The sequence below is a fragment of the Anopheles marshallii genome, chromosome 2 (assembly GCF_943734725.1).
Source record: "Anopheles marshallii chromosome 2, idAnoMarsDA_429_01, whole genome shotgun sequence".
Lineage (NCBI taxonomy): Eukaryota > Metazoa > Arthropoda > Insecta > Diptera > Culicidae > Anopheles > Anopheles marshallii.
In genome coordinates this window covers 56,782,971-56,927,149 of record NC_071326.1, presented here as the reverse complement: position 1 = coordinate 56,927,149, position 144,179 = coordinate 56,782,971, and the positions used below count along the sequence as shown (strand labels likewise).

Here is a 144,179-nt window from a genome sequence, read left to right as displayed (position 1 = left end):
ACTACCCTCGGGTCCTTTTCTCTATTGCTGACCTGAAATTTCTTTATACATATATTTTACCCACCCCACCCCATGAACACTCCCCACTGCTTTCCCCTTCCAGCTTTTGAATTTGCGCTCCCAGTGGAGTTCCAGTGATTTTTCTCGGGACGTGACGTTATTCACCAATTTGCCCGAACCGTCGATAAACATTGGTCGCCTTACACCACCGGCTTTCCTTTTGTTCAACCCTCGCCATCTTGAGCTACCGATAGCTACACGTCACACCATTTAAAGGCATTACATAAAAAGAACATTACGCTTTGTACCATAACAATTCTGCTCAAAGCATCGACAGTACATTGCAATAGACTATTTTGAGCGAAGTACAAGCACATGAGAAAGCACGATTGTTTCAAGGTGTCCACGAATGCTCTCACTCTGATCGTTTGATTGAAGAGTTAAGAAATGTTGTCTGTTACAATGTAGATTCAGGTTGACATTACGTATACCGGGTAAAATGGATGAACCCCATCGTTGATCTAAAATTAGCTTTCGTTGGTGGGCTAACATTTTTATCTCAAGTTACACTTCCAATGCGCAATCTCAAACCAGCCTTCTGTTTTGGTGGGGGAAATGAATTCCAGTGTATTTTGTCAGCTGATACCTAGTACTGGTAAGAGCAACTTGCGTTTCATTCGTGTCGATGAACAAACATAGTGAATTCCATCAATGAAATTGTTCCGCTTAAACAAGGAAGAAACAGTAAAGGGGCTTCCCGTAAATGCGTAAAGGACACTAAATCCTAATTGCAAGTCAAAAGGAAATATTATAAACTAATTATTGAACGGCCACCAAACTTGGCGGACAGAATTAATCATCAAATTACTGCAACCAAGTAACACTAGGAAATATTGTAACTATTAGCGTTAAAACAGATGGTGTATTTTGTAACGGCACCGCATTACAACCGGACCGAGACAAAATCCCAATTCCGGACCAAATCTCCGTACGCAGGACTGGTTATACAGCTACGGAAAGATTCTGCAGATAATTTATTATCCTTTTAAAGGATGTGCAGTAATTGATCCTCTCGAATTGATCGTAATGGTGGCTGTGGTCCCTAACTGAAAATGGCTAATTTTTCCGGGGCACAAACGGTTTTTTTTAGATCCTCCACACGGCGAGGCCCTAGGCAGCAGCCTCCTCCGCCCAACCTTCCAGAAAGGTCAGAAACACAATTCTTTATATAAGCGTAACCGATCATCGCGCAAACATTAAGACACACCAACGTAGTGCATTATGGTTGAGCCTAAAATAACATTCCAGTGCCTCGCTTAAAAAAAATAATCGACGCGCGAACTAACGTGGCACATTGTAACGTGACATTGCTTTGCCGGTTCAAATACAAACGTAAACGTAAACGTCGATTTCAACGAGCTGCACGGAATAAATGAGCGTTGCAATGGAATATAAGATCCCTTACAAGCCTAAATCAGCATTGGACAGCACAACTGAAAATGTTAGCTATAAACCTAAGATGCAGCGACGGAAATTGCGTAAGGCAAGGAACATGAATATGAGCACACCGAAAAGGGACGAGCAAACATGCATTAAAAATAGCTAAACCTCCTAAACAGAATGAAACACCAGATCAATATAATGCTGTCTCAACTCAACATTATTGTACCTAAAATTAGTATATAAGAACGAAAATTGTTATGAATAAAGGGGGTGATACTTTAAACCCCAGGACGGTGTCTTGAGTACTTGGTATCTGGAGTTCAAACTAGCAACTTCGCTTCTCTGCTTTACCCAAGGTAAGGCCTCGATGACTCCAACTAATCTAAATAACTAATAACAAAATTTCAAGTTCATGACAACGTGAATAAAAAGAAATAAAACAGAAGGTATATTACACGTATATTACGGTTCAAACCCATCTATTCCATCCAAACCATATCGTAAACCATCCTACCCAGAATGCGCAGTAAAATTTTAAGAAAGTAAGAGCAGGAAATCAAACGAAGATGAAAATAAATCCTTACAATTTTGCTTTCGTTCGATTTTAAAGTATATTGCCCTAAATTTACCTTCTCTTTACCTTACGCTTTCTTACGTACTTACCCAAACCATCTCAATAAAGCTAATTTATCTTTATAACTTCTAAATGCCTGCAAAACAATAAACCTGTCGACCAGTGAACACTGAAACGATGTATCAACAATTAACAGCCTCCGACGAAATAGCAGAAAAACAAACTCTCGATCATAAATCGTACTGTTTTCTCCAAATAAATTTTACTTTTTACGCCCTTTTCACACAAATTCTTTTTCCACTCACGTTACTAGCCGGCACCAACACGACGTAGAGGCTCAAATCAACAAACAAGGGCACACAATTTATGCCTTCTATTAGCATTAATATATCCGTGAAAGTAGTTCATTTGGACGGTAATTAAATTCACCTTCAACCGCGACTCGTGTCGCCCCGTGATGGTGTTTTTGCACGTAAATGCCGCATACGCACCAAACCAACGATATACCAGTTGGGTCTGGACGATTTGAGCTCAAACCTTGGCCACCTAGCCCTACCCCTTCGTGATGCCGTGTCGTGTTGGCCAAGCGTGCAGCACTTAGTCAACTGTCAACGAGTCGTACGGAACCCTCGAGAAGAAGCGTCCACTCGCACGTTGTGGCAATCTACGGTCACAGCAAAAACCTGTCCAAGTGGCGCTGGCTGTTTGCTTCACGGTCCGTTTCAAGCGTCAGTGGCAATAAATTATCTCTCCTAGTACGATTCGAAACTCAACGATCGCCATGGTATGTCTCATGTCGTGGCTTCCACCCAGCTGCATCCCGTGGGCACCGCTCGAAAGGACACATTTTCCTACGGTCCGGCGTTGTTTGAGCGGTCCCCTTGTATTACCCAACTCACCACCCGTCGAAAAGATCACCATCAGCGGAATTGAATTTACAGTTGTAGCAAGTTTTCTGTCTCCACCTCTTAGTCGACCCATCAACGGACTACCTTCTGTACGCTGAGACTACCCGTTGGCCGGCGCAACCGGCGTTCGGTAAGAGTTTCTGCAGTCTCTCAAGATTTGTGGTTTTTGCGCGCTGCAATCTTTCTGAAGAAAAACCCCCAAATGTCGTTTCGTTCGAGCGCCCGGCAAGCCGTTGAAACACACGGTGAAAAGGAAATGGCCCAAGCATGGAAAGAAACATTTTGGAACTGCCAAATCAACGACAAGACGGTAGTGCTGATGGGAGCGAATGCGGGATGGAAAAATTTGCGACAAGGGACATCCGCCCATCCTCGGGTCATCCTTCTTCGGTGACATTTGCTAACCGTGAGAAGTACCGTTGATGATAACGGGAGCATTAGTAGCAAAAGGCAAACTTCTTAACGGATTGGTGCGGTGTTGTTCGAAAATTCCTGCGAGTACCAGTCGTCTGGGCCGAAGGAATCGAGCCACGGTAAAACTTGCCGGCGAAACGAAACGAAGAGATTTACAGTTTAAATCAGTGTCATCAATTCCATTCAAGCGGAGGAAGAACCATTCCGCAGGGTTTGGCTTAAGCGGCTGTATACCAATTTTTGGTGCAAGAATTTTCTGTGCCAAATGTGATGTTGTTTGAACAACATACAGTGACCGAAAAGATTCGACATCAAAACCAAAACTATAGTGACAACATTATGCTTAATGCTTTTCTTATCACTTTTAAGGACATAATTACGATAGATAATTACGGATTCCTAGAATTGTGGGCTACATGACTGAGTTATACTCATTGTAAGTAAACTAATGTTTTTAAATAACTAAAATTGTTTAGATAAAATTATATTTAGATTGTTTAATAATAGCTTTAACACAAAACTATTGATCATGAGAGTCCGCAATGATTGACCGCAAAACGCCCGTATAGTTTATTATTATAATTAAGCCGTGTTCTTTAATAGTGTTATTCCAGCGATCAGCCTTTGAAGCAGAAAGTAAATATATGTGCACAACTATAGATATTAATGCATTGTTCGAGCATAGTACAATGCACATAATTGAATTATGAGAGAAATAAAACGCACGTCCATCCACAAGTTTTAATTATATATTTCATACCACTTTGAGGTAAGCATTGATATTGAATTATAATTACACATGGTCGTTCTGGTGGTCACAACACTCCGAGCGCAATCTCTACCATTCACAATACTATGATATTAGACTTCAGTGGAATCGCTGGGTCAATGGTATGCAGCAGCTGATTGGTATGCAAAACTAATATATTTGCGTTGGTGAAGGTTCCTTTGTGCTGCGATACACTTCATTGCAAAATCCGCATGAGCGAGAATAAAGTATAACTGATAGCCAGATTACTTGGGGATATTGTCTGTCTGTTATTGACTGAAACAATCTTTCCGAACTCCGTATCACATCGACATTTGTCACTGAAATATCTTTGTATTCATTCTTTATTTCACGAATTGTATCGGACTTTTTACCATGTCAATTGTGTTGGTCTTGCAAAAATCAGACCATTAAGAAACACCGTTATAAAACACCATATAAACATCACTGCGAAAAACGAAAGGATTTGTTGTTATCGCCGAACCAATGTACATTGTATCATGTACACTTCCAATACAAGTGCTTTACGTTTTATAAAGCTGTTGCAGCGTCAACTGACCACTGAAAACACGAAGCAACCTTCCCTTTCGACGGATTGGGCCGTTCTGTTACCTACTGTGATAACAAGGATCATAGTGCACTTCTGGGAGCTAACATCTGCCAGCGCTTGAAACGTTTGCTGTGGCCAATATTGGTGTCGTGCCTTGGTCCTTGTTGCGTTCAATAATAAATTGGTTTTTCTTTCACACGATGACTGCTGCCCTGAACGTTTCGTCATTTAAAACGAACACAATCAAAGCATCACGCGTAAAGCAGATGCTTTAACAAGCCATGCCACTACACACCATACCATGTCAACATTTAGTCGATCGTGTTTTTGGAACCATTTGTGACCCGCTCATTGCTGTCCACAGATTATCGATCATTTTCGCCTCGGCATAAAAACATCGCTCGAATGTGTTATGTTTGGTTCCAGCACTTATTCTGCTAAGCGAGAAGGCAAAATTGTTCACAATGTACTTGGGAAACTATTAATCATTTTTCGTCGGTCAAATATAAAGCTATTATGTCTCCGGTTCGCCACCGCCATATTGATGCCAATGGTTTTTTTTTCGGAATGTTGTTTCTAAAGAAAGAGTACAAATAGCCTTGCCTATCGAGATCAATCTTCAAAAGAGGGAAAATACATGCAGAAAAAAACTATTTTTGTTGTTCTACAATTAAACCCCATTGAAAAGCTTTGTATTCTTTCTTCTATTTTTTTCGTCAATTTTTTTCAAGATTGAAATAGTGTGGTGAACCTGTGAATTGTCTAACCACAATTTACGGTAAATATAAATAACACAATACAATAATGATAATAATGTCTACAATTTGTTTTTCAAATGTATTCCCATGCAGTTGATGTTTCATTTTATGTAAATTTTCGAGTAGTCCAAAGTAATAAATCATTTTAATAATTATACATTTTCTAATAATGGCTGTTGCTGTTTTCAGCATTAATTTTTCCCCATTTGCCAACAATATTTTACTTTTGATTTAATTGTTGGGCCACGCAGAAAAATGGTCCATTGAGATGTAATCCCAAGAAATGACACTTTGCAATGGACGATCAGCATGTTTAAGCACTTTTTTCAATTTTGTTTAATTATTTGTTTCATATTCCATCCTTCCCGGTTACACGCCGGGATTACATACCATACAAATTACATTCGCTACCGACCTACGCCAGTCCTTGCCGAATGTCAAACATTAATCAACACGGGCAAAAACGAAACGAATTTTGGATATTTCTTTGCCGTTCGCAATTATGGCACAAAGATTTGTGAGCACGCATTGCCCGCGAGGGTTAGGATTGGTGGGTCAAATATTTGCTCGTTACATAAATTTACCAATTCTTCCCTCACATTTAGCAGCGGTCAGTACGGGAAGAATTAAACTCGAAAGAAGCCAAATATCACAGAGAACCTTCAAAACGATAATTTGCAACCAGTACTATCGTCGAAACGAAACCGTCGGGAAAATGAGAAATGGATCCATGCTTTCAAATAAATGGGACCAAGCGCAAAAACATTGCAGAGAATCCCCAAAAAACCTCCCAACTGTGGTCAACAGGCCGGGTGAGCATGTCGGGCGGGGCATATTTATGCCATCGTAACACAAAAATTCAGATGAGGATACGACGACGATCCGGCATAATCCAACCGTAACGAAAGCGTGAAAACGACCTCTTGGAAAAAGAAAAAAAGGACGACCGAATTCCCTCCGGGTCAATCTGGGATCCTTGGGCCAATGGTGAGCGTTCAGCTGTCCATTTTATGAATATCGCTCGTAAAAATGGACCGAACGCCGTAAAGAACCTTACGTAAAATAAAGCTACCACGTCCGCCAGTAGCGAAGAAAGAAACCCGACCCGATCCCGGCCCAAAAATGGTTACACGCCGCTAACCTGCTAAAGCGTACTGCCTCCAACTTGCATACACTTGGCGTCTGCTGTCTGAACCCACCAGCACACCAGCAGAACTAAAGATAACGTTGATAGGTTTAATGAGGTTACATAAATTTTAAAAGATTGAAGGATCGATAAACGTGACTTCCTTCGTTAGCACCTCGCATAGAGTGTCTGCGGAGGCGATTCACCTGCAACTCTAAAGACTCTTATGCGACGCCGTACGGAAGAAGACCCAGCGGTAAAAATTTTCACACATTGTAGCAAAGTTTTATGGCATAACTTATGAAGCGTTTCTTGAGCGCATTTGTTGACACTGGAACTGGTCTGACAAATTGTTAAAATATATACTAATTGAACTCACCTACTTCTATCGCGACAAAGCTAAAAAATATCGTATTTTATATAATAGCTATTGCCCATTAAATGCATGCAAAATGACAATAATAATCTATCTGACTACGAAAACCAACCAACAGGTGTCGGAAAGATGCACTATTACGAACGAGTTCTACATTTGCCCATTTTGGCACCATGTCAGAACTAACGCATAAAACATCCCTCTCAATTTTCCATTCACCTACCCGATATCTGCAAAAACCTCAAATCGAAGCTGAAAATAATTTCCTTCATCGGTAATAAAATAGAAAGTATGTGGCGCCTGTTGCAAGTACCGTTCCGATTGACCCAGAAGCCGGAAAGAATCTACCGCATCCGCGTTCCTATAATCTCCCGGTACGACCACAATATTACGAACATTTATTACAGGCAATGCGCATATCCGGTGCAAAACAGCGGAAGCGAACCTGTTCCACTTTGCTTACTTCCACGGACGGCCAATTTCATGGCGGCATCAGGAACGAGGCAAACTATGACAGCACAACCGGGGACTGCATTGAGGCTGCAATCGAATGTGGCAATACCATTTTATTTCCATTTTCTAATAAAACATTCCATCCGGTACCATCGGTGCTGCTGCTTCGAACTTTTTTGTGCATAATGCAATGTTTTTTTCCCGATTTATAGTCTAATTTGTGGTGAAAAAAAATCTGTCAATAGTGAAGGTGGCATAAATTGATAAATCGAATGCCTACCTTTATAGGTAAAGTATTCCACATTATTGCATTCTCATAAAAAAATACAAACATCTTTAAAGCTAGTTTTTGACTGTGTAGAAGCGAAATTTTAGTGAACTTCTTCACAGGCCCCTTTTAGCACACTTCGGGATCCCTTCTACATGATTGCCGGATTTGCGGTCATGAGTTAAGCGACGCTTTTCGGGCACTTTCTGTCGTATTTCATACAGTTTTCCCTACTAAACAGCATTTTGCTGGGGCCCCCACATACCGGGGGTCTAGGCGCCCACACCGGGGGCCTAGGCGCCCCACCCACCACTGGTCGTCTGGAGAAAGTAATGGTAATCAACGGTGGGCCATATCAAATAATATAGAGTACAATGGTTGAATAAACGTGCCCATTAACTTATTTTTTTTTCGGTTAACCATGGGAAAAGATCTTATAAAGTGGTGTACTGATTTTCGCATTTTTTTATTGTAGCATAACTGCTAAACAGCTTACATTTGGATACAGAAAAGATTTTGACCACCTCACATCAAACGATACATCATAGTACATTTTAAACCAACAATAACAACCACCCGGTCTGGAAAATTGACCCACATATAGCAAAGAAATAACAAAATCAGCAATTGCGCGGAACTAGTGACCAACGCAAATGAAAACATAAACAATATAAGGCGCTGAAGAACGTTCAGGTGATGTGTTAAGCAAAGTAAGCATTCTTACAAACCCGCGTGAACTCAACGCCAACTTTGAGCAATTATTGCACTATAAATAATAAGGAATAATATTGAGGTCATTCTGGTTCACATTGTTTAACAAATAGAGTAAAAACCACAATGTAAAATTGAGCATAAATAAAGATGCCGCAGAACAGAACGGATAGAATCGTTTGGATCGTCTGAGCTAGATATTACTCAACCAAACCTTACGTCTTCTCAATTCAACAGCTTTGAGTGTCCCCCTACCCATTTGGCTGATAGTATACAAACAGTTAAAACAAAATAAAGAAAATCAGAAATGGCAAGCTAACAAACTATCGAAACACCATCCGCAATAATTACGGCTAAGTAATGCTTTTTGATTCAAGATCTGTGCTATATCTCGGGGCTCCCTTTATTGCCCGCGACCGCTCAGTCCACTTATAGGGAGACCCGCCTCTGCGTCAGACACCTAGGATATGGAATTCATCGAATTATTAGTGAGGTTCCATGATAATATATCGGCTTACACATTATAATGAATCGATGCCTTGAGATTGTGGTGCTGGTATCATCTACCCAATATACAGGGAGATAAGCATCGTGAAATGCATGAATTACAGGAGTACTGCGGTGTTAACAAACTATTCTCACCAAAACTTCGGCACCAGCGACCCTGCCAACAAATCCTAACTAGAGACGTACATGAAGGTGAAGTGTATAGTTATGACCAGACGGGATCACGCAGTGCGGTCCTGCGTTACACCTGTATTACATACCGATACTATTACCACCATTACCGACAGCTTTACATATGCATCCAATCGGCAGATCAGTCAGATGTCAGATCGGCATCAATGTCCAAACGACAAACACGTATTTCGGTTTTCAATAAACAGCTGTGGTTCTATACTCATAACTGTATATAGTACTATTTTTTTTTCCTTAGAACGGCCTGGCCGTATCGACTTATTTTACTACGTAGCCGGATAGTCAGTCCTTGCTACGGGGGATTGGCCCTTATGGGATGTTGGTCCGGTCCGTTCGTGTGAAGACCGGCGCCACTACCATCATGCCACCGGGCCGCCCCATATATAGTACTATTGAAGTCGCCTTAAATTTCACCTTTTCTTCTTCTTTACTGGCACAACAACTGCAACAGGTATAGACCTGCCATTTTTGGCTTTCTGTGATTTTATTTGCCCGTAGCTGGATAGTCAGTCCTGTGTACGCGGGATTGGTTCGGATGGGATTTAGGTCCGGTCCGTTCGTGTGAAGCCTGGATGATGGTAGTGATGGTAATGATGATGGTAGCGGCTACCATCAAGGCCCTATTTTTTCTCCTTCATCTTCATCATCTGATGATTCTGTTTCTTGGGTGGCAGCTACATATGACCATAATTTCATGTTATTAACACTGGCTGTAGTAATAGATGATCCTTCACCCTCGGCCACTTTTAGAACTTTATGCCGACCATTTTTGTTAACCTGTATTACTTAGTACGGCCCTAAGAATTCGCTTGCTAATTTCTTGCCGGCTATGAACTGGGTACGCTTTATGGCTACCAAATCACCCACATTATACTCTGTTGCTGGTTTTCGTTTTCGTAATCTAGCTGAGCTTTCGTTATAATCTCTTTGGCTTCCATTCTGATTTCCAGCCTTTTCTTTTCAAAACCTTCACACATTTCAACATCAATTATTTTTGTTAATGCATCCATCCAATTTTCCGTTTCGCATTTCAACCCCAAACATTAACCTGAATGGTGTTTTCTTAGTCGACGAATTAACATGCGCATTCACAGCACGTTGCACTTGCGCAATCCATTTGAACCACTTCGCGGGTTCTTTCGCAGAGAGTTTAGCAAGTGCTGTCGGAACTGTTCTGTTAACTCGTTCTGCCTGTCCATTACCGCAATGTACACCTGTCGTGCAAACTACATTCTCAATTCCGCTATCTTTCATATGTTCCGCAAAGAGTAATGAAGTGAAAACTGTCCCCCTATCACTAACTATTCGCTCTGTGTTTCCGAATATGGTGGACCAACATTATATTTTCTGAACTGTTTCCTCAGCCCTTGTTGTTTTTGTGGGATACAACCACACAAATTTCGAAAATGCGTCCACTATGGTTAGAACATATTTGTATCTTTTGCTAGTCGCATCCATTGGCCCTACATGATCTATGTGCCACGTCTGCAACGGTCTATCTCCCATTTCGATTGGGTGTAAATATCCTTCTTTGAGCCCTACTTTTTTGTTGCAAATAATGCATTTCACGCAGTTATCAATAATTCGTCTGGTTTTCTGTTCTACATGAGGTATCCAGTAATTTTGTTTTAGATTGTGTATGGTTTTCTATACACCAAAATGCCCATTGTTATGCTCATTCACAGTGAATGAATTCCATTCCTTTAGGAATTACCTTCAAATCAATTCCTTCAGCTGTATGATACAATAGACCTCCTTTCAGCTTATATGATCAATACGGTTGATTTGCAAGTATTTCGCATACCGCCTTTATCATCTCATCTTTTCTTTGCCCATCTCGTTTTCATGCTGTTACTTCGCTCCCTACGATCATTACACGCAGCTGATTGCGACTTAAATAGTATACATGTTTGAACCCAGATCCCAGTTGAACCCAGTTTGGTCCCAGATCTGTGTTCTGTCTCAAAAAAAAAGTCTTGTAAGTAAACTACCCACGGTAGCACTTCTCGTGCAACTTCCGGTTTCTGAAGCGTTTGCTTAAACGCACTACAATCCGTAACCAGCTTAAACTGAACACCTAGCAAGTAATGACGAAACTTCTTGATCGCAAGATAGACCGCCTTAGCTTCCAAAACATAACTGTCTTTTCGCGCCTCTGCATCCGTTGTCTTCTTGCTCCAGAAGAATACTGGGTGAAACTTACCATCGTAGCGTTAAAGCAAAACCGCACCATATCCTTCTTGCGATGCGTCAGTGTCTAGCTCTGTTTCCGCTTCTATCTGGTATAGCCGCAACACCGGTTCACTTACCAGTACTTACTCGTAAGCCCTAAGAACGCTTGCTTTTACGTTTTTCGGCACACTAAACATAGAAACAGCTTTGATTTTCTCCGAACTCGGTGAAATCGTTCTATGTTATGTTCCGCTTTCTATGTTATGTCCTAAAAATTGTACCGAGGACTGCATGAACTTACATTTTTTCCAATTCACCACGAACCCATGTGCAGCTGCTGTCTCCAACACTTTTTTTTAGTTTTGCGTAAACAATCCTCTTCTGTCTTCGCGAACACTATCAAATCATCCATCTAGGTTTCCATCTCAGTAGCGGTTGGATACAGAGATTCTGAACACGATGGAGTGATTGCTTAGAAGCTGGCGGATGAACCAGACCTGTCCCTTAGTAAGGGAGGGTGGAACCTCCTTGAAACGGCGGCAGGATTAATGGTGAGTCCGTCTCCGTTAAAACCTGGCAAGTCTTCAGTAGCGCTCGATGTCTACGGCCGGACTAGCCGTCCGGCTACTGTAGGTGCAGGTGAGCCAAGGCCCTGCTTTACCGTGATCTGGCACTGATATGTAGCCCCATGAAGGCTACACTTCAACCCTCGCGGGATCTCCCTTCATGCAAAGGGATCGTATGAAGGGACTACAGTTAGCGGACGGAGATAGCGGACTGGAGTTGGGGCCCATATCACATGGAAGTCATACATTCAAAAACTAACGAAGTTATCGAAGTGGAGAGCGACGATGATGCGTCTACGTCGCTCTTGATCCAGCAAGTGCTGGCTTTAACGAAAGCCAGCGTGGGTCTGAATCGCAGGGCCAAAAAGCCCAAAAAGGACGGCCCAACAGCAGTCCTTGGGAAGTTCCGGGCCTTGGTGGATAGTGCGCGCCAGGATGAAGTGGTGGAGGCTAAGCCTAAACTACTTCGCAAAGTCCTGGAGCTACTCGAGGATCTCTTCCGGGAGAAAGAAGCGTGAAAGGCGCGAGCGGAGAAGGCAAACTCTGCTAAGGACGAAGCGGTGCAGACATCTACGCCGCAAAAGCAGAAAGACGAATTCGTCGTACAGACGAAAAAGGAGCGCGTGCTAAAGGCTATTCGAAATTGCCGCACAGGCACAAAAGAAGGTGGATGCGGTCAAGCCGCGAAAGGCTTTGGAGAAGCCCAAGCCAGCTCCACCACAGAAGGCCAAGAAGGCCAAGAAGAACAAGCAGCGCAAGCGACCATAAGCAATCCTGGTTGCCTCGCAAGAGTCGGTGTCCTATGCGGAGATCCTGAAAGGACTTCGCACGAACGAAAGCCTGAAGCAAGTCGGGCAACAAGTGGCGAAGATTCGTCGCGCTCAAAACGGCAATATGCTGATTGAGCTGAAGCGGGCGAATCCGCACATTCGGTTGCGCCTGTTATAGCGGAGGCGCTGAATGAGAAGGCCACTATTCGGCCTCTCGCTCCAACGAAGATGTTGGAGCTACGCGATCTGGATGAGATCGCGACAGTTGGGGGGATCGCCGAGGCTCTGAAGGAGCAAGCAGAGATCTCGATCGATGAAAGCATGATCCGACTCCGCAAGGGTCGCGAAGCTGGCACCCAAACAGCTTCAATAAAATTGGGTGTCCCAGAAGCAGATCAGATCAGATCAGGGATAGCCACAATCGGGGAGCTTAAGGTAGGCTGGAGTGTCTGCCACATTCGCCAGGCTCGGCGAATATCACGCAGTTTCAAATGTTGGTGCACAGGGCATCTGAGCTATGCCGCCACCAAGGAGGATCGAAGCAAGCTGTGCATGAACTGCGGTCAAGAGGGCCACAAGCGGAGCGAATGCTCTAACCAGATGGCCTGTCTGGATTGTTCGGGTGACGTGGCATCAAAACACACCACGGCTAGCGCCGCGTGCCCGAAGCGTCATGTCGTATGTAAGAAACGCAATGGTTAGAGCTATGCAACATAACCAAAACCATTGCGTGGACTCGTTCCACTTAATGTGGCAAACGGCGGCCGAAGAAAGAGTAGATGTAGATGTAGCTTCCTCCTAATCCGGGGAAGCCGCCGGAGGACTTAGGATCGAGTCGGCCAATTCTATTAATCGACGGGCCGGGTAAAGGATTAGAGAGGTGTATTCTAAACCGACTAAACCAGCAAGTCGATTCTACAGGGGCCCTGTCCGATAGGCAGTTTGGCTTTCGGAAAGGTAGATCGACTGTGAATGCGATCCTCAGCGTAGTCGCCATAGCGGAACAGGCAAGGTCCAAGAACCGATACAGCAACCACTATTGTGCGATTATCACGCTTGATGTGAGGACCGCAATCAATAATGCGAGTTGGCTCGCCATAGCAGTAGCACTTAGAAGAATTAATGTGACTATGACTATGACTTAATAGGGGATTACTTCAGAGGTCAAGTCTTATCATATGAGACCTCTGAAGGCACAGTATCGCGCAGAATAACAGCGGGTGTCCTCGGGCCGACCCTTTGGAACATTATGTACAATGGCGTCCTGTCACTACCCCTTCCAACAGGGGCGACACTGACTGGTTTCGCTGAAGACATTGTATTGACGGTGCGAGGTAGTAAGATCCGAGACATCGAGAGAACTTTGGAGGAATCGATTGCAATTATATTGCAATATATATTGCTCATGGCTGTAATCAGTGCGGTTAGAGCTAGCACCATCCAAAACAGAATATATCCTGGTCAGCTCTCATCGGGGTCAGCAGTGTTCATCTATCAGAGTCGGAAATCACGTGATTCAGTCGTCTCGCAGTTTGAAGTACCTGGGCTTCATCATCAAGACATCAGATGATCGTCTTGAGTACACTCAACACATTCACTATGCTATTGAGAAAGCGACGAGGATCATGAATATGCTGACACAGATGATGCCAAACAGGTATGGACCACGGAGTAGTCGGCGTAAAGTCGTTGCTACTACCGTCACGGCTGTGGTGCGTTATGCGGCTCCTGTGTGGGCCAGATCTTTACGTTTCGAGTGTCGCCGACATTCGATTCTATCGAATTGTGGCACATCGTGTAGCAAGTGCATTCCGAACGGCATCACATGATGCCTCTTGTGTGGTCGCGTGCATGGTGCCTCTGCACATACTGATAGATGAAGACTCCCGGGTCTACTATCGGCGTTTAGCGACAGGAGAAGACATAGAAAGTGTCAGGAAAGTCGAACGAGAGTCCTCGATCCTTCAGTGACAGCAGGAGTGGAGCTCCTCTGACCATAGAATGTGGACTAGAGTTATGATTCCGGAGGTGAAAGCGTGGCTGGACCGGAAATATGGGGAAGTAGACTTCTACCTTTCCCAGTTCCTTACAGGACATGGCACAACGAGTTTCTCCAGCGGATGAATTTCATCTCATCTGCCATGTGTCCGATGTCCGGAGTAGTCTAGTCGTTGGAACTCGCTATATTCTGCTGCGAGAGTTCTGCGAGTCCGGGTTGAGCGGGCTATGACTACTACCATCTCCCCGAGCAATATCATTGCTCTTATTACAAGTAGCAAAGATGCCTGGGCGATGATAAATGGAGGTATCAGGACCGTTATGGTCAGGCTTCAACAGCGTACAATACGCAACGAACGCCGGCTTGCGCGAAGCTAAGGAGGGTCGGCTCATTAATTGAATATTCAGATGAGCTGGCCTGTTTAGTAGTTGGTTAACTAGCTATCTCCGGATAGCCAAGTAACCGAATGACGGCACCTGCTGTGGCTGATGATTGCATTTTCGTCTTGCTGCTGCGGTGTAGCCGTCTATTTTCGCCTCTGGCCCTCTGGCCCTCTGGCCAAGGACCACAATGCGCTGCCGTGGGAGAAGCGGGCTTTAACACCGATTGTGCCCTAAAAGGCTGTTGGTGAAGTAATGCCTTTCCGGCGATCCGTCAACAGTTCTGAGGATAGAGGGGCTTTTAGTCCGTAGGTGCTGATGCAAATCGGTCAGTTCCATGACCGTGGCGGTTCCTGCATACGAGCAGGCTTTCCCTTCTGGGATGTTGGTCCCCCTCGATAAAATAAAGAAGAAGAAGATTCGACCAAATTCGTAAAGGCCGTGTATTTTTTACAAGATTCCTCGATTTGAACATGAAAAAATCCAAGGTCCATTACAGAAAACCACTTCGCACTTTGGAGTTTTTTGCAAAACATCGTCGATTATTGGAATCGGGAATCCATCCTTTACAATCATACTCTTCAGTTTCCTATAATCTATACACAAGGTTGCTACCATCCTTCTTATTCACTACGACCACACGGCTGGCAAAGTCCGAGGATGAACTTCGTACAATTCCTTTCACTCTCTATTCTTCCACCTGATCGTCCACCGCTTTTTCTTGTGGGTATGCCAATCGGCTTGGAGAGTGTCAAAAAGGAAACATACGCTCGTTTGGCACTTTTATCAATTTCACCGGACGCTCAAACAACCGATAGCCTTTTAAGTACCTTCTGACAAAAGATTATACTGGCTGCCGGTTTCAAATAGAGTGATCAACTCTTTTCTACGATCTTCGTGGTGATCGTTCCTCCTTTATCACCACTGATTAGGTTCACGTTCCCCGAAGCACTAGGGTTTTCACTGCACTCCCTAGCACGGTGACCTGGCTTGCCGCAGCCAAAATACAGAGATCCATCTGCTTTGTTCGGACAATCTTTTGCGATTTGCCCCGTTTTCCGGCATTTAACACTAACAGTTGGCGTCTGTTGTTTGTTTCCGTCTGGGTTCTTAGCAGTACCCGGTCGTTTCGATCGCTGTTCCCGGATCAGCGCGGTCAATTTTTCATACGTTTTTATTTGGCTTTTCGGGTCTTTTACAGTTTTCATACCGATCAAACACGCTTTGTTTGAAGGTTTATCGTCAATTTCCTGCACTACATACTCACATAGGGATTCTTCGTCAACATGTCCCTTTTTGCCTAGTTCACATATAGCGTAAATATACTCGGCGTATGTTTCTTATGTAGTCCAAGCAAACTGCTGAACCAAAAACACCTGACGCCACAACCAAAGCTGGGACTATATAGAACCCTTATAGTTTCGATGCTCACATACGCCTCCACATACAACTCCACCAAGACACGAAATGCAGCATACATCGAAACTTGATACGTCCGGTAATCTTCTATGTCCTATGGTACTGAGGGAAGACCCCAGCGCTCTCGACATTTCCATTCGGAGGGTGCAACATACTATAGTTGGCGGTATTTCTGAGTAGTGCGTGTAGCGTTACATGAAATGAGCGTTACAGGATCCGCACATATGTCAAACGCTCGACTCAGGAGAATCAACGGAACTAGCGAAGACGAACTTCGTTTCGTCCTTACAGACGTAGGAAAATTGTTGATCAATAAATGCTCTCTACTATCTGAACTACCAAGCCAGTAAGACGTATATAATACTTCCACAGCAATCCGAAATCCATCGAATCGTTCCTACGAAAGAATTGTTCCTCTAAATTGTTTCTTCCATCCCCACAGGCACGTGGGGTAGGAGGAAGAGCCAAAAGCTAGCGTAGCAGTGATATGCCGCATAAGCGACCCGTTCGGCGTAGAGGAGCGCTGGATAAAGTACAGCTTGACCTGTCGGAGATGGGAATGCTTTGAGCAGTCGGTGCCTCGACTTTTGCGATGGAGAACATTTAGTTGCGTGTATTCTGTAACAACAATATTATTATATGATTCCACACGAATCTCCAGTCCCGCAAGAAGCTAGTTGTTGAGTAGGTAATTATGCAAACAAGCTTTGGCGGGTATGTCGTCGTGTTTAGTGAAGTCATTATTCAATTATTCACAAATTCGATCTCCTAAGGTAATATATAAAAGGAGTCCACATCATAACTGTATTTCCAGTCTCGTTTTGGTACACGTTTGCAATTAGATGGCACCCATGACCAATCCACCAGTGACGGGAATATTTCAACCGAGGCCGGTACGAGTTTCACAGTTGCCACACTACCAAAATCGCCAACATAATAAATCGAACTTCAACCAAGCTCTAGGTACGGTGAAACTAGTGTGGCATGCCATTTGTGATACGTTTTACGATTTTGCATCCATGTCCAAAATTCATGGCATGTACTACCTGCAACGGCAAGTTACGATCGGGTTCGCGCGGCTACTGTGGATTGCCATCATAGTGGGTTTCTTCGTCTTTGGAACCGTGCTTATCTATCTGCTTTGGCAAAAGTTTATCGACTCACCAACGCGAATGACGATTGCATCAGAAATGAAGATCGTGCAAGTCCCCTTTCCAGGTATAACCCTGTGCCATCCGCAGAGCGTTGTGGATTATAAGGCAGAGCGGTTCGTCGAAAAGATGTAAGTAAAACAGAAACGATGTTTGAAGAAATGAGCGGGATGAATTGGAAACTGATGTACTTGCATCTTTATCATTACAAAGCAAACTGCCTCTAGGCGCTACGAAAGATTCGGTGCTCAAAACTTTACCATCCCTAGGCTATTTTACCGAGCACCAATGGACCTTCCCAAGGCAGCAAGACTTAAGAATGATCGATCAGGTTCTACTGCTTAACAACTACACCATCGAACAGGCCATCGATGAACTGGGCATGATATGTGAAGATTTCATACTGGTGTGCTACTGGGCGGGCAAAAAGTTTCCCTGCTTTGCCAAACACGCTTTCCTCGGGTGGATAGGTTCCACTAGCCACTACGGTGCCTGTTGCTCTTTCAACTATCATCCAAACATGCGAGGAAGCAAGGAACCTTTCGTTGTCAATACGTACGGTATGCATGGTGGGCTGAGCGTCATTGGAACTGGCTATCCGCAGGCGTCGGATGGTAAATCTGGCGCACTCTACTCGGAAGGATTTATGGTGAGTTACGAGCCCAACTTTATTACACCAATTCCGTAGCTAATCTAATAACCAACATACGCTAGCTCATGATACATCATCCACACGATTTCGCGGTTGAAGCCTCTCCGCTAACGCTGATACGATTGCACAAGGAAACATTCGTCAATGTGCTTCCGACGGATTCACGCTGCTCAGAGCAAGTGCTGGCTTTACCCCAAAACCAACGGGATTGTATTGTGGGCAGTGACTTTAATCCACCAATTGCAAACTATCGCCAACCAGCTTGTACGCTGCAATGTTTACGAAACGAGGTACACCGGAAATGCGGTTGTCATCCATTTCATCTGCCCAAACCCACGGACAGCCGACCAGGGCAAGGTGTTAGAAACTGTACTGTGTACGATTCGATGTGCTTTGTGGAAAACTATTGCAAGTATTTCCAAATGCGCGATTTTCTGTATCGTATGTTTAAAACTCGCTTCTTGTTTGATTATATTTCCCCAGACATGTTCAAAAGGTTAAAATGTAACTGCTTACCGTCCTGCAGTGACGTCACGTACAAAACGGCTTCGATTGTATCCGAATTTTCTGCTTACAACTTCTCCATTAATCCCTTTTAGTATGTATAACGTACAGTAGTAAACTGTCTCGTATCTGCTTATACTAACACATTGTGCTCAATATTATTTCCTTAATTTAACAGCAAGGAAACGAATCTTTCCGATTTTGAGTTTATTTTTCACATCTTCATGAGCAACCAGGTTGTTGCGGCTAACAGGCGCATTGTCGTGGTGTCATGGATCTCATTGCTTTGTAAGTATCTGCAAGATTATTTAGCTTGCATAGAAAAGTAAAGTCGATCATATTTTTCTCTTCCTTTGCCAGCAAATCTTGGTGGAGCATTTAGTTTGTGCCTTGGAATAAGCGTTCTCTCATTATTCGAAGTACTATTTTTTACAGCGTTTCGCTTGCGAAAAATATATTCTAAACTGAAATATCGTCAAGAGCAACAGATCAAACTTGTGGCACCTTTTGCACGGTTGCAAAAGTTCTAATCCAACACAAAAGAAGATCGACATATGCCCCGATAAGTTACATCTTGAAATTTTGCGATTTGTGAATAAGAATACAACAATTCTTTATACTTGTTTATACATTTTTTTGGTTTTCATAGATTTTTTTCATTACAATTTATGGTATTACTGTACACACTGTCAAGCATATTTCTCATATGAGAAAATATTACAACAGTATGTACAACACACATCGCATGAGGTACATCTTACGTTAAAGAAGATTGATTTTTTTATGTGCTTTAGAAACAAAACAAACTAAATCACATTGGTTGTTGTATTGTACTTTTATTTTGTGAATAATCGGGTGTACGTCTTTCGAGTTACTATTACTGCTCTCAATAAGAAATGAAATTAAACCTACAATAAAATTCCATTACCGGCATTTATGAAAGTAAAAACAAAAGAACCGTTGCTATGTACAACGGATAGCGGAACTTGTAGTAGTACGATCATATTCCAATTTCATTGTCTCAATGTATTCTTTGATGCAACCATAACACATCCGTTTGAATGTTTTATTGCGTTAAGGCGTACAGAAACGTTTATTATCGATCATTTGGTTCATTTTTGACTTTCAATGCAATGGATTTTTCTGTTTGTTTTTGTTGCATCGTTGCATTTACTAAATCTAATGAAGTACACCAATTAAGAATTTGAGGCTTTTGCTTTTGGTTTTTGGTTTCCTACAGTAACGAAAAAAATCTAAATAAATATATCGAATTGCTTAAAGTTTTCTCACTACGTCTCATTTTGTTTGTTGTTTTCCCTTTTTGCAGAGTTGCGCCAAGTTACACATCGCTGTAATATTTTGGCAAATCGCTCACTGGTTTGCTATTTCCTTACTTGCAAGTTGTTAGATATTTGGAACAATGGCAGGTTTGCACAACTCGCTCGCTTGTTCACTCGCTTTCAACGCCGTTCTATTTATTTGTCGTTGTGTGGTATTCGCTTTTTTCTTTTCTTACACATTCCTACGCAAAGTGTCGCCAATCAAGATGCAATAAATAAACAGTAATGGGGTGTGACCTGAACTGTACGTTGTTACTGAAAGGAAAGACGAAAGAAAGAAAAAAATAACTAATCACGATTAGTGATGCACCTAGCAATTGCTTACGCCAATCGAAAGGCGCCTGTCTCCGTTATCAGTAAGTTGATTGTATGCCTCATTAACTTTACTCAATTGTAAACTAGGTAGCGATCTCGTTGGTCAAGGTCATTACAATAAGCACATATGCCCCCGATACTCACATAATACTTTCTATAGCCGGGCCAAGCTGCAAACATCTCATACGCTTCTCGCTAACGGTCAAAACAAGATGCAACAGCGTGAGGATGATGACGTTGAGCTGATTTTTTTCTTCTTCGACGTGGTAGCGTTACACTCCCCAAAAAATAGATCACACGGCAGCAAACATCTTTCGAGTGTTGTTGTTATTTTGCTTAGTAGGACCTAATGGCTGGCGGTACGGTGGCACACTCCTCGCTGAGCGTTTCGTCAATGACCGGACGGTAATCGATGGTGACGTTACCGGTGGCTGGATCGATCCACGTCAGCGTGTGCTTGCGCCAATGTTCTTCCACTGGTTTCTTCTGCTGTCCTTCAAGAGGTTTGCTGAAGTCCTGTAGCGGGAAATGTAAAGGAAATTTTAAAAAGGGTAATAAGAAACACAGGGAAAAGCCGGCATTTTACACAATTTCTACCAGTGGTGAAATTCATGCGTTCAAACACGTGACATCATTATGTTTTTTGTTGTCAACGTAAACACAATTTTACTCGCGCATATTATATGTCTATCTTGATTCTTGAAATCAACTAGTTTAGAGATTGGATTCTACTAAATTGACGTATTATCAAATATATAACATGCAAGCGTATGTAAATATATCACAAAATTGTATAACTTTGTTCATCGGGCGAGATTTTACCAGTTCACACGCTCACTTTACACATCACTACCGCAAACGATTAACAACAATTATCACCATTCTATAAACGTCTCAATCGACACGACATAAATCTATTTGCCTCAATTTTACTTACATATTCATCGATACGCTGCTTATAATCTTCACGGGCGTGAGCACCTCGGGATTCTTTACGGTTTTCAGCGGCTACAATTGTCATGTTGGCGTTCAGCAACAAATTTTGCAGCTCCAACGTTTCCACTAGATCCGAGTTCCACACAAGCGAGCGATCCGATACTTTCACATCCTTGATGGTTTTGTAGATGTCGCTCATCTTACGCACACCTTCTTGTAGCGTTTTCTCCTCACGGAAAACGGCAGCATGTGTTTGCATGGTCTTTTGCATATTCAAACGCAGTGTCGAGGTCGGCAGCTGCCCATCTGCGTTACGCACCCAATCCAAATTGGACACCGATGCTTCGCCTGCATTTGGTTTCAGTTCCTGAACCTTCTCGCCTGGGCGATTTTCCTGGGCGATCGTTTTAGCGCAAGCACGACCAAACACCACCAGATCCAACAGCGAATTAGCACCGAGACGATTAGCACCATGCACCGAAGAACATGCGGATTCACCGCAAGCGTACAGTCCTGGCACGATGCGATCAGCACCATTCTCTGTGGTCAGCACCTGGCCCTTATAATTTGTCGGCACGCCACCCATATTATAATGCACGGTCGGCAGCACGGGAATGGGTTCACGGGTTACATCAACACCAGCGAAAATCATCGCCGTCTCGGAAATACCGGGAAGCCGCTGAGCCAGCTGCTCTGGGGGCAGATGGTGCAGCTGCAGATAAACGTGATCCTTCTCTGGGCCACATCCGCGGCCTTCGCGAATTTCAATCGTCATCGAACGTGACACGACGTCACGCGATGCCAAATCCTTCGCAACCGGTGCGTAGCGCTCCATGAACCGTTCGCCCTGTGAATTTATTAGATAGCCACCCTCTCCGCGGCATCCTTCCGTAATCAGACAACCGGCACCGTAGATACCGGTCGGATGGAACTGCACAAACTCCAAATCTTCCGACGGTAGGCCGGCTCGTGCAACCATTGCCGTTCCGTCTCCGGTGCAGGTGTGTGCCGAGGTGCAAGAGAAGTACGCACGCCCGTAACCACCCGTGGCCAGCACTGTGTTCTTCGCCCGGAAACGATGGATGCTACCGTCCTCCAGGTTCATCGCAATCACACCGACACACTCCCCATTTTGCATCAGCAAATCCATAGCAAAATATTCGATGAAATAGTTGCAGTCGTAGCTTAATGACTGACCGTATAGTGTGTGCAGCAGCGAATGTCCGGTACGATCCGCCACGCAACAGCAGCGATGCGCCTGGCCTCCTTTGCCATACTTCAAACTCTGCCCACCAAACGCACGTTGATAGATCTTACCATCGGGCGTCCGGGAGAACGGCATTCCGTAGTTCTCTAGCTCGATAACAGCCTTTGGTGCTTCGCGGGTCATATAGTGAATAGCGTCCTGATCGCCCAACCAATCAGAACCCTTCACCGTATCATACATGTGCCATTTCCAGTCGTCTTCTTCCATGTTTCCCAGTGCGGCATTGATACCACCCTGTGCGGCCACGGTGTGAGAACGCGTGGGGAACAGCTTTGTGATCACGGCCGTCTTAAACCCTTCCGCTACCAGCCCAAATGCGGCACGGAGACCAGCTCCGCCAGCACCAACCACCACCGCATCGTAGGTATGATCAACGACAGGATATTCTCGCGAAATGGCATCTGGGTTCGATTTGGCAGTATTCTGTCCAACGGTGAAATGCAAGTTGCGTTGTGACGTACCAGCAGTCAGGCCTCGAACCTACGGTAAGAAGATATCGTGAAAAACACATATGCCAAAATCCTTGATTATCAGAATACCCACGGAAGATAATAAACACACATAACCTATAAGCAACAGTCCAGCGGAATGATCTGGACTGTCTCAGCAGGTTGTGCCCTCTCCCACTACTACGGCCGATTAGGTGTTGTGAAATTTCATTCTACCGTTCTTCAACAAACGTTAGATTTCAACCATTTTTCAATGCTACTGAAAACATCGCTAATTATTTATCTAAACTCATTACATAACGCCACGAGCCGACCATCGCATACGGTAACAACCGTTATTCCCATCAGCGCAATTTGCACAACGTTGTGTAATCTCACTCGCAACAAATTCATCTGGAACGGGCGGTGAAAATCTGACCGCTTTTCGTGACACTCGTGGTAAATGGCGAGCTTCTCTCACCGTTTCTAAATCCGCATACACTTACCGCGGAAAGCGCGTTCTTGGCTAGCACCGTTGGAAGTCGTATCATTCCGCTCATCTCGTACCAACTCACAGATGATTTGAAAAGTAAATTCACACTACTAGTGAAAGGAAAACTGCTAATTTTATCTTCCCACTCCAACACACAACTTCGTGTGCGATTTTGACACCGCGGGAGGAAAAGAATCGGAAAACACAGATGATAATGTCACACAGAGTGGCACTTTCTGGCCCTTTCAAGTGACAGCAAAATAAAAATGTATACAATTGCAATGTAACGTTACTACCCGAGTATAGTTTTAATTTTCTTTTAAATTATTTTTTACTGCAACGAATACTTTTTCAGATTCATTCCGTGAGATTACCGCTAAAATAAACGATATTTTGCATTTAGGTGTGGTGTAATCACGACCTAACATTGATTAGACGGCTGGTACCGTTTCTCGAGCTGTCATTAATCGATTAAGCGTTTTGCCGACGAAACGCTAGAGCTGTTTGTTGTTTTGTTTACTTTTTGTGATGTTTTCTTCCGCACACTCTTTTGTCGGTGGCGCTAATTTATTTAGCCCAAAAAAGCCGAAATAAAAATGTTCTTTTTTTAAAAAAATGATGTCCGCAGCAAACCATCACATCTCACTTCAATACTGTATTGTAAGACTTAACTTTCCACAAGCGGTTGCAAACAAAACATTACATCGGATGGCATCCATCCTGGTGTTCTTCTTCCAATCCTGATCGGATTGTGTCTCGAACTTGGCGACGAAGCTCGTTCCGATCATTTCGTTATTCGTTGCGTAGTGGATCGGAGGTGCTGCATCTCTAACGCTCTCTTGGTAATTGCCCGCTGATAAGTACCATCACGGTACATAACGTCAATAGGTGTTCATCGTTTGTGCATTTTGAACAACGTTCTACATTATATCCACTCATTGCAACATGGCAAACGAACCGCAAGTGAATTTGAAAAAGCTATTTGATCTGGACCCGTACCTCAATTCACACGAGCAAGAAATTCGGCGCAGGTAAGCTTCCAATCGTTTCTTCCGCTTACCACGACACTTCGCTTCCCGATGCCGCTTATACGACACAACGGCAGTAGTGCATCGTGTAATCGAAACGTAACCAGTGTAATTTGATACCGTATGGCGTTGCTGAACTTTTAACTCGAAACCTTTACTTTGCAATAGAGGAGTTTAGTTTACGAAAATCTCACCATTACCTTCCTAAGCTGACCGTGTTTAATGAATGTCACATCAAGGTCATTGTCGTTCGGTGCGCTTAGAATGAGCCGCGTACGCGACGTGCAATCGTCTATGTTGGTTTGATCTTAGCATGCGTGCATTTCTGACGATAAGGACAACATGATTCGAACAAGATCAACCGACGGTCACCGGCTATCAGCTGGTGAGAAGATTGCACGGGAAGAAATTCACAACAGTCGCCTACTGCGTTGGATGATGTTTGGGAAACAAGCCATAATACTTTTCTATCATCTATGAATATATATATTTTGCTACCGGCTTTCTTAGAAACACCGAATTCCGAGGTTGGATCAAACGGTTGAACGAGCTGGAGGGTGGATTGAATGAATTTACCCAAGGATATAAGTACTACGGTTTGCATATCGCCCAGGACAACAGTGTTGTCGCCCGTGAATGGGCTCCCGGCGCCAAGGAAGTGTTCCTAACAGGAGATTTCAGTGAGTAAAATTACACTTTCCTACCACTGTAGCCATCATTTCTGTTGTTCCGCAACTATTGACCTCTACTTGGTCTTTGGAATTGTTGATAAGATTGTTTTTGTCCTTTCCAAGACGCTTGCTGTAATCTAAAACATCTGCTAAACATGACCTACACCGTCGCAGATTTAGCGAACTCATATCACTTTGTCACAAGAGAAGTGTAGCCTATTAAATAATCTAAACATTAAATAATCATTATTACACGCAACTCTTATCATCGCATGCAATAACATAAGACTCTATCCAACCCCTTAAGCACTATTCCCTTAACAAACGCAACAAGCTGCAAATGGGAGGGGAGGGATTGTGTTCCAAAGAATGACCTTCATACGAACTTGCGGCAAAATGAACATTTTCCACTTTTCAATGCAGAAGTAAACTTCTTGACGATTTACATTTCACAAGGATTAAGGAGATTTTCTTAAACATTTCGCCCACCAGATAACTGGCAATGGTTAGCAACGCCGTACGAAAAACAACCCTTTGGAAAATGGGAACTCAAAATCCCGCCGAATCCGGACGGTTCCTGCGTAATCCAACACCTGTCCGAGATCAAGGTGATTATACGCAAGCAGGACGGTTCGCTCATCGATCGTCTGTCACCGTGGGCAAAGTATGTCGTGCCACCACCCAAAGAATTGGGAGTAAATTTTCAACAGCGCGTATGGCATCCTCCGGCGCATGAAAAGTACATGTTCCGCCACCAGAAACCTACTCGTCCGCGTGCGCTGCGTATTTACGAGTGCCATGTTGGTATCGCAACGGAAGAATACGGCGTGGGGACGTATCGGAACTTTGCCGACAATATCGTTCCACGCATAGCAAAGCTGGGCTACAACACCATACAGGTGATGGCCATCATGGAGCACGCGTATTACGCTAGCTTCGGGTATCAGATTACTAGTTTCTTTGCTGCCTCCAGCCGCTACGGAACGCCTGATGAGTTGAAGTACATGGTGGATAAGGCGCATGAACACGGTATCTTTGTGCTTCTCGATGTGGTACATTCGCATGCGAGCAAAAACACGCAAGATGGACTGAACCAGTTCGATGGTACCAATGCCTGCTACTTTCATGATGGAGCTCGTGGAGATCATACGCTCTGGGACAGTCGCCTTTTCAATTACTCCGAGTAAGTATCTTACTTTGACATTGAACATAAATCTCTCGCCAATTAAAATTGCACTAATGTACTATTATGCTGCATTTCAGGTATGAAGTGCTTCGATTCCTTCTATCGAACCTTCGCTGGTGGCGCGATGAATACAACTTCGATGGATATCGTTTCGACGGTGTTACCTCAATGCTGTACCACTCCCGTGGCATTGGGGAAGGTTTCTCTGGCGATTACAATGAGTACTTTGGGCTGAACGTCGACACGGAAGCACTCATTTATCTGGCCATCGCCAACTACTTCCTGCACGAGATGGACCCTAACGTAATCACGATTGCAGAGGACGTCAGCGGCATGCCAACACTCTGTCGCCCAACCGAGGAAGGAGGTGTTGGATTTGACTATCGTCTTGGCATGGCCATCCCGGACAAGTGGATACAGGTGTTGAAAACGAAGAGTGACGAAGATTGGAACATTGGTAACATCGTGCACACGCTTACGAACCGTCGGTGGAAGGAGAACACGGTCGCCTATGCCGAATCGCACGATCAGGCGCTGGTTGGTGATAAAACGATCGCTTTCTGGCTAATGGACAAGGAGATGTACACGCACATGTCTACCCTGTCCGATTCCAGCCTTATCATTGACCGTGGCATTGCGCTGCACAAGATGATCCGTCTGATCACGCACGCCCTTGGTGGGGAGGCTTATCTCAACTTTATGGGCAACGAATTCGGGCATCCGGAGTGGTTAGACTTTCCGCGCATCGGTAACCAAGAGTCGTATCACTATGCACGCCGGCAGTGGCATTTGGTCGATGATCAAATTCTAAAGTATCGCTTCCTGAACGAGTTCGATCGTGCGATGCACCATGCTGAGGAAAAGTACCACTGGCTCGATTGCCTGCCGGCGTACGTCAGTTGGAAGCACGAGGATGATAAGGTGATCGCATTCGAGCGCAACAATCTGCTGTTTCTGTTCAACTTTCACAGCACCAAAAGTTTTACCGATTATCGTATCGGCGTGGAGCTGGCCGGTAAGTATCGCATTGTGCTAAGCTCGGATGATGCAGAATTTGGGGGTTTCAATCGTATCGATAAGAATGTCGAGCATCATACATTCCCGGAGGGTTGGGCTGGCCGTCGGAACTACATGCAGCTATATCTGCCCTGCAGAACCGCTTGCATCCTCGCGCCACAGTAAAGGATGTATCGGACGTGTGTGAGAAAGGCATTATGAGAGTTATAACTGGGACACGCATGACGTTACTCCTGGCGGAACAATTTGGTTAGTTACGTTTTCAATATGTTGATCGTTACAATGGTATAGTGCTATATAAGTAGTGTAAAAATAGATTCTGTAAAGATCAATAAACTAAACAAGCAAATTAGGAACAATTTTTCGTTCTTTCATTCATTCTACAAGAAGTATGCTGCTGTATCAGAACCATCGGAACAGTGCTGGTGTTTCAATTTTCCCGTTTTATTCCGGTATCTACGAAAATCTCATAACAGAGTTTATCATTCGTAAAAGCTTATCTGTTTAAAGCACTGTTAAGTATGTTTTGTTTGTAAAGCGTATTGCATCTGTTTGCCAAACACGAAAAAGTCATACCTGTCCGCCTTCAAAACGGCCACAGCCAATCCTTTCTCCCAAATAAAAAGAGAAACAAAACATTGTAAATCATTGTGTGCAGTGCATACAGCAAAAGACGGGACAATTATTGGTTGCTACCAGTTGGGAATTAACAAAACGATAAAAACACTCATAAATAATCCATATATCGTCGCACGAATTTCGTTATTACATAACTTCAAGCATTTGCTTCTGAAGCTTAAGGCCTTAGCATTTGATCGAACCAAACCAGCACATATGTGCCCGGTTCCACACATGCTTCTGACTCTAAATGGGTCGTCTCTTCTGTTACCGCGTTACTGTTACCGCTTGTTACTAATACTTGCTCCTTTCCTTGCCAGTGATCTTTCCAGTGCTTTCGGGCTATATTTTCGCTCTTCCTCGCTTATTTTAGTTCACCTTAACACGATACGAACACGCGATCTCTTACAAACCTAAAACCAAATCTACAAGCTATTAATGATACTGGTGCTGTGTTTCTGTTTTGTACATTTACATACAAACTCGTCGGTTTATAAACATAAATAGTTACATCAATTTCAAGCAACGTACGCCCAACCACAATAAGCTACTATCTAAACAAAATGCTGGCCAACGAAAGTAATGTTTGAAAAAAATGATCGTAGTATCGGAAAGCAACACAAATATACACCACGTCGTCTGAATTAAAAAAAAAAACAATGCATTTGTTCGTGAGAATGTTTATACACATAAAAAAAATAACTAAAGGGTCTACCTTTTCCGTTTACTATCTGAAACAGTGTAATGGAACGTACTATGACTAATGTACAGACTCAAACCATACGATAACTATGATGACATTGATCCATGTGGCACGAACACAAGATTTGTTTATCATATAGCAGTGGCGATTTCTATGTCCTATCTGGTAGTGTTTGGTTGTGCCAGTTACTAACTTAGGTATGCGTTCGTTCTTTTAGTGAAATATGTATTTTTATATTTTCCTCATAGCCTGCAAGTAGTAGGAATTTTAAAAACCCTATATCCAAACAAGTTAAGTTGTGCTTTGGGAAGTGTCTGAGCAGAAGCTACTAAACGACCCGAAACGTGCCGATCCGCTCTATCTGCGTACGTGGTACCGTTTATAATAGTTTTTAATTGGAATCTGTTCGTCTAATTCCTTATCCTCAAACAGTGCTATTGACTCGAGAGCTTGAGTAGATAGATAGCGTGTGGATGTGTGTATTTTGAGTGTATGTATGTGCTTAAGTCATCGGTAGCATCATCCTATGGGTGTATCTTACAAAAGCTTATTTAACCCGCACTGGCTAGAACTTTTTCCGAAACGTGCTCCAAAATTCGGAAAGCATCGTCTATTTCCTTAGCCGTTAGCAAACGATTCACCGTTAACCGAATGCTTGGTCTCGGACAATGCTTCTCCATGTTTTCCAGATATTCGGCTGCAACAACAGCTAACCCATTGTCTATGCACTGAAACAATAAAACGTATTAGGGCAATACAAAAAGAGCGATTTTTTGCATTGTTCAAATACCTCAGTAGAAATCTCGTCTAGAAGCATCTTTTCATGGGCCCAGCATTCATGCTGATGTTTCAGATATAAATGCTTCACTGGCGATAAAGCATCACCTCTCGATTGGAAGTGCTTAAGTTGAGGAAGTTTTCTGTGCAAAATAGATTAGAAATAAATATATCAATCATCAGGTAGCAATGGTTGCGATCACACCATTCAAATCGATTAAAACTGATTTGATTTTTTTTTTTTTGGAAATACCTACTCTGAAACCTTTCGACAGCGTTCTCGGAGTTCATTAAATATTCGTGGGTTGCTTTCAAACCGATCCAGCGCACTGATTGCTGCCTGTGCGAGCAAGGGTGGTAACGAGGCCGAAAAACAATATCCTAAACCGGAAAGCCGCTGATGTTCGACGATAAACGATGACCCGGCGCAAAATCCACCGATCGTTGCAGCAGACCATTCAAGTCCGGCCGATACCAGATCAACTTCCGTTTTCTACAATCGAAAAATCGTATAACATTAATAGCCAAATTTTTTTGCGCATCAAACACATCAATTAAAACTGTTGGCAACTCACATCCACATTACAGTGCTCTATCAGTCCACGTCCAAATTCACCCAGCACACCGAAAGATATGCTTTCGTCCAAGAAAAAGCGTAGCCTATAACGGGCCCGCAGTTCCACCAGACGGGCCAGCGGGCAAATTTCACCGGTATTCATATAGATTGCTTCGGCCACCAAAAAACGGCGCGTCTTTTTAGCCTTTGCCGGATTGCGCTTATCCTCCGCCTGTTGCTTCTGCAACAATTGCTCCAAATCGTCCATGTCGTTGTGCTTATAGTAGAAAATCTTGCTTCGTGATGCGTCCAGTCCTTTTTGGATAGCAAAATTCACACATTCATCCCTGCAAATAAATACGTAAGATTAGCATAAGTCAATAAAGAATCGGACAGTATGTGTTTTTCAAAAGATAAGTGCAAAGTAACAGGTAGATAGTTACACAAATATCAAATCTCCCCGCTTGGAATATGCTGGAATGGCGCTGGCTATCGTTGAAAACGCATAGGAATAAACTACCGCTTCCTCCGCTTGCATAAATTTCGCCAACCGTTCTTCCAACTCCAGATGCACGTCCACCGTACCGTAAAATCCGCGTGGGCCACACGAACCGACACCGTACTTTCGCAAACTCTTTATCGCTGCCTGCTTAATGTCTTCGTCCTCTGCCAGCCCGAGATAATTGTGTGTAGCCATATTGATGCATTCTTTGCCGTTTACATTCACCAGTTTACCAACCGGACCGTTGACGATTTTCGTCTTCAGTGCTGGGTGATCCTGCGGCACTTCTGCCACGAGCGGTTCCGGTGTCCACCGTGCAAGAATATCTTCGTCGGATGTTGGCAGCTTCTTCGTCGTGCGTTTGTAGAACACTATCCATATCACACCCAACGCCAGCAAGGCTTCCAATGTCAGTTCGAATGGAGAGGACTAGAATGGAAAAGATGGGCACGTGACGCAAACAGTTACAGAGTAATAGATTAAATTAAACGTTATTACCTTCTGTAGAATGTCATAAATTTCATTGATTATGTACGGCGTGTTGACCATTTTGTGCGTGATACCAACGTTAGAATCTGCTGACCCGTGATTGATTGTGAGACCTCCCGTTAACTAGGCCTCCAATAGTTATCTTTTCAAATGCACAACACAGTTTTTTCTATGCAAAGCTGTTTCTTGACAAGATCTGGAATGAAAAGGCATGGTAAGCATTAGAAAATTATTAACCATGATTTCTTACCGCTTATACCGTATGGATTAAAATCCATTTAGTATGAAAAAAGATTTTGAATAGCCTTCGAAATCAACAACTGACTATGTCAATTAACGTTCGTTAGGTGTTGCCGTTTAGCGAATGTAAATTTACTTTATGTAATGTGTGCTACTAACGCAGGGTCGATCTTGAGCCTTCGTGGTACTTAAGCAATCACCGGGGTAAACAATGATCATCGATTCTCAATGCGAAAAGAAGAAGAGATAGGAACTAAGTAATGGTTGGTAAATTTCGATTACAAGTAAAACACATTGCTGTATCATCATCAAAGGTGTATTTCAAATGACGTAATATACGAATGCAGTACAAATTCCCCCATTTTGGTACGACATCCAACAATTTTTCTAATCTATATCATGAAGTAACACATCATATAAGACGATTTCACTTATCGGTCTCGGATAAGAAATTCTGATATGTTATCAAAACCAAATTAATATCAATATTTATAGCTTCGCATTTAACTGGATGTGCACCTCGTTATGGGCGAATTTGAACTCTTTAGTAAAAGTGAATTAAACTATCGTTCAAAATGGAAAATCGTGTAGGTTATTAGTCGGAAAAATTCACACAACATTATAACATGCAACATCTAACACCAATGTGGGCATGTTATTTAACCCATGTGATGTTCTTCTTTGCCGCAACGTTCGCGTGATTTCGATGTCATCGATAGCCGACCTCGGTGTCATTACAAACATGTGTATCGTGGAACATACCAACAAACACGCACACACACACAGGAAGTGGTCAGAACATCGTGAACGCATGACATTAATCCATCCCGAGTATGTTCTGCTACTTTACATTTGGGGAACATTTAAAGTACGAAAAGCTGAACCGAATAATGCGATCCATTTTGCTAATGGAACAACTGTTATTTTTACTATGTTGATTTCCGACTCAGCAATACACATTGTCCAATCAATAACATAATAGATGTCTACCATTACTATTCATACTGGTGTACTACAGTTGTTGCCAGTGTGGTTAGAGGCGTGAATATGTGTATCTTCTTCCATTTCTACGTAACACCTTCGCATAGTGTTAAATGGGTTTTAACTCCAACAAATCCATGTCATTGGAAAACATCCAAACTGTAACTGAATGTTGAGGGCGACGTGGTACTGGGAGGTCATAAAACATTTACAACACCAGATTGCCCTACCCAATCCATAAACCGCGACTCTCACACAACGATTGACGATTAATAATTCGACGTACTATCTTTGCAGACTTTTCCATGTCATTGAAGAAGTCAAGAACATTGCCTCCCCTATTGCTCCTAATATATATCCTGTAAAACTTGTATATGTTAAAATATCAATGCCAATGAATTATTTCATAAAGTTTATTATTATTCTCTTATGCCCAAAATCTGAACGCTTTCTTTGGACATTCCATGACGAAGAAGAGGTTTGAGTTTCATTAAAGATTTGATCTTATTACTGCATTAAATATGCGTCAAGATCTTTTCAATTGGATGCTATAAACTGTGCTAGTTAGGGCCAATTCATAGACTACCAGCTCTGTTGACCTAATCTTGATTTAACTTGTGCTAATCAAGGAATGGTATAAAAAAGGAAAGTGAGTAAAGGGTTTGTTAATACATTCCAAGAAGTAATTGTACTATGTAAGATGTTTTTTGCACAAACACTGCATGCAAAAGCAATTAATAGCACAAAAACATTACTCCACGACTGGCTTCAACTGTCCCGGTTTTGTAGTTGGCATTCGTTGCACGATCACCAAATCCGTTGTACAGTTCATAGCGTAACTATAGGACCTCTTGTGTTTTTGACAATAAAAGAACAAGTTAAAGAAATGGATAAATGTAATATTGCCTAAAGAGAATATAGTTATACATATACGCACTATGTTTGCGTAATTTTAACCATACTATTAACCGTTTTATCAGGAAAATGTTTTTGAAAGTGTGTTACGGGGCTGCTACCACACCTCGCTCTGTAATTGCAAGTGAAGTAAACGATACGATCTTAGGAAGAAATGCTTAGTTTAATAACCATAGGCCTTCACAATTAAAAGTCCCTTTTAAAGTGTTGCTTTTGTATGTATTTCCATGGTTGAAGTAGCAGAGAAAGAAATTTGAGGTTGAAATGATCGGGCAGCAGTAAATCAATTTGAAAAGGGATCGTTTGTTGCACTTGTACTTATCGTAGACGGCCACCAGCGATTCCCTAGCAGTCGAAGAGTGCAAGAGATTAGCAGTGGCGCCCCATGAGAATACTGTGCATATATGATTTTTATATTCCCTAACATAACACAAACCAATACAAAATAGTGCTACATTGTTACATTCCATTATTAAAACTCACGGTGCATTTAAAGTTACACCGGGAATAGCCTAATGTCTCTCAATGTTTTTTTTTTGTTCCAGTTCAATAATATTCTAACGATTATGCAGCTGCTGATGAATAGCTTTCTAAAAATTTCTACATGTGAAAGGAATCAAAACTTGTGATTCGCATCTTAAGCACTTAATAATCATCGTTACCGTAGTTACAGTACACGAAGCAATTCACACATAAAATATGTGAAATCGTATTTTTCTATTGCTTAGAAACTCGATTGTACATTATTTTGATCGATCTCAAACGTTTTTCATAAAAAAATGATCATATATTTATGTTATGGACTGTATCGAACGTAACGGTGGTTTTAAAAAAGGTGAAAGCTCATAAACGTCTAGCAAAGGGAATTAGTGAAAAGATTAAATTAATATAAACAGACTCGTAACTATAATAACGCTATAAGAAAATTACTTTCGGCTTAAATAAACAATTCCAACTCTACATTTAGCTCTCGACACAATTTTCAAGGTGTGTTTTGCATGTTTTACCATAAATCTAAATATGCAGAGTATTTCGCAATGTTGTCAATGTACGATCTTTCTTTTGAATATCGTACAAACACCAATCACATTAATACGATCAACAGCCAAATGTTTAAAACAAGTTTAACATCTACCCTGCGTTTATATTTGAGGTCAGTTCGAGCGGAAAGGCATGCCCATAGAGCTTTCTAGACGGAGTGTTGTAACATTCAATATTTAGGCGGATGGCGGTGGAAATAGGTGTATCCATAAAAAGCGGTCCGCATACACACTCGTGCAAATGTGACTCATTTCCACCAATCACGACTCATGCAGATAAGCACGTGAAGCACCCATACGCTCGGGTTTCGTGTCGAGAAGAGCGAACTCCACACCTGAACATGTGTACGGCTTCCTTCGATTAGGTGCTGGATGTTTCCTAAATTTACTGTAAAAACATCGTTGGCCATCTCTTTCGCAATGTGCTGCGCTGATTCAACCGTTCGAGGACAACTTTGACATGCCGTTTTCCCATTTATCTCAATGGCACTCTATCGGCTTTTTACACGGCACTTCGATCATCCGATCCACAGATGATTCACCGAAAAGTCATCCGAATATACTGATAACACACATCACACTACCACGCGCCGCACGCGTCCGGACTCGCTCTGTTTCGCTCACGCGTTTACCGGTTACCCTGATTTCACCGCCCGATACTACGGGAGTCCAACAGGCATCCCAATCGTATAGTTTTTCCCTACGTTCAGGAATAAATCACCGACCAATGAATCAAATGGAATTCTAAATATCACCCCGCTACACACCTCGAGAACGTTGCCTGTGCTTACGCACCGAACCACCACAATAAACTACTGCAGTATATTATCCACACTTGGACAAAAAAAAAACCAAGCACTTTTGTATCCGATGTGTTCTGCCAATTATCCGCTGGCCTGGCATACACTAATGCTGATAACTGACCACCACCAAGGGTACACGATTCTATGCACGATTTCCGTCACAACAGCTATTTTACGCTAGCATTTGTAGAAAACGTTCAAGACTTTTCCTACCACGGCTCCGCGCCCGAAGAAATTGCAAAGCGGTGTCACATCAGCCAAGAGTTTTGTTCAGGCCGACCCGACGATCAAATTTTTGACATTAGGCAGCATGCTGTCTAGGTGGCTGTTTTGCGGCGCTTATTAGACGAACACATTTGCTGTCATACGTTTGTGGTAATTTTTGATCAATTTTAAAAGCTGTCACTATATTGGCTCAGACTGCAGTTCAATAATGTATCCAGGCTCTGCTGCTTATACGTGCAGAAGCTACGAAAAGGAACCAAGCTTAGAGCGGATTTGGAATTATGAATTGATAAAACTAATTTGCATTCAACCAACAGTCTTTTTGCCGTAAGCGAATTGAAATGGTTCCGCTGCTCGTCTGAAATTAGGTAACTAGCCCATGACAAATTATACAAATAAATTAATCTTTAGATCTTCTATTTGTACAAAATGAAACCACCTACTCTGCGTTTTTAAATGTTAATTTGATCGAAATTTGACCAAAATGCTAGTTGGGTGCCTCATTTACTTTTTATCTATCGATCCTGTTAAAAATGTCTATGAACCTTGTCAACACGTGTGCGGCAGAGATGGAGGACATGAAACCACTATTTGTCCTTTTTCCACTTTATTATTTTCCTTTGACAGTAGCCCGCTCATTCGACAGTAGCTGCGGTGATTTGTTTACCACCGAAGTATCAGTTCTGCCGCATTGCCGCAATAATTAATCTATACGTGAATCGCGCGCGATACGTGAAAAACGGAAATCACGATGTCGGAAAGTGATGTCGATTTTGATACATCCAACGTGGAAATTGAAGAACTCGAAGTTGATGAGGTCGATGAATCGGCACTTTCCGAGTTTGTGGAACTGCAACAGCAGCCCGTAATGATGCATCCGGCATCACATACCACTCAATCGACCTCATCGACCGGTGCCAATTCTTCCGCCCAATCGGAATCGGAAACGGATGACGAAAATGTACAACAGCGGGAAGTTTTAATCAAGAAGCTGGTAGCCCGGGAAATCAGTTTCTCAGAGTACCAGGCACGGATGCAGCAGGAAGATGATATGGACGACGAAGATGCTGAAATCGAACAGAGCCGAAAGAAGAAATCCTCCTTTTTCCAAGATCTTAACCACTCACGCCGTGATATTCTGAAAGGTAACTTTCAAGGTTCCACCAAACCAGAAGGCAAATCGGTAATGCGACGTCAAAAACGTAGCCTTCCAACGGCACTACAAGGTTTAATGGGGCAAGCAAACCTGTGCTACGCTAGGAGTGACATAAAAACTGCGGAAGATCTCTGTATGGAAATCATCCGGCAGGTCCCTTTGGCCCATGAACCTTTCATAACGCTGGCCCAGATACACGAGATGGATGATCCGGAAAAGTATCTGCAGTATTCGCTAATCGCAGCACATCTGAATCCTTCCGATTCGGAACAATGGTTACATGTGGCTGAAATATTTATCACTCGCGGAAACGTAGAAGAGGCATTAAAATGCTACACTCGAGGCATTAGAGCAAATCCGAAAAATGTAGACATACGCCTCAAACGTGCCCAGCTGATGGAGACTAGAGACGAAAAGCAGGCACTAAAGTACTACTATAACATGCTCCCGTTCATCCCTAAAGAACAAGCCGATTTTCTCATCAGTACTGCAAAACGAGTGGCCAAAAAGTTTCACGAAGAAACCAATGTCGGTGCAGCGTTGGACGCAATGCAGCGAGCGTATAGTACGGCGCCGGAGAAATTTAGCATGGAGGACATTAATCTGCTGATTGAATTGCTAATTGCCAACGGACACTATCGCCAAGCGCTGGACATTCTTGCAATGCACGCAAGCGTGGAACTGTACAACTACGAACTCGGGGTTGGAGAGGAATCTCAGATGAGTCCAAACTTCTCCATCGTTATTCCAGACGACATAGTTCTTGATCTGCGTACGAAGCTAGCAGTAGTTCTGGTGCATTTGAAGTGTGAACAGTGTTTTGATAAAGTTATAGATGATATTCTCGCACACATTGACCCAGAGAATGATGGCGATTGTTTTCTAGATGTTGCTGAGGCGCTGATGAAGGAGGAATACTACCGTCATGCGCTGCGGCTGCTGGTACCGTTGATCAAAAGCAAAAAGTTCTCGCTAGCTGCGGTTTGGTTGCGCTATGCTGATTGTTCTCGATGGATTGATAATTATGACGAGGCTATTATAGGCTATAGAAAGGTAATGACGCACAGTTAATACTTTTTCGGGTGCTTTAACTAATTTATCAATTTAATCCGCTCTACTTCTAGGTAGTTTCGCTGGCAGATTATCTCGACGCAAGATTAGCACTTGCAGCACTGCTTAAAAAAAAGGGCCAATACGACGAAGCATTGAAAGCATTAGAACAAAATCCCGAAGTTGATTATCTAGACCCGGAGGTGCTTCACGAGCGGTGCCTGTTGCTGCATGAAGTTGGTCGCTACCAGGAGTTTCTCGAGGCAGGTTTCATGTTGGTCGCCCGACATTGCTACCAGATTAAAAAACGCCAGGATATAGCGGTTTTATCGCACGTAAAGTACCATGAGAACAAAAGTCGGATTCTCGGTGAAGGCGTACCGGATTTCGTAACAGGGAACGATTTATCGCTTGAAACTGAATGGGATCTCGCCCTCCGCTTGCTGACCGTGGCTGATGAACAACGCGATTATACGTACTACATGAAGCTGGTGTTTACGTTGCAGACTTCTAAACGGTTTCACTGCTATCGCTCGGAACTGCAACAGCTTGCCCTAACGGCATGTATTTACAACCGGGATCCAACCTTTGGATTAAACATTATGCGAGATCAAATTCGACCATTGTTCAACCTGAAGGGCGATGCATTTGAAACGAAGATCAACCATCCGCAGCTTTGGAATTTGTTTAATTTGGTCGTGTTCATAAGCGGCGACGTGCGATACCAACGCTATCTGTCACGAATTTTTTTCCGTTCGCCAATAATCGGAATGTATCCGAAGGTGTTGATTGCCAACTATCATCTCAACTGCTCTACATATAAGTACGCCCTGAATGAATACAATAAAATATATCTCGCCACCAATGATCCGCTGCAAGCGATGATGATCGCTGTCACACTGACACAAATCGCCTGCCAAAAGTTCACCAAACACAAGCAACAGCTAATCGCACAAGCGAACGTGTTTATGGAAAAGTATCTCGCTGACCGACCGGAAGAATTGCGTCATGAAGCTTTCTATAACTTGGGTCGAATGTATCATCAGTTAGGGCTGCTTCATCTAGCAGTCGATTACTACAAACGAGTGTTAAGCTTCGACAGTCCGATCGTTAGGAATAATCCGCAGTATTTGGATTTGAAAGCTGAGACTGCTTTCAATTTAAGTTTTATCTACAAACATAGTGGAAATCATGAACTAGCCCGTAAATATCTTCATGAGTATATTCAAGTATAGGTTATAAAACTAGAAATTTAATTTGATAGGATACATACATACATATTTTATATCAGTACTACAATCAGTACTTCTCACTTGATATCATCTGTGTTATTATGCCAACGAACTCTTTGATGAATTTTGCTAACGAAATGCAACAGTTTTGATTTTCCCTACAATTTTCCTAATTTCGGAAGTCTTAAGATCTGTTTAACACTTCGGTACATGTTATTGGTTTTATTGAATGTTTTAAAATATTAACACTTTAGTCATCTATCAAATGGATCACTCCGTTAGTTAGGGATGCTATATTCTTTTCAAGGCAATGTTTGCATTTTAAATTTCACGCTGAATTGTTATGATGGACAAAGCTCTTGTGTATTTGATTTCTTTTTGATCTCACTTAATTCTCTTTCATACCGTTGCCTGATATGCAGGCAGCAGTTACTCACATGATTTATGTTCAGACTAATAGTTCTGTGCAAATCATTATTCTTTACATTTCAAGCAAGGTTTCACATTGACGCCATGATAAGATCAACAAAACGTCGTGCAGAGTAAAATGATTTTCATTGATTTTTCATTCATGAATTGTAAACGCTTAAGTTTGTTGAGTTAACGAAACAAAACCATATTTGTAAAAGTTGTATCGGTTATAGAATCAAACAACAGTTAAATAGCAATTTCTTAAATGTAATTTGTTGTAAATGTCTTCGTTTTCTTTAAAATAAATTTGAAAAATGAAAAGATCTCGAAACAGAACGAATAAACCTTTTAACGCAAAACTAACAAAACAAAAAAAAATCGCCAAAGCTCGTAATCCAATATTTCACGATGATTACGGCAATGCTTGCACATTTGCAATGTGGTTACGCAGATATTTGCAGTATTTATATCTTAAATTATTGTAATCAGTATATTACGTTTATTTGTTTTTCTCATCCGGTAAACTAAATTGAAGAAATGATGACTAACGTGTTTTGTTATGGTAATTATTTTGTTCTTACAGAAGTATAAATTAATTTGTGGGTGATTTTTTATTGCTCGTCTTCACCAAGCAACACTAGCAAATGTGAGAGTTTGGTAGTAAATGCGGAAATGAATAATTTTATCAACTTAGTGTTCTCACCGGGATCCATCCAATAATGGTAAAACAATTCTCAGTCTTTGTTAATATGCGGTGCATTATAAAGTTTTGTTACATTATCTATATACGATTTTTAACAGCATCACTGACTACCACTAAACAATCCAACCTTTTGTTTGCTGTGGTAACATAAATAATCTAATTTAGTATAACTTTTTTCGGTTAGTAAGAATTGTAGAAGCTTTTAAATTACATTGATTTCTTGGCTAAACTAATGTTTGTTGTTTCATTTCAAATTCAGATTCAAATTATTCCAACGTAATTCGTCGCACGCCACACGACATGCAAAACTTAGCGCTACTGATCATGAACCGCGCACCACATTCATGGCAAAATTTGGACATAGGATTCATAATCAGATTTGGAATCCCGTCAGGGCTATCTTTGTAAGGATGTGATTCCTGCTTGTGTCCCTTGACCGAAACACTGGTTATGGGCGGAAGAGATGTGTGAAGCGGAAGGCTGTTGAAGGAGCTGTCTGTCGTTGACTGCGCAAGTTGGTTCTGACTGGTGGTAGAGCTGCGTGAACCCGGTCGTACCTGGCGTATTGGCACAGGGGGTGCATAATCTGGTGGTGACTGCGTGGATAGACTGCTACATATCATCAAAAAGGTGATAGGAAAGTCGGAAGAAATAGGGGACATAATTAAAAGCTGTTAGTAAGGCAACCATCGTTAACAATTTATTAAAACCATGCGCATGTACTGCATCACCTCTTCATATGTTTTGGATGAAATGATTTCAATTCTTGAAGAGCTTCATTCATTCTTTATATGTATTAATTTATTATTCGGTTATGAAATCAGCAATATTGACAGACGTCACATAAAAATTATGCGATTGATTCGAATAGTTTGATAAGGTATAACGTTATATTAAATTGTTCATACATTATTTCCCAGTTATTGTTGTTTTCTATGCTTTGGTTATATTCAAAAGATATTATTTTGCTAATACATAGATGTACTAGCGATACTGTTGATGCTACTAAGATTGTGTGAATCCTAGGTTTGTTAAATTATCATGGGAATGGTGTGAAGATCGCATAGATTTACGATACCTACCTGCGATACGCTGAATCAGCACTGGCCTGCGATCGTTCAGAAGATCGCTTATTCAGTGGAAAATCCTCTACGCTGTACAATTCCTCGGAATCGATCGAGCATACTGAGGACGAGGAACCGCACATACGGTTTAGTTCCTGTACGCTTTTTAATAGATCACGCTCGAGATGATCAAAAGAATCCGTTTGGTATCGTGCTTCGTACATGTATCCGGTAGGATGGGTAGAAGTTGGAGTTGAAGATGATGTGCTGGTGGTATGGTTAGCGTGATATGATTTGTTACTGTAGCTAGTGTTCCTACCGTTTACTGGACTTGGTGATGAGTAGTACGGATTTGTAGCTTGTTGCACATTCTTGCCATTTCCGTTCAACGCGGGGTCCGCCGCTGTTGGTTTATGAATATTGGGTAAATTTTGCTTAGTAGATAAAAACGTACTACCACCAGCAGGGCCGTTACTAGATGACGTTGGTACGGCAGGTAGAGAAATGGCTGCAGAGTCTTCACTCATTCTTCGACGGGCAATGGCTGGTGAGTTTCGCATGTTGTTCAATTGCTGTCCTAGCGGTTGAACAACTTCAGCACCCTTTGAATGTTCGAGGCCATTGCCAGCTGTTGTGCTGTGATTATGTGGAGTTTTGTTATTAATCGAATTGCTGTTATAGTAAGAGTTACTGCTGATGCTGTAATGGCTAGGACTACTAAAGCTACTACTACTATTACTACTGTTATTATTACTGGCTGTGCCGCTACCATTCCGCACACACACATCCACGCGTGGCACGCCACTACTTTCATTATTGTGTGCGTAATGGATTGAGTTTACGACGACTTTGCTATGACCACTGTCGAGGCTGTTGCTTCGTTTGCCATTGGCAGAATCATTGTGAGTGGTCAAAGCACGACGACTGCTGACGGAACTATTTGTACGGGCAAACAATGAATGTTTATAATCCTTCGCACTGGCTGGCGACCGTCGATGTAAATCCTCCAGAGATTGCATAAATTCATCAACGTCGAAATGCTCTAGCGCAGAAGATATAACCGATCGATCACGACGACTATCAGAACTGGACGGTGTAGTGGTGCTTGAAGGTGATCGTGTGTTCACAAAATCGCTCAACGTTGACCTTGGTGATACCAGCCTGTCAAGGTTGTAGGATGTTGGCAATCCAGGGCTCTTGGGTTTGGGTTGATCATCTCTCTTAATTGTCGACGTTGGTGTGGAAGGGTTTTTTGACTGTTCCTGTGCATCCGACTGCCCTAACTCATGCCCGGTACGGTATCCCGAATCTTCTCGATCCTGTCGAGTAAGTTGTGGTCTTTTGTCACAGTTTGTACTATTTTGGTTAACTCTATGATCCACTGGGGTCGAGGAATGACTTGCTGTGGGACTACTATTGTTGCTTGTGCTGCTTTCAGTACTGCTGATGTGGCCATCGTTGGTTTTGCTATAATCGAAACTAGTTTCTTTACGAGTACGTTCTGGGGGTTTTGGTGCCACACTTATAGAAACTCGTGGAGGCGGTGGAGGTGCAACGGATCGTTCCAGTTTCGGTTCAACAGTTTTTAATGTAAACTGCTTTCCTTCTGCAGATATGTTGCCTAGAGTGCTGCTATTCCTGCTGCTGCAACTACCATCGATATCCTTAGTAGAAGATTTGACCAGAGTTATAGGTAAATTATCACATTTGTTTATAAGCTTTGGATCGATATAGCTAGTATCAGCACGATTATCGTTGTCTACTTGGAGTTCCTTCTGTTTCGTAATACTAGTCTTTCCAATTATTGCGTCCAGTGAAATAACCATCGGTTTAATGTTAACAGATTCACTGACATTATCACTGTTATAAGTGATAGGCTCCAGCTTAATTGGAATTAGCTTTTGCGCTTGTTTTTTAACTGATTCGTGCTCGACCGTTGGAACGCTTCGCTTCGTAGTCTTTATTTGTTCTTCATCGGTTGTAATGGTTTCATTATTCTTCGCGACGGGATGCACAATGTTCAGCAAGTCTTGTTTCTTCTGTTGATTTGCTTCTGCGCTTAACGATGACGTTCGTTTGCTAAGACTATTACTTTTATCTTTCATATCCTTCTCGCTGAATGCTAGTTCATTTTCGTACTTAAGAAATACGGCCAATGAATCCGTTTTGGACAGTGGTATCTCACCACCGGCAGGATTATTTGGATCCTTGATATCCAGTTTAAGATTCTTTCGAACCGTACTGGAGTCGCGCAATTTCGGTTTCGGTTCCGTCATCTGCAGAGCATTAAATGTCGATTTTATCGGCAATTCGTCATACTCAGAGGATTTGAGAAAATTGGGTGACACCGGACCATCGTCGGTGATACCCTTCTGTATGTTGGACTTTGCCTTTTCCACATACATCGGGCGAGACACTTTGCGTGGCATTCGCAAAGAGTACGCTCGCCGGAAATTCGAATTGTGGTGCGTACTTTTCGCTGTATTACCACCATTAGTTGATTTGTCGGAAGCAGTACTACCATTAGTGCTCATCTGATTGAGCCGTGATGTGCTGGTAGTACTACCTGGGGAGCTGGCATGTATCAAGGACGTAGCAGGAGAAAACAACTCCTCAAGCTGCCGTCTAGCAGACAGGAATGGATCGTACCGGTCTGGGCTGTATCCACTGGTAGTGAAACGGGTATGGGGGAGAAAAGAATAAACAAAATCGTAGTTCGAATTGGATCCAATTACGTGCCAAATCACGTTATTGTACAAATTGTTAGATTTTGGAGAAGTTATGGTTTACAGATTTTAAGCATGAAAAGGAATAAATGCAGCGAAGCGTCCGTCAAGTGGTATAGTCTATATTCATTGTCTGGTTAATGCATTTCATGAACTTGATGCATAGCATATTGAGTGCAATTGACGAGAAGAATACCTGACTAACGAAGGTGTTGGTATACGAAACGCAGTGAATTACTCTTTTTCGTAAGTATGTACATAACTAGCATAAGTGCATTAATCATTTTATTTAGTACAAAATCAAACCAAACCGTGAAAACCACACGTGTAAACATATAAATAAAAAACGAAAAATTACCGATTCTTGCTTTAAAGCGCATAAAAATAAAGACTTTTCCATTTCAATTTATTGACCTTGGAGCCGGGGTAAAGTGCGTCTGCGTAATTCTAAGTGCAACAAAGAATCTAATTTTATAAAATCCCCCACACATCAAACAGAACCGAAATAGATATTTGAATAGCGCAAAATGAATACAGTGCTACCGGTACCGGTGACAATGACGGCTCGTATGAACGGCCACTAGCTCTAATCACACTTGATCGTTAACCCTGGCCATGGAAACAGATAAACCACCAACCAACCTGTTGCTCGTACATCGTACTGTTTGCGCGATGACCGGTCGATGGGTCATCCGTTCGCTATGGTTATGGCCAATGATTTCGAACTTCTCAACTCTCTGCTCGGTAGTCCGTAGTTGTTTGTGCTGCTTGTGCACCGTCGTATTGCTGTCTATAGTGGAACGGTTCAGTAGATTTTTTAGATGAGTACGGCAACCGGCATCAATTCGGTTGTTGTTCAAGTTGTTGGTATGGTAGCTGTGATTGCAGTGGCTACTATTCTTATTAGTGACGTTGCTGTTGTTATTGTTATTATTGTTCGTATCGCTAGGCAGTCGTTCACTACTGAGTGTTAATGTCTTGGCCCGTTTCGTGCCTTTTTTGGGTTCTTCGCGTTTGATGATTTTTGGTTCCTTGGTGAGGCTAAGAATGTTGCCCAAAGAGTTTTGCTGCAATGAATGTGGTGAGAGATGGAATTTTCTGCTGGGATGGAAATGGATAGGTCGGTATTGGATAGAGGATGGGTGTTTGAAAAAGTAAATCATGCGATAAAATGAAAAGATGGATCAAAATGAGAAGCATTGAAAAATAAGAATAAGATATAGTTAGTACAGTCGTATTATTAGGGTTTTGCGAGGCGGAATGCACAATACATTTGCACTTGTCATTCGTTCATGTGATTTTTCAACATTTTCGACTTACTTATCGCTCGACACAGATGAGCTCATCGAATTGTGACGTGGCATGTGTAAATCTAATTCTGCTAGGCTGTTCGTAGATCCACCGCAACTCAAACTTCCCGAATATTTTTCTCGATTTAAGGCACGTTTCGATCTGCAATGCATAGAAAATCGTTGAGACACTCGTGAAAATCATGGTCTCTGTCGGTTGCTTACCGTATTTGTGGAGCTTTATACTGAATTCTAGCCTGGAGCCTTTCTTTCGCAGCTGAAATGGTTTGGTTGTTGTTGACGTTTCTATTCAGCAGTGCTTTCTCACGACACCACTCGACATGTCGATCGTACGCTTTCATACCAAAACAGCGCTCACAGTACGGACATGGTTCGTTCTGTTGTGACATGCTCCTTTTTAATACCGGCTTTGGCGTACACGCAGCACTTGGCATAGACGTGGACATCGTTGTAGGGCTGAATTCTTTACGTTCAAATGTAGGTGTTTTGCTGAGACTTAACTTCCGTACGGGTATAGCCTGTAATATGTACACATCATTAGAACATTAAGGTTATAACGCATTTTGACATTAATATTCACATTTCAGTAGAAAACATTTATCACAGAAAGTTAGCGCATGCCCCAACGAAAATAATGTGATAAAATGATTGATTTACTTTGAAATGAACATACACACAAGGAAATATTTCGTGTAATCAATTAAGAACAATGAGTATTTCTTATAAAATGATAAAATTGCTGACGAATGGCGGAAAATTAGCAAACATGCGCAAATGAAACACACAGCATGCAAATAAAGGTTGAAAACTAGTTCTGCTCATTAGAATTTTTGTATTAAAACAATATGGATCCAGATACGATATGATATGATATGATAGTATCTGAGTTTCTTTACATTATTTAACTACATACAGTTATTTACGTTAAACCTTACATCATTGTGTATACTTCACCGATATTCAATACTATCTTTATGAAAAAAAGGTATTATCCTTTAACAGAACTGTTTAAATTTTTCATATACAATTCGATGTTATAACACATGAAACACATAAAAACTCACCTCATTTGAGGAGCTTACCGTCTTTTGTGGGAGTCCAAAATTTTTCGGCAAGTAAGACGCAAGCTCAGTGCCTTCCCTTCGCTGACGGGAAGAATCGAACGGTTTTCGTTTTTTCGTTTGAACTCGCTCACAAATGCTGGTGTGTTTGGTCAACGATAACGGCGCAAACTTCCTCAAACAGATTGGACATGGTTGCAGTTCCAGGTTCGGTGGCGGTTCGAACGAGGGGTCGAACGTTTTGTAAGACTTGCATTCTTCGATGTAGACAGGCTCTTCCTTTTCGGTTTCTGTATATTGTTGTTTTTCGTTAAGATTATTATCTGAAAAACGAAACAGTGTGGTATGGGAATATGTTACTAACAATTAAGTGTTTATTTTTGATGTCGAAAATGAAATTTATTTCATTGAATTGTAATTGGGTGTAGCGTAGGAGAGCAATTTCAGCTACTGTCTTTCAATAATCCGATTAAACAGACATGATAAAAATGTTACACTCTCGATTTAACAACATGATACAATCTTCTAATTCCCTTTTATTTTCTCTAGAGCATGTTGCTACTTCCTTTTAAACCCGCGTGAACTACAGCCGCGGTATTAGTAGAATTATTAATCATACCATCCAACCCTAGCAAAAATGATTAAAACATCAGTCAGGCGTATCCGACAGTCGTGGTCTCGCTCCGCCTATCCATCTGTTACAACAAGTGAACACAAAGACGAAGGCTATTTGATATCGCGCAGCTTCAATCAAAGACAAGTTATCGCGCCATCTGATGCCTGTGGATTTGGCGAGCCGCCTGTGGGAGAGCAAATAAATATAGAAGTCCAGCGCGAAACCTGTCATTTGTAGTGCCTTCATTTTTGCACTCAAGTTACCAGGTCTCGTTTTGTTGTTGAGGTTTTAATTATTTAATCCGTTCACTTACAGCGAAGAGCTACATGACAGTTGCTAATTATGATTAATTGTTTACTTGACTATTTCTACTTTTAAATTTAATCTCACACAGCAGCCAATAAATGGCTGAAGTATGATGATATAATTTGCGAGTTCAATTTACAGAACAAAAGCTGAAATAGATGTAGCACCAGAGTCTACAAATGAAATAACCGGGATTAACGAATATGTGTCAACGATAAAAAATAAAAAAAACTTTAAAGTAGATAAGACAAAAGATACGGAGGAAAAACCTTGATGAATTTGTACTATCCTTAGTGTAACATATGGATGATATAAAGGTTAAGAACCGTTATAAATGTAATAAATGAATAAAAATAAATAAGACACCATTACTAGGGCACTTTTTTCTTCGATTCGACACTTAGTCTGGAAGATATCATTATGCATCTACTTACATATCTATTACGTATCACCTGCGACAACTTAGAAGAAAGATGCACAAATTAGCGAATAATTCAAGTAACATTTGCGGGAAAATTTTTGGCTTATTTTTGCAATAAAGCAGTGCGACCAGGTTAAATATAGCAAACATATTATTTATACTACTTTACTACAAACTAACACGGTCCAACTGTACGGTAGAGTACACCCGGGATAAGATGCCCTTTCACTGTTTAAAGAAATAAATGTCTCCAATCTAATTCAAGCAATACGGTCTGGCCGTTTTTCATGAATAAAGAAAAACACACGGTCCTACTCGAAGCTGAATAATTTATTTATCAAATAATATGAAGCGACAACATGATCTAAACATACTTCAACTGTTTAGTTAGCTGTTAGCCAATTGAAAAATCGAACTTTTCACGCTGTATATTGTGAATACTTTAATTTATTGTACCCTAATGTGCCTGCCCAGACCAGCTAGATCGGTAGCTACAATTAGAGCTATTAAATTTATAGCAGTGTATGCTGAACTGTCTTGAGCTCTTGGATGATCTGCTATAAAACTATTTTGATTAAGGTCAGTAAACCATAGAAGATGTAAACTATAAATTTTCTCCACTGTACTCTGTAGTGTTATTGCACTACATTGCATTGTGAATATATAGGGCGCCGTTTTCTCTTAAAACGTATTTAATGTCAAAACCTTCTTTTAACAAACGCATGAACGCCTATTGGAGCTAGAAATAGTTTACCAATATAGTGGACACATCGCGTTTTTTAGATCAGAACAATAAAAACATTCATCAGGTTCCATTCGATCTTGCCATCCGTTACTGTTTGTGTGCAAGCTTATTTGCTAGACACGTGCTAAAAAAATTCAAAGCCACTGGGTCACATGTTGAGCGTTCCGCTTAATTTGTATTCCAAGCGAGTTGTTTTGAGCAGGATTTGTTGTTAGTTGGCTTCACACACTCTTGCTCCTAAGTTTATCACACCGTGTCTGCTTCAAAAATGTTTCAATATGTAACAAAAATCGAAGGATTGTTGTTTGTTTACGCTTTCATCATCTCTTAAGTCCGGTTTGTGTTGAATTGAGCAACTCTTTCGAAGAATATTTCCACGATGAGATCATTGTTATCAATTTTAAAAAATTATGAAACATTGTGGATATAGCGTTATAGAACTCTATACTATACTGCATGATGTGACTTTTATGTTCCTTGTTCCCTTATCTGTAAGAGATATTTAACTCAGGTTTACATGGCACGTTCATTGAAGCTTAGACGGGTATTCATTTCGATGGAATAACTGACACATAGCTTGCGATCATCTTTCCATATTTCGCTCAGGGCAAAGATCAAATGACTTTAGCAAATATTGCACACCACTTAGCAACTCCCTCCGTATGACACTGTTAGTTAATCCCCATTTAGGGGTTTGCGTTGGTGTCATGTACTCGATTCTCAGCGTTAGTCCTAGATTCGTACATACGACTGTTATACTCGATTCTTATACAGTCAATACCCCTATTACGCGGTTCTCGACTTTAATTTTTTAAAGTCGCGGTTTTTTTAATTCGCGGTTCAAATTTTAAAAATTTGACATTTCATGCAGTTTTGCACTAAATACTAAATTTTTAAATTCCAAATTTCAAAAAATACTTCACATTCCATAATTAAAAAAATAAATCTCATTACATGTTATTGTAATTCTTGAAATAATCGTATAAATATCAACTTTGAATGTGCTTCGTAGCGTGAGAATAAGTAGACGATCCCTTAATACGACATGTTATAAACGATGGTTTAGAGGAAACTCGAGATCCGCGAATTTCTCTGGAACGCATTATCCGCGTATCCGCGTATGTAAACGTTTGGAATGAAATCATCAACGAACGAAAGTAACCATCTCATGTAACACCATTTCTACAAATCGCTCTTTCTGACGAGCAATGCTTAAGAGTTTAATAACATCATTATACTCTTTATATATGGCACTGATCACACGTACATACTTCACTCACTCTAATTAACCCATTGATCGAACCCGAAGCAATTTCTTCACGATCACGTCGTTGCACAAAAGGTTTTCAGTAGAAATGCGGCGCAAACATGAAAAGTGGTTCTAACAGGCGTAGTTTATTAAGAACAAAGGAAATAGTGCACATCACATGTTCAATTGACACAACACGTCTGAGTTTGATGCGTTCCATACTGTTGACTTAAACTTGAATGAGGTTCACACGGGTTCAGAAACTTCGTTTCCCTTTCACACAACATAAAGACACTGATACGCGTGATTGAATACACTGTACCAGCTACTCTCGCACTCGTTTAAAAGTCATATAGATTAAATTACGTCATTATTTCACATTGCAGAAATTCTGATAACCTCTCAATACAAATTCACTAATCCAAATACAGCATTCGCAGCACAATCAATCTAACGGGTAGTCAATCAGCGCTCTTTGCTTGGGCACTCGATGTCGACACAACTGAAATCGACATGTCACTGCCGAAAACAAGTTTACCATTTAGCGACTTATGCTACATATGTCTACCATTGAGCGTTCAGTGTTTCCCTCTTATCGTGCTGAGATCGATATTTGTCATCTCTTTTCTACTGTGCAGTGGAAGGAGCACATCAAATTCGTATTCACCTATCTCTGTTACATACAGATATTAAAACGTTTTTATTCACTAGAGAGTAAAAGAGATACATCTTCTGGTTATGTTTAATGCTACTAAAATGGTGCACATAGTGGTCAATCAAATCAAAAAAGGATATCTACGTGATTCGTCGATTCGGGATTTTTTTTTCCAACCAGTGCAGCAGATACTAGTTGTACAACAGTGCACACAATATGGGAACGACAACTTTGAAGCGTTTGGCGTTACTCGTGAGAAACCGGTTTCGCCTGCCGAATGTCATGAAATGCGAAACAGATTTTTCTTTAACAAAATTGTATAAAGCATGAACTTCCAACTAATCATTCCAAAACAGTAAAAATATTCACTATACTCAACTGAGGTCTGATTAAAGTTTGTTTTTCTATCCGTTTGCTGATTACTTCCAAAAAGCCCATTTCGGTCATTCGCTTTTTTCGTAGCGATCAGGATTTTCTAGGACTGATCAATCCGATATACTCAGCAATCTTGAAAATGTTAATGTTATGAATATGTATGGAATAGATAACAACTTAATATAATTTCGTAATAGTGCCAAATATCAAGTTTTAGTTTTAGTTTTACTGCAGACGTTTTTCCGTATGGTCCCATAAATTATCAAATGGAACAAAACACAAAGCCATCAATTGATGGTCAGCCAGTAAGTTCGTAAGAATGTTCCTTTTTCTATTCAATGATGGCTGATGATCTTTAATCGTCAAACAATTCAAATGGTTCCGATAAGCTCCCCAAACAAAATCACGCGGTTGCATCTCATTATCGGTTACTTTATCCCAACGAACCGGTTAAACGCTGGACGATACATTCGTTTATGATGTCCATGTTGTGGTAAAAATTCATGAATATTTGATATGAACAGTCTGGTGCAAAACAACATTCAAGCGAGTTTTTTGTCTTATCTGCATGATATTCCCAGCACCTGTGTGCAAATTCTCGGTGGAAACCAGTTGAGATTTACTTTTTCTTCCCTTCCCAAATGTTCTCTTTGCGCATATTTCATGATTATAATGTCGACAAACATTTTTGATTCTTCGGCCTCATTTACGATTCACATTTTGTTGTGAAACAACATTTTTTTCCTTCTACTGATTCTGCCCACAAAATCGTAACCTTGAGGTCTAACCCCGGTTCAATGTTCAAACTGATACGTAAGATGTTGAGATCTTTTTGGCAGCTGTGTCAGGTTTGCGACGTACTTATTATTCGCGTAATGCATGTATCTCGAGTTCACCATCATAAGCGTGCCATATGGCCTCATAAACATCGCGCAGCCAGCTCTTTACCACAAATGACTTTTTTTTATCGCTCCAGGAGGCCAACATGGTACGGGCGGATTTTTAATCGGACCATGTTGTATTTAATTTCTTCATGCTCCTTTTACACCGGCAACGCGGTGCCACAATACACACATTTTGGCCCGGTTCGTATTTATTTGTGCGTGTACACCGGATTGATTTATCTTCATATCATTTTTTCCTGACCCATTTCCTTCAATCGTTTCCACTCGGTCTCCTCCGGGAGCACACACATACAGCTATGCCAGTCGTGAGGTTTTTTACCTTGGAATATAGTTAAAAAGGAATTACATTCACGAGCGAGGTAGAAAAACACACACCATGTGCACCCTCTGCGTGGTGTCCATCGATAGCGCAAACGCTGACGCCACTGACATGGTGTCGGTAAGATTAAAGTATACCCCAGACTGTCTCGATAAAGGGACGCATTGTAGGCACTTTCGGAGGAGTGGGTAATTTTATAAGATGTTTTATGGACAATTCCTTTGCGGGTATGTTTTACTTTGCAATTAATGGTTTGTGGTGAATGAAAAAGCTCACTGAACAAATCTACAAGATTGTCGTTAAAGTTTTCGAGAACGGAATGTAAGCGATAATGCAACCGTGGTGGAATTAAGCCTTACTTTTCTGAGTGTGTGTCTCTCTTAGTTAAGCGGTATTTCTGTACCTGTACCTAATGACATCTTTACTGCAGACCTGTTTAAGTATTCTCTAATGATAACGAGGAACGACTGATGCCATGTCATTCCCCCCATTCTCGCCATTTTTTTTAAATCATTAATTTAGGTTTATGATCTTTTCGTGCATGATTCCGTTTCAAATCATATTTATTGGTCATATAGTTCATAATGGAAAAGAGGGAGATAATTATTTTTAAAGGTAAGCTATTTTGATCCATTCTGCAAAAACTTACAGCGTTTATAATGCCAAGGGATTTGAATGTCCAAATAAGTTTACTTCAATTTCCAATCGGTGGATACTATTTTGTATTTCTAATTACGAAGCAACCTAATTAAGCCCGGTGGCAATTATCGAGTGATTGATGAATTTTAAAACCCGATAGGGAGCGAGCTTTCTCCAAGCATAATGGGCAGTTACTTTCCGTCGTTGAACCACCGTATGGTTACCATACGTGGCCATTGTGGTGCACCATGGTTTTTTTTTTTCAATCAACCCCTACTATGTGCAATTTCTGGTAGAAAGCTTACCAGCTCCGAATAATTCCTTTTTCCACCCTCCAGACCTACCTGATTTGCACGGTCTCAGCGATGCCCGTTTGCCGGCGGTAAGGATCTCGTAGTCGGTAAGGTTCTTCTTTTCTGTATCATCAGTGTCGACCGTAACTACCGTGCCGTGCCCACTAGCCGCTTCCAGCGGATTAGTAACTAATTTGAGTCGACTTTTTGAAGCACTTCGTTTCAAGCTTAAACTTTTAAATGCACTGGATAGCTTCGACCGGCGCATCGGAATGCCGCACATTTCTACGCCAATGGAATCGCGATGGTTCGTGGTGCTGGCAAGATCGAGTGCATTCGGATCGTGTGCATCGGTGCGTAGTCGCATTCGCACTGGCTCCGGTATTTCGCCAAAACTACTGCCATACTGCTCGTACTGGGCCACAAGATTAAGCCCATTAGAGGTGGATTTCGAAGGTCCTGGGTTTGGTGGCGTAATTTCCAATCCAGACGAGCACGAGCGATTGGAAAGATTCTTTGATGATTTCGATTTAGTTTTGAACAGTTTGTTCCACATTTTGCCAAAAACCTAGAGAACACTTTTCACCACTGTATTGTGACAGTTAAAAACGAAACCTACTGGATACACTCACACTCGCACTACTTACGTAAGATGGCCTTAAATGAGAAGAAATTCCTATTATTTCTGTGAGGTCCGTCCTGTGGTACAAGTCCCAGGAACTAATTTTCACTTGCGATCAGATTTCTTTACTTCCTTTTTGTCATTCGTCTCATGAAACTTATTTGAGGTGCCGCAGTGCAAGCCATCAACTATGAATGATTCAATAAATGATGCAGCATTGTTCTGTAGGAAGCAATGTATCTGCCCTTTTACTTTCCTTCAAACCTTCAATTTTCATTTCAACAGGACTAATTAAAAGTACAGAACTCGGGAAGTGTATGATCGACGCTCACGGGACCCAGCACACCTGTCACCAATAAGATGATAATTGACTGCGGCTTCTATTTACAAAACGGTGGTTCCCTTTCGCGTGGCCATTTCCTTTTCACCGCATTTGCTACCATCACCAAAGTTCAACGAAACCGATAGTTTTCCCTTTACTTTCTGCTCGTTTTACCCTTGATTTTTTGCTGTTGTTTTTCTTTCGGAAGCGGATAGAAATTCCCCCTTGCTTCACCATTTGTGGCAATGGCCGTCACCTATTGGACCTAAAAATGCGAGCCCCCGTCCGAAACGGCATAGCACATTTTCGATCAATTTCCTTATGGGTTTTTGCGGTGTAGCCTAATAGATATCTTCGTTTCCTTTGCGTGTTTCCATTAGCCGAGTAATAGATGTAAGAAAGCCTTCCAATGGTCATGCTTTCGCATACGTATTTTGGAAGAATAGTTTTTAATTAAGACATTGCTATGCTGTTTAAAACAAAAATCGTTTAGAATATTGCTGTCAGTATTTATATGAGTTGAATATAAAAAAGGGTTTTGCTTCAAGGCAACAATCATTGTTTCCAACTCAATGAACTCCCTTGTTAGAGTTATACGATTTATAAACACGTTGTGTGCGTTTGGATAGTCGGAGTCGTTAAACATAGACAAAGTTTGAAAATAAATTGTACTGGACACTAAGAAACTTCAAAGTGCACGTTCACGATCGGTCAGTGTAGTGTCCATTTTCAGGTTGATGTATGATGCAAATAGGTGCCACTCTGCCGCTTGAAAAACGTATAGCAATCAAACGTGCATGAGAATGAACTTAAGCTAACGATCATTCATCACCGCGATGTCATGAACCTTCGCTATGGTTAACATGAGCATAGCCACAAATATACGCTTCCTCGTATATCCACATCACACATTCACACATGTTAGGAACACACGGGGATCATTATGTGCGGGAACATTGTTGCACATGTTAAGCCTGCTCTTTGATGAGCGGCTTTTGGGAAATGTAATCTCCCGGATGCTATTCCTATGTAAATGCCACGTTTCACTCTACCGTTCTCATGATGCTTACGCTACTCATTTGCACTTTAAAGTTAAATAACTCGGTGGAGAAATTTGATGCCTTCTGCAACCACCATTCAACCACACCTATGATTTGCACCGTCCCCACCGCCTTCAATTAAACATGCTTCACATTGAAAACGCATTGCCGCCTTTCATTGATTACATCAAGGTGCACTCGATTCCGGAAAACCCTAGTTTAAATGACATTCGAATCTAGAGAGTGCCTACAACATTAGCTGTACTAATGCACTGCATTAGTCTCAGACAAAAAGAGTACATTAAGTAATTCACTATTAACGAATCACAAGTCGCCCAACAATTTTTCAGTGGCACTTTATTAAGAGCTAATAGACGAAAATCACGGTCTACTGAACATTAAAGTACACCAACACCCACTTTAATCACCATAAACACACAAACTTGGCGTCCGACACCACCGGCACATCAAAGCCATACGTGTATTAGGCCGTAGCTGTTGCTTCTGTTGCCGATGCTCTTGTTTCTATCACTGATCTTGATGCCGTAGAAGTCGCGATGCTACTAAATTCAGCGGACAGTGAGAAAACTCATCTTGCCCACGCTCTCCGAACGCGCTCGCACAGTTGTGCGCTGAGACCGAAAAAAGGGCTCTCTTTAGCGATACTGACACTGTGGGGAGATTACATTCATGCTCGTCTTGGGAATCTCTCGAGCAACTGGCAAAGCACAGTTTCTCGGGGCCTAGAGCTTCCATGATCATCCGGGGAGACATTAACGAAGTTTGAAGAAGGCGAGAAAAGTATTTTATTTTCTTTCCATTAATCTGACGCCTTAGTGAACAATAGAACAAATTGATGTAGCGAAATAGCATTATTCATCAAAATGTATTGGTATTTTGCTGTATTATTACATGCATATGCATTCATAAGCGCATAGTTTTATAGTAACTAAAATTGGGTGTGAAATGAGGTATGTATATTTTGACCACTTTTGGCAAAAGAAGGAATATGAATAATTGTGGTACTTACTATAAATATTCCCGATCTTCACGATTGTACTCCATATTTAAACAAGACTCTGCCACAATTTGCAAAACATGTATAATGAGAAATACTGGCACCTGATGGTTTCGTTCGATACAGTACGAAACATGAGAATATGTGATGAGATTAGGAAGCGTTCACAGGCGTCTGAAAACTGACGCTCCTCTGGTACGATCTTTTTCACAGAATTGCGGCTTGCATCGCTATACGGTTGAGTGATGTAAATAAAACACTCGTTCCACCCACCTCTTTTCAACCCTCGTCTATGTTCTGTTCGTTGTCCTCTCAGCTGAACCATCATATATGTGTAGGCGATTCCGTTTCAAGACACATCAGCGTGTCCGCGTCAGAGTAGCTAGAGATGCGCGAATAAAAATGATGAGTAAAACCAGTGAATGCCAGCGCCGTTAGGTTTATAGCGCGCTACAATGAGCGGCAAATGGTTCAGAATGCCCGAATGTAGCAGATTGACTTCATTTTCCCAATATAAGACATATGTCAACTGAGCGTAGTTTGATGCTGTATAAACATTTCAATAATGTTAAACAAATCAGATTACACCTCGTTACGAGGAAGCCACGAATCCATGGCAAACCCGAACATAATCTAAGCTCTCTGCGTCTCACCACAAACCTTGTCTTTGCATCATCATGATCATACAATTCGTGTTCTTGAGGAAATCGCAGCCCATTGCTCCCGTTGGAGATGTCGTTTTATTTTTGTAACGCGTTTACTCACATTTCTTATGCACGCGCGTCGCTACTGTAGCACTCTCGAATGCAGTTCTGTGCAGCAGTGCTACATTTGTTTATGTTGTGTTTTGATTTTCGTGTCTCCCTTAATTTTTGCCGTTCCGCCTGTGTTTGCCGTATTGAAACGACGTGGACACTGTCAGAACGTCTGAGAGAAAGGGCAAAATAAGAAATTTTAGAACGCGTATTTTCTACGCAATGCCTTACTTTCCGTAGGCTCCCACACATAAGCATACGTGCCGCCGCATTGGGAAAGAGCAATAGGATGTAAATGGCGCTCGTCGCTACCGTTTTGCCAGCTTACCATACCACAGCATCGCGAGAGCTTCATACGAGTGGAAGCAGAAATAGAACAACGGTGTCAATGCAGCAATCTTGGGATCTGTGGAGGCGTCTTTTCATCAATTGTATCATGACTGTGGGCAACGGATGGATTTGTCAGACGAAAAAAAAAACGATCAACATTCACTATGGAGCTTCTCTTTCGATAAAGTCTCAACCGTATAATAGGACAAGTAATGAAATCATTTGCAACACGCTTCAATGATTTACTGTACATTGGCTTACTGCGACAACCAGCGTATTTTGCGGCAAAATCTAATGCACCTACCAGTACCAGACAAACGATACTGGTTAGTGGTAGTGGACGTCAGTGACCGGAAAGCGGAACACATAACTTATAGATTGCAAATCTCTACGGATCCGATATGAAGATCGTGCGAGATGCCGCAAAAGTGGCCGTCAGTGGTAGCGCCATAACAGAAGTCAGTGCATTAGCGAAGGTCTGTTGCACAATTTGTGGCTCGTTGTATTTTGCATAACTTATGGAAGATGGATGGTTCGACGAAAACGACTCCATGTATATCCGTTAGGTCAGGGAGTATCAACTGTGCACTAAACTTGGGAGAAAACGAATTGTTGTTATGGATGTTTTTTTCTCTTAAGTTTTTAAGTTAGTAACAAGACAAAATTGACTAGTATGTCGTTACATGCTATAACCATTTTATCAGCATAGTGTCCATCATAGTTGTTCTACCCTGCAATCACTGTTGCGGGAAATAAACTTCCATCAGAGAATGATCGTTTACCTTTTGTAGGACGCAATATGAATACAGTTTAACTATCTTTTTTAAATTAACACATAAAGCACTATTACAAGCTGCAAACTTTAAACGCCATGATAGCAGATGATTTGTAATGTTTGAACCAAAAACCAGGAACTATATTTTTACCTAAAAATCCCAGAACAAGCATAATTTGGAAAATAAATTGCTTGCACAATTGGTGCTCTAATTCTACATAAATTAAGTACACTTCTTCAGCTTCTTTAAACCAACAAAAAACGAATGATGTATCTCACAACCGAATACAAATCATCAGCATTCTAAGTACATATGTTCTTCCGTTCGTACCAAATTAATTTGCATTGAAACACGCGTACAACATGCTGGGCGGATGTTTGATGCAGTGCAGGTTATTCTTCACTGTTTGTTTTCTCATCTTGTCACTTGTACCGTTCGCTGTATGCTAACGGTGTTGTAACGTCGACATAAGTACGGCCCTCCCCCCTGTTGCGCCTAACAAGCAACCGTCAAACATCGTGGAAGTCGTCGTTTTTTTTTATTGCTACAAAAAATTGCAACGGAAGCGAGAACTAACTTAAGAGTGCTGGGTAATGTGACCTCTGTCTAGCGTATGTAACGCAATTATCGGCATTTAGTAGTAATCCACACCTCATGCACCAAGCTTCAACCACAAGACATGGGTTACAAAATATGCTACAATAGAAAGCCTCCGTGCTCCAGATGATAAACAATCTGCTTAATGAGTGGCGCAGGTTCAAGAGTTCAACGGATAACGCCACTAGCAAATATTTACAAAACCTACACCAAAGCAACTAGTTGGGGGGAAAATTTCTTCCCACAAAACACCACGCTAACCTCCACACCTTGCCCGGCGGTGGGCCACGATCGGTTACGGCACGATGGAAATGGCGAAAGTTTACTAAAACCTTGACGCTTTCGTTTGCTGCCCGAACACACATTTCCCACCATTTAACCAACCCCCAGACGCGACCGACCGGATCTGATTCGATGCGAACGATTGATAGGCTCTCGGTTGCAAAGCATAATGATAGCGTAAGGGTGACGCGACTACAGGTTGAAGGCCCCATTTTTTCACTTTCTTACACGGTTCCCATTTTCCGTCTCGCGGTGCGTATACTTCGCGGGAGTGAGAAAATATCGTTTGCCAATTTGCAGCCCCAGTGACTATGCAAATACTAACTAGTGCCTTCAAAAAGGTAAGAGAAAGAATGTCCACGGAAACAATATAGGAAGACAACGACTCACACGGTCGTCCGCTCACCGGAAGCGCTGCATTACGAAATGGATCTCACGCACCTCACGTACAGCCATTGACCATGCAAGAAGCTCACGTGCCAACCTTTAGCAGGTTTGTGGTACGACGTGTACTATTGCGAAGGCTATCCCTCTATCTCTCTCTCTCTCTCTGGATGACGACCGTTTTCCTACGAAGTGAGCACTGTTGAGAAGACATCACAAGTTGTCTATAAATATCAAACACGGATTGAGACCTAGTTTTGCTCACAAACTTTACGTTTTGTGCACACATTTTTAATCTAATTCAAGTTGCAAGTAATCGTAAAGGGTTCCTTAGTACTATTTATAATTTCAGAGTGCGTCCCCTATCTGCATATGCACGCGCTCAATTCCCGGTGGCCAAGCGGTTGGCGCATTCGTCGTCAATTTCGCCAGATTTTATGCCGTGTTTATGAGTCACGTGATGATTTATGGTACGTTTGAGGTTTTCGTGCGTAGTAAACAACAGGAATCACTAAAAGTGACTTTATACAATATATATACTGAGGATAAAATTATTCTTATTGCATTTACAATTCAAAACTGAACATGAACATTGTGAATATGCTTAGTTATGCTTAAAGCACAGTTACATTGAGCGTTTTAAACGGAAGAGTACATTACCTGACCAGCTGCCTTCGAAGCGGTCTGAAAAAAAAGAAAATAAAAAACTCCTTTTTAATCTTTTTATATCTGTACAATATACTCGTAGCTATCATATGAAATTTGGTTAGCTACCGATCAAATTACTTCTCACAAACTTGGTCGTACGTAAAATTACAGTTGGCGGAGTTAGACAAGAAAGTCACATTAGATATACTAAAGTGCATCTTGTCTGGACATGAAAGGAAACATCGGACTCCTTAACAGTTCCTTTGTAGAATCAATTGAATTCTTAGTCATTTTTCTCTAATGTGTTACAGTTGTAAATTCCTAGTCCTGCTATTCCAAACTTTGGAAACTCTTTCGCTCGACTTCACCTCAAGCGAGCAGCACATGCCGGTTGGACTAATTACGAGCATCAAACAGTTGCCTCCATTACGATGAGATACCCTCTACCCCGATGCTCGAACAAATCCGTCTCGGTAGCAATCACATTGCGGAGGGCTTCGATATTTTTAGTCATGTCGGTGCAATCAACGCTCGACATCCAGTGCGCATCGTTTTGTAGACCCGAGAAAGAACTAATTGGATCTCCGGGTCCTCGGGAGGTCTCTGGTGACGGCCTTCGTCAAACTCCCTAGAAAATGTCACTTTTTGTTTATGCTTTGCTCGTTGCGCAAGAGGACACTTTCTCCATTCCAGTGCACTTTTCCCAACGTTTCCGTCCCAACGAAAAGTGAAGGTGCACGCGGTTTCGCCGTCCTCACTTCAAACGATGCTTTATCGGACGGAACAAGGGCGCAACCCCGAAATAGAATTGCCTCCGGCATCAGCAGAGCATGAGAGTGCATCGAAAACGCAATCTTAGGACTCATTAACCGACTGTTTCGAATCACCAGACAGATCGCTTCGGGATGGGTTTTGAAGTTCCATAACGGCGATGACAATTCGATGCCGGTGATTGAGTAGGCGGAAATGATGCACACTTCAGCGCTATCCATTGGAGCGGATGCTAGAGCACCATACGCTAGAACACTACGCTCATTAACCGCCTACAAGCATTATCGTGCGAATAGTGTATCGAAGGCTACCAGACAGGTCGAATCGAAAGAATCAACTCCGGTAGTTGCACTAGTTCATGGCAACCTAGACGAAAGATGCGGCGGCTTGCGACATTACTACAACCGACTCAGGCTGGCCGTGCGCGCTATAAGTGTGCATCATTTCTATTTGCTGTCATAAACGATGTCCTCACATAACACGCATGTTCTCTTGTCCGTTTCGTACAATGCACAATCTGTGAACGACCATGGCTTGCATCAGAAATGTAATGTTTTTAAATTTAATGCTATCATTGCCTAATTGAGTTCAATGATTTTCAATGACACGAAGTAACCTTTTTAATTCACGTGCTTCAACCGAAATGCTTTCAACCTTAATTTCAACTTTAATTCAACCGAAATGCTCATGTTTTCTACACCTTGAACATTAAAATACGATATGTTAACAATTGTTCCATAAATAGAATAACAAGGAACTGAACTTATCATCGCTCAGTTTATAAATATATAAACTTTCACACAAATGCTTAATATATGCAACGTCATTGGGTAAAACAAACTGCAGGCATCTCGTAAAAGGAAAAGTCAATCTTTCGTTTTTAAACTCCATCAATCACTGGTACGACCGGAAATACTTCTATGTGATGTGACGCCTCCCATAAATAAAACGGTATGCTATATGCGTCTTAAAGCTTCTCACTTTCTTTGCTACCACTATAGCGGAGTCATATGTTTTATGGCGTTACTTCTTCGAAAGATTTAACTTTAAATCGTTAGCTTACGTTGGATATAGATTATTCTTCATAAACAAAATTGGAAACAAACCATTATAAATTTTGTTTCTTTGTTAACGTTAACGTTAACCGTTCAGATAACTGTTCTCATAATTGAAAAACTGGTGTTGCTAACAAACAGTGAAGGCAATTTTCAGAACTTTAATTCTAATTAAACTAATTTTCTTGAGACATACTATTATAACAATAGATTCATTTGCGAAACAAGGAATTACTAGGTAATGCCGACAGTTAGTTTGACATTCTTGGTGCATTTACTCTCCGTGTAGCGTATTTTTTGGAAGCTTTGGAACGAGAACCTGATGATTGCATGATAAGAATGACTAGAATTCAACTCACACTAAAACTTAACTTTAATTTAAGAATCACACGGTAAATTTTGCTAGAACGATTTTTAAAGTACTTATAAGGAGTTACAAGGAGAAATACAGGTTTTGGCGAACAAATATTTGGTAGTAGTTTCAAAAACAAGCCAATCATGATATTGTGTGATGTTCCACTAAGACCGGTTTTTGTTTTATGCTCAAAATCAAGTGTTTCTATAGCTATGTTATGCTCTGCTTTACTTGTCCCTCCCTCACGTACATCCCTTACGTACAGTGTATAATGTGTAATTAAAACAATCGAATCTTATCAATTAGTCGAATAAACACTAAATACTTAACAGGTTCACTACCAAAGCTGCAGTAATGGCTAACATCTAAACTCGCAGATGTTAATTTACTGTTTTGATTACTTCAAACCGTGAATTTCATCGCATTCCTTAAATCGATGTTTCGGTCTCTTAACCTTGACATTACGCGCCGTGAAACTTCCACTTCCAGCTGTCTCGGTTCATGTCGGTTAACGCAAGCATAATCCAAAGCTGTTGCCCACCCAACATGGGGAGCTGTCACGAGGCATTTACCACGTCTGTGAGCAGTTACAAAACGATCAAAAGCACGCCGACACCGCACCTTCTGGTGCGCGTGAGCCTAATGCCCCGGAGGCTTTGTGCAGTCGCCAGGCCAGCCTGTTTACCCTACTGGCCACGGTTTTGAACGACGCGTCGAACTTGTCGAATGATCGCGATTAATGTAAAGCAAGCACGTCAGCAAGCGTATTTAAACTTTAATCAACCGATTCACAAACGACTTGTAATTAGAAGCATTAGCTTTGGTTGTCGTGTCGTAAGAATTCTACAACACAAACAACCGGATGCTAGATGCACAATTAGCGAGTCGAGATATGTATCGGCTGGGTGACGTTTGATCGTGGCATTATATTAAATGCGATATGAAATTTACGCACTACTCAATTTCAATTAATATTTCACGCGTTCTGTATCAAAATTACAAAAATAAATACATTGGTGCCATACAATGTAGTACTGCAGAACAAACCATTCGCGTAGGTTTCTGGCCAGAGATAACCATTTGGTTTCATCAATTCAGTTTAGAAAATCAAAACATTCCACCCCTTTAAACTCTGCTTGGGTCGTGAATTCGTTCCATTATATTTCCGGCGATATGGAATGGAAACGGAATGGAGAAAAACAACAACACCGGCACGAGCTAATCTTATAATTAAATTAATTTACTAAACCATCACTTCCGGTTGCTCGCACGTTCGATGTCGGTCAATGTTTTCGATGCCGGTGCTCGGAAATATCGGAAACTGCTGTCACTCCTAAATTTGCTACCCCGCAACCAAAAGTAGGCTAGTTGGACGTAAAGCTTCCCTCTACGAAACATTTCAGACCACATCACAACCGGTACAACCAACCTATCCGGTTGGGGTGGTAATCGTTCGAGCAATGTGGTCACTTTTTTGTACGCGCCAGCCGCTCGCAAGAAGCGACTTTTAATGCCAGAACCGGTCTTGCCATAATCGGGAAATTGCGTAGGATCGATTATTACGCTTTCGGGCTCAATATCGTTGCATCGATCATCGGTGCGTTTCTCTTGCGTACGGGCGTCAGTGTGCCGTGGTTGGGGAAAGAGTTTTATATTTGTGGGATGCTGACAACATTGCACATGGTGCGGTTCGGCAACAATCGGGACAGATTCTCCATTGTTGGGAAGATATATGCGAAGAGAAAGCCAATTTCGATGAAAATGTCAAAGCGACAACGTCTGAAGAGACAATTATCGACTACACCAAAGATATGATACCAGTTCTGCTGACTATATTTGTGTCTGATTAATTTAGCGTGTAGGATCCCGTTTTATGCCATTTGTTATTTTTTTTAAACTCTATTTAAAGCGACACCTATTTCGTTACTACATTACAAAGCATCCAACTCACGATTAACTTTGCACTTTATCAAATTGAAAGTCAATTTCATAGTCACACTATGTATCATTAGCAGACAAATTAGTTGAAATAATTTTAAATTTAAGTGCTTGACACAGTCTATCCAACCCCAACACTAAAATATTCACTAGTACTAATTGAATTTGCAAACACATCTTGCCAATGACACCAACGGTGCGCATGCATTTATTGCTCTTGCACGTTTCCTTCGATATTTACAATTCAAGGCAAACCGTCGATAGCTTCTAACTACACTAAACTACTGCTGACATCATGTATTCCCTGCACAAAGTGACCGATGAGGCTTCGCTCTTGTTCATCGACCATTTGTTAAGTATATAGGTTTCATAATACTCGCATCCCCCCTACGTTGCGTAATATCGGTCATAAGGGTCAAAACAAGGAATAAAAAGGGTTTCACAGCTTTATGTGCTATAAATACAGTAAAGCAGCGATACAAACTTTGGCATACAACAACGGCAAATTCTTATCGTTTTCAAGTATGCGGTTCGTATCGATAAGCTTTGCAGTTTAAATTAGACTCGCATTATCTGGTCTCCGTTTACGTGACCTTCAACGAGAAGAAGATGGTAATGAATTTATTTATTCCGAAATTATAATTTTTTTTCGTCACGAAGGCATTTTCCGCAAGCGTTTTTGTTGTTCCATCCTTTCAAGTCCCAAATAAACAGATTATTTGATTTTGAATGTTTGCGTATTGATGTATTTTGCATGAGCTGCGCATTTTTTCACTATTCAGTATTGTTTGAATTTGAATACATTAACGTGCTGTTGGGGACTTGTTCTTGGAAGCTAAAGAGCTGTTGTTCGGAAAAGGATGTGAAATGAAACCACGTCTTCCCCTGATTGAAGTCAATGAATGATCGTGATTGTTGGACGTCGTATGCATTGCGTACAAACCGGAACCTTCACGGAAGATCACGTGAAAACCGCAAAACCAAGCAGTACAGCTACCGACGAGCTCGATTTCGAGGAACATTGCTGTTGAAATATTCATTAGGTGCACTACGTAGCTGTGGCTTAACCGCTAAACTGTTATGGCAACAAGCTGTGCGTTGAGGCAAAGCAAGTGGTCCAGGAATTCAAAGATCGACAGTTGACGGATATCCAGGTTAAAAAAACGGCAGGCGATACCACAAAGATGCTCTTTAAGCTGCAGTAGATTAGTTCATGTTAACTTATTAAAAAAAAGTCCCTATAGAATTTACTAAACTGTAATGTAAAATATGCCAACAACTCGTATGGTCAACTCGTAAATATGCCAATATGGTCCAGTGGCGGATACTATAAAAACCCAGCGAAAGAACAGTACAACAGTTAACAGATGATGTCATAGGCGTGGTGGTAATTATTGATAATTAATTTCAGTTAGAAGCATCCTTCAATGTCAATCGCTGGTGGTGGCACGGTATGTCCGTGAGTTGACGTGAGATGAGTTGGAAAAACTAATAAAGAAAACTTCAACAAACGACACTTTAGTTCGCCCAACAAAACACCAACAGATGAAACACGGCACATAGCCGAATGCGGATGAATTATCTTATCTTGCTAGAAGTGCAAATAAACAAACACCTCTCCGCAGCCACCATGATGTTTATTTGTTCGACCTCTGTCCTGTAATTTACTGTTTAGCCGGGTTCCAAGAAGAGACGAAGGTTGACGTACTGGCTTCATATCTTTACATGTGCTCGTACTTTACAAGGTCTAATAAAGTTAGTTAGGTAAGCATAAGTAAAAATAATTTCATTACGAATCATTGGTCAACTTCCGACACAAGCCTTCGCCTTATAGTCGATATTCTTACTTTCACACGACAGATATGGAGTTTCTGTAAGGCTAAGTGAAAGATTTGCTGATACTTTACAATTCAATATTTACTTCTCTATGTTTTACATATTAAATTTTAAGTATCATTTAATAAAATTCTAAAAGCAACTGTAGTGGCAAATGATTTTAAGGGCGATATAAGACATAAAGATGAAAATTTGAAAGTTTCTGCGCCATTTCGTGATTGTTTGAAGCGTATGTCTAGTTCGGGCCTATGTGATGGTAAATATTTTGTTCCACGCAGTCAACTTTTTAGTATGCATAAATTAGCCCCATATAACACACCAAACAAGCTCTGTTCCCTCTTTTTCATTTTACTGCTGAAGGTTTTTCATGTTGCTGAGATGGTTTGGCATTTTCTGCGTCTTGCGGCTAAAAGCGTTACCCGTGTTGGTGGAGGGGTTTAGCCGGGCAGCAAGTTCGTATGGGCGTATGTGCACGCCATGGGCGCAAGATTTTTCTACACAGCGCTTTGGCACAGCTGACACCCACTAAATGTGGATTCCAGTCAATGTATTCGCTTCTTTCGTTGAACGGAGGTATGTTTATTTTGTGCGAGAATACGGAAACTGTGCCCACGAACGGGCGCTCATCCGTTAGCGAAATATCATCCAAACATACGCGCGCACGAGAGCTTACGCGATCTATGACCAACACCGTTTAAGCTTAACGAATGGCATTCCAACCTAGATTTGAAGTACCTCTCGCGATATTGAGCATAAATTGCGCACCAGGTTGCACTGGTGTGTGGGGGCACTATTAACGATCCCCAACAGAATAATATAACAGCGTCTTGTAGCTGGCACCCACAAGAAAAAAGGACAACTATAGTACACCCGTCCGTGTTGCTGTGTTTACTCTCTTATTAGAATTGCATGTGCCCTTTACACGTTGAATGCAATGTAGGCCACTAAACCCATTTCACACTATCGTTTTGTTTAGTTAGAGTGTTTGCAACGATATCTTGATTACACATAAGCATTGTATGGAACTATAGTAGCTTGGATATAACAAAAAATGTTAGCGTGAAGTATAGTGAGTCAAATCTAACGCTTAATTTGCCTATGATTTCTCAGAATTCAGATCATGTGGAGAACACTTTACGTCCTCGATGAGTTCACCAATTGAGCTGAACAGCCGGTTCGCTTGTATACTTGAACATACTAGCACTTTGGATATCTTTGAAACCTGTTGGGTCGTAGACAATATAGCCGGACAAGCAAATATGGCACCCATTTATGGTACATGCCGACTCTTGGCCGCAGTTATGTATATGCTATTTAGGATCCCGCACACTAACCGCACGATCTTCACGCGTACACAAGTAGAGGATCGGATCTACTTGGTGGTCTCCGCTGAATGTTGAGCCTATTTCATCATTGTTCACTTATCCTTGGGCGGCCCTATTTCGGCCAACAGTCCGAGGCTGTCCAAACGGGTGAGCGCCCTGAGCTTGGAGTGTTTCTTCCGAACCACCAACATTGATTGATTGCTTCACCCACCAATTCGAGCGCCATCGACGACTAATTTGAAAATGATAACCTCCAAACCTGATAAATCAAACACATTCACGTTTCTCGACAGCCATCTATTATCACAGAGATCATGTTGCACTGTTACAAATGTTTGCCACATCTATATTCGTGAACATTGAAGTATAAAAAATCACACATCACCCAACCAACGTTGGTGTTACGGGTGATCTTTGCCGTTAAACGATGTGCGATAAATTAAAAAGAAAAGTATCTATTATTCAATCATGGGCTACCAAGTTGCATCAATGAAACTCACATGAAACTCTCATACGCATATGAAAAACAATGTTTCATAGAACAAATACATCTTCAACGATGAACATGTTAAATCGATAATTACCGAGCGCCAGCATATTTTAAGCGTGCAGGGATGGGCAACATGCGAATACGAATCCTCATATGTTGATTTAAAAAAAAGGTAGACAAACTCCCTTTCTTTAATTAATTATACTTATTTTTCATGATATTTCGTGATAACAAAAAAGGTCAAAACGATTTTTTTTTTATTTTTCATTACATCACACGAAAGCTGAATCATGAATGTAATAGGTGTGAGATTGTGATGCTTGGGAATATTTTTATTTAGTTGATGTATTTTGATTTGTTATAGTTTATCTATTGTTACGAAATTAAGCATACGCACTACTCCAATGCCAATACCAAAGCATATTTCATCCCTATTTCAAACTACAAAAAATCTTGATGATATAATGATAAAACGTGTTTTCAAAATTTGGCATACGAGAGCGTATCTAACTAACATTAAGATAGGTCATAGTGCTACAAACGTTACGATAAGACACTTACGATTGAACCGCTCCTTGAAGTCTTCGTCGAACCCATTTTCGATGGCGTTCTCCAGGGCGTCCATGGCGTTGTTGATGCTTCTTTCGAAATCAGTGTCGCTATCCATGGTGGCGTCGCACACTGTTGTGTTCTGTACTGTAGATCAAACAATTCCCGATAGTGGATGATTGATTCCGGCACTTCTCTTGTCACTACCACATGCATTGATCACTGAAGAAACATGACACAACTTTCGATCACTTTGCCACGCACTATCAATTACTTTGATTGCTTTACATCACAAAATTTGCACATTATTCTACCGCACAGAGCACTTACTTATTAATTTTTTATTTCACTGAACTCACTTCTGCTGGCTGTTGGCTTTATTCTACACGGAAATCAAATTGAAGAGTAAAAATTTAATTAACGTAACAAATGCGCTATTTCACTAGTGTAGCACTATTTTCTAACGAACTCTACTCGCTAACTGGCGTCATTTTGATTTTCAACTTTTAATCCTTTGTATGTACTAAAGTATATATTGCATCCACGTTTCCTTAGCCTTAATCACGAAACAACCGCGGATAAGCGCGTTTGACGGTGGTCTGTTTGATCGAGCAAAACACGGCCCTGGGCTTGGCCAGTCAAGCGGACAAACGGGTATTGCATGGAGTTTTCTCACTCGGTTTGCTGTAGTCGCATCCCATTCTCACACTAAAGGCAATGCTCATTCATTATTTTTTACAGCGTTCAACCTTTCTCGCTCCCACCCGGGCCATTTGTCGCCTTGCCAGAGATCGATCGGACAGAGGCATTCCAGCGTACAAACACAAACAAACACACCTTCGAGCGATTTTCGTCGTAGCAACCATAATCAACACCATCGCCACCACCACCACTACATACAGTGGCGAGGGACAACACTGAAATAATATGCGCGACAGGTACCTGTCGGGCGTATGATATCATCATTGCGTATCAGAATCTCGTCTCCACCGTCCTGCGAAGAGACATACCGATCCCAAGCTGGCACACGCTGCCTGATTGTTGCTCAACTCGTCTTGTGTGAAAGACTGGATCGATTGAACAACAGCAGCCTACGGATGTGAAATAGTAGTCACACAAACCGAGCAAGGCACACCCGATCGAATGCAATTTACCAAGCTCCGTTCCCCCGCTGGGATCGAAACAAACAAGTGCGTAGGTTTATGTTTGGCCGATAGTTACTTGCACGGTCACCACAAACGTTTACCTAGTCGAAGTCGTGGAATAATTGAATTGGAGTTTCTTTCATCCAAAGCGGCACGTTACTTTAACATTTCACTTTAGGTGAAGATTTTAACATTGGAATTAACCGCAATGATATCTAAAACAAAACAAATATTTACACCTACCATGACGTGCCTGACCCTGACGTTTATTGTACAATCAGGATAAATACGTACCAACTTCACTTTGCATAAACCCAGCAAAACTCACAAACATAGCTCATTTCCATGGCGACAGGCAATGAACGATATAGCAGTCTGGTTTGGTCGATAGTTTTCTTTTGTATTAACTGTAGAACAAATGTTCAAAATAAGCAATCATGATGGAGGACCATCGTTACATTCTATTCTTTACCGTGCCAATCTTTCCTTTTTACCTTCACCATAGCTGTTGCGTGCTTAACCACATTTCAGATAGTAAAAGTTTTTTTTTATTCTTTACAAAACAATTCTCGATGATTCTTGAATCACGCTTACAAGAATTTGTAAGGCATTTTTAAGCTTCCTCAACTATTGCTATAAATCTACATAGAAAATTGAGACATTTATCCCATACTGTAAGGGTCGTTGTGATTATGAGAGTCACTAATATTATACTCCATGCACGTGATGGAAAAAGCGACCAATCATTTGGTATATGCTTGGACTAATATAAATAGGGCATGCAAAAAAGGACAGAACCACATTCAGAATATCCTTATCTTTTTTACAATTTGCTTTGCATTTTTCTCTACTGCCTCTAGCTAGCACGACAGTTTTTTTTCTGTATAAACCAACTACAGGTACACTCTAATTAAATTAACCTGCCTAAAGTTGTCGCGACGAAAACAATCATTAATTTTGTTACCCCCTACCGGCTTACTCTAATTACCGAATATTCTAGAGCAGACGTACTGTCGACTGTATATTCAAAGTGCCTAATTTATGACGAACTAATACTCACTTGAGTTTATGCTGTAAAAGAACTGATAGAAAAAGAATTTTAGAAATGCCTTTAACTTCCGAATTCACTCAGCACACACCGTGACTGATTCGTATGAAGCAAACAAGTTTATCACTAATAATTAACACACTTAGCATCGATATCCTTTTCACATTGTGTTGTAAGTATGACCGTATGACCGTTCCGCAGCGCACTACCGATTCGACTGTACTGCTCAGATGTGTCCTATTGACTGACAATTCGACCGAAACGGTTCGATGGCGATGACGTTGCTTGGCGACCACAATACAACCATATTCCCTGCCGACACTAATCAATCGCGTGCTGGGTTTTCCTAGCCCTCAGTCGCTTTTTTTGTTGCCATTGCGCTTATGTTTGTGAACGGCCACAGTTTCATGACCCATTGATCAGTAGTGCGCAAGGTGAATTTACCGCCCAGTACTGTTGTTCTGTACTCGTGGATATGCAAAAGTGTGTGTTTGGATGTCAGACAAATCAAAACCCGTTTGTGCTGAGCACGGTTCGCGGCAAACTGCAAAGGGATTTTTTTCTCCATGGCAACGTGTTCGCTACAAACCAACAACAAACATTTGCAGGTAATAGTAATGGAATAGGTAATTCTATTGGCTCATTGTAGAATTTGCGGTTCCTTGTTTAAAAAAAAAACGAATCACATGTTGCAAACAATGTAATTTGCTAGAAACTGATAGCACAATGAAGTATCTTATTTTGATAACGTTCTGTGGAAACTTCATTTTAAATATTCACAACAGCAAATCCCTCGTAAAAATTATTCCAACGTGTGAACTCACACATTTCCACTAACCAATGGTTACGGTTTCGTTTCGACATACACTCGCAGCTACAGAAGTGTTAACCTCTTCAATGCCCTACTGAGCCTTCGTGATGAGATTAATGCTTGAAGTAACACTTAATCTGCATGCTACGTAATAGATTAAAGTGCATCGATCCATATATCCTCTGGGGGTCTCGTGTTAGTTACCACCCATCAACAAATTGCGACTGAAAAAAGAGTAGGTCTTAGGCATAAATGCAGTTTTTGCTCAAAAATCATGTTTCCACTCCTGCGGCAGATCCTCTTCGTTCACTTGGCAGGAGGTACGGACAGGTCAAACAAGTATATATTCTTTTCATACAAGTTCCCAAATAGCTTCACGTACCTGTCATGAATAAAACCTGTTTTGAAATGAACAAGAGAGTAACGACCTTGAACATGAACCTCCTTCACATCAACGGGACACGATGGCTCACTTGTTAAATCAACAGAACTAGATGCAACCAAAGAAATTAAGAAAACTCCTGGCTACCAGTACATCACCGCATTGTTATTCGGCATCATCATAACGAAACACACGGAACTCGAGAAATGTTGAAATTAAGTATATTTTATTACTCGTTTATGATAAATTTCTGTAAGTGCCTTTAGTTTTGCTCAGTTTATTTCATATCGTTAATGCATTACCTTTATCGTTCATTTCTTACACTTACCAAATCTTATGTCCATGATCAACACACCGAAAACTAAATTGCTTTAAAAATAAGTTTTTTTCCTAACGTTCGAAGGAAAATGTAAACACGAACACAAACGCCTAACCTAACATGCATCCTTAACGGAAGCAAACACAATCCATCTAAAATGTTCTAATACATTTTAGCGGTTCGTCAGATACCTACACATAAGATTGTCCTAATGAAAAAAGGGCTAGCGTGTGCGACACCGCAAACAGGAAATGAAGGTCGCAGAATATACAAACATCGCTTAGCCAACAAACCGATCCTGCATAGTCCGCGGCCAATGTAACATATAGAACGTTGGTGTTTTAAAAAAATTCTCCTCAGTTACATCGACTCTATTATATTTTGTCACAACAATACTCTAAATTGCCATCAGGTGGTTCGAATCGAATGGTTTCTGCATCACTATTAAGTGATAATCTGATTTTGTATGCGTCGCTTGGCTGGAAATTTCTTCAATCTGCGAACCAAAATTAATCATTAACAGTAACTTTTTGTTAAATGGCGGAATGCATTCATGAAATACGAATGTGTGCTTTTTTAAACGCCCATCGGTGCTGTGCTTGGTGTTTCTGTCCCATCCATACGTCAACAAATGCAATGCCGTGACCCAGTGATCTGTTTTATTCGTTGATCAAATCTCCATAATATGCGGTCAGTGCGATTAGTTTACGGTCGAGGAAGTTCTGTTCGATTTCAACGGCACCGTTTGGTCCTGCCAACATCGTCAGTTGCTGTGTGTTCGAGTTGCGCGGTAAGTAGATGGCGACGTTTTTACTCACTCGCTGGGCAGCTTGCATCAGCTGCGTGGCCGGTACAGGTAGTAGCGATTGCTCCAAATCGTACACTTCTTCCTTCAGATATCCAGGACCACCCCACGGAGGCGATAGGAACACAACATCTGCCTGCAATCGATCGACCAGCTGCATAAAATCTCCAACAATGAACTCTATACGGTCCGCTACTCCATACACCGCTGCATTGTGTTTGGCCATCTCAATCTTCCGAGGATCGATATCGACTGCAATCACCTTTTGACAGCTGAAAGCAAACTGAATCGTATTGCCTCCACAGCCACAGAATGCGTCGATGAGCAGATCCGAACGACAACGTTCGGCTGTATGTGATGCCACCTTTTCCGGTGTGACCGAAAACCAAGATTCCCGATCTAGTCGAATACCCGAGTCGAAAAGCGAAAACAGAGAAAATCGCTTATACCAGTACTTAAGCAGTGATCTGTCGTTGGCGATGTCGGCCGGAAGGCTGGCCACGAATTTAGTTTTGCGCTTCTTTTTCTTTTCCTTCTTCGTGCTGGTTGACATGGCGCACCCACTTTCGCTGGAAGCAATAGCTGGAGTTTCCGCAACGGTGTCGGGCCCATCACCACTTTCCAGTGAATCAACATCCTTTCCGACAGCAATCGGAAGCAGATTATACTCGAGGAGCGCACTCGATCGTACACTTGCTCTGCCCAGCGCTCCCGGGTTGGTTTCATCGTCGTCGGAAGAAGTGTGAAGGAGCAATGCTTCCGGAGCGGCAGAATCGGTCTTGTCGGTGGCGCCAACCATCTGCAGTTCGTTCCCGTCGTCATCGAAGTATGTATGCTTCGGTTTGTGGTGTTTCATTTTCAACACTCGATTGTGTAGCCGAATGTGTTTCTTGCGATAAAATACCTCGCCAGAGAGGTTTATGATCGATTCCGTCTCATTGGCCGGATCGGAGAAAGAGTATCCCATCAGCTCAAATGCAGCCTTCAGGCGTTCTTTTGGCGTTTCTTCATTGTCACTCTCGTGACTGCGTTTCAGGTTGATCGGCTTTTCATTCGGTGGTCTGTCGTCACCACCGTCGCCGGCATGTGATGATTGCGATGGTTTTCCAAATGCCGTTGGTAAACCGTACGATTGCAGTACCATCGATAAATCTTCGACCGACTCCGCTGTTTGTGCATTTTTAGTGTCCTTGTTACGCGTGTCGTCGTTTCCATCCTTCGGTTCATTCATTTCTTCCGTTTGTGACAAGCGCATTTCTGCAACCATTTCCGGAAGCTGCTGTTCCGTCTGGTGTAACTGGTAGGAACGGGTATCGCTTCTGCTTCCACCATTATTGCTATGACGCTTTCGTTTATGATACTTTGAGTTTGTGTTACGTTCACCACAGCTCGCACTTTGCTCATCGTTCGCGTGTTCGGCCATGAAGTGATGGTACTGTTTGGCGTACAGCTCTTGGAAATGTTGTTGCCACAAAATCTGCCAATATTGCTCGCCATCCATCGCGGCCTCTTCATCTGGTGGTATCGGTGCTCCAGCCGTTTGATTCGCACCTACTAAATACTCTGTTTCAAGCATATCCGAACTGTTCGAGCTTTCGTTTGAATGTTCAGAACTAAGACTTGCAGAAAGGTTTGAACTTTCCGAGCTTACCTTCGAGCTACAAAAATCGTAACTCGAAATTGTCATCCGCGTGACGTTAGTCATGGAATCCGTGGTGCCTATCGTAAGCGGTATGCTCGACGTTACCGAATCACATCGTGGACTTAGCAGAGCTTCATTTTCGCAGCTACCTGAACGGTGTGCACACCAAAGAACATCATCTACACCTCCACCGCCGCTGCTGCTGACCGCTGTGCCTTGACTGAAAGGCAATGGCCAGTGTGCCATTTGGTAAGTTGATTTTGTGTAGGGATGGGGCGAACAGGCGGACACCACGATTTCCATGCTGGTTGCCGTTATTGCATCGTTATCGAAAGAAAAATCTTTATCCACTTCTGTCGCAGTTCCCGGAGTGGCTTCACTTTTGTCATGAGGCGTATTGGTACCAGTGGCCTGGCCAGCATCTTCCGGTTCTAGATACTCCGGATTTATATAGTCACTATACTTTTCAATCCAGGACGCCCAAATTATTGCCTCGCCATGTTTGCTCCAGAACGTTTCCCATGCGTCGTGTAAATCCTCCCGTCCGAATGCCTCTGGAAGACTGTTATTCCGTTCCATTGATGCAACGGTTGTAATGGGCCCCGCACAACCTGGACCATGTTCATTATCGTCGGTGTTAGATCGGCCGCTTTCAAGCAGCTCATCTTTAAGCGATAGCTTCCGTTCATGAATTCGTTCCGACAGGTCAGCACCACTGTCGCTGGAGTGCAATCCGGATGTTACGATACTTCTTACAGTTGAGTTACCCGTCGTTAAGCCTGCCGCAACAGATTGCGATCCACCGCCAGAAGCATAGAGTACATGTTCGTGCTCGTCAGTACTGCAATAGTTGGTATCGGAGTGACTGGCACTGGCACTGAAGTAGCAGCTGGCGTCACTGGTAGTCCCCGCATCGCGATCACCCCATTTGGATGGCATTTTACGCACACCATCACGGCCAAAGCTAAGTTGCTTTATTAGAGGTTCCTCGATAAACACATCGTCCACCTCTGCACGGTCCAGTACATCCAAGAGTTCGTCTGAAGCACCACCAGCCAAATATTTTACAGTTTCTTTTACATTATCTGCAACACCCGCAGTTTCTGCTGGCTTCACTGCTATCGGGGAATATGACCGTTCTGTTTGCGCTATGGGATCCATCGATGGAATCAAGGGTACAGAATCACCACGTTCCAAGGTGGACACGTAAACATCGTAGTAGTTTTTGATGAATACACGACTGCACAAGCAATAGATGCTCTTTTTCTTATCCTTAACCAGTGGATGCGACAGGTAAATCTCGGCTAGGGGTTCCCAGTGGCCCTCGGAAGCACTCATCGTGTTTTTGGGCACTACAATGCCAGAGCTGAAAGAATACAGCACACATTACGTCCTATTCCAGTGCTTCTACTAGGAAAACCCCAACGGAACACATTCACACCTCGCTAGCTGTGTGCTTTTCGAAGACTTGTTTTAAAGGAAAATATTTGTAATGCCCGATTTTACTTACCATTCAAAACACCACTGGGAGGGGATTTTAGTTTTCGTTCCTTTCAGATCGACATTTTTTATTTACATTCGAAGGATCTCCCCAAGGAACAATTTTTATCCCCCAACAAACATGCTCATTCCAAATGCCAAACGTCTTCTCAAACGGCTCTCAAATGTCACTTTGGTATTATTTGGCATTTTTCGTTTGACCCCAAGTACAAATTTCGAGCAGTCGTTTCATACGGCGGCACTCTATCAACCTGACTTTTCGAGCAAATTGTTACCCTTCACACCCCCTCTGGCCTAGATTTAGCTTGTCAATTTCCACTTGGGACGTTCCGCTTGGTACATTCAGACGTTTAAAAATCAATGACCAAGGCTTGTCAAACAGAACGTTAAAAATTTGCACTACCATTGCCAAAAAGAGAAGCCGTGGGGGGAAAAAATTTCCGTCAGTCAAAAGCAAGGGAAAGTACAATTTACCACGAAAGGGTTACAGAAATAGTGGGTTTTTAAGCAAAATCAAAGCAAAAATGTATGTATTTAAGACAAGCTGGATATTTATGTGGGTGAGTGAATGTAATGAAATGTTGCAAGGATTCACATAGTGTTTTGTTGTTTTAAAAGTGCTCAAAATAGGAATGTGTTGTTAAATATTGCCATTTACCAGGACCAGTACGGCAGGATTATAAAATCCAGCACGTCTTAATTAAGCACCACTGTCCTATTTTCTTCTAAAAAAACCTAAAAAAACCTTAAAAAAACTAAAAGAAATTATACGCGTGGCCATTTTGTGAACGCAATAGCCATTCGCGTATGGCATCCAAGCAGCCGCTTAGAAGAGTAGTAAAAAAGTGCAGTAAAAAGTGTGTATTGGTATGCGGTAACCAATGTTAATTGTGTTCTTATGATAAATGAAATCTCAATTTATGCACTAGAAAATGCATCAAATAATATAAAAAATGTTGCATATTTGATTCTATCCACAACCGAAAACAGCAGTGGTGCAAGCGCAGCCATTATGAGAGAATGAGAGCCAGGCACCCGCACGGCCCCTTCCTCGTTCCTTCCACACCTCCTCAATGGGCTAACAAATCTGCTGTCCGGCCGATTATCTGGCCAAAAAACTGCCAATCTTTCGCTTCGTGCCGACTTCGGAATTGCTTCGTGGGAACTCGGCCTGAAACACGAAGATTATCGAAGTGTCAAGATCATTAAAGACAAGGTGGCCTTTTCGAACAATTTGACAGCAAGAGGCAGCATTTTCAAAACGAAAAGTTTCGTGTGTGAAAAGTTGTGGACGGTTGTGAAATAATTCGTTTGAATTTATTAGTACAGCAGTGTTGTAGGGCGCTACAATAATATTTCCTACAAGGAAATAATGTAGTGCTACAGAAACCAAGAAGTTTTAAACTATAACAATTTTTTTTACGATGCGGTCGTTTCAAATGTGTATATTGCGAGAGTGTATATAGCGTGAGTGCATCTTATGGAATAAATAATATGCACGCATTGTTTGACGATAATAACATGCAATATTGAAATATCACAGTAAAACTTTTTTTTTTATTCAATAAGGACGGCCAGACCGTATTGCTCACACTAAAACTTAATATTGATTCAAACATGTACAATGATCATGATATGATCAATGTTGAATAATTGTTTAAAATAGAACCAACGGGTGCCGAAAACTAATAGTTTTAGATTAGTGGTGGGTGAATCTGATTCACATTCATGAGTGAATCTCTGTTCTGTGAATCTGTTCCTTGTTCAAATAATTTTGATGTTCTTGTTATATGTAAGCTACGTTACGTATAAGTCACTTTTTGTAAAGCCTCATTAAGTCGTCTTCGGTGGACGATGCAATACTGCTAAACACTGTTGCAAATCAGAACATCATCATTTGAACAAACAGTTTCAATTCTCGATACACCTTCCTCGTCATCTACATGCATAGTACAACTTCGTCCATTCTAAGGTTGTTCGTTTTGTCCTTCTGGTTTCCACTGGTTTAGAGGCGCCATTGAATAAATGGTCGCAATCTACATGTTAAATGATAATATTAGCTAAGATAGAACCAAAGTTTTTGTACAACAACTGTTTAGTTTCGTATGACGTAGACAAAAGAAGTTGCACAAATTTTATGAATGGCCCATTTGTTAACGATTATAGGCACGTGCGCGGCTGAAGTACTTAAGAAATTCAATAGTATTGGTAGCAACAAGGAAGAACAATAAGCCTCTATTTGTTACTTTGCTATTTGATCACATGTTAGTGGTAGATTTTACTCGCTTACAGACGTTGTCGACGGGAATGAAAGATTCGGTTAGCGAAAACAAAATTAAGCATTGTGCCCGTATTTTTGTCTCATTGACTGTTCTTTGAATGTTGCATTGATGCCACACTTCCAGATCGTAGGTTATTAGTGCAGGTTTGAGTATCATGGGTGTGTCGAGTATCGTACACGTGTTCCGTAAAATAAAGAGGCGCGCAAAATGTCACCCGTTAGCATTAAACATATCTAACGTGCAGGCGTGCATAGGAGGAATTTTTGTAGCCATAACATTGGTCATTTGTTTCCTGAATTTCGAATTGATTCGCAAACAATTCGAGGGAAGATCTGCGGCTGATATCAATTCATGGAGACTTGCCCACTTGTCGAAAGCGTGTAAAAAATGGAACAATGGAGGACGTAAGGCATATTTCGCTTAAACGCAACACATGTATTTCTAATCGACAACTTTTTCTTTTTAGATACTAACCTTCAGCCGGCATTTTACTTACACAGCAAGAATCACAGCTTGGTCTATTGCTTAGTGTTTAAGGCGGGCACAAGCTCGTGGTTCTACAATTTTAATTCGTGGGCAGGATACTCGGAGTACGAGATAATGCATATCGATAACTTGTTTCTGGCACGTAGAAACTATCCGAAGGAAGATCGACTCACATTGATGCAATCGATGGAGCATTCTTTCTCGTTTATTGTCGTTAGGCATCCTTTTGAACGCTTAATGAGTGCGTTCGAGGATAGATTGGTGAGTATGAAAAATGCGCACTACTCGCGTGTTGCCCAAGCCATCTACAAGCGTTATCATCCGATGGGCAGGGGCACCGTTTCGTTCCGCGACTTTGTGCAGTACATAATCGACGATGTGGAATATAATAACAGTACGATCCCGTTAGATATTCACTGGTGCCCAATTAACAACTTGTGCACACCATGTTTAGCTAGATATGATTTTATAATCAAATTGGAAACATACAAACAGGACGTGGAAACCATGATAAAAAAGGCCAACTTGGAAGGCATAGTGAAACTTGCACATGTAAATCGCGTAAGAAAAGAGCCAATTCAAACCCTTGCCATGAAATATTTTTCACAGATAACGCAACAGCAAATGGACAAGTTATACAGTATTTATGAGCTAGATTTTGAACTGTTTGGATATTCTGCAGATACATATTTCCAAATACCTAAAGCACTAATGTAAGTTACACTAGTACACTATTATCATCTTTAATACACGTGACACTTGAATGTATGTATTTACTACATATTTAAGAATTCAATTGGAAAAATTAGGCGTGATTGAAACACTAAAAAATCCAATAAATCCATCAACACATCCACCGACACTAAGTGTTTCGTATTCCAAAAGCATGCAAGTCTCGCAAAGCAAAAACGAAAGAAATAGATCATTAGAGAAACAGTGGCACATACCATAGACTGTTGTAATAATGATGAGGTTTCTGACATACCGTAATATTAAAGCTTCAGTTAACAACTAAAATCTCGCTTTGTTTATTTAATCGTTCATCACAATTTATTATGTTTGCTTAACAAACTTAAGATACTTATCTGGTGAGTATTGGAACAACTCAAAATCTATTCGATAAATATCGTAAAGATCGTCATATTGTTGTTTAGTAAGTTGTGAAAAATATTTTTCCATCAATCGACTCAATGGATCGCGACGCGAATGGTTCATGTGAACCGATTTAATTTTCCCGTGCAACTGTGTGCGGTTCGACAGGTACGCTAAGTCTTGCCCGAATGTCTCCATCTTTATGATCGAGTCGTATCGAGCTAAGCACGGCGTACACAAATCATTTATCGGTCGCCAATGAAGATCAGATGGTTGGTTGTTTCGGGCTTGGTCCACTACATATCGGACAAAATCTTGAAACGATGGAATACCATACTCGTTGCCATCATTATGGTAACGTTTATAGATTTGGTGCGATAGATTCTTGAAGTACGGGTGCAGTTGTCCAAGTAAACGTTCCTCGTAGGCACTAATCAAACGCTCGAAGGGATCGCGTACCACGATGAAGGAGTAGGTGTTTTTCATGCTCGTTAGCAGTACGCGTGGTTTTTCCCAAGGATACTTTTCACGAGCCAGCATAAAGTTGTCTGTTTGATCATCCAGTATTTTGTCATCACTAAACCCGGCCCATCGATTAATGTTATAGAACCAGGTGGTGGTACCTGACTTGAACACCAAACAGTATAATAAGCTTTCGTTTTTCACATGAATGTAGAAGGATGGTTCGATTGTATATTCTACAAAAAAATAATAATAATAACAATAAATTGTATTATTATTCGGTTCGGTATTACATGTTATTACGTATGGTGCAATACATACTTCCACCGTTATTGGTGCGCTCACATGCTTCACGTAAATGTAACAATCGATCTCGATTTACTTCTGCCATGGGTTTCGTTACGCTTTTATCAATAGACAACACTACACACAAATATACTAACACACCAACGGCAACTGTGGCTACTATTACTCGTCTAAGCTGAGAACGAATTAAAAACGACCCGTTCAATGTTATCATTGCGACAGCTGAAATATAACTGAGGTGAATCGAACCACCTCATAAGAGAGATGTTTCACTTTAAGCACTTGCGACGTTTTGAACGATCTGAACAGTACATAGAATTTGGGACTCACCAGAAAGCTGTCTTGTATTGTAGCATGGAACCCGTGTTTTATTAAACCAAAAGCCAAACACCTTGCTTACTTTATGACACACACATCAAGCAAATAGAATAATCATAGCATTGTATTGCGTATATGAAAGATATCGTTTTGTAGACCACTTATCCAAAAATAGTAGCTTTAATTTTTCATTCTTAGATACACGAACATTTTGGATGCACCATAAAAATTGAGTAAGGACTAAGTTTTGTACTTAGTTGCACAAAAACGACAAACCTGTAAATTCTCATTGGTCTCATTGCATGCATCTGGCGAAAGTAATCATACAGCTACAGTCAATACCCGAGTTATTATTATTATTATTATTGTTCAATGGACGTATGGACGTATGTATAATTGAGTTACGCGTTTTTCAACTTATGCGGACATTTCACGGAGTTTTGCATGCAGAATGCAGTTTTTAAATTGCATATTTAAAAAATACGTAACATTTCATCATTATAAAAATTAATCTTCACAACATTTTATTGTATTTCTTGAAATAAAAGTATTAATATCAATTTTGAATGTGCTTCGTAACGTGGAGATACGTATTCGATCCCTTTACACGATACATAAACGATGTTTTAGGTTAGAGGTAACCCGAGATACGCGGATATTCGAGATACGTGGATTGCTCTGGAACGCATTATCCGCGCATCTCGGGTATCGACTGTATATGGTCTTAGTGTTTGCGATCGAGTTCGAACGAAGGATCTTTCTGCACAGTTCGACTTCGAGTTCTTTCTGGACAGTTCGCTGCATTTAGTGACAAAAAAACTCAAGAGGTTTGGACCTGCGATTTCGAAGACCTTAGACTTTTTTACGGGTACCAGATTTTTTTAACGTTATATAGTATTTGGTTTGCATGAATAACAGTGACAAACTTTGTTTCCATCCAAGAGCTCTTATTCAGAATCCCCACTTTAAAAGACGCATGAGTCCTAACCTGAACCTATAAATAGGTTATAAATAAGAAAAAAAAAATATGCCGAAATTGCACATATTGCTGCCTCTTATCGTTACACTCGAAATATTCGATATTGTACATCTCTTTCAGTTGGTGTACGTAACTTGCGAGAATGTAATGACATACAGGGCATAGATATTGTGTTGCATTTATAACGGAAGCCAAACACATTGCTTACTTTATGACACATACAAGCAAAAAACTAATGATTGCAATTGTATTGCTGATATGAAAGATAACGTTGTGTAAATAACTTTTCCAAAAAAAAGCTTCTTTGTTTTTTTTATTCTTAGGCACAGGGCATTGTGAATGAAATTGCTAACATTAGGGTAACTCATGTGTCTTTCACGCGTGCCATTAAACATTTGAAAGGTAACAAGTCAGATTTCAGCGATGGACTGGTGACATTGAACGAACATCGAACATACAGCTGCAGCTGTGTGCGAAGCGTACACCCAATTGAATATCGAGGCTTCAACGATTGAGGATCAATGTCATGAACACAAATAACCTGGTTGCCGGATTGGCTCTCACCGTAATAGGGTCGCTTCTTGGGCAAAGTGTCAGTTGAAGGCGACGATCTCGAGGTACTAGAGGAGTTCAACTATCCGCGGTACAATCGTATCTTCGGAAAACAACTTGATATGTAATGACATACAACGGAGCGCTACATAGACAAATTCGAATTTCGTTTACGAATTACGTGCTTGTTTACATTAACACAACAGTAGTAACATTAGACAAGTGAAATAATGACGGTGAGGTATCTGCCATGCCGAGAACACCAAGCGCTGTTCCCTACGCGGCTATTACAGCAGCCCAACTTCGCTGTGAAAATATAATTTTTTCATAATATTTTTAAATCATATTTTCGTATTTTATTATCTTTAATACTTTTACTACTATTTAATATTTTACTATAAAGCCTCTAGCTTCCAAAGTGATTAAAAAAATGCATAAAAATTCTGTCTTAACTTAGGTTGGTCGTAAAAAGAAAATGGAATTCTCGCAAGACACACATTTTGACAAACCGGAAGAAACGTGGACAACATGAAAACAATCGAAGCAAATAGATATTTCTCTTTTTATCGGCACAACAACTTCAAGAGTTCTAGGCCTGCCGTTTCTGGCCTGCATTATTTATTTACCCGTAGCGGGATAATCATTCCTGCGTACCATGGGATTCCGGTTGCCGTTTTGGACCGGTTCTGTCGTGTGAAAACCGGCGCCTCCATCGACTTTCGCTGTGGGAGCTGTTCTGGAACAACATGCTCAAGGAAGTTACCAACCATTCGTATTCTTCTCTAAAGTTATCTCTCCGACTGAACAAAGTTATTCTACGTTCGTAGAGAATTATGGACAATCCTGCTGAGCATCAAGCATTTTAAATATTTTTAAAAACGATAGGTCATTTACTATATACAATGATCATACAACTCTCATCACTACGCCGGATGTCGAAAACTGAAAAATTACCTCGACAAAATCGTCATCTTGGTTTCATTTCTAAATTTACAAGCGACAAACGATGCATCAAAAGAGACACCAACATAGTTGCAGATACATTATCGCGTGTGGCAGAACCCGATTCAATAAGTAACTAGGATTACGAAATTTTCTTCAATTTTAGCAAATGGACACCTGAAAAAATATTGGAGAGCGGAAAAAATAAAAACTCCGTCTATTAACTTGATAAGCTGATGCTAAACAAAACAGAGTTATGTTTTGAAGTTGCAACGGAAAGAAATATACTTTATGTAAAGCATCTAATCACCAAATGACCAAACTAATGGGTACACACAGCGGCGGGTTTAACGGTAAGCAAACTAAGTGGTTGCAGGAGACCCCCAACTGAGTGGGACCCCGAATCGGGAAGTCCTGAGGTAAGTCTTGACTTTCTGCAGGAAGTTAATTAATCCAACGTGGGTGTATGTACATCGTGAAGGATTATCCTGCATTTAGAGCACATTTTTGAGTAGCTACTAAGTATCTGTTATCCAGGGCAGGGGTCTCCCAACTGTTCAGCCTGTGGGCTGCATTGGTTAAAGCTACAGTAGTTGGAACCTACCTAAGACATGAATTAGCTTATATTAATGTTAACAGTTTCAAAAACGTATGTATGTATGCAATGAATTGGTTTTAACGATTTTTCATAAAAGCTCTCTGCTGCATTGTCGACAACCCATTTGTTAGTAAATATTATCTGGCGAACTGATCTGATCGAATCTGGTAACATTTTCACGGTAGATGGCGTTGCCATTGTTGATCAGTATGCAGCCGGGTTCGCTCGGGCCGAAATTCGTCAGAGGTTACTGGCCAGCGAGAACTAGAAAAGGATAAAAGGGACCGACGAAAGGAAATTAAGCGCAAATTTGAAAAATAAACGAAAATAGTGATTTTTTCTACCTGCCTTACTTACATTAATTCTAATTTTTTATTTGTTTGTGAATGTGAATGAATTTAAAGGTTTTATTAGACAATTTTCGTGAGTTTATCAAAAAGCTGAGGAAGTTTTACATGCTTAGGGTTGTCAGTTTTGTCAGATATAGCTGCTTTATAATCTAGCGAAAGCACATTGGCAAATAGTAGTCCTGCTTTGGTTACCCAACAGAATGTAATTGTTCCTAAGTACAACGTACTGGTGCTAAAATTATTTTGAGACAGTTAAGGATAACGTTGTCCGCAGACCACCGACATCCCTAATAACATTCCGAAGCTATGGAAATAAATTTCTAGGGAGAAACTCAAACAGAGAATTAAATCTAATAACTTCTAGGCACAAACAGACTGACTGTAAACGATTCCAAAAGTACCCCAAGCCAACGGTATGTTGGAACGTTTACACTTTCAGTTAAAGGATTCCTTAAATGCCAGCGGGGACTCACCTTTATGGACAATACAGTTACCATTAATTCTTCTCGACATTTGTCTCTCTTATAAAGTGGAGATCAGTTTGCCAGACGAAAAAAAGTCTCAGGTCAGAGTCTCCGATTAATATTTCAGAAGTATTTTTACCATCAGCCGACGATGATACGATGATCTGATCGTTGATTTGAAGATAACGTTCAAATCAGCAGAACCATCGAGCTCGAGCAAGATCAAAACCAATTCAAACACCAATATACCTAAAGCTCTCTTATATTGTAGACAGGTATTTGTCAGGGTTGACAAGGTCAAGACGGAACTTCAAGCTCCTTATGAAGGCCCCTACACGGTAGTTCGAAGGTGCAAACAATTTTTTGATATCCGAATTAAAGATAAGAAAGCATCATTGTCTAACGATCGGCTCATACCTGCTTTTGAGTGCGAAGAAAACACACAGGACACCAAGCCGCTGGAAATGTCACCCGGAACAAAACGACACAAGTATGTTCGTTTTCGTTAAAAATATCGCCAGCCCGCAATACGCGTTTGATGGCATATATATAACGGTGATTAAGTCCCTTGAGAGGGATCGAGCAGTGACCAGCGCCATTTGATGAGCAAATTCTATAACGTAACGTATAGGGTACGAGCGATCGGATGCACCGACAATCGATCTCTTATTATTCGCCCGCCGGCCAGTACGGACATATCTTAACATTAACACGTTAACAATAACGTCAAAAATATCGCTTCTTCTTCTTTTTCGGCAGGTCTAGGCCTGGCATTTCTGGCATTCTGCGACTTTATTTACCCGTAAGCTGGATTGTCAGTCCTGCGCACGGGGGATTTGTACGGATGGGATTTTGTCCGATCCGTTCGTGTGAAGACCGGTGCCACTACCATTCTGCCGTGCTACTACCTCAGGTGCTACTACCAAAACACGGTCTGGCCTTCCCACTTCATCTTCAATGTATCTATCATCAGAATTATTTCAGGTTGTCACAAGAAATACACAAATAGAAGGAATATCGCAAACGCCCGAAAAATATTAAATTGAATACTTTTATTTATTTTATATAAAACATAATATATTCAAATGTCACCTAATAACTATGAGGTGTCATTCCCCTTTCTCCAATATTATGTGTACTAATCTGCATCGAATGCAACAAGAAGCCCACTCATATAGTTTGATAAAGTGGAACAAGGGAATTGGAAATATGAACAACAAAAAATCTCGGATGTACAGCTCATGTTGTGAGTAGCTATGATCACTTAAACGATGAAAATGATGAACGATGGAACGATGGACTTGCAAATGTACGTTTCCGAGTGTACGATTCGGAATAGTGAGATTGCTACAGTGCCTTGTCCGGTACTATCGTTTTCAAATCCCTCGTCGTACTTCGCTTTTCTCCTAAATCCTTTACCATAATCAACAGGAACTAGGTGGAGACGCTTCAAATCACTAAGAACTCTAAGCGACAATGCACAACAAACTCATTACGGTTGAATCTTCAGTTTAGAATGCCAGGAAAATAGCAATTCTGAAATGAAAGCAAACATGGACGATACACTGTATATAATCTCATTTGCATTGTTGTTTTGATTCTATCCCCCCAACGAAAAAGATGCTGAAGAAAAAAATAAAGTGAAATGGAGACCTCACCAAAAAACAGGTCAGAGACAACAGAGATACAATGCTCGCGTCTCTAGTATATCTTTGCAAAACAGGCACAATGATCCAAGTCAAGATAGTTTAGCTAGATGACTAGCTTGTGAGGTTTGGAGTAGGAAGAAGCAAAACATATAATTTTTCTGAAAAGTATTCAAGTTCGTTTGGTGTTGTTTTGCATCTTAAATGCATCGTGCAAAAATGTTTAAAAGAATTCACATCAAGATGTGTACAATATTATTAACAAGAAATCTATACATGATACCTGTCATGTATATTTACCGAGAATATAACAAAACAAGAACTCCAACCGATCGTTGTTCGTGTTGCGCATTGTTTCAGTTCGCTATCGTGTTCGGAATCATTTTCAGCGCAGAATTTTAAAATATGTATGAAACATTTCAAACACTCTTTACTCATTCACTATTCGTGCAATTCATTGACATTCTAATTCTTTAACGCTTTGATCGATCGTAATTATAGCTAACGGAAAACCACCGATACCAATCGCACCCAATTCTGTTTCCGATCCAACCGAGTCATTATTGCACAGCTGTCTCAATCGTGCGAAACTACCAGACTAAACCCTCTTCTCGGTCGAACATTCAATTGCACGTTCAATTATTTCATCATCTCGATCCAATTTCAATACACTAATGGCTTTTGATACCATCCGCTATTTCCGGTATCTGACTTCGGAATACGTTTCACATTATACGTGCTGAAATTTCACAATGTTTCTGGTTGTACGTTTTGTCTCTTTACCACCTGTGACGTATGGTGTATTGACCTAAATGATACATTATTTCAAACATTCCCATTAAATTATGCGCTCCTGATACAGAATACAGATAATGTGTGGATAATTTTACCAAGGGAATTTGCAACCGACAATAGAGTTATATTTTTTGCCATGCTCGAAACATACTATCAACTTCAGAAATTATTATACATTTACATTGATTTAAAAAATCGATTTACTGATTTATGTTATGACTGCATAGTAAAGTAACAATATTAAAGAACTTATAGCCTGCAAAATCGATTGGATTACTTGCATTGCAATGGAGGAGCACACTTTATGAAGTGCACGATGATCACACTTTCATGCAACGAAATATCACATACAAGGTTTCGGTGGCTTAGCGAGACCGACTACCAGTCGATTGGTAATTAAATCTAAGAAGAACCAGGAACTACAGGCTAGGCTCTCCTGATGTTTGTACAACTAGAAAAGTGGTCTGATCATCTCATTCAAATGATTTTGACTGAACCTGATCGCAATGACCATGCTTAGCCTTCATAGTGCCTATAAAATTAATGATGGACAGGATAATCGATTGTTAAAAAAAACTTGAGCGGCAACTTAAAATTGTTCACCGATAGTGGCCGGTTGAATCGTAAGCTTCCAGGGTGGCCTCAGACCTACGAGCTAATGCATTACGACACTTTACTAATATGTGTGAAAACTGCATGAAATCAACTTATGCATTCGTTCGCCTTACCAACTAACGTAGAGTGCGATATGTACCCAACATGATCAAACAACCTGTTTGGTATAGTATACAGCTCTGACTTTCACGAATTTTAGGTACTAATGGACTACAACATTCGTAGCAAACTGACAAATTTTGGTGACATGAAGAAATCAAAAACGTTATACAGAGACAATAGTGAAGTATACAGCAGAGGACTTTCAATTCATCGTGTTCATCGACGAAATCTTACGTTATTCTAAAGGCACTTTTAAAGATAAAGAAATATTTCATCACCGTTAAGTCAAATGTGAGCATATTGATGTTAGAAAATGGTATTCAGTGCTCGCTGCCATCCGATCTGTCTGCTACCTGAGAAAATCTTTCCTGTCGATAAGGTCGAAGCGAGGACTATATATAGTAAATTTTTAGCAAAACTGCCGACAATCTTGGGCGGTAATCGAGAACAAAATGTTGAAAAGGATATTTGGTTCCGTATGTATGCAAAAACAATGGCGCAGGTGCTACCATGATGAGCTCATTGAGTGATTGGCCATGTTATTGAGCAGGTGATGCCATTAGAATGACACCGGACGACTCAGCTCGTACAAAATTTTCACGACGTGCACCTGGACAGAGGAGACATTGTTGTGCAAAAATTTCATGGATAGTTGACATACCGATAAGTAGATCAATAGTTTCCACCTTACAGAACGATGTGAGCGAAATTACACAAGCGAAGATCAAATTTTATTTCTGCAACCGTTGTAGCATGTCTGCGTTTCGGCAAGGCTTCACTATAATTTTAGCATAATCGGTCTTCAATTTTCGTCAGTTTGGTCTTCAATTTTCTATCTTAAATTCGGGCACATTTCTTCGACTTTTGTGCATGATTGTTTGCGATTGTCTGCGAAAGGAGTATTACTCACCTCAAGTAATCTATTGTCGGCAAGCCCTATTGTTCCCTTGTTTACGCTTTCCTGGTCTTTTATTTGATCCGTTTGCAAGCTTACTAACTCTAAACCTATCCTAACCGAACTGAAATATAAAACACCAGGCAGATGAAAACCTTTAACAAGAGCTGTGGATTGCAGAGAAATGAATTACCAGAGTAGAAAAAATAGTAATGCTTGCAAGTAGTAGAGAGCCACAGATATCGTCTGATAGAGCGAGATAGTTGAAAACATGACGGCATTGAGAAAACTTTGTCCAATTTTCATTTCCGCGCTTCACATTTGTTTCCCAGTTTTCCTTCGCAATTCGTCAAACATGACGGCAAATAGTGGAAAACAAATTCATGAGATCGGACTTCTGATGCACGCTTAGCTGTGTTTTCCATTCACTTTCCCGTCCCAACGCTGGTTTTCTGTTCTTTTTTCCGGTTATGCACCTAGCACTGTTCTGTTATATGCGTTTTTCGTCACTCTCATTCACCTCATAATGCTCAACAAGGCACAAATTTTATTCAAGTTTTTGTTCGTTCGCCTTTGCAAATTTTGTTTGGTAGAGCGACAAAACAGAAAAAATTCAACACACACATACACGATCCTGCACACTATATGCATTGAGGTAGTTTTCTGTGACTTTCACCCAGATCCTTTTGTTTGGTTGTTCAAATACAAACCCTTATGTATAGTTTTTTTTTTGTGCTGATAGGTAGCAGCTTTAGTGCACACATTATCATCAGTTCATGGCATAACCTAATGTATGCAAGAATAACTACAAAGAATACTATGCTCCAATTTCTCCCTGGCAATTAAACTGTAAGCCCAGAATGCGTTCATTAATTTCTAAAACTCCAAATAGAAGAATGAAAGTGAATTTAATATTAAAAAAACACTAGAAACCCACAGCAAAAGGTAAACAGCAGCATATATCTAGCTATTCAGCTATTAATCAGCAGAATATATCTAGCGTATTTTATTTAGCTGATTAACTGAATTCCAATTATGGTTCCAGTTCCAACAATCCAGAGTACGATCAATGAGTTTTAGCAATGTTAACAAGTCTAACTCGACGCTACAACGAAGGGCAAACAATAAAACGAACAGCGTAACATTGTTAAAAAATCTGTCCAGCAAACAATGAAGATATGCGATACTATTGAAGGGTTCTTTTTGTGAGACCCATTTGCGATGATATAATTGTATCGGCTCCTTCTCTTTTTTTAAGTTTATGTTATAGCCAATATCATACAGGATATCATGTGCATTGAAATGAATAGAGGACATAAAAATCATCCACAAAAAAACTACTATAACGTATTACATTTCGTTTAAAGCATTTTTTTTCTCATTTTTATAACATAACTACTGCTATTCACTGTGGAATGTTTCATTGGATTGAGTATGTGAAGGTTGTGAAATAGTGTATATTATAGATTAAAATTATTTTGTAGTAACAAAAAACCGTGATAATTCCGGCAAAAACAGATAATTCACGACGTAACCAACAGTATTGTTATGCTCAAGGTAGACGATCATAACGAACATTTCCCAAACTTTGAAATTAATCATCACCGTTTGGATCATGCACAAATCATTTCCCTGACAGGATCATTTCCCTGTTATAAGAATTATCGTTATAATCATATCAAAATTTAATTAAAAAGGAGTGGTACTAATCCCCAATAGTAACATCAAGATCGAAACAAAAATAGTTAATAAATTCGCAGCCTTCGCAGTTTTTTTTATTTTTGAAAACATTAAACTTCAACAAAATAATTAGAAATTTTGCAGCTTTCGTGTAGATATTTAGATCTATATGAGATATTTATGTACACGAAAATGTAGAACAACATTTTACCCGAACGCATTATGGCAGCACCCAAAATTCGATTGTTTCACATACATTGAACATCAACCACGACATAGAAACCACATGCAAAACTGAAAACAACAACAATGAACATTCCCAACACCCAATTTGCGATGCTGAATGGACGAAAAATGGAGAACAGTGTGTGTCATGCCATTACTTATTCACTGCATGCCCATTTATCGCTAGAATCCAATCCGACTTCTGTACGTCATCTGTCGTTGCTGGATCCGATTTCCCTCGCAAGCCTGCTCCCGCGTAGTGGACAGCATGAACCCTTTTTCGTATCAGATAACACCAAAGTAAGAACTGTGCACGTGTATCAACGCATCGTATTTTTCTTGCAGTATGAGCTTGATGAATGCAAATTCATCTTCTGGACCGAAACAATCTCAAAACTTCGTTTCCGCCTTCGCTGCACCAGGTAGGTTTTTACTGCACATGTGAACTATGCTCACAAGCACACGCTCACGTTAGTACCAGCATCTGCAGTGTCGTAGGTATCGTAGCTATGAAAGCGTTTGGTCCCACTGCCGGTGCATAATGGTATCACACTCATTAGACATTTTGCGGAATTGAGGAAGCGGCCTGTTCACAGATTAAAAGCGAATTGTATTGTGTTTATCGACCGAAACATATATCATTTGAGTTGATTCGAACAAGGTATTCAGTTACCGATTGCTGAAACTGTTTCAACATTTTCAATACACTGACATCGAGAACAAAGTTTCCAAATTTAAAACAGTCTGTGGTTTGTGTGCGTGGACTTTTTAACCCATTTTCCAATGCTTTAATAACCTCAATGTTGGAAGATTATTTTTTGATCAACGATTTTTTGATAATATATAAAATTAATGTATGATAACTACACAAATGTATTGAACTTCTTATCCAAAACATAATATTGTTATGATACTATTGATTTGTGAAATTAATAGTTACTATACTAAATAACAACAATGATTATTTAATCCGTCATAAAGCTACACACAACCAGCAGAATTTAGCTTTCTTTCGTCCACGAACCAGAAGTAATCTCATGATATCAACAATATTCAGTTTATCTTCCGCCGACACCCAAGTAGAAACTTCCTACTATTTATAACATACCCACAATTTTTAACATGACGTTATCATAATTTGCATATGAAATACAAACAGACCTAATTGGTTGCAACACGCATCACTGAAACAAATGCCAAATTTAGCCCATGCCGTCTTGCAAATGATTTGATAGAAAAAAAAACAAATACATACAAACTTAACTAAAACAAACCTAAATCATAACTTTGCATCTTACGCTAAAGTTTTGCCTATTTAATTTTTTTAGTAATATTTCAACAATGCTATCCTTTCGTAAGGATGTATGTTCTGCATCAAATTCATGTAGCATTGTCATGTTTTTGTTCTTTGTCTATCACACCATATTGCCCGTTCCTTATGAATACGTGCATAGGAAGCAAATTTCTAAATACGATAGCTAATGTTTCATTTTATCCTATTGCCAACGCTCATTTCCGCAAGAAAAACCGAGACATAAAACACGTACTACTAATGTTTTTAATATGTTTTATGTAGCGGTATGACGTAATGCAGATAAACAACTTGATTTCTTTGGTGGCCCCAAAACGTTCATCGGGAGGGAGATAATAGTGGTGCGGTCCTTGGTTTGGTAATTAAGAATATTATTGTTTGAATATGCATTATAATTTACTCGCCGGCTTTGGGTTATTTATCTCCAGGGAAATGCTTCTCAGGTGCAGTCGAGCGCAATCACTTTATTATTGGGATTGTGCAATTGTATGAAATATAGAGGTCAGCAGCTATGCATTGTTCATCAATCATTAATGAATCCTTATAAAAACATTTCCTACCTTGCCCTACGCTAAAAGTCTAAGAATATGCTTTGCTGTTATTAAGCTGTACTACACGAATGAAACTGTAACATATTTAATCAAGATTATCACTTCCACTCAAACTGTAAATTACGGTAACCTATTCGATGTTAAGTACCATCGCTCACTTTTGTAATAATATTGTAAGAAACAAATTGTATTATTCATGAAAAACCGCCAGGTTGTAATACTTAAAGCTGTTGGATTCTTAACCTAAATTACTGATATATTGGATCTATTGGAATATTAATCTAAAGTTCAATCCACATTAGTTTGGAGACATTTTTTTTTCTCCGAGCACTGAACCTTATCACGAGGGTTGTACAAATAAAAACTATTTTTCTGAATATCTTAGTATTTTCTGAAGCATGCTTAAATTACTTCAAACAATAATAATTGGTTGTGATTTGTGCTTCACAGTTTCACGTTAGCTTATGTTTCAGGGTTGATTAAAAACAAGCCTAAAATTCATTGGGTTGGATAAATTAAAAAAAAGATTTAATGTGCACTGTGCACTCAACTGATATAATTGTGCTTATAAATGCTGAAGCAGCAGCAGATTTATCCCCTTGGAGTCCCTAAGCAAAATGAGCTGAGCTGAAGTATCTAAGTTACCGCATCGTATGATATTATGTTCGCATTAAGTATTTCATCTATGTTTTAGTGCTAGTTAGGTGTAAGGTGTGTATCATTTCTAATAAAACATCACTCGAGCAACCACCAGAGTGTGCAGACTCGATAACTTCTTCTATGTTTCAAAATCTTGCCTAGTTTTGGATGGATGCTATCATACTGAAACTATTATCTAGGGGCTTCCATATGCCGGTTCTGCTAATAAAAGGGCTTCCATTATAGTTGACATTATATTACAATATATGCATACATTATTACAAAAGTTTTAAGGCAAGAAAAATGTTAAAAAAGCATCCTCGATGGTATTTTAAACCGTACGCAGAGCACTGGCTGCATTTGTTTGAAATCAACCACTACACGAGTGATGCCATATAAACCGACAGGGCACATATTGGTAGTGTTGTCTTTATTTTCACTTCACTTCACTTTCAGTGTTTATCATCCAGAAAGACTAAACATGCTAAAGTTCGCGGCATGCATTAGCAACTCATAATCAGAAACAGAGTGTTATTCTTTTCTATTTGTTGCTCAGGTTTCTTCAGAACATTTGTCTCATTAGCCACATGACTATTGTGGTAGCAGCTCATCATATTTTCACTCCTTAATTTAGTCCTCACCGAACCCAACTATTTCGTCTAGATCATGGTGACACATTTAAGGCATATATATTTATCTGCATAATTATAATACCACAAAACAACGACCATAAGAAACAGACCATACCTGCGCAACTTTTCCCTGATGGCATTTGATACAATACAATCAAAATCTTACAAACGATTGGTGATAATATACGCTTCCATGTCTTAGTTTAACACTTTGCTTGTTGCATAATATATATCAAGTGTAGATATATCCAGATGAACATCGCACATTTGATACGCATTTTCACACTGCACAATACATCTAGCAACGTGGTAAACTAAGTCGATACGGTTTGACCATTCTAACGAACATAAAAACAACATACATACATTTTATAAAGAAAAAATTGAACGGTTTTATTTGTTCACCAACATTAATTAACAACATTTCTCATCGGATTCTTTGTACACTCTTACTCATTTCGCAAAACGCATTTTCTGCTACGTTTCAAAGTTTCGCATGAACGGATTTTAAGCTTTGTGTTCAGAATATAAAAAGATTAAGTCACAATGGTGCAAAACATTTTAGCTGTACGATACCACACACGAATGAATGAGCCGAAGCAATTCTAATTGTAATCTCCTACCGCTGACATTATGTTCATTATGTTATGATAGTTTGGATAAATGAGATCTTCTTGGGCATAATGGTCCCTCTAAAACAATTATCGCAATCAGTTTTGTTTGAAGTATTTTTCTGAATCAAACATAAAATTAAATTATAGATTCAAAATATCCTTATCAGACTGATAAGATTACCTTTGCTGTACACGGAATGAAAATAATTAGATAATTACCCATCTTCACACGTCATGTGAGAGCAAGGCAATGTTTTTAAGGTCAAAGAAAGACAAAGGGTCGTGGGTTGACCAGGTGGACTCACTCGTAGTGGGCGTCTGGTATTGGTTGTTACACGATTGGTTGTTCGCCGTATGGTCGTCACTTGGGAGTACCAGCGTGGCTTGCAGTTTCCACGCGACATAATTCGTATCATGGTTCGGCTTACTCTTCATTTCATGTCGTTGAAACGCCAAGTGCTTCGGTATGTCCGGGTACAGATAGTAGAGCTCATCCAAATCGAGTATACGATCAGCCAACGAAAGTATGGACAACTCTTTTGCCGTAAAAGGTTGAACATGCAATATTTTGCGCTGCCCATCATTGCTTTCATGGACGAAGACGATCGAGATACCGCCAACCACCGTTTCGGAAAAACGCAATAAGAAGGTTCCTGGTTGACATTTGGTTAAATATTGCTCAGCCTGCTCCCTTCGTATGAAGCCGATGATTCTCCCGTTCAACCAGAATTCTTGCAGGTGCTCATGTATCAGCTTCATCACCTGGTAAAACCATTCCCAAAACGTATAATTACTACTAGGCAGATTTTGTTTGCAGAACTGGGACCACATGATCGCAAGGTCGTCGGGTGCCGGAAATCGCTGTTTGAGTCCAAATGCTTTTTCGCATAGGAAATGTATCTGATCCACTGTCATAGAATGGCTACTGGTGCCATTGAGTTTTACGCAGAGTGCATTGGCTAACCAGTTCCAACACACTACTTCTGGAACATTGAACGGAGTACGATCGATTGTGGCAAACGCATTATCCCAAATTATGTTTGCCCAAGCTTGTTGAGCCTGGCATGCATGAACGGTAACTATAACGGGACATGACATTGCCCATACTGGAAGAACGAGATCGCAATGCTGTGCAGTCAAGCTTAACTGAAATAATAAAGCAAACTTCTCGTCCATCACACATTTGTTGCGCTGCTTATTCATGCGCGTTATCTTTTGTAGGCGCATTTTGGTGAATCTAGCTGACAACTGCCTAGTAGCTTCGTTATACTCCAAAAAGCTGACATTGTTCGTCACTTCACCAATACTATAATCAGCAGCTTTTTTTGTTTCATAAATTTCACGTGCTTGAAGCTCGGAAATGACAGACACCGTCACTTGTGGAAGATTTGCCTTAATAGTCAACGTCTTACCGAGGAGCAGGCGCGCGGTTGCAGTAAAAACTCCGTTGATTTTCATAAGTTGAGGCGGTTGTTTTTCGATGATAAATGAATTGAAGATAAGCGTCTCGCACAAACTCTTTACATCTTTCATCGCTGTCATTAGATTTGGTGTTTCCATTAGATTGTTATACCCTTCCAGTTGTGTGTTGTTGGTCTGCGTTAACTGTACCTTCATGGTCCAGATGATCTCTGCTAGACTTTCGCACCATAACTGTATGGTGTCCAGATTGTTCTCAATATTTGCCGATGTCCCGATACCAACTAACCGTTGGTTAATTTTCCATTGTGAAAGATATTTATTCAGGATCTTGTCCTGCAACTGGCTCGTCATGAGTATGATGTGCCGAAAGGCTTTGACCAGCGCTGTTCGTTTGCCATAAAAGATTTGTAAATCATCGTTGAATTTGTCTTGACGTAGGGCGGCCAGATATGTCATTTGTACTTGTATGTTCTCATCTAGCATCATATTAAGCTGTGCTCGATATTCCTGCATCCCATTCCGCTCCTGTGCTAGATAATCGTGTTTCGTTTTTATGTAGCTGAGTTCGACGTCGTTCTCATGTACCATAACTTGCAGTCGGTGGAGTTCCTCGAACACCGCTCTCACCTCCATATCAGCTAATAGGATGAATTGGTATGGGTAAGGAATAAATTCTGGTTCCAAACATTTCTTCAATTGCTGGAAGAGATAGACCGGGTTGCTTGAGAAGAGCTCTAGTAAAATGTGGGCCGACTTGTTCAGGTCATTCCTGATGTCAGGGGAATACTTTGCTCCCATTCGCATCACCTTTTTGACGAGTTGATTTAAAAATGTAGCCGCATTTTGATCACAGATCGCCTTCGGGTTGTCGAGATTAGTCGGTGTGTTGACCATTTGCGATATGCTCCAATTTGCTAACTGATCCCGCACCTCCACCGATATATTCGCATCATACATAAAGTGAAACGCTTCCAACGTGGGTTGCTGAAGCTGATTCAACCGGGACCACGGGTAACAAGCCATCCTGTCAGCTTGTTGTTCAGTTCAGGTGGTACAATCTGTAGACTATTATCTTATCTCCAAACTGCTCAAATACATTTAAGAGCAACAAAAAAGGGTTAGTTTGACTGTACAAACTTTGTTATATGGTTTAGTTATGCGGCCATCTGGTGGTATCCTTTACATCCGAAGGATGCATCAACACACGATTGATACATATACCGTTCCGTGTCGTCCCGACCAACAAGCGGTTGGTGCAAATACAAGGCTTGGGAAAAACTGAAATCGCTGGTAACACGTAGTAAGATCGTTTTTCTTTTCACTCACGTAAGCTATTTGATCGATCTTATCGATCTTTTTATCAATTGATGGCTATTCTTGTACACTCATTGGCATTGATACTGCAGCAAGGCATCGGACATCACGAACAAAGAAACAGGTACGAGTAAAGCTATCTTGCTCATCGACATGTGCTACTTCAGTATTGGTCGCTGCTTCACATTTCATAGGCACGTTGACATCCTCGAGCTTATTTCCTTCACGTGTTAACGACGCTTACAACCCGGTATATAAGCATTGTTGATACTTTTACGCTCTTCAAAAAACACTAGCTGCCATTTTGAACATAATCTGCGCAGTCAATACCATGCGGGCTGCAGTATATAGTCTCGTTTACACGGCACGGATATCAAATTGCAAAACTGACAGCTTATCCAATTTCTATTGCATAGAACGTGTCTGGTAAACAATAGCTTTCTCCGACCAAGTAAGCTTTTCTTAGTTGTGTTTTTTTCTGGACTTCAACGCTGGCAATATTATAAAGGAAAATTATGGAAAATGTTCGAAATAGCAAATTGTTTTGTTCAAAGTTTGTAGAGGCAAGGTGTCGTCATATCGAACTTTCGGTTGTCCTTTTTATGCTGTAGAAAATGCTGTGAAATTTTGACAAGCGCTACATGTGCTGATGTGTGTGCGCTGTTTTGTGTCAATTATGCCACAGTATGCTGTGTGTATTTTATACAGTTATTCGAATAGTCATTTTACTTAAACTTCGCGATATTTTTGATGATTGTATCCTACAGCAGTATGTGACGCATAGCTGTACAATGATTGTACCCCTGTTGTGAACTTTGTCAACCTGCAGTTAAAAAGTGGACTTGTAAAATCTTTTTTGTTGTTCTCGTGATTCTGCAATACTAAAACCGAATCCGGTATAGTAGAATATGTTCTTCAAGTAAAGGTAGTTGCAAAACTATTACCTGTTGCAATTGCCAAATAGCACTTTATTGCGCTCTAATGGTTATCTATGTTATCCAATTTGCACTATCTGAAGCGAAAACAAGCAGTGAGATGTACCAAGCAAGCATCCTAGTGAAATGTACCAATCTCAATATGGAAAGTTGAACCCAACTGGTAATCGTCGCACGCAGCGTGAATGGACTCATAATTTCGACCCATTGCTGAAGTTCGCTCCAAATGCACTACACTATGACATTTTGTTTTATTTCTATCTAGGTCGCAGGTGCACGCAGTATGTACCGAGCAGTCATAAAGCCTTTAACATAGAAACCCATAACACCAAAGGAGTCCTGATGTGAGTAAAATATTCCCTTGTGTGATTCTCAATTTTCATCGTTACGTTCCTATCCATATAAGTGCCAAAGGTTATGCTTGGGTTTGGCCTTGATTATCTGTTGCATCGCATGACTCGGTAAATATAACTTAAGTTTTACGTACGGTTGAGTATGCTTAGTTGTATTTATTGACCTGTTCAAAGTCGAATAATAGCGCCGAGGAGAATTCAAAACTTCATACAGCATCGATTGCTAAACTTATGCAAACTATTAAAATCGAGAATACCTTTAGATTAGAATTACGTATCGCCAAATAGGTATACCGAGTTTTATCGTCATAAATACACGCTCACTCGTTCTCGGTTTTTTTCAGTCGCTGTCGGCTAATTTGGGCGTTTCATTGGTGTTTGTTGCATATCATACATATTTCAACTTAGCATGGACGCAAGCAGATATAGATATAGAGAGCAACATGTTCTTTAGTGTGCGGGAAAACAACAGCGAATTTGTGAATGTATACTGTACATGCCTAATAGCATATAAAAACGCAATAAATCAGAGCGAGAAATAATGGATACATAGGTGTGATTTAAATATATCAACATATTGCAAATTTGGTATATTTCGTTGACTGTTTAAAGTGTCGCTGGGTGTTGCTACATCAAACGCGCTTTATTTTATTTAACAAAACCGCTAAGATTAAGCTCCGTTTTAAGTCCTATTCAGGCCCGCTTGATCATATAACGACATAGCTCTCACTATGGCCATGACCAAATTCCCATTTGCTATCCTAGCTGGATGAAATAAGAGTGCCGAATCGCATGCTATGTGCCATTACTTATTCAGGGCATGTCCATTTATCGCCAAAGTCCAACTCGCCTGCTGGACGTCATCTGTCGTTTCTGTATCCGATTTCCCTTGCATATCAGCTCATCCCAAAACTTTCTATGCGACTGGTATGCAGACAACATGAGCCCTTTTGTGCGGGATAACAGCATTGCTAGAAAAGTTTACGTGTATCAACGCACCGTATTCCTCATGTGCTATGAACTGGATGCCTGAATGCAAATTCATCCCTCGGAACGAAACAATCTCAAAACTTCGTTTCCGGTACCTCATCTACGCAGTACTTTACCGCACATGGAGAATGCATGCTGGCGAACGGTAATGGAGGTAGTCGCAATTGCAAGAGAAAAGCAAGGCAAAATGCAATTAAAACCGGCCGAGCTGGACAACTTTGGTCGAAATATTGCCACATAATAGCATCAAACTCATCACAAACCATTGCAGGATTGAGGAAATGGTTTGGCGATGCATAGATTAAGGGCAAATTGCATTGTGTTTTATCGATTGAAATGTATACCAGGTACCGAAGCTTGCGCACAGACATTTTATCATAAATACAACAATGGTTTCAAGAAACAACTTGTCTGACATGTTTCACACCTAAATAATAAGGTAATCGTCCATGCTTGTGTATTTGACCAACAAATTACTTATCCAGAATATAAAACTTGCACATATCATGTTGGATAGAACAGCTTTACTCCGAATAACACGTAACACACAAGTTGTATGAATAATCTCTAAATCCAAATATGGTGCATAGTTTCGATATCACTAACATAAAAATAACACAACAAACAGCGGTATAATGGTTAGGATGAATAGGTAAATTGTAAACAAAATGCACGAAAAAACATAAAACACCATGCGTGCGTAGTAATGTGTATTTTACAATACGCAAGATATGCAAGATGATTTTTTTTAGATTCTATGTTTTGTATGACTTGTAAAAGAAATAATACAGGAATTTGAGACGTTTAGTTTAAGTTGTGCAATTTATCATATTAGCGATCTAGTATTGAGATAAGTTCACCAGCGATGAATGTAACGATCGAACAGGTCGTCGATTTTGTGGGTATAATTTTCCGTATTTTAAATCAATAAGGGTTACTTCACATATTTATGATTGGTATGGCCGATATCTTGTTACTTTGCTTTAGAGTTGCGGTAAATGTACATGTTGAGATATTGAGTATACTCTTGTTGAGTTCCATCCTAAGCGAATAGCAAAGCACTTATAAAAAACGCATTGTTGAAATGATGAATGACGATATTTTTATAAAATGTGTTTTTTGGTGTATAAAACTGTTTTTGTATGTGACCATCCCATGTCCATTTGACACTTGTTTTTTTTAATGTGATATAACTTACCTTACTTCAGTAATGTTTATGTACGAACATGTAGGAACTATACTTATGAATTCATTTCATTCAACTGTATTTCAGTTTTTTCGTTGTTAATGTATTGTATATCGTACATTCGAATCAATTGGATGTCGGTTTTTTTTTGTATAACTACTTTTCACTTTTAGACGCATTCAGCACAAATATTCTTTTATTGAACTGCTTGGGCCAAATAGCATTTGTTGAGTGAACTAGCTCGCCTTTCAAAGTTGGATTCTATTCCTAATATTTTCTCATCAAGTGATGACGATATAAATAAAACTTTCATCTTTCTAAAACGTTTATCTTTTTAAAACGTTTTTCATATGTCTTATCTGTTACTTCTCATGTTTGTTATGCAATGATTTTAGTATCATTGCATGCTTCCAAGATATTTTAGCATGTCGAAATCAATCTTTATAATAAATTCAAAAATTAGGCTCCGCTTCCCTTTCTCCCAATATTTACGTAAGTTGGATACATGCGTATTTGTGTAATATTTTTTAAACAACTTAAAAAAATATATATTAAGGGTGCTTTGTTTTGCTGAAAGTGTACAGACTTAGTTTATATCAGTAATTTCATTTTTTCGTCCAGAAGTATAGCTAGCATGTTGTATGATGTTGCTAGCATTTGTTGAAAATGATATGGCACGACTCATATATTGAGAAGGCGTTCAGCACGTGCACGCAAAAGTCTAATCTGTTTGTGTATGAATATAAATCTTGATACTTAGCTAACGAAAAAATTTCGTTAGCAGTCTGGAGAGGATTGCCGTATGTTAGCAAAGTCGGGAGTTTGTAGGTATATACGAATGAAAATATTCTTTTTAAATAATTTGTTTGCAAACCGGTATAATTTTTACACTACTGAACTGGAAATAAAAGTGCCTCAAACGATCCTAATTTATCTGAAAACTGCTTTGACTGACACCCTGAACGTGACTATCAGCCATTTGGAAATCTTAAAGTTTTGATGCTTACACGCGAAAGCTAACATCAGAAGAAAGTCAATAGAAATCATCAGACCTTAGAAAATAAATCTAAAGCGCAACTGGTAGTAATGAAATTTTCGTAGTTAAAAATGTTTATTCTTTTATTATAAAGGTATGATGAGTGTTAACTAAACTAGTTGAAATATGGTAAACTTCTCTAGCAGAATTATGATTTAGCATTGCTGATTTTACCCAATAATATAACTCAATCGAGCTAACAAGATTTATAATGTTCCTAAAATACGTCCAGGCTGCTATTTGTCATCAGTTATTTTTCATTTTGATGATTAACTTTAAATAATGTATTTGTTGTATGTGAAATGTTAACATGGTTTTGATTCGATTTGTTGTTATTGCGCAGCAGGGTCTCCTACTTTTTTGTTTGCACCTCAATCGCGATTGCTGTAATTGATTCTCTCCTTTGTGGTCCCATAACATAAATTATCTTTATATGACAACGAAATTTTATCCCTCACATCCCTAATCGATGTGCGTACGATGCAACAGTCAGGCATTAGAAACGTCTAGAATCTGAATGGACTGTCAGGTTCAGTGCATTTATTTGCGGGTGCTGCTGTAGTGTGGAAGGAATACACGTTGTTAAAAGCTCTATTTACATATAATCGTTGAGATTTCACATATTGTATATGAAGTACTATCTGCTAATTTGATAAATTCATGTTGATTATATTTACGCAAATCCAGTATGATATGGGTCTCACATCGCTGATTTGGTTTAGTTGTATATGTTATTAGTTAGTTCGGTTGATGGTAATGCCGGTTGAGAATGACTTGTAACGAATCTTGATTACAATGGTTTTGCGCGTTATGGAAGCAGAATGTTGGAATGATAACTGTACATCTTCAGACCACTTTTTGAGACTAAAATACGTACAGACGATTTTTTGAGTTTATTACATGTACAGAGTATCTGGGAAGATTGGTTCACTTTGAACGATGTTAATTCACATTCATTTTTCGCATATGCTACTTATGGTCACACACCGTCCTCCTATTGTTCTAGATATTTCAATATATTACACAAACCATTTCGAACGCCTTCTTTGTTGAACAATTAGTATTAATTGTTTTTTTTCTAGTTGCCAGATTACAAAAAGTCATCACCGGGCATGCACCGAAGTTGTGAATTTACCGTTCAATGTGGCAATGAAATGGCAAATGTATATTTTTGTGTTGCTTGTCGATTCTTCTCTGTAAATAATAGAGCAAAATCCTAAAGATCAATCTTTGCATGTTTCAGAAAGCATATTCGATAACTGGATCGAACAACAAAACCAAAACAAATCATGATTAGGGTAGCAGTATGATTTATGACGGTATGGTTTAAACGCTTACATTGAACTGATCTCTTGTTGGAGATAAAAACATGTGACCGCTTATTTTCACAATTCACCTAATGTATTTGTCTTAAAGTTCTTAGCATCCAATTTTGTTGACATCGTAATCGAAACAACTGTCTCGTTTGTCCATAATTCATGATAAAGACCGAGGGTACGTGTTTTCTATGAACTGAACTTAATTTACTAGATTAATGGCAAATTGAAATTGAGTATCGTCGATTGCATGCTTGAAAATTCTGTTGCCCATAAATTAGTGGTTGCTGTTGATAATATGTTTCCATACCTGCGGTTCTATAACACGGTGCAATGTAGCTGAGCCTCCGGTGAGGAAATTCGGTGGATTTTTGGCGGCATCGATGGTGTACTGGTAACGGAAGTGACGATGCTAGCGTACTACTGGTGAATCCATGTAGCGAGTATTCAATGATTCATTGGCATGGAAAGTGGAAGATACGCAAATCATACCACCGATAAGGCAGTGCACAGCGACGGCAGTAGGTGTGTGGTAATTAATACGATGAAAATGGAAAGTGTCCATGATTTATGGAAATGACTGCTTGCGATCGTACTAGCATCGCTGCTGCTCAGCAGCCCCTTATCTAGCAGCCCGGCACCGTGGACGGCAGGTTGGGCGGACGGTTCCAGTTCCATATCTACTATGCGTGTTGAAAAATATAAAAAAATAAACGTACCCACAAACCGTGAGGAAAAGTATTAATGAAAAGTCAGGAAGTGAGAACAAACGATGTAATTAATGAAAGATTTTTCACGGTTTTGATGTGGTTTTGGCCTGTGTTTTGCTGCTGGCTGCTTTGCATACATATCTTGTTGGTTACACAATTACTTCAAAAACATACATTTGTTCGCAAACATGATATTTAAAGCTCAATGAACGATTTCTAACGGAACAATGCAACAAATCACGGAGTGATCCGCACTGGACGCTTTTAACTCATGAAAAAGCAGAAATGTAAATTCGCAGTTATAACTGGTTTTATGAATGTAAACGACAGCATTGCCATAAAAGCAAAATGTTCAGAAACGCAGCCGTACATGGTATGAAAAGTATTCATCATAGTCAACCAATGTTTGGGAAATGTTGCTTCGCTTTTGGTAATGATTTGAATGAACAAGTAAAATTTATTCCTCTAGTGCAATCACGCCAGCGCAAAAAGGAATCGAAATAATGAGATTCTCTAATTTCTTGCCGGAAAAGTTTCAACTACCCTTCGAGGCCACAACGCTAGGGCTTACCTTCCGAACGAGTGGAGAAGTGAAATATACTCGACAGCTTGTTCCAGCCGTGATCGTTTCTCGCCTGCACCCGTGCCTCATAGTTACTAGCTGGTTTGAGATTCTTCAACTGGAAGCTCATCCGATGCCGAATTGTGGGCTGGTATGTAGCGTACGGCGGGACCATGTTGAAGAAGTGATTGGGTGCACCGTAATCATTCATCTCCGGTATGACAACGTTTTCCCACTGGTCGCCACCGTGGGCACTAACGCTGCCACTGAATGGGCTGTTGTACAGGTGACTGTTGGTCGCCGTCCGATCGCTGTAGATGTGATTGTCAAGGGGTTTTTCGTGGTGCAAAAGGTGCATGTTTTTCGAGGCAAGTCGGAAGAATAGACGGTACTCGCGAATCGGAGAGTAGCTTTGCACCGTCCAGGAAATGTTGTACTGATCTCGATAGCTGCTGAGAGTGGGCTGCAAGGGAGTTGATATCTCATGAAATATTTCACATACCATATGGTATTACAGGCACAATAGTAATCAGGACAGAGTTATCTTGGAGAACAACTGAAGTTTTGTAAAGTTTAAAATTCTCGCTGCTGCACAATAAGAATACATGAAACAATGGATTAATGTGAGTGTTTTTCAAAAGTGAAACGATGCACATGAATTGATAACGCAAGCTTAAATATCATACTTTGTGGGGTTGTTTTGGGAATTATGGAAAGTAGCGAAAAAAATTAATCACATTTCGAAACACTTGCAACGTGAACATCATCGTCACCCGTGGACCTTAACAACACGGAGAGAATTCGTGCTTTCTGGAGTGTGATACTTACCGAGTCAAAGTAACATAGCGTTGGTAACCCGCTAAGGGACAGCGTACCACGGTCTTTGCCAAGAGCATTGGACGCTTGACAGGTGTAGTTACCAATATCAGAGTATGTGACATTTCGAATAACGAGACTGTACTTGTTGCCACGATTCTGTGTACGGCGAGATAATGAGAATGAAAAAGAAGAGAAAAGATTAAAAGTCATCAAAATTGCAACTTGGGCAAAAATAAGTGTAGTATGTACGATTTCCTCACACGACAGGCATAATTTAAGCTCATTGCAAGTTCTACGTTTCGTGAACGTCATAATATTAAAGAGTATCTTTCATTTTAAATTCGCGGTATTTAGATTTAGAAGTATAAGAAACACAATACTAAATTTACTTCATTCATTCACTTTTGTAGAAATTTATTTACTTTAGAAGAAACTCGGCTCGGATAGCGGTACCTTTAGGATCACTTTCGATAACGATGTAGCTATGGGTACATTTCACTCATCAAACAACCATCTCTCATCAAGTAAACGGGACAGAACCACCGGGAAAAGGTCTTGAACTCTACACGTTGCTTTCTGGTTGATGGGAAACACTGCCTTTTCACAGCATGAGAAGCGATAGAACAACATGACGTTCTTGACGGGTTGTGTGCGCTATCATGCTATCTTTATGCTCAGGAGCGCTTGAGCATCGGGGCAACCAGAATATGGCCTCCCTGTTTTGATGCTTGCAGCTCATGCAGGAAAATGGTGGTTTCAATTTCTGTTTCGAAATGAATTATTATAATAAAAACCTCCACTCATTTGTCGCTTGTGTCTTTACGTACATCCTTGAGTCGCAACTTTTCCTTGCATGACTCCTCCGTGCTATCGAGTAAATTAAATTGAAAGTTTTAATTTACTTGGCGACACATGGGAAGCTGACATAATTTATGTGACTGACTGAAATCCGACATGCCGTGATGGGAGCATCGTTTAAAGAGTATTATTACTAAAGCTTTTAACCGAGCGCAATGTGCTAGATGATAGAGTTGCAACATTTGTATGACAATAAGGGACATATGTTCCTTTGTATGCTTCTGCTACAGAAATAACATAACAAAATCATATCATATTGTTATTTCTATCGCTTTGTTAAGAATGTTGAACTGGGGCTTACTGATTGATGGAAAACTGGCTATCGATGCAAATTTTAAACACGCATAAGTGTAAATGATACATTCATATGATTTATTTACATTTATTTTTTGTTATGATACACTTTGATTTGTTAAGTTATTATGTAAAAACTATCTAAAATTTCGATAAATATTTAGTTGTACCTTATGTATAACAAGAAAGGTTTTGGCGTTGTTGAACTATATGTGGATTTCGTCGTGAGTTTATATATTGTATATTTCATGTGTAGATGATATTGAATTTTTTCGTATTTTTTTACATATTCTAGAACACCCCCGCAGAAAGTAATACAAAGCAAAATTTCAAAACGTTCAAACAACAATCAAACAATGTTTCAATTACTCACGAAGTTACAGAACCAACGGAATGTGCATTCGTAAGTGGAAACTGTTACTCATCGTCGTTCATTGTAACCTTTTTATATGTTTTAAGTTTCATTCCTTGCCGATATGCGAAAAAAGTTTTGAAATCAAAGTTCTCAGTGATTGTTGAAATTAAATCTGTCGTCATCATAATTTCATCCTACTGTCGTGCTCAAAATTTCATTGCAATGTATCTGCTTGTGAATTGCAACATGGCATTAGTTGCAATGTTTTCAATTCTACAGATGCTTCAGTTCCGGCGAACTATTCTTTCAGTATAGCTTGTGTATGCCGTTTTGCTACATGCGTATCTTGTTGGAACTCACCTGTTGGGAGAATTGTTCAGTTATGCCGAGTTGAGTGGTATCCTGGTACCAAACAACGCTCGGAGAAGGCTCTCCATGAACGATGCACACCAGCTGAGCTTCATGACCAATACCGCTATGCACGATCGGCTGCTCGACTTCAATTTCTGGAGGATCTGTAACGATAATAAATCTATCATGGTGAATCTGTGTAGGCCAAGCATATTACATTTAGGTGCGTATTTATCGTGTTTCTGGTTTATGTTTCTGTGTTTATGCAATAGTAGAATAACGTTTTCCAGAAATTTAAAACTCGTTCACTCTGCCATTCACCTTCAATTGTCAGGGTCCAAACTGTTTCTGCTTAATTTTGAAATTGTCTAATGAGTGTGATACTATTATGCCTCAGTAGCTTGGCTCTATTGGGTTTAATTGCATTTTGCCTTGCTTTTCTCTTGCAATTGCGACTACCTCCATTACCGTTCGCCAGCATGCATTCTCCATGTGCGGTAAAGTACTGCGTAGATGAGGTACCGGAAACGAAGTTTTGAGATTGTTTCGTTCCGAGGGATGAATTTGCATTCAGGCATCCAGTTCATAGCACATGAGGAATACGGTGCGTTGATACACGTAAACTTTTCTAGCAATGCTGTTATCCCGCACAAAAGGGCTCATGTTGTCTGCATACCAGTCGCATAGAAAGTTTTGGGATGAGCTGATATGCAAGGGAAATCGGATACAGAAACGACAGATGACGTCCAGCAGGCGAGTTGGACTTTGGCGATAAATGGACATACACTGAATAAGTAATGGGGCACATAGCATGCATTACTCTCTCATTTCATTCAACGGACAATGAAATGGTGTCGTTGTGTAGTTATGTTGTTGTATAGAGTCAGATTAACTGAATTCCCATGGAAGAAATATTAAGTAGAAACATGTAAATTGAACTTAAAATACTAATCTTTTGTTTCCTTTTTCTAGTTTTTTTTATCCTAATTACATTGCATAGTCACAATACATTAATGACTGTGGGTTTAACGTTTTACTATTGTAGCGGATTGGAAAATAATTGTTGTGTGTATATACAAAAAAATCTATGAGCATAAAGCAATATATTTTGAAATTATTAAATGAAAATTATGTACAAATTTGTTGCAACGCTGTTAATACTTACACAACACATTTACGAACACCTCCCGAGAATCAGCTTGACCGACCCGATTATCTGCGGTACATTTGTAATGACCACTACTATGTCGGTTAGCATGCAGTATGTCGAGCACATTTCCCGTCTTATTAGCTTCACCATTTGGCATTACGTTATTCTGCAAGTAAGCAACAATTTTGTAAAATGTAGTTTCCTATTTTTGGGCAATTTTAGTGAATTAAAGTTTTAGTGACAATTTCCTTTAGAATATTACAATAGCGGGTTAGTAATACTAGAGGGACTTTCAAAATCTATAATATTTAAACTAATCAGCTACGAGAGGGCTAAATGACAACGTTTTTTGTTGTTATTGTTATGTTGTTTGCCACGTATCAACACGGCCAGGGCGCTCTTTATGAGCAACGAGCAATGCAAAAAAAAACAACACAATAAGAATAATTGTTTATTAATCGTTCGTTGTGCCAAAAGAGTCAAAACCGTGATATTGCGGTTATTTGACAAAAAAACGCACTGTGTTCGTACAAGAAGAGTGGACGGTTCTTTTTCAAAAGCTTAAAAAACGATGAATAGATTTTCCTATGCAAACAATGAGTATGAACTGAACTCAAAATGGGAATGTATTGAACTTGTTCGCTCATAGGTATGAAGAGAGTTAAACATTCGACGTCACACCGACAGAAGTGTTCGGCTGTCTCATCTTGCGCCTTTTAAAATGCTTGATAACACACGAGTGCATAAAAAAACAAATGATTGCTTTTCGCCGGTAATCTACCAATTTGAGGCGTGAATGAGACGATTTATGACTGGATTTTAAAGTGGTGTAGTGTTATATAAAATAAATTTTATTATAATACAAAAAAACAACGGAAGAATCGCTCTAGTTAGCAAAAAAATCGGATTGCTCATCATCATCGCATTGTATTGTTAATTTTCTACAATATTTCTGAAAAAAATGATTGTGATAGTATGATTTTGGAAAACCCTTTGCGGATGTAAAATTACCTTCCTAGACCAAATAATTTTTGGAGTAGGATTACCGGATGCCCGACACTCCATGCGTATTGGTGCCCCTTTGTGGATGTCCATTTTGTTGGCCGGTGAAATGTAGTCAATTTTCGGAGGTACTAATATTTCCAAGGTGTGCACTATTTCTTTCGGTTCCATCGAACCTATCTGACAAATGTAGTCTCCGGCATCCGAGTTGCGCACATCTCGAATTTCTAGGTTGTACCCTGTTGACAATGCTCCATGCGGATCAGTGTGAGCCTGAACTGGCATTAATCGAATCCTTGGATTGACCGTGACCTTCACGTTTCCAGCTGTTAGTACGGCAATGTCGCGCTTCCATGCTAGTACGTATTGGCTAGAGTTTTCTATTGCAACAAGAGAACAACGGATATGTTATCGTTTGCAATATTGCTGATTATGATTTTGGCGCTATAAGTCAAGGTGTTACCTTACCTGTCTCATTAATTTTGCACGGCAGCACTACTGTGGATCCAATGGCTATACTGTACTTTTGCCCAAGTGTCAGGAACCCAGGCGAATATCTATCTTCTTCTAGAAAATTGCTATCTGGAAAGTGTCCACTCGGGATGGCAAATGATTCTGAAAAGAAACACATCTGTTCTTTAGTCGGTATTAATGAAAAGGAAATAATAGTAATAATCTAATAAGTTTAATAAATTAATGCTAATAGATAATGAGAAGTTCAACCGAGTATATCCGAGATAAGGTGTGTTATCGCTGTTCGGAGAAGGAAATATTTCAAAACTAATGTGCATGGTACCTTAGATTAAGATTCCAATAGTTGTAAGCAATACGCCGTTCGTTGCAAATAAAAGTGGAAAAAAATGATCTCGTTTCGTCTTACAGTCTTACTCGTCTTACATTTTGTTTCGTACAATTATGAAGTTATAAAGTTATCTTATTTGGTTTGATTAATCAATATCCTATATTAAAATTAAATAAATTATTGAAATTATGAAATTTCGACGAAAACTCAAACGCGTCCAATGCTGGTTACTTCAATTCATTAGCAAAAGGCTAAGTTGTAGGTGGTTTCGTACTATTCCACTTTAGGCTAAAATTGCAAATTATTATAATAAAAGAAAAGATAAAACCTGCTTAAGATGGTGTATTTCGTCAGTGAGTAACATTTACTCGAATGTGGTCAAATTGTATTGTATGATTGTAATTGTAATAGAAATTGTATTATGTAAAATGCTATATATTTTTTAAATTTCATGCCTAATATATTAATACTTATGGGGCGGGGGCTACCATTATAGCGGCGCCGATTTTCGACACGAACGGACCAGAACAAAATCTCATCGCGACCACAATCCACAAATCCTACGCAACAAAAACTGATTATCCTGCTAAGTGATAAAATAAGTCGATTCGGCCAGGCCGTTCTAATGAAAACAAATAAAATATTTATAGTTATATCTACATCTATACTTATGTAATTCAGTGGAAACACTTATCTTATCGTAAATATTAAGTTAAATGCCAAAGTGATGCAGTAGTTAGAGCAGTAATACTTTTGCCTTCACGGAATCGTCACGGAATACATAAAACTAAAACTATACATAATATCCATTGGTATAATTCTTACATGTGACTATGGTCATTTAAGCGTTACCTATTTATAAGTGTTAATGAATACTAAACATTGATGGCAAACTCCAAAATTCTAGTTCGATGTCGTAAAAATCGATGAACTGATGTCAGGACAAGTATGTTCTCATATTATAAACAGGTTTTGGAAAAGTATGATTGCGTCTTCTTTATAGCAACACACATCTTGTGCTCTCTATTTTCCGACTACATTAAAGCATGTAGCACATTTGGGTGTTCATTTTTTCGTACAAGACAATCGTCACGCGAACGACTGTAAGGACACAATAATATGCAGAATGCCCACGTTCTGACATAAATGACAAGGCGTAGGTTTATTCGTGTCTATCAGAAAGATGTTTGTTCTGCTGTATGGAATGGATACATGTCTCTTTCTATAATATAAGCATACTTTCTATGTCGCAGCGCACACACTTTTTATTTACTAGCAAACATGTAAAAATAATGGCAGTTCCAAAGCATTCACTGACGTAATTTGTTCTTCCTAAATGTGCAAGAACTTACCTCCAGTCGTCCAATACAATACAATCATACTTTTGACATGCTTAGTTTTAAACATATAAAATAGGCACTAATTCGAAATGAATGATTCGACTTTTTAAGTCAAATGAAGCCATTATTTTAAAACCATTTATAGCTATTTCGTTTTTGAGGTAAAAGAAGCCATTATTGCAAGTTAGTTAAGTAAAAACTATAAAATTCACGTTTAAAGTTGTGTGGGTTGTGTGATTTGAGCAATTAGTTGATAATTACAATGCAAATTATATATTGATTTTCATCTACTACATCTACTTAAAGTGAATAGCAGACATTCATTTCAAAACGTATTGTAAAACCGCTTAGTATGTATTTCCACAGATTCCTTCTCTTTTACTCGATGTGGATTGCATTTTCATTTTAAAACCTTTAACACAGCGCAAATGATATTCAAATGAATCACCTTGTTCATGTTATTTCTGATCCTTAAGTCGCATGTACTGCAGAACGCATAGCACAACAAAGTGTATTTCGAGCTTCCGTTGTCCATTCGGATAATCGTGAGAGAATTGATCTGAATTTCATGTTAAAAGAGTGCAATAATCTTTACTGAAAGTTTATTTTGAAAGTTATGTTTGTTTTTTAATTGTTTGTTCAGAAACATGTTCTTAAAGCTGTTTGATATGTTCTTAAAGCTGTTTAAAATGTGATGTCGTTTTGCCTTTTCGGTCATTATATTGTCCTGATTATTTTTAGTAATTTCATTCGAAACTTAAAATTTTCCTTAAATTGTTCCAATATTATGTCGAATGTTTGTTTTCATACGTCGTTATTTCACAAACGGTTTTTTTTAATCTTTTCTGACGTAGATTGCTTACCACTTCGGTTCAGATAAGAAGTAAAGAAAATGAGGAAAATTTGTCATGGAGGTATGGAAAAGTTGATCTCGTTTTGTTTAGTAGCTAGATTCATTTGAGTAAAAAGTAGTATGTAAAAACAGTATGGCAAAAAAAAAATCTTTGCATTAAATCAATAATACTCTATGAGAATACCATCATCTGTATTAACGTTAGTTTTTGTGTTCCATTCTTCTCGAAGCAGCAATAATGTACACCTGATTAGCTAACAAAAACTCATCGGAATAGCTTTTTCATCAACACCGCAAAGTCCTCCTCAAGTTTCTTGGCTTTCAACATAGAGCTACTTAAATTTCGATTATCTAAATAAATATGTAAATTATGTAAATGCTTTCTCTAGCAAGCGGTTTTGATTGAAATCAGTGTTGCTCTTCGCCTCCGGTACACTCCTATGTAACCTGATTTTATTAAAAGAGAAATGGAAGTGTCTAGTGATTCGATGTATTATATTTAGCTTCTATAATAAATTATTGTTTCAAAATGTGTCAATTTCTCCTAAAAGGAAAATTTTGCTTGTATGTAAATAGGCGATTAATTTGGTAGGGTTTCTTTTTTCAGTATTTATTCAAATTACCTGCGGAAACACAGGAAACTTGAACGGTACAAAATGCAGTACCGAGTGCTAAAAAGAAATAAGATAAATAAACTAGATATTTTGAAGAGCGCAGGCAGTTGCTTAGATTCAATCGTAACTGAATTTTTGGATCTCAAACTAATAGCATGGCGCAAAAAGCCGTCCGCCAAATCAGAAGACAACATTGGCGTAGAAATTTACCCTTGTCCGTATCGTCACAATCCAGGACGTGTCAATGAGTCCTAGCGCGCAGCAGGCACCAGCTTTTTCGGCCATTCCCATAAAATACACTTAAAAAGCTCCATCCTCTTCTGCTGGGACACAGGATCCATAATGTTAGATTATGTCGTAAAGTGTGGTATGTAGTATTTGTATAAAAAGATAGCAAAGTATCAAGGGCGTGTAGAGGACACACTGGGACAGTTAAAGACGCGTTTAATGCTGAGGACAAGCTTTCACTGCACACGCAGGTGCATGCTTCATTCAAACTCCGTTGTTCGCTTTTATTTGAGCTCACTGATGGCTCAATCGTGATGGAAGACAGTACGAACACAGCATGCATGCTAATTTACCGCAAATATTGCACCTCTTTTCAGTAAGAGTTGGTAAAAAACCAATTTCTCAAAACTAAAAGCAAAAATATTTGAAATATGCTTTAGCTACTAAACAGAATGATATGTGTGACCATATATTTTCATTTTAAGAACTTGTTGAAGGGAGGTGAAAAACTAATATATTAGTTATTTTTATACTATTATAATAACATTCAGTTCCAATAAAACTACCTTTTCACTATTGTATAATAAATATATATATATATATATTATATATTGTATTTTTCATTTCGCATGAAAGTTATTTAAATGTCGCTGTAAATATCGCGTATAAAAAAGATTGCACAAAAAGGCGATTGTCTTATCGAAATCATCCTAAATACGCTCTCATTCAGTGACAAATCGCCACTTTGCCTTTTCATTATTTCACTTTGCGATTGAAAATATAATCTGCCAACTTAACGAGAGGTTTTCCGAGACAAGGTACCCTACCAATAGGAGAAAGATTTATTGTTGAAAGGGATTTAATAGCCGGCTGGCATTGCTACTGAGCGAATGACTTTGGCGGAAACATTCTCACCTTTTTATTTTTAATGTTACGGGCGCTACCTAAAATAAGCCATTAATTGAAAGCTGAGAAAAGCCTGCCGACGAGGAAAATTCTCGGATAGCTCTACTATTTTCATAGCGTAACAGTCACATCCATTAACGAAATCAGGTAGGCGTTGTCCTGTTACCTCTATCAAACTGCAATGCCGGCTTACAGGGATGGTACTGCGCGGTATGCATCAAAATGTAGCAAATAAAGTTAGAATTTGATATGGTGTAGAATAAAATCTTGCGACGCATCTTGCCACCAGTCGTTAGAAAATTGATCCTAACAAAACGGTGCATACAAACAATCTGCATCTACAAATTGACATATGAGATTTTCGCCACTGTTTTTAATTATTCGCTAAAATTCTCCGAACGAGCTCGATTAAATTTTTGTGCTGTGTTGTACCCCTAGACTGAAGTGCGTGCCAATCGTATTGTTACAAAAGGTGTAGTCACCATCTGCCCCTATCTTTGGTCGAACCCTCCTGTTTGAACTCCAGCCACAACTAGGGTGGAAGCTCGAGAATTTAATTTCATGGGAATGAATTTCCAATTATGGGATTTCAAACCAACGACGAACATTCTTAATATCGGCTTAAGATGCATCCAGGCGCCTCACGTAATAAATTTCAGACATATCTATTAGGATATGCGGCTCAAATTTGACAGTTATTATGCAACGGATCTATAATAAAAGATACATCTAATTGAATTAGTCAATGGTTCGAGTTTTCAATTGATTAAGCTGAGTGTTTCAATTTCAATATTGAAAAAATGGTCAGTTCGATTTACTGTAGTTGTAATTATTTTACTGGTAGCGGTTATTGGAACTGATTCCTTAAACTATTTTCTATTTGTGGATGTCTGTATGGTTGTCGATTGTTTGCTTTAAGGAATGTAAATGTGTATGTAAGGAATTAATCAAATAACTTGTTTTAATGGAGTGGTTGATAAGAGTGCATTAATAACATTCAGCAATATATATTTTGCCAAAAATCTGTGTAAATTTATAGTAAAACATAATCGAAATATAAATGCAAATGCGTAAAATCCTTTGCCTCGTACTGTTTATCGTAATACATTTTATTTGCATCCCATTTTTGTACGCATAGGGTTTAAAGGATTATGAAAATTTTATGATAATCATTAGTACAAATAATTACGATTTATTCGTAGAAGTTTGCATTTGCAACATGGATGCTTTGCGATTCATGGAGAAATGTTAACATGCGTTGAAAGGATCCAAAGTTTCAGCGCTGGATGTGTTACCAGAGGTGTTCGTCCCTAACGGAAGGGCGACAGATGACAGGCGGACCTCAAGTAGTCATTTTCTTCATTGAACGAAGGGATGAGCGTAAATGCAATAGCCCCGGGCTTGCCCGGAGTCTTATTAAACGGTCCTTTGAAACGAGGGTTCTCGACGCATCCGGGATCTCTTGATTGTTTGAACAAAGTCGCTCTGTGTGCATTGGGTAGCAGTGCAGTTGGCGATGAGTTGGTACAATGTTAACAGTTCGGAAGGTAGGACGATGCTTACTTAGCGGTTTCAATAAAACTCAACCAGATAGGGAAATATGAAGCTTACTGTGCCGCTTGCACAAAAGTGAACCCTCGATTCCATTAGAAATGTTGAACAAGAGGAAATTAAGACGGTGTAAGCAAACAGAGACTACGTAAATTGCGGTTAGCACGAGGAAATATTAATACGAATGACTTTTAAAAGCATATTACGGGGTTTCGTGAAGAGAAGCACATGTATTGAAATTGAAAGAGGAATCGAAATCAAATTTATAGCTCTTGTTATGTAACTGTTGTTAATGTTCTCCACTACAACTGAAAAACTACAAATAATATAAATAGCATTAAAAACATCTTACAATAACTCTATGAGCAGTTTTCCAAGGTCCTTCCATGAATTAATTGAAGAAAATACTGAACGCACGTGAATTAATTATATGCAGAAGAGAAAACTTTCTTCCATATCAATCATTGTTTCACAGAAAAACTATGCTTCAACCCGAAGAAATACGGTGTGCAATACACCTAAAGGCACCTTGGTCTGAAACCTACCCCTATTGTACAGTCAGCTGCAGAATAGGCGCCGAGCATATTGGGTAACATATTGGTTTATATCGGTTAATTACCATCCGCTTTCCAAGGGCGACGCATTGTTGCGGCCAACAGGAATAAAAGGTCAACGACTCACAAAGGAAACAGGCAATCGCGTTTAGGCTGAAGGGCTCATTTGTACTTCCACATTTAACCTATCAGTGAACAATCCAACGTGACAACGCCTCGGTATGAATGTTACTGGAAGCTATTAAAGAGTGCCAGGACGTGCAGCCGGCGAATGATTTACAACGCGTATCCATTTCGTATCCTAATGGCAATGCAAGAGGTACTTCACTGAACCGTGACCAAATAGGCAATCGTAGAATGGTAATGTTTCGTTTCACCACAAACGCAAGCCATAATGTTTTTCTTTCTGCCACGTTTCAAACGTAATGCAATAATTAATTTAAAAAATGATAAAATGATTTTGGTACGTTGTTTTATTTGTGAAAAAGTGGCGTGCGTAATATGGGACTAATTGAATCCAAATCTTCGTACTGTTATTTAAGATTATTTTATTTTTATTTTACAAAATATGTAACTGAAGAGTTTACGATCGATCACATGCATTTCATAGTGCTACCGTTAAGTTGAATATAGTTTGTTATAACACAAAATGTTATATTTTACGTGGTTCTACGGAATGGGTTTTTCATATTGAAAAGAAATGTTTTGACTTTTTAAATTTCAAAACTTTTCAAATCAATTATATTCTTCTTAAAAAATTATAAACAAGTATAAGGGATTTTTCATTTTAAATGCTTCTCCAACAAATAACAAGTTCTACCTACAATACTGGCTAAGGAATGTAAAGCAAAATTCTTGAGCTACAAAATAATAACGACAAATGGATGCGGGTTTAAATTAACAATGCCTATTTGGGAGGTTCGTGCTCTCGCCTCAGCGTTTGTTCGTGTTAGTGAATGAAGCGTCTAATTAAAATTTATTTACGTAAATCATTTATGTCCCATCAATAGATAGCAGCATTTCATGGCTGGCATATGTTGAAAGCGAAGGAAACACCGTGTTCCACTGCTTAGCTCAGGGAAAGAATGACAAAGTTTTGTCTCCAATAAGAATGCCATAGCGTTTCACAAAACTCAGCTGCATACTACGTTCGAGCTTGAAATGAAGAAAATGAAACATTTCCAGCCGAACAATGGCTTCGAACTGAAACGAAAAAGTTGATACACTTCCACCCGCACTCAGAGCTACACAGTGACACGGCACGGAAGATATGAATGGTTGGCTTAATTAGTGTTTCGCATTTGCGACGGGCGTAGCAATAAAAGTGGGTAAGATGTAGATTTATTTTAATTGATGCTAGTCAACTTTCCTCTGCACGGCATAATACTTCCTGACATCTGGTGCATTTAATATAAACGATTGATGTCGCCGATGATTAAATTACGAAAAGAGTTAAGCAAGGTGTAATTTCATTTACTCTTTTTGATTTGCAAAATATGTTTTGTTTACGAAAAATCGATGAAAATTATTGTAACTGTAAAGAGTAAAAATGTGTTCTTTAAGTAATTCAATGATTGTCATTCATTTTGATATTTTAATTCTTTTTTTTTTGTTTTTTTTTGAATCAGCTCTACTTGCGGTATATTTATTCTTCACTATAAGACTAACTTTGAACCGTACGCTATTCTCCAAACAGCCATTACCAACCACACAGTAATGCAGGAAAAATTGTGTCCATTTTCGAAAATTTGTTACACGATTGTAAAAAATAAATAGAGGAAAAAGCGACCATCCCTTACCGGAATATGTTTCTACTCGTATTTTGTATGCCCTAGAGATTGCAAGCGACACACTCCATTTATATGGTTGCAATTGCGTCCATTCTTCAGATGGAAGTTGACCATGTTGAACACATGTAATGGTCACAGCTGGACTAAAGAACCTTATAAATAGGATTATTTTCGTTGCTGATGCGTGCGTGTGTGCCAGTGGGTACCTCTTTTTGTGACATCTTTTATGATAAATCTTTTATATTGTGTTGAAACGGAATTAAATGATATATTTTCTTTTTGTTGAACTATGAATTGGTGAACATCTTCTGATAAATGTGGTGTAGCTTTTTGTTGTTATTCATATCGTGCGGGATAAGAAATAAATTGGAAATTCTTCATTTTTATCAAATTTGACTACATAAATCATATGTTATGGTTTAACGATCTACCTACTAAAAACTTGAAAAAGAATATCAATTTTTTATCTTTTTCGGCCTGTCGTAGGATGTAAACGAGCGGAAACCCAACCGATGCCTATAAATTACCTGTGGTTGTTGATGATATATTCAAAGAGAGGGTTGACTGGCTTACGTTTTTCCAACAGTGCTTCAAATGCTATAAAAATGACCATCATTTTGCTGTAATATGAAGTTTTTTTTCTGACAAACCATCCTGATATTCCCAAAGGAGTGATTTGAAGAGGAATCAAACATCCCTTACATAAATGAGGAAACATAATCGCGTGCAACATTCAGTATAGTAATGATGATTATTTCTAAATTGTATCGACCACGTGAAACTTGACATCAACAAAGTGACTGCTGGGGATTTAAAGGTATTCCCATATGAAAACTACAATGTATGTTTAATATTACAAATACCATGTTGCCCACAGATATTTTTTTAATACAAGTTGTATATTGTTTCCTTCATCGTACCAAATGCTCAATCGTATTAATGCTGTATTTATTTCAAGTATTGTTATACTACGTGTCGCAACGATGGTAGTGAGCTATACGAGTTCGGCTTAATACACCAGCACTAAAATAAAATAAATGAACGAACGCGCTAAAAAGTTAAAGAAAATACTAAAGCTGCGCCTCAATTGACGAAGATCCTCACATCCTGTGTCACATTGTAGTCATATGGTTTTGTACGGCAGTAACTGCTCACTCCTTATCGCTGACTCATGTGCCAAATGTCATGGAGCTGAGCGAAGACATTCTTAGCGTGCAATGGATGTGTGAAAAAAAGATCGTTAATTTGCAATGCTATGTTGCCGTTTAGGATAAACGCCTCGGAGCTGTCTTAAATATGTTTTAATTAATACAAATTGAATCAATTGGCCATGTGAAGCGCATATCAGAGTTACCAGTGCAAAATGGGGCAAAAATCAGTAATCATGTTTAATTTTGTATATAACTTTTCAAACTTCTTCTGTTTAGGGCCACATTACGATCGCGACATCTCATTCTGTCCATTTATGGTTGATGATCGTCATATATTTCCAAACATTTTTGTTGTTTGCTCCTGTAGAGTAAGCTTCTCGTGCGAATTTTATTTGCAATTTGCAATCCTTTTTTCTAAGTAAAAATGTATTGCATTTTTGCTGGATGTGTATGTTATATACATTTTTACGAACCTTAAAATAAAAAAATGTAATCCAGATTTCGGTTTCAACAGACAGCATGCTGAAATTCTAGAAACAGTTGCGTGTCAAATCTGAAAGATCAGCAAATCGGTCGCATGGCTTTATCTATCTATTGGTAACCTCCACGACCTGTGCTGAAGGCCAAATTCTCATGTTTCCAAGCTGTAGATGGCCAAGAATTCGGTATCAGTTACACCTTTTCCGCTGATTGCTATACAGGAGGGACCTTTCTTTTCGATCCCTAGAGATTTTTTTCCTATGAGCTAACATCAATAAGTTTTGTTAAAAGAAAGCGTAGCTCTCTAGAAATTTCACTGGAATGGTCTAAAAAAAAAGGAATCACGTACAAACCGACCTCGGCAATGTTGCATGCTTTTCTCAGAATGATGGCTATCCTTTTTGTCGATACCTTTCTTCCTTTGTAGCAACGGATGTCGTTCAAAGGCGACAGCGAAAAACACCATGTTGTTCTCTTTAAAGTTCTTTATAGTACTTATTGAATCCAATCTCGCACACTGTAGTCTAGCGGCTAGTATGAATGGGACGGTTTGATGTTGAAGGTCGGAAGGGCATGCTCGGTGGCACCACAGATTACCGTTTTCGGACGAGTAAAGCACACAAAGTTATAAAATGGCAAAGCGACAAAATTGATAGCGTGGCAAATCAGTGAGAAAAAGGTTGTGATTTCTGTATCCAAGCAGCTATTCTTTGGTAAGACGTTAAAGGAACGATCCAAAATCCACCGAATAAAATTATGATTAATGCGTTTCGGAAAACGATTATCTTTCAAGTGCTTTGATCTAACGACAAGCAGTACACTTTCGAAAGTACAGTTTCGTAATTGTTTCTATTAAAGCGATTGAATGCAAGCAATGGAATAACTTCCTACAGAAGAATGTTGTTGTTGTTTGTTGCAAATGTTGTTTTGTCGTAGCTGTGACACGTTTCTTTTAAATGTTTCTAACGTTTCTGTTTTACAATGAGTGTTTTTGTAACAATTTTCGCGCTTGACAACGGTCAGAATCGTCGTCAGAAAGACGAACAAAAAAGGATACATCAAATTAATGTGAGTTACAATTAACTACAGCTTCACTGCTTCATAGTGGTGAATGTTTTCTTTTTGGATATTATTTCCCATTTAATTATACCATTTTACCGGTTAAACCAAACACGACTGTAGATTATATTGTGTGCCCACCGCTATGGGTGGCCGAGGACACAGCAGGACTCCGATGGAGCATCTTTGATAGCTCCATTACATACTTGCAGGGTGCCATATTCAGTGGATATTCAGTTGCAATAATAAATAATGGTCTGAATAAAACATGAAAATACAATATTTTCAAAATTTTTATAATGCCAAAAAACCATCAATACCAGTGGATGGTTTAGTTATAATGTCATGCTATATTTTAACGTATACATGATAGACATTAATTTATTTGTATGCAGAGGACAGATAAATATGTTGCGTCAATTTTTGATACCGTATATTCTACATTAGCTCTTACCTTTAACTACAGACAGCATAGCAGCAATGAAAAACATTGCAGTAGCCATTGTGCCGTGTTTCCTTCCGGTTTTTTTAACGGTATCCATTTAAATCCTAAAATCAGATCGGTTTTGGTCGGGTGTGATGTGATCCACACTTCGGACGTCACAGCTTAATTTTATTGTTTGCTACACTTTTTTTATAATTTTTGTTTGTTTCCTAATTTAGTAACCATCTACATAATCCTATAAAACATCAAACATTCTTTTTATATCTGAACATTATTTTAGTACTTTGGGTTCATTAATAAATTTGTAAAATGTAGGATATTTTGTAGCCTCAATGTGTTTTCGTGATTATTATTATTATTAACGAAAACGATTATTTCATCAGATTGATTATCACTAAATCGTTAAAACTTTCGTTGTTGTTATTTTTTACACAATAAACATGTCGCTAATTGTTGTATGGAATATAATCATAATATAGCACTGCACAAATACACATAAATATTTTCCAGTATTACTTATAAAGTACCGCAGGTCGGACACAACACATTTCATTTGAACATCATAACGCACTGTAAATCCTTTGCTATATCCATGTATGTTAATCCTTGTGGTTAGGAGTGATGTGCTTGACGGAACATATGCAATTTGAATTTACATGTTAATCACAAACAATGTTTAATAACATTTTGTTTGTGTACGTTATTATATAGTTAACTTATAGGAACCACCGATGTACGCATATTCCATCAACATTATCGGAAATGTTTAAATCACTTAAGGAACACACACATTTCACATTTGGCGGATTTCGCATTCATACTATTCTCTATTCTCTGTTCGTCATGTTTTCCCGATTCAAAACAGATTTCTGCGATCAACTACAGAACACGACTGAGCAACCGGCAGCCGGTAATGTTCTCGTACAACTGGAAAACCGAAGTGTGTTTGTGGACTGTTGTCCTGTGAAAATTGCAGGGTTTTCGGCAGTTGTTCGAATGCATCTTACTTCGTGTTTCACACATCTTGAGAATCACTGTTTAGTTGGGCCTTTAAGACCTTCGTCGTGCTTCATAGTTGATCATTTTTGCAATTCTCCGATGCATTAGACTTGATTATAATTGAAGGTAAGCATAATATTTTACTGTTTTGATTGTTTTGCAAATGCTGTATCGATTACTAGATAGTTTCATCTGTTTGTAAGAGGCTGAATCAAGGTTGTGCAATTTGAAAAGGTTTTTTGTATAATTGTTCAATGGTAATTATAGTCAATTGCCAGTAAACAGTAAGTGTAAAAATTACTGCGCCTTGCATTGCATAATAATAATTTTCGAATGAATGAAGCATGGTAAGCAACCCTGCAGCGCAATCATAAACTGCCGAAGTTCTACGAGGAATGAACGTTTCATTCGTATGGCTTCCGAAGTTTCATCGGGCTTGAATGAACAAGCAACATTTAGGCGGAATGCATGAAAACATTTGTTACAAAAAACGTGACAACATTTCTGTGTATTCACATATCAACAACTTTAAGCATTATTGGTTTGGCAATCCTAAATGACACGTTTTCGCCGCATAAACAAAAGAAAGAACACTTTTTTCTTTAAATCATTTTAAAATACATCAACCCTTTCATTTACCGTTCCACTAATCTTTGTGGTTTGCAAACAGCAGATTTTCAAAACACTAATTTTTATATTACACCTATTTATATTTTTTTTATTAATAGATGTTAGGCGTCCGGTAGTGTAGATGGTAGCGGCGCTGGAGTTTCACACGATAGCATCAATACAAAATCCCATTTGAACCATTCGCGGCTACCAACGACCACAGGGGTCTGTACGCAAAAAATCGCAGATATGCATGTTAAATATTTATTTCAAAAGTCTATAAAAACATTGTGTTTTCTTCATAATGTAAACCTCTGTTAAACTTAGTTAAATGAAAGATTGTTTCACAAAATTCAAATTTTTAACGTATTGATCGTTAGTTTATGCGTGATATTATGTGATTTATCATCAGAGAAGAGTGCGTCCAATATCGAATTTGCTATTGGTATCCTCGTTTACATATAAAAAGATAAAACATAACACAGAATAATACGATTGCCAATGGACAGAAATGTGGGTGAATTCGTGACTGGCGGTCGGACACGAAACATGAATTTGATTGTTTTATTTGATTTTTGTGTTGTTTTCAATATATTAGTGTTTTCTGTTTGGCGACAAAATGCTATGATATGCGCTGAAATTCTCTTGTAAACAATCTAAATAAAAATTGTGTAAAGCGCTGAAGCCCCCTTATGCAGCAAAAAATCGTAATTCAGTTTCAAAGATTTACACCAATAAAAAATGCGCAATGGCAATTGAAGAACACGCTGTTCTAGGGTGATCTACCATCTATAACATACCATTGCGTTATCTTGTTCCACTCAATACCAAGCGGGAACGTGTGCATATGATAGCGACGTTCGTATGATAACAAAACACCCCCTTTCGGAATGCTGCTGGTTCAATCTGGCACATGTAGCGAAGCAATTTTCCGAAACGTTTCGCACAATGACCGTTGACGTTGTTCCAAAATCTAATCATCAGCTCAACCGATCTACGTGCGACCGCCAACAGGATAAACAAATCCAACCAACGGGCGTTTGTTTTGTTTTGCTTTTTTCCCATCTTTTACCATCCATGTGAACGCTGGTTTCTAGGAACCGGTTCCGCCGGCCTCCCGGTCTACTCCGATCCGCTAGGTGCTATCCTTCCCGCGGGCAATAGTTGCAACTCACTGCCGACCTTCAATGAACAGCGACACGTGACGTTACGGCAAAGGGACAAACAAATAGTAACCCAGCACGTTTGCCAAAGCATTGATTAGCATATGGTAAGCGTAAAGTGGCGGTGGTTTGGGCCGAAGGTACAACGGTGTACGTTGCCAAGGGTACCACTGTGGGTTAGAAACATAACCTCCGTTCAACTGTACAGGACGTGGTTACATTAAAAGATATATAAATACTTCGTTGATAAGCAACCCGCAGACGGCGGCTGGTGAATAATGAGGAAACATTAAACGAATCGAGATATTTCCTTTCCTGGTAATTCGATTTCTTTTAAGAAGGTGATTATTAATGCGTTTAAGGAAAGAAAGTTGTGAACGTGCTGGCGCAGAGAATTTCTGCTTGTTTCTGCTAGCCTGCAATATCGGGCAGTTAGTAGATATACACACAGTTTCCGGAAGGATAATAAATGCTTAATTACTAGCGCACTCGAAGGTCGGAAAAGACCCATTTCTGGCTAGGGCGAATGACGTGACGAGTCCTTTTTAATGTTTGGAAAAAAGGGTAGCAATGTTCTTTATGAAAAGTGAACACGCAAGAAAATGGGAACCCCAGCTATATGCGGTGAAAGCTTCTCAGCTTTTCGAGCATGAAAAAACTGTTTTTATATATTTATGTTTTACTCGGGTACAAACCATTACTCAAACAAAAGATTTTTTAATGTCTCCCCATTCAAACGTATATTGTCACAACACTGAACATGTCTTTTTATGTGAAATATAACAGAACAAGCAGCAATGTTACTTTTATTTTCTGTTATGTATAAAGATGACATAAACTACCTATGGGACAAGTTTTGAAAATGTTTACATTATTTCTGTTCATCACGCTCTGTGTTCATGGTTAAAAAAATATTTAGTTCATTATTGTTTCTGGACAATATTTCTCAGATTATTTTAAAAAAAATTATTTCAATTTATTACACTTTTGTTGTATTTTTTACCGTTTAGACTGTTATTCTCGTTACACAAGCGTTACACAAGTACAGTTCAGTACACTGGCCTTTAAGAATTTAGAATACATAACCCATCCCAAATTTGGTCCCAACCACGGTTCAAACTGTTTTAACGAAATGTGTAAAAAAAACAAAGTTACTAACAATCTAACAAAATAGTTTGATTGGCATGGATAACTTGTGGCAGACAAGAAGTGTTTATTTGCATAGAAAACTGTTCACGACTCTAGGGAAAATTTATGGAAAAAAGATAATAAAGAAGTTGACGCATGGTTACACAATATGCGCTCTTGATGTGTCATTCACGAATAGTAATGACGGTGGGTCTGTTCAAAGAATTATCATGTGCGTGTGTTAGAAACATTTTTCAAATAACTGCAACGCACCCAAAACACGTGTTCTACTGCGATTCGCATTTGCTGAATCTGTTTTTGGTGGTATGGTTGTGAAATGAATAATTGTCTGAGTCTGTTAACAATGGACCAAAATAATGGCTTCATTTTAAACAATTAGTGTTTGTATAAACAAAACAATCTTTTGTTGTTTCTTGTTCCTGCTACTAAATATGAAAAGTTATCCAGTGATATTGAACGAATTTTGTTTTCGATGTATTTTGTACATAGTTTTTCATCTAATACGGATTTGTTCGGACACCACAGCGTATACTGTTTACTCGGTATAAAAACTTGCTTTGAATATCGCAAACATTGAAAGCGTGAAACGTAAGTCTATCATTCAGTCAGTGATTCTTCCTGTTTCCCGCACTGTAGACGTAAGTTTCTTTGTAAACGTATTTTTTTACACAGCTGGCATAACAACAGCTTTCTTGCTGACAGAAAAAAAACTCACGAAGGGAGCAACGTTTTGATACGCATGCCCATTATAGGATGATAAACCAAGCGTAACAAAGGGACTACACACAAGGGGTGAAAGTATAATTTTTAGTTCATTTTCCTTCCGACATCATTCTGGTATTGACCTATCTACACTACAAAACCAGCTGTAGGTCGGACGGTTTATCACACCAGTTTGCAACAATAGGTGGATTATGGTTGATTAGAGCATAATCCGCTCTCGAAGGATGAAAATCGGTAGACGTATTATTTACTCAAAGATTTGCAACAAGATTAGGCTACATTTGGATGAGGAACGCTTTGTTGCGTTGCAATGCTTCATACATATCGGAGTTTCGTACGTGTTACAAATAAAAAAAACAATAGAATGAGAAAATTGATGCTTGCTTTTTTCCCATACCATACTATACTCAAGAATATAACAGAGTGTTTTCCATTCAAATCGTACGGTTAGGTGTTTTTATGTAGTATGACATGATAGAAACTAAAACAGTTTTGAACGCATTTTCAATAGCTATTTACAGCTACCAGGAATTCATCATGCACTTTTACTTTGGTATTCTGTACATGTGAGCTGTCTTAGATAATTTACGTTTGTTAGGAAGAAAATAAGTAACTATTTCATTAATTTAAAAAGTTTTATTTATTGAAAATTGAAAAATTAAAAAAAAAATTATAAACATAAATAGCTGCGGATTCTCATGAAACTTTAAACTGAACAATAAAACAACAATAGAATAGTACATCTTAAAAAGATATATCACGTTGGTATTGTGTTAATTGCTTTCAAACCCTTTTAAATTCGTGTAACGTGGTTTTAATTAAATGTACTTAACGCGTGCACTGTATCGCAACAAATTAGCATAGAAAAATCATTTAAACCCTGCGGGTGTCACAAAGACACGTGGTGGTGTCGGTGAAACCCCTTTTAGCTGGTCATTTGGTATTTTGAACACGAGAGGGTGCTGAGTTTTAGCCAAGAGTTGTGCTCATGAAATGCATAGTATAGTGACAGCTGCCGTATCTTTGTTAAAACAGAGTTATAGAATATTTGAATGTGTGAATTAAACGCAAATCAAAGAGCTTATAATCGGGTTAGATAAATTATTTCCTATAATTTTATATTTAAAAGTATCAAATTAGCATCATGTATTTATATTTGTGTAGGTTTTGAAAGATTGCTATGATAATTATTATACTACACGTTGTTGTGATCAATAAAGTAAATTCTTAAAGGTCTAGGGATGTTAGGTCCGGATTTGTTTTGGTACTGGTCCTGTCGAGTGGAATCCATTCAGCGCTATCGCAAACTCGTTGAGCAACTGCGTTTTATATATTCCATATCTATCAAACTATTAAACCTATTCCAAATTGTGTTCTTCAACATCGCTGCATGTGGATTTGTTGTGCCAGATTACTGACGTGACTTATATTGCCGCACATACCTGAACAATAGAACCTTGCGTATGAGATGTGACATCCCATGGGGATCCGAACTTAGATGTTCGGGTTATTATACCCTTCGCTATTGTGTATGGTTATGGGACTGTCTCAGAAGAAAACTTAATTGCTCTTTTAAAAAAATGTTAGCATGACTGAGCTAACAAGTGTAAAACGTTAGGTGGAAAGCGTTTTTTGCCCTAGTTGTAATGGAACTCTACGGAAAGAATTTTCTTTCTAACCAGACTGAATAATGGGATTCTATGAAATGTTTAACAGTTTCTAATTGAACTATATATCACGTGGACCCAAGAAATAATTGTACTGCATGGTAATCTGTTAACGTATACGTGGATGTGAAGACTGTTGTTTAATGTGTAAAGCCTTGTTAATTGCCTTTTATGCATTGTTAATTGCTTAAACTATATCAAGTGTAACTTCAATTTTCTACACGGAACTTGGAAATCGTTTTTATTGTTGTGCCTAACCTAAGAACCTAGAAAACGTACAACTCAGAATTGTTACTCGGTTAGTACAGTCCAGAATCAATCCTTCTACTGTCTGGTCTTCGACTGTGATCTGTGGACTGTCTTCGACTGTGGTGGGTCGAACGCTTAGCTCGACACCATGCAACCACACCCTGTGTCTTTGAATTGTGAATAATTATATATGCCCGCGTAGATATTGGAAACTATTAGGAGGATATGCGTCGAAAAGAGCTTGATAAGCATGTAAGTGGAAACAAATGCAAGATACTAATTACAGACACCATCATAATATTTACAACCTCAATCATCTAATTCGCCCTGACAAATTTCTACAACAGCTGATGTTTGAGTAACAATTAGTAATTATAGCCTAATAATTCTTTTCCCACTTCAAAGGCAAATAATGTAGTTAGTTCTTAAGTATTTCCTTTCATTATTTGTTGATTATATTTTAGTGATATACTTCTGACATCGGTGCCGTGCTGGTAATTGATACCAAAGCGAACATAAGTTGTTGTTATAATTGGTTATCGTTGTTTATGGTTAATGCAATATTTGTTATGTTGACTACAATATTGATCAGATTAAACCGATTAAATTATTACATTCTGGGATTTAAATAGTTGTAATAAAATAATGTAAACATCAAAACAAATAAAAATAAATAAATAAAATAAATTCTACAAAAAAACAACTGTTTTAAAACAAAACATGAGGGTAATAAAAAAAAACTGTTGTGGTACAAGCTTCTTATCAGATCATAGCATCGATCCCTGGATCGAATCCTTGCACAATTGTGTTGATAGTAGAAAATCAATTTTCAGTGTTGCGAAGCGAAGCGAAACGCGTAAAAAATTGTGAACAATGTTCATTTCGTTTGTTTTTGGAAAAACTCATTTATATTTTCATAAGAACTAACGAGGCAATTGATGGTTGTACGTGAAAGTATTGAGACATATTGGGTCTTGGGAAAACGAATGAAATTAAAGCGATCCGCCGGAAAGGAATTGGTGTGGAAATTGGTTTACGGAAGGAAAAGCAATTCGATTGTTTACCCTCAGTGATTAAATGCGAATTATGTTTGGATTTTGAATCGCAATAGAAACAATTGTTACGTAGGTTCACTCCTGCTGAACATACTTTAGATGTTACTGCAGTTTTCGATTGATGCTTTTGGTTAGGAAAATTTTGAATGAGGATATTACTGTCTTAGGATGTTTAGAAGGTTAGTTAATGTATAATTATTCTTCGTGTGCTTCTTGAAATAAATTAAACAGTTTATATACAAACCCAAACGTGATAGTTTATTAATGTCTTAAATCGTTGTTAACATGACGTTCATGCGTTAACATTGTACATTCTTACGAGATACTTTGTTTACTACATTGATACGGTAATTTGATTTATGCATTGCGCTTTTCTTGCTAAAGTCCAACCATCGTTCGCGTATGGTTCTCCGAGACAAGGCAGACGCAAATTGCACGAATTTAACGAAATATTTAATTTAATTCCATTTAAATATTTTCTAATTGTTCATCTGTTAATTATTGATTTAGTTTATTTAATTAAAAGAAACATAAATTTATGATAAAAAAAATGAGAACAACATGAGTGTAAACGGCCTATAAGATACTGAGCTGTTGGCCCTCAGCCATGGTAGTTTCAACCAATGTAGCCCGCGAGCTGAAAAGTTTAGAGACCCCTGCTATAGAGCATAAGTTTGGGACATAGTGTAATATATTTAGTTTCTCAGATATTAATTTTTTGAGTTGTAGAATTAATTTAATTGAGAAAACAAATAAATAAATTAACAGGAGAAACACTTTAGCGGTTTACTCGGCATATCTTTGTAACTATATGTATAGCATGATTTTCAGTTATGTGTTATTTTACATTTTTCTACATTTCTGCGCGAGTGTTTTTATTAATTCACACTTAGCAAGTGGTCTGAATTCTCTATGGGCAACACAAACGCTTCTTTCATTCTCATGCTCACTACAGCCTGAAATCGTGATGTAAGTGATACTAATTACTTTTCAAATAACGAACGATATTGGTAGTCTACTCCAAGTAATAACAATCATCCTTTTTTCTCTCTTTCATTGCTGTACATTCATACCAAGTCGCCAGCAAGGATAACGGGGAACTAATGAAATAACTTTACTCCGGCCTACTTAGTGCTCACTTTACACAAACTCTCCTGTTTCGGAGGTAAAAGCAACGCTGATAGCACGCGTTCGGCATTTTTAAGATCTTTCAATGCTTTCAATAGCCTTTTTGTGTAGCATAAAATTAAAGTGCATGAATATAAAAACTTGAAAATAGCACAGTACGTTTCACAAGCATTTTGAACAAATGTTTGGTACGCAATAATATTTTTTTCTTACATATTGAGTTTTCGTTTATGTTTACATGTAGAACAGAAAATGAAGTTTAGTTGATTTCTCTAAAGAATCCAATTTTATGCTTTGAAAACAGATTTTTATGTTTTTCATTTAGTTTTTTTTCTCCTTTTCTGGAATTAAATAATATTTGTTTCGCGTCAATTGAGATTCTTCAAATTAAAAACATAATCTATTTACAATTTGATTTTCATACCAACGACAATTCTGTTTACAATTCTGTTTTATTTATGTGTTCGCTTTCTCTCGGTCATTCTTCCAATTTTCTTCAACAAAGGAAATTGTTTTACGAATGTTTGAAGCGTGTTGTAAAATAAACAAAAATATAAAATACTTCCCTGCGGAAGGTCGGAGCGCGCCACACCGAAATTTTAATTTTAAACTTTAAAAAGCATCCATTTAGCCCCGGGTTTTGCCATCGGTATCAAGTTTGGCCTAACTGAGACGGATTTGTAATTGGTTTGCTACTCAAGTGCAAACTAATGAAGCGATGAATTTCAATTTGAATCTGGAAATATATTTTGCAATGGAATATCTACGTTTAAACGACTCTTTGATTGCTTGGGCGATTAAATTTTCCAATTCGCGTAAGAATATTGATTATTTCTGGCTTAGATTTGAGACGTACTAACGGAAAGATCCGTATTGAATGTACCGGAAATGAACATCGGACGGTGAAATATCTACAAATAATATCATGTTACTTATGTAGTGTGTGATCGACACTTGAACTGGTTAATAGACCCGTAGTGAAATATTACACATTAGTATATGAATTATATTTTTCAAAAATGCGCCTTTAAAAAAGAAACTTAATGCAAAACAATTTTTTTTTGCTTTTCCAATTCTATTCATGAAATACAATCTACTCCTAACACGACGATCGACTCAAACGAATGCTCCACTTGAAATTCACATCGTTAAGAGGAAAGTACTTGGACGGAATGCAACTAGAAGAAGTTTTGAGCATCAATCGTACAAAGCGTTGGTTGATTGCATAAAAAATAACTGACCTTTGGTGGGTAACGCTAACGAGCATGCCAAAGTCTTGTTACGTGATTGCACTAATGCACGTGCCTTGAAATTGTGACATTTTAGTATTTCTGTTCTTTGTTACCTTTTCTTTGCTTGTTCTCTACGATCTTGATCCTTCCGAATTTGAAATCTATTTTTTTCTCAAATGTTCTACAATTCACTATCAACAGAACAAACCGTTCTTGTATGATTTATTATTCTACGAAATCATGCGAAATGAAAAATATGAATAGCAGTGCTTACTATTTACTTTCGTGAATGGGCACCAGGGCCCCATGTGCTATTGATGCATCGTTTTGTTCAAAGTCAACATTAAAATTGTCTTTTTAACATTGACATTGTCATTGTCAAGCATGAATGTGGCGATAGTTTATTCAACCATAACCGGTACCGTATGGTTGTGAGAAAATGTCGCCTGGTATCTAGTACATAGTATCTCTAACAGTGCTTGTTGTCCGAACAGATAAATAATATGGACATGTGTTCTTGTGCCAGATGATTGTTTGCTAGAAATCGGATTTTTTTTTATTTGTCTGATTTACTGGTACGATTTGCAAGAAATGTTTTTATGTGCCGGTTCTATCAAAATGTTTTGTAATTTTTTTACCGTAAAGATTTTTTTTCACATTTACGTTAACATTTTTAATAAATGGCTTATAGATTGTATCGATGCGATGGTAACAAACACATGATAACAAAGAGTTTTTCCTTAACGGACCATTCTATTCTTTGACTATTACATATTTGTTTGATTCGTAGCAAAATAAATTGATTAAATTAATAAAATTAAAACATTTAAAAGCACCAGAAAACTATAAAAAAAAATCAATTAGTTATCTCACAAACGAGAATTCATGGCTTCCTTTGGCTGTGTGACGGTAAGCCACGATAGCGAAGTGTTAAAAGCAATCGAGTGAAAAATATCCAACGCATGTTCCTTATGGTAAATGATGCCAAATTTCACACAACCTTTTTCAGTACAGCTCATATCAAAGTAGGACATCAATCGATTTTTTAGATTAATTGTTACAACAATTGTTTGTAATAAAAACGTGAAATATATCAATATGCATATCTAAGGAATGTGTCGCAAACGACAAGACGATAGGACTGTGTTTTCTAGTTTATATCATAAATCAAACATAATTTTTGCGTAGATTTAAAGCTCACAAGGTCATGTAGAGTTGTAAGGGGTTTGTGATAACACTAGAACTATCAAGCTTTTAAAAAGTTTTTTAATGGTCAAAGTACAACAATTTTGAAGACCCAGACCCATATTATAAAATGTTTTTGAGTTCGTACTACAGAATGTTTACATAATAGTCATACATCAACAACGGTAGAATAGTTTAAGTCTAATGATAAATATGATGAAAATGAAGCATACCAGTCATAATGATTTGTCCAGTACAGTTCTAGTAGCAAGTCACAGAAATGAGTTGTTTACCAGGATTGATTTGGAGTTGTAGCACAACTCTATGCTACTCTTTATTCTAGATGGTAAATTTAGCCAACTATAATCCTTGTTTACTCTAAATTTGTGAAAATAATTTTAAAATTCCTGCATCCCATTGCACTTACCCATTCCTGAGGGTTTAGGAGAAATTGTTAAATTGGGTTTTGCAAAAATTGTTCTAAAATTAAAAAATCCAAATTTGTTCCGTTTTTCTTTTATGACCTTACTAGCTTTCCTTTTTCTCGGTACACAACTCTTTGCATCAGTTCCTTTTGCAGGTAAACTGCAGTAAAAGCAGAGAAAAAAATGCGCTTAGTTAATTATTTTTCTAGCCTACAATTCTATTAAAAAGTTTAAAAAAGGAAGAAAAAAAGAAGAAGAAAAGAATGATAAAATAACCTGGCCATTATGAACCATTGCTTTCTATCAACGCTTGTGGACAACGCTTTACTTTCCCGAGATCAGGACGGAATGATTGATGGTGGGATGAAATTAAATTAAAACCACACCTACGGCCACTACGGGGACAGCACCCACAATGAAGATTTTACCATATACTTAACAAATCGAGACGACATGGTAGAGCCAAACCGCTAAAGTATAGCACAACATGTTCATTTCCGTGCGCTCATTATACATATATTGCTCCGGCAGGTGCAGTACAAAGTATACAATTTCTACGTGAGGCATTTAATCGTGCATGGATGATAGAGACTTTGGAAATGCATTTTGCCGTTACGCTGAGCTGCTTGGAAGAACGTTTGCATAGCGTTTTGATGTGGTTGCCGGTAGAACCTGCGTTTACTGGTGCAAGATGCAACGTGCGAGCGCGATCCTGAAAGCGAAACCAAGAAGATAGAGTTATTAATTAAACTGTATCGATCGTTGACTGGTCGCTGGATGTCATTATGAATATTAGTAATCATATTGACTCATGTTACCACACGCTTTTGGTGTTCTAATAAGAATGTGGTAGAGAGTCTTAAAGGACTGCCCTTATCACATCACTTCTTTGTTCGATAGCTAGCTGATATACTGAAGCGTCAGAATCAATATTGATCGGAAAATAATACAGTGGCACACTACATAATAGTTGCTTATTACTATAATGCTAGGGAAAATGCTTTCATTCTTTTTTTTATATTAAAGAGCAGAGCTAAAATTGTAAAATTGTAATAAAGTGTTAGATGTATTTAGTTATACATTGCAAACATTAAAGGTTTCTATTCGCCTTATACGTCTATTTTTTTTAATAATTTATTTTCGTCACAATTATTACAAACCTGTTGATATATGGTTGTATTTTTAAGTAGAAATTTTTGAATGAAATAAATATGGAAGGATAGAGGCAATATTATAATTACATTTTTTGATATGTATGAGAGAGTTATAGTTTATAAGCATAATTCCCAGAATTCACCTTTTGGAACCAACGGAGAACGTACTTAAACCAAAACAGATGTATTATGGAATCCAACGATAGTCTCCATACTGTCTGAATTAGAAACCCTTTTTTCAAATGACATTTTTTGTCACATCTTTGCGCCCAACTGTTATTTTAAAACAGGCAAAGTTTTGCCGCCACCGAAAGCAATTAATGCGAATAATGCAAATGAAATACCCAACAATGTTCCGACTCCTCTCAGGGTACAACGAGATTTCGTTTCCTTGTTTCAGCTTCTGGACAGGAAAATGATCGTTAAAACTATTAAAATATTTCACTCGATGCGAAATGCTTTAGAATGCAGGAAAAACATCTATGCTTTTGAAGTGAGTGAAATATTGACTGAGAGTAAATGACGTCTTGCATAATAAAGGTACAATATTACCCTTTTCACCGAGTCTCATCTTGATGTCTGACAGCGTCTGGCATGCTAACTACGCCGACGGATACGGGCGTCTTGAAATGGGGGCTAATGTTAATTTCACTAAATAATTATTCATACTGCTTTGCATATCAACCACTCGCTAACATTGGCTCGCACATACCAACCCCTTCGCTATCGACGGAAAGAATGGGTAGGAGGGTATATACGTGGGTAGTATATGAGGCACATTTTTCAATGTTAATTATTAATTGAAATATGAGAATGTAATTAATTTGAGCTACATTGCACACAAATACGCCGCTAAACCATGGCATACGATAGCGCCATTCGAGAATGAGGTCTTTGTTTGTATCACGAATGAACATGTTCGGTTATACCTTGTTATTTCATTTTGTATTGGTACGTTTAAACTAGCAAGCGTGTAAAAAGAAGTACAACTATTTTTCTCAATTAAAGAATAATCAGCAACATAAACGTGGCAGGACAACTGAATAGTACACTCGTTAATGCACGACTCATTAGGAAAAACCGGTTTGAGTTTAAACCTCAAGCCTTCATTACTTTCTTTTCTGTTTGTGGCATTAAACAGTCCTGTTTCTGGTCCTGTTATACAGCATTTTATTCATCCATAGCTGGACTGTCATTGCAACGAACGGTTGAAAGATCCAGATAGTATTTGGTACTAGTTCGGTCGTGCGAAAACCCAGCATTGCCATCATTACACCACCAGGGTCACTGCAGCACTAGCTATATGTAGTTTAAGTTACACAGTTACAGCTGTTAGACATCGTAGGGCTAATGGCATATTTTACTGATTTATGCTTAATGTAGATATTATTATTATGTTATAGATAATAGATTTACTACAGTAGATTTACTACAGTTTATTAGCGAATAATTCCATTTATTACCTTTTTTTAAGTTTAAAATGTTTAAACCGTCAACAGCAAAAAATCAGCATAATTTGTTGTTGGTCTTCCTGTGCAAAAGTTCGTCACAGTATATTGCTCTGATTGCACATGGGTATTGCACGTTCCCGTAGAAAATGCGGCACAATATATCATTTTTTGAACCAGGACGTATATGACTCTACACTCGAAACATTACACATCACGGGTGAAAATATGTTACGCTCTAGGTTAACCAACTGTGTGCGGTAGCGGTGTGTATCGAATAGCATAGAGTTCGCTGCGAAATTAGCACACGCTTGAACGAGACCCATACCGTTCATTCAAAGAACCCTGCGCACCGAATGGCGATGATAGCTATTGTGAAACGTACTTAGAAATCCCACGGCTGCGATAGTCCCTTGCCGTTTGACGTATTTCTGGGACGAAAAGTTTATTATTGCGGTGTCCCTCGAAACATGACTATGGCTACGGTGCTTTGCCCTGTTAGGCTCAAAAACTTTACAGCGCACCGTGTGCGTTTCGTTGTAGCAATTCCCCAGATTCACTATGGCTATAGCAAGGATGACTAATCATTATGAATACAGACGAGTTCGTAGAAGCACGATTTACGCCGAAAGACACTTAGATTCCCACAGATATGGACTCAGAGAAGATGTGCGAACATGCAATCTGCGTAGAAATGTGTGTTTCACTCTTATGTTTTTGCAAGATTTTCTACATCCGGTTACCATCCCTTTTTACGCTGGTCATTACTTGTTTTTTCCCATATATTCAGAGATGATCGTTGAAATCATATTATCGTTCACCCTTGAAATTGTCATCCTTCATGACTACTCAAATACGTGTCAAGAAGGACATGACGAAAAACCCTTGGAATTTCAGAACCAGTTGTGAACCAGTGAAGTCCAGAAAAGCATTTAATGCATTGAAGATGCAAAATCCAAATAAAATTATGTTTTGTCAATCTAAGAACAATTTATAACACTCATCAACATCAATTAGATGCAGAAGCGGGGCAAAAGCTTCAAGTCATTGTATAAACTTTTTCACATGCCTTATTAGACACAATAATACAATAAAACAACAATAACACGGCTGATAGTATAGTATATTATATTAGGATATTAGTATAGTTAGAAGAACGTATCATAAGTATACACATCGCATTGTTGTAATCAACACTCATTTTCTTAATTTTTGACACATCTGTTATGCAATTTGACAAACAATACAACTCGCAATATAGGCGTTTAGATATTACGTTTTATAGTTGTCTGAATGCTGCTTGGTGCAGACTATGAAAAACTGCAAAACTATAGCGCATAATAGATTTCCTCGTCGTAAAACTGATCAAAAAGCAATAGCCCGTGCGTTATGAATTTAAATACTGGACCAAAAGTATTGTATATTCCATAAACGTATACAGACCGCTAGAAACAAATGCTTGGAATTGTTAATACAGGCAGTCCCCGAGATACGCTATTATTGCGGACCACTATAAACCGGAAAAAATCCGCTTATCTCGAATTTCCGTGTATCCGCGTATAAGAGGAACCGCGTATCTCGGGGACTGCCTGTATACGTTTTTTACTTAACTCTCGTCTGAACAGTTAGTCATCGCCGTACTAAGAGCTGTTACGTTTTTTTGGTTCAAACATTGTAGACAACAACATTTTTTAAAATCTTAAAATACGTTTTTTTAAAAGGTATTTTATCATCTATTTATATTTTGGAACTATTTTTGTAAGGTCATCCTTTCGTGTTTCTTTCTTTTGAAAAGAAATCAATTCGATTCTTCTGTTTTCATCGTGTTTCCATTTTTATTCAGAACTGATTACTAATAGCACTTAGAATCTACAGTGTTCTATCGTCATAAGGCTGGTAACCATACGACTAAATAAAAAGGTGCAGCGGCTTATCACAAGATTGCTTGAAGATTATGTTACGTTCAAATTTGCATCAGTCAACACCCAGTGATGGACCCACCAAAGTCATCACCATTTTTTTCTTTTTACATTCCTGGCATGGTGGTAGAAAAACATGGTAAAATACTCTCTTTATTAAGGGTTGGTTTACTGTTACGATAGGTTGAAATAGGTATTAAACGCATTCAATCCTACAGATTGCGCTCTTTTTTTTTTGAACGCTTGTCCTTACTCATCCAAAACGATGCAAGAATACTTGGAGAATGGCGTAAGTACGCACTGCTTGTAAGAGGTGGGATTTGTCTCCAAAGTTAATGCCATCAATGAATGTGGCATGTCCATTAGGGCTTCTAGAAGGCGGTTTTTTACTACATAAAAGTCCTAATCCGAACAACCTTCATTTTAAACGGTGCAATCGTATTAAGGAAAGTAATAGTATGACAATGTAGGACATCTTATCAAATTTAAAATTATTGCAATTAAAAAAAAGGTTGTTTTAAGAACTTTGTAAAATATCAAATGCAATCAACATTATTTGTGATCAACATACTTCTGTAACATCTATTCAACTAGCTTTTGACTAAATCCGATTGAGAGTAATTTTATTGAGCAGAAAATATTAAAGTTTAAAATTGCGATTATCAAAAATTACAGTTCATATTGCTTTTTTTGTTGTTGTTTCATTTTCGAGATTTTAATTCAGTTATAAATAAACTTAAACTAATAAACTAATAAAAACACTTTCAATTTACTTGAATATGAATCATCTAGTACAATGAAGCAACACCTAAATGAGTAAATTATTTAATTGTACGGAACATATGTAAATAAACAATTAACTACAAGGTTGACAACAACTTCAGCAATAATTGCCCGATTGCGACCTGAGACCTGAGACTTAAATAGTAAAATTATTTTATGACATCTAACAGAGAAGCAATCTAGCAGAGAATACAAACAGAAGTACAGAATACAAACTTTTTTAAACATACAATTGATTTTAAATTTCCGTCCTGTTTTCCGGATTGCTTGATCAAAATAAAGATATTACAAATGTTAACGAAATTTATTTATCAAACATACCTGCCAATATCAATTCGCATGCATCGTCCTATCAACCACTGACTAGCATGTCAAGAATCTCATTAACTCCCTGTTTAACGAAAACCCGAAAGAATACCACAAAACCGAGTAATATTCAACAGAAAGCTATCCTGTATAAATTAAGTTTTTGTCGTTTTCTAAACAAGCGCAACACAACATACAGCACACAACACGCAACACACAACTCACCCACACACAAGGCGTACAGGAAACAGGCCAAATCCAGCATCGCTTCACACGTGCGATACTGCTAGCTAGGGATGTAAACATTTCACGTGATGCTTCTACTCGAGCATCGTCGAGTACAATTTTAATCGTTACTCATTCCTCTTCATGCCTTGCAAACGTACACAGCGTTTAATGCGGTTTGCCTTAGCATGCGAAAATGATTTTCCTTTCTAAAGGTACGTAAATATGTATGATGTTTATGCTCGCAGGAGCATCTCGCTGTGTTATGGAATCATCGGAAGCTCTCGTTATCACAAAACCGCAACGTGGCGCCAAAAAAACGGAGAAAAAGTGTAGAAGAGTAGATGATGAACACATGAGTGCTATCAACAACATCGTGATGAGGCTGGAAATGTTCATCCTTCCTGAATGAAGAATTGATTTCAAGTACATTTTCCGTTGCATAAAAAAATCTCTGATAAGATCGCTCATTTCAAGCAAGCGTTCTCGGTTTGCGTGTGCCTGTACGAAGCAATAAAAGATTCGAAAAATAAGGCGCCAACGGGTGTAACGCAGTGTAGATGCAGCCTGCAATAGATAAGGCAGATAGAAAATCGGAGCGGTTAGAAATATTTACGCAATAATTGTAGATTAGTAAAGCTTAATACAAGAATTATTTTTTTTACTTCTAATATACCAATACAATACACAAGACATTTACAGGAAATAATGACACATAACATACTAGCATATTGTGTTGATATAGCATTGAAAGGATCTTTTGTATTTCTAAGAAAATATATTTTTGTTCCAATTTGATTCAGCAGGACAATTTATAATAATTCAATTTTTTTATTTATAATTGGTTTGTATCTGCTTGACGGTAAATGATCTGTATAGTTAACGCTAAATCGTGCTTGGTTCACAATTGTACCAATTAATTACTAAAACATTCAACTACGGACATTCTTACGCTTCCTTTTTCTTTGTATAAATACCCACTGTCAAGTTCGGATGGCTTCTCTTTTTCGTAATACATTAGAGATTTCGCTTTGTCATTTTCTACATCGTTATTGTTTTTAGACAATAAACCAGCTAAACAACGTATCTAGATTGCCTCTTTTACAGATTTTCTTTATTGACAAATGTCTTTACAAATGACAAAGGCACCCATTCAAAAATGTTTTTAAGATGATTTAAACCTTTTAAACATATTTTCAAAAATAACGAAGAATTGTGATAATATTATCGCACATTGGTGGTACGATTAATAATTAATTTATTGATGGTACGATTAACAATAGCACTATCCTAGACTTACTTAACTAGCGTAACACATATAGCACGATCTTTGGCTGTGCAGAAATCCTCTATCGAGCACCGTTATCAGCCAATACACAATCCCGGCTTTTTTGGTGGATGAATCAAAGAATCAACGTCGCCACTCCTAAATTTGGGCATTCTACATCTCTTCTGTGCCTGTAGTTGTGTCCATGTCTCCCTAGCCAAATAGGTGACTAGGTTTACAATATTAATAAAACTTGTTATTCTAGGTCAAATCAGCTACCCATGTATCCAAGTCGTTGCGCTATGATACCTTTGAGTTAAGATATGTAATTACAGTCTCCTAGTCTCCGAGTCTCATGAATGCATGAGCCGAGTATGAAGGAAACGTTAACTCGTTTTAATATTTCACTTTAACCATCAACATTTCCGGAAATGGAAATGGAGCCAGATGGAAAACCTTGCTGTGAAAAATAGTCTCATTAAATATTTTATAGTCGAAAACTAAAGAAAATCAGCGCTGTGCTATGCTAAACTATGCTAAACTTAGCAAGAAGTTGAAGGCTTAAACAATATGGCACATAAGGCTTTTTTTTATTTTTTTAACCTTTTTTTGAATTTTGGTTTTTCTTCCTTTTATAAAATTATTGTTAAAAAATATCAGACTAATAAGGAACGATTATATCAACTTCTTACCCTACACGTGGAACATTTAAAGTAGAAATCGTATGATCTTTCGAACCTTTAATTTAACCATTGTATCCATTAAAATAAAGGACAAAAACAGAACTCGTGTTAATATTCATCATTCATCTTGTTAGTTACAAACCCGGTGTTGTCAGTGTTTTGTTTTCAACCGAGCGCGCTAGCCTTTCAAAGCATACAAATATTTACCTTAAACGCTTTTTATGCATTTCTCGCTCTACTGACTATGTTTATTTGCTATGCAAAGCAAGGTGCAAGACTTCCAAAAATTAATTATAAGAAAACCATTTTTCTTGTTACTGTTTCAACCCACTAAAGCACCCGTTCGTTCCCTTCATTTGATACCAGCGTATGAATGGCATAAGAAATGGTCAGCAAGAGTTAAAGAAAATGAACTCTTTTTCTTCTGCATGTAACTACCTTATTACGGATAGCTTTGTTCTTTCACTTTATTACCATGGACAGTCTGAAAAAAGTCTACTTGTACCTTTTGATTCAATTGAAACTCCAACTCCTTTGAGTCAACTTTATGAAACTTCTCACAGAATTTAAAAAGTTTGCCGGTTAATACTGCGTAGGTAATTGTTTTTGAATGGAATCCATCAAATATCTTTATTTTTAATCTTATATTTACAGTTGTTGGAATCCTTTGGTCCTTTGATACATCGAAAATTGAGAAACACAAAAAATGGAGATCCAACTCTATAACAATGGCCAAGAAGACAATGCTTCTATATAAGGTTTTGCCTGCAAGCACAGGTAAGCGACAGCATAATTGTTGCAAAACGGAGATTTCATAAGCTCGTTATGTTTATCGAAGCTCTAAACTTTAACTTACGCTACCCTAGTGTATTGGTAGCGGCGCTGGACTACATACGCCATGACAGGTTCAAAATCGCACCCGTACCAATACCCACAGTACGCAGTAGTTACTTCCAGATGCGGGTAAATGAACGCAAAGAAAACCAGAAATGATGGGTTCTAGACCTCTAATGATGTATTCCTTCGTGCACATGTGATGTAATATGACTGCTGGTACATAAAAACGGAAAACAACAACGAAAATATGAACTAAAATATAAACAGAAAATTTCAACAAGGGCTACGACTGAACAAGGACGCTCCTGGCTGATTAGAATACTTTTGTTCATAACATTTGGTGATGCGAGACCACATAGTCTACATAGCAAATGGTGTACAACATGCTTAACTTGCAGGGACTAGCCTAAGCTGGACAGACCTGTGCGAACTTTTTTTTGGCTTTGAACCAAAATTTATTGCTAATTCGCGAGATCATATGGGACAATTTTCTATGTTTAGTTGGGGATTATATTCGCTTTAAACGATGATGATAATTTTTAGGTTTTTGTTGTAAATCCTTGTTATGAATAACATCATCGAAAAAAATTTAATATAAAGCGTGTCTGCGCTATTCAGTGATACAAATACTTTTTTATGTAATTTCCTTCTGCTAAACTTTCCGCTGTAGGACTTTCGTATTTACTTTATTTATTTATTTATTTTATTTTTATTTTACGTAGACTTACAAATTTACTTTAATGACTTGATAATAAATTGTTTGCGTTGCATAACTCCAATAATTGGTATTCATCAAAATGTTTTTTTTTAATTTCACGTACTAAAAAAAGTTTTCGCTACTTGTTAGTTAGTCGCAAGTTACTCTACAGATAGTTCTCAAGCTTGGGCTTTAATCGACTTTTCAACTTGCATGCATTTGAAAAGAAATTACTTTTGCCGCCAATGTTCCGAAAGAGTGGTTCTATTGCTATCTGTAAGGTTAAGTCAACATGCTGGAAGGCAACGTCGCATAACATGACCTTATTCAGCATAGATACTATCGAACTATTTCTACATTGGGTAAACCAAAACCATGTTCGTAGCGTAAAGATGAAAGAGACCGGTTCAAAGAAAATGGTATCGCTTGACTTTGCTAAGATATGATTTAAGATAAAGTGAAACATGTCTACCTGAAGTGTGTACATAAAAAATGTGTATTTATATGCTTCAAATTAACTACTCGTCATAAGAGCACCAGTTTACTTACTTGAGTAATGGTACTACAGAGAACTTATTTAATACGTAAAATTCACAAATTTCTCGTCTCGTCTATGCAAGATAATCCATTTCAATTTTATTAGCACCACAAAGTATGGATGGTTTTTAACCTATATGACTTTATAATTTGGAGAATATTTAGGATTATTTTTATATAAATGTATGTTATGCTGAAAATTTAGGTCTGTTGGGGCTATGAGATATCTACATTTTTTGTTCGTTTTGAATGTTTTTTGGTTTGGTTTAGATGAGTGTGATTGTACTATACGGCAAATAGTGAAAGGCGTGGCTCGATGAAGTATTTGGTAGCGGCGCCGGTCCCACACAACAGACCCAAGACAAAACCCAATCCAAACCATTGCACCGTAGCAAGGAATGACTATCCAGTTACACGAGGTTATTTACCCACATTAGTCGTTACGGCTCGACTGTTCTAACGAAGACAAATGTATTGAAACAGCGATGCAATTCACAAATTCGAACTATTTTTTTCTTACCGATTTCAAATAAAGATGTAAAAAAACAATACCCAAAAATATGTAAATGAGGAAAAATATTACTGCTCATTGCTACCCCATTAACACTTACTATAGGGGATTAATGGTTGACACATTCTCGAATTATTCACATTTATCATGCTCTCTAATACAACGCCGCCTACCAGGTCCCTTGCGACGGAGGCAAATCCCCTGCATTCGTGTATGAGAAGATGGGTCGTAAAACACCAAACCTTACTTAGAGCGATAAAATATTCATTTGCTTGTAGAAGGAATCTTTCATACTCCTTTTATAATTCATATATTAAAAGGTGGCGTAGCACGATAGTCACCACACAATGAGAAGCACAACAGAATCACAATGTTGAACAGCTTTCACATTCGCCAACCCATATGCTAGACGATGCTACAATTGTTAGATAATCGTTGCCCAATAGCTTCAACGTTATTCATCAATCAATCATCGTAAACTCGAGCAAATAGTGCCTCAGGTATTGTTTGGTTCTTCCGTATCTTTTTAAATAAATGGAAGGGTTACTAGAAAACAGTATAATATATGTCTCATAATAAAAGCAATACATCCTACGAACGTGTGCTGTTTGCCATAGTGCAGCAACGGGTGGTGTATATTTGGTAAGCCTAATTATGACAAGAAGAAACATTCGAATCGTTGCCTCTCTTGTCTTTAATTACTTCCTCGTGATGTGAATAATGGCTTTCATTTCCTTAGCGTGACACGAATTAAACTCCCTTTGAGTAGATATAATACTCTTTATCTTCTGAAACCTGAGATGATGAGTAAGATTGATGATACAATTTGAACACGAGATGGAGGTGAGTACGCAGTGTGCTTCAAACTTCACTCCAGTTCCGTGTAAATGTTCGATACATCATAAACCCTATGCAACAGATAACAAACTTATTTCAAAGGTTTCAATATGTTTGTGATATGTGAATAAAAATTACACATACAATTAATCGTCAATCGTCAATTAATTAAGTCAGTTATTGAATTAAACTTTGCTTCTCTAGTAACCACAGGAAAATCCGTGTAGTATTGAATGTAAGTTTTGTTCACGTTTTACAAAGTCTTAAATGGTTGGTTGATTGACGGTAGACATGTAAAGTTGCGTTCATACTCCATAAAACATTTATCTTCCACAATATATAATAATTAACTATTAGATTACGTTTAACAGTTGAATTGTTTGCTGTAGCAGACACTCATTTGTTTCAAGTTAACGAAATGTTTGTAAGTAGAATCATAAATATAGATGAAAAGGCATTTCATCGATGCAAAATATTTACAACATTATCATCGAAGAAATGCCCCAAAAACCAACCAAAAGCGGTTCGGAATCATCAAAGCAAATTTTACGTGTGACCCTTGCCGGTCATTCACCCTCGTAAAGCAAAACAATCAAATACTGTTCCTTGGTTACCATTGTTGAGAGAGAAAGAGAGAGAGAAAGAAAGAAAGAGAGAGAAAAAGAGAGAGAAAGGGAAAAAATATCGTTTCACCATAAAATTCGTACATGTGTTGTTTTTTATTCATTTGTATGTTAATATTTTACCTTTTACTTACGAGCAGACTGTGTACCCTTTCGCTTTGCCCTATTGTTGTACATTTGCAATATCGGTAAATTTCCAATAAAAAAAGATATAAAACAGCAATAAACTTCTTAATAATTTCTACCTGCTAGACTTGGTACAATATGATTTGTTTAAGCATTTGTGTAATGCAATGTAATACCTTTAACATGTGTTTCATATTTTAAGCAACATACATACACAACATACACATATACAATTACAATACAGCAACATACACAATTGTTACTTACATCAACTTACACATTTATTAAAACAAATGATCACATGAACGCGCAAAGGACATCTGTGAAGTTGATAATCTAAAGGACAAACAGCTAAATGTAACACGGTTATATTTCAGAAGAATATTCGATTTAAATTTACAAATATAGGCCAGACTGATATTTATTACGACAGGCATCGAAGGCGTCATTTAAATGACTTGATAAATTAGCTGTATAATTAACCCTTTTCTGTTGCCGCGCATTTA

The 144,179-nt window shown here is 39.2% G+C and overlaps 11 protein-coding genes across 11 annotated transcripts; 4 read left to right on the top strand and 7 right to left on the bottom strand.

The window, feature by feature from the left end:
- The first annotated feature begins 12,785 nt into the window (after nt 1–12,785).
- Nucleotides 12,786–19,192, top strand: LOC128718211 (sodium channel protein Nach-like). The gene is made up of 7 exons (XM_053811879.1): nt 12,786–12,992; nt 17,198–17,637; nt 17,720–18,155; nt 18,221–18,566; nt 18,642–18,756; nt 18,841–18,950; nt 19,023–19,192. The coding sequence occupies exons 1-7, from the start codon at nt 12,786–12,788 to the stop codon at nt 19,190–19,192; spliced, it is 1,824 nt and encodes a 607-aa protein (XP_053667854.1).
- Nucleotides 19,193–20,653: 1,461 nt separating this feature from the next.
- LOC128709841 (succinate dehydrogenase [ubiquinone] flavoprotein subunit, mitochondrial) lies at nt 20,654–23,508 on the bottom strand. The gene is made up of 3 exons (XM_053804865.1): nt 23,455–23,508; nt 21,255–23,000; nt 20,654–20,833 (listed from the first exon to the last, which is right to left on the bottom strand). Exons 1-3 carry the CDS (start codon nt 23,506–23,508, stop codon nt 20,654–20,656), a joined length of 1,980 nt encoding a protein of 659 aa, XP_053660840.1.
- An 878-nt stretch (nt 23,509–24,386) lies between these two features.
- Nucleotides 24,387–27,508, top strand: LOC128719191 (1,4-alpha-glucan-branching enzyme). Its single transcript, XM_053812814.1, has 4 exons — nt 24,387–24,472; nt 24,980–25,149; nt 25,633–26,323; nt 26,404–27,508. Exons 1-4 carry the CDS (start codon nt 24,387–24,389, stop codon nt 27,506–27,508), a joined length of 2,052 nt encoding a protein of 683 aa, XP_053668789.1.
- A 1,707-nt stretch (nt 27,509–29,215) lies between these two features.
- LOC128719887 (serine palmitoyltransferase 1) lies at nt 29,216–31,048 on the bottom strand. Its single transcript, XM_053813525.1, has 6 exons — nt 30,998–31,048; nt 30,441–30,928; nt 30,017–30,344; nt 29,699–29,934; nt 29,455–29,584; nt 29,216–29,392 (listed from the first exon to the last, which is right to left on the bottom strand). Exons 1-6 carry the CDS (start codon nt 31,046–31,048, stop codon nt 29,216–29,218), a joined length of 1,410 nt encoding a protein of 469 aa, XP_053669500.1.
- A 4,895-nt stretch (nt 31,049–35,943) lies between these two features.
- LOC128708620 (general transcription factor 3C polypeptide 3) lies at nt 35,944–38,633 on the top strand. The gene is made up of 2 exons (XM_053803599.1): nt 35,944–37,401; nt 37,473–38,633. The coding sequence occupies exons 1-2, from the start codon at nt 35,944–35,946 to the stop codon at nt 38,631–38,633; spliced, it is 2,619 nt and encodes an 872-aa protein (XP_053659574.1).
- A 1,377-nt stretch (nt 38,634–40,010) lies between these two features.
- On the bottom strand, nt 40,011–52,984 carry LOC128719849 (probable serine/threonine-protein kinase DDB_G0282963). Its single transcript, XM_053813488.1, has 7 exons — nt 52,480–52,984; nt 45,909–46,228; nt 45,049–45,362; nt 44,855–44,986; nt 44,177–44,635; nt 40,827–43,475; nt 40,011–40,356 (listed from the first exon to the last, which is right to left on the bottom strand). Exons 1-7 carry the CDS (start codon nt 52,982–52,984, stop codon nt 40,011–40,013), a joined length of 4,725 nt encoding a protein of 1,574 aa, XP_053669463.1.
- Nucleotides 52,985–71,885: 18,901 nt separating this feature from the next.
- On the bottom strand, nt 71,886–75,011 carry LOC128707910 (trimethylguanosine synthase). Its single transcript, XM_053802866.1, has one exon. The coding sequence runs from the start codon at nt 75,009–75,011 to the stop codon at nt 71,886–71,888; it is 3,126 nt and encodes a 1,041-aa protein (XP_053658841.1).
- A 2,598-nt stretch (nt 75,012–77,609) lies between these two features.
- LOC128709388 (carbohydrate sulfotransferase 11-like) lies at nt 77,610–78,658 on the top strand. The gene is made up of 2 exons (XM_053804385.1): nt 77,610–77,859; nt 77,922–78,658. The coding sequence occupies exons 1-2, from the start codon at nt 77,610–77,612 to the stop codon at nt 78,656–78,658; spliced, it is 987 nt and encodes a 328-aa protein (XP_053660360.1).
- A 336-nt stretch (nt 78,659–78,994) lies between these two features.
- LOC128718210 (carbohydrate sulfotransferase 11-like) lies at nt 78,995–80,015 on the bottom strand. Its single transcript, XM_053811878.1, has 2 exons — nt 79,817–80,015; nt 78,995–79,731 (listed from the first exon to the last, which is right to left on the bottom strand). The coding sequence occupies exons 1-2, from the start codon at nt 80,013–80,015 to the stop codon at nt 78,995–78,997; spliced, it is 936 nt and encodes a 311-aa protein (XP_053667853.1).
- Nucleotides 80,016–93,935: 13,920 nt separating this feature from the next.
- LOC128718209 (signal transducer and transcription activator-like) lies at nt 93,936–96,155 on the bottom strand. The gene has a single exon (XM_053811877.1). It carries the CDS (start codon nt 96,153–96,155, stop codon nt 93,936–93,938), a length of 2,220 nt encoding a protein of 739 aa, XP_053667852.1.
- Nucleotides 96,156–102,748: 6,593 nt separating this feature from the next.
- Nucleotides 102,749–120,233, bottom strand: LOC128708055 (MAM domain-containing glycosylphosphatidylinositol anchor protein 1-like). Its single transcript, XM_053803013.1, has 8 exons — nt 120,146–120,233; nt 108,832–108,978; nt 108,373–108,743; nt 107,377–107,527; nt 106,221–106,375; nt 104,363–104,509; nt 103,544–103,997; nt 102,749–102,945 (listed from the first exon to the last, which is right to left on the bottom strand). Exons 1-8 carry the CDS (start codon nt 120,231–120,233, stop codon nt 102,749–102,751), a joined length of 1,710 nt encoding a protein of 569 aa, XP_053658988.1.
- Between the last annotated feature and the right edge of the window lie 23,946 nt (nt 120,234–144,179).

What these genes read in the sequence shown, in the direction of transcription:
- LOC128708620 (XM_053803599.1), top strand. Translation starts at nt 35,944, where the DNA reads ATGTCGGAAAGTGATGTCGATTTTGATACATCCAACGTGGAAATTGAA. An exon ending in CTATTATAGGCTATAGAAAG is followed by an intron (nt 37,402 to 37,472) that starts GTAATGACGCAC and finishes CTCTACTTCTAG; the next exon opens with GTAGTTTCGCTGGCAGATTA.
- LOC128719849 (XM_053813488.1), bottom strand. Translation starts at nt 52,984, where the DNA reads ATGTGGAACAAACTGTTCAAAACTAAATCGAAATCATCAAAGAATCTT. An exon ending in TCATCTGTGTCGAGCGATAA is followed by an intron (nt 44,636 to 44,854) that starts GTAAGTCGAAAA and finishes TTTCCATCCCAG; the next exon opens with CAGAAAATTCCATCTCTCAC. An exon ending in GTACGATGTACGAGCAACAG is followed by an intron (nt 43,476 to 44,176) that starts GTTGGTTGGTGG and finishes TTTCACTACCAG; the next exon opens with TGGATACAGCCCAGACCGGT.
- LOC128709388 (XM_053804385.1), top strand. Translation starts at nt 77,610, where the DNA reads ATGGGTGTGTCGAGTATCGTACACGTGTTCCGTAAAATAAAGAGGCGC. An exon ending in AAAATGGAACAATGGAGGAC is followed by an intron (nt 77,860 to 77,921) that starts GTAAGGCATATT and finishes TTTTCTTTTTAG; the next exon opens with ATACTAACCTTCAGCCGGCA.
- LOC128719887 (XM_053813525.1), bottom strand. Translation starts at nt 31,048, where the DNA reads ATGGTCAACACGCCGTACATAATCAATGAAATTTATGACATTCTACAG. An exon ending in TTTATGACATTCTACAGAAG is followed by an intron (nt 30,929 to 30,997) that starts GTAATAACGTTT and finishes TTTCCATTCTAG; the next exon opens with TCCTCTCCATTCGAACTGAC. An exon ending in TAGACGAGATTTCTACTGAG is followed by an intron (nt 29,393 to 29,454) that starts GTATTTGAACAA and finishes TTATTGTTTCAG; the next exon opens with TGCATAGACAATGGGTTAGC.
- LOC128707910 (XM_053802866.1), bottom strand. Translation starts at nt 75,011, where the DNA reads ATGAGTGCTTCCGAGGGCCACTGGGAACCCCTAGCCGAGATTTACCTG.
- LOC128708055 (XM_053803013.1), bottom strand. Translation starts at nt 120,233, where the DNA reads ATGGATACCGTTAAAAAAACCGGAAGGAAACACGGCACAATGGCTACT. An exon ending in GTGCAAAATTAATGAGACAG is followed by an intron (nt 108,744 to 108,831) that starts GTAAGGTAACAC and finishes TTGTTGCAATAG; the next exon opens with AAAACTCTAGCCAATACGTA. An exon ending in CTTCTCCACTCGTTCGGAAG is followed by an intron (nt 102,946 to 103,543) that starts GTAAGCCCTAGC and finishes CAACACGCATAG; the next exon opens with TAGATATGGAACTGGAACCG.
- LOC128718210 (XM_053811878.1), bottom strand. Translation starts at nt 80,015, where the DNA reads ATGATAACATTGAACGGGTCGTTTTTAATTCGTTCTCAGCTTAGACGA. An exon ending in GCGCACCAATAACGGTGGAA is followed by an intron (nt 79,732 to 79,816) that starts GTATGTATTGCA and finishes ATTTTTTTGTAG; the next exon opens with AATATACAATCGAACCATCC.
- LOC128718211 (XM_053811879.1), top strand. Translation starts at nt 12,786, where the DNA reads ATGTTGGAGCTACGCGATCTGGATGAGATCGCGACAGTTGGGGGGATC. An exon ending in TCTACTCGGAAGGATTTATG is followed by an intron (nt 18,156 to 18,220) that starts GTGAGTTACGAG and finishes AACATACGCTAG; the next exon opens with CTCATGATACATCATCCACA. An exon ending in TTCTCCATTAATCCCTTTTA is followed by an intron (nt 18,757 to 18,840) that starts GTATGTATAACG and finishes TTAATTTAACAG; the next exon opens with CAAGGAAACGAATCTTTCCG.
- LOC128709841 (XM_053804865.1), bottom strand. Translation starts at nt 23,508, where the DNA reads ATGAGCGGAATGATACGACTTCCAACGGTGCTAGCCAAGAACGCGCTT. An exon ending in CCAAGAACGCGCTTTCCGCG is followed by an intron (nt 23,001 to 23,454) that starts GTAAGTGTATGC and finishes TTCTTACCGTAG; the next exon opens with GTTCGAGGCCTGACTGCTGG. An exon ending in AGCAGCGTATCGATGAATAT is followed by an intron (nt 20,834 to 21,254) that starts GTAAGTAAAATT and finishes TTCCCGCTACAG; the next exon opens with GACTTCAGCAAACCTCTTGA.
- LOC128719191 (XM_053812814.1), top strand. Translation starts at nt 24,387, where the DNA reads ATGGCAAACGAACCGCAAGTGAATTTGAAAAAGCTATTTGATCTGGAC. An exon ending in GAGCAAGAAATTCGGCGCAG is followed by an intron (nt 24,473 to 24,979) that starts GTAAGCTTCCAA and finishes CGGCTTTCTTAG; the next exon opens with AAACACCGAATTCCGAGGTT. An exon ending in CGCCTTTTCAATTACTCCGA is followed by an intron (nt 26,324 to 26,403) that starts GTAAGTATCTTA and finishes GCTGCATTTCAG; the next exon opens with GTATGAAGTGCTTCGATTCC.
- LOC128718209 (XM_053811877.1), bottom strand. Translation starts at nt 96,155, where the DNA reads ATGGCTTGTTACCCGTGGTCCCGGTTGAATCAGCTTCAGCAACCCACG.